At 34.3% G+C, this 144179-nt stretch overlaps 5 protein-coding genes and 1 non-coding gene across 13 annotated transcripts; 2 read left to right on the top strand and 4 right to left on the bottom strand.

The window, feature by feature from the left end:
• Nucleotides 1–3390: 3390 nt before the first annotated feature.
• On the bottom strand, nt 3391–12366 carry LOC107887161 (putative 3,4-dihydroxy-2-butanone kinase). 2 transcript variants are annotated; one of them, XM_016811320.2, is made up of 20 exons: nt 12103–12366; nt 11377–11450; nt 11231–11294; nt 10484–10596; nt 10330–10377; nt 9922–9993; nt 9716–9805; nt 9435–9608; nt 9156–9239; nt 8060–8115; nt 7278–7408; nt 7109–7201; nt 6784–6848; nt 5805–5948; nt 5670–5713; nt 4802–4885; nt 4644–4717; nt 4463–4575; nt 4287–4382; nt 3391–3800 (listed from the first exon to the last, which is right to left on the bottom strand). In XM_016811320.2, the coding sequence occupies exons 1-20, from the start codon at nt 12140–12142 to the stop codon at nt 3669–3671; spliced, it is 1791 nt and encodes a 596-aa protein (XP_016666809.1). In that variant the 5' UTR covers nt 12143–12366; the 3' UTR covers nt 3391–3668. The 2 variants fall into 2 exon arrangements, with proteins under 2 accessions (XP_016666809.1, XP_040952403.1); XM_041096469.1 differs by having other exon boundaries at nt 11808–12103.
• A 19352-nt stretch (nt 12367–31718) lies between these two features.
• Nucleotides 31719–31835, top strand: LOC121225538 (U5 spliceosomal RNA). Its single transcript, XR_005923402.1, has one exon. It is a non-coding gene; the product is annotated as a U5 spliceosomal RNA (small nuclear RNA).
• Nucleotides 31836–36429: 4594 nt separating this feature from the next.
• LOC107887857 (uncharacterized) lies at nt 36430–39239 on the bottom strand. The gene is made up of 2 exons (XM_041094757.1): nt 38895–39239; nt 36430–36570 (listed from the first exon to the last, which is right to left on the bottom strand). Exons 1-2 carry the CDS (start codon nt 39237–39239, stop codon nt 36430–36432), a joined length of 486 nt encoding a protein of 161 aa, XP_040950691.1.
• Nucleotides 39240–41940: 2701 nt separating this feature from the next.
• Nucleotides 41941–43416, bottom strand: LOC107887856 (uncharacterized). Its single transcript, XM_016812078.1, has one exon. The coding sequence runs from the start codon at nt 43414–43416 to the stop codon at nt 41941–41943; it is 1476 nt and encodes a 491-aa protein (XP_016667567.1).
• Nucleotides 43417–51303: 7887 nt separating this feature from the next.
• Nucleotides 51304–55656, top strand: LOC107887160 (uncharacterized). Of its 6 annotated transcripts, none has more exons than XM_016811318.2 (11): nt 51308–51667; nt 51922–52021; nt 52115–52265; nt 52480–52537; nt 52625–52746; nt 52862–52954; nt 53113–53385; nt 53534–53598; nt 53693–53788; nt 54795–54998; nt 55272–55656. In XM_016811318.2, the coding sequence occupies exons 1-11, from the start codon at nt 51546–51548 to the stop codon at nt 55374–55376; spliced, it is 1389 nt and encodes a 462-aa protein (XP_016666807.1). In that variant the 5' UTR covers nt 51308–51545; the 3' UTR covers nt 55377–55656. The 6 variants fall into 6 exon arrangements, with proteins under 6 accessions (XP_016666805.1, XP_016666806.1, XP_016666807.1 ...); XM_041096491.1 differs by having other exon boundaries at nt 51316–51446; nt 51609–51667; nt 53565–53788; XM_041096499.1 differs by having other exon boundaries at nt 51316–51446; nt 51609–51667; nt 51925–52021; nt 53565–53788.
• Nucleotides 55657–55658: 2 nt separating this feature from the next.
• LOC107887159 (potassium channel SKOR) lies at nt 55659–85110 on the bottom strand. 2 transcript variants are annotated; one of them, XM_041096480.1, is made up of 16 exons: nt 84970–85110; nt 84755–84851; nt 79525–79582; nt 77354–77566; nt 70174–70398; nt 70034–70097; nt 69089–69428; nt 68239–68534; nt 64299–64379; nt 63617–63715; nt 62455–62679; nt 62058–62246; nt 57970–58045; nt 57573–57867; nt 56951–57072; nt 55659–56081 (listed from the first exon to the last, which is right to left on the bottom strand). In XM_041096480.1, exons 4-16 carry the CDS (start codon nt 77527–77529, stop codon nt 55840–55842), a joined length of 2430 nt encoding a protein of 809 aa, XP_040952414.1. In that variant the 5' UTR covers nt 77530–77566; nt 79525–79582; nt 84755–84851; nt 84970–85110; the 3' UTR covers nt 55659–55839. The 2 variants fall into 2 exon arrangements, with proteins under 2 accessions (XP_040952414.1, XP_016666804.1); XM_016811315.2 differs by lacking the exons at nt 79525–79582; nt 84755–84851; nt 84970–85110 and having other exon boundaries at nt 77354–77622.
• Nucleotides 85111–144179: the final 59069 nt, after the last annotated feature.

Consider the following 144179-nt stretch of genomic DNA (forward strand, 5'->3'; position numbering starts at 1 on the left):
TTTCTTTTAATTACCAAATGACCAAAATGCCCTTCCTTACTAAACTTTCAAAAATTCCATCCATGTCCAAATTTTGTTCATCACTTATAAATTGGTCAAATTGCTATTTAAGACCTCCTAATTAATGTTTCAAAGCAATTTCATACTAGAAACTTCTAGAATGCAAGTTTTGCAACTTATTCAATTTAGTCCCTAACTTCAAATTGAGCACTTTATGCATAGAATTTCTTCACGAAATTTTCACACAATCATGCAATCATATCATAGGCCTCAAAATAATCATAAAATAATTATTTCTATCTCGGATTTTGCAGTTCCGAAACCTCTGTTCCAACTAGACCCAATTTTGGGCTATTACAGTATAGAACTATTCTTTTTCTATTTAACTTTTATTAGAACAGGAACCCTTAAAATAGATAGAGTTGAAACTCCTCTTATTTTACTTTTTTTTATTGATTTCAATCGTTTTACCGCCATTATCAACGTTTATTATAACTTATTAATACAAGCTCTATACCTTTATTTCATATAAATAACCTCTTGTATCTAAATAAAATCTACAAATAAAAACTTTATTTGTACCTAAATAAGGTTATGAGAATTTTTTAATAAAAACAATTAGAACTCTTGAATTAAAATTAATGTTTTTAAATTAAAAATTTATTACTCATTAAAAATAAAAGGTTTAACATCTATTTTTTTATTGCTTAAATAAGGATGTAATCTTATTTTAATTCTATTTTTTAGTAATTTTTTTTATTTGTTATTCTTTTTCATTTAAAATCAAGATTTTCGACAAAATTAAACATATGAAGAAAGATTATTCTCCACCAAAATAACAACTTCTTTAAAAAAAACAAATAAATAAAATAAAAAAACGCATATCAATGTTTTTTTGTAATCAAACTGGTTATGTCATCGATTTTCAATTCAATAGATGGTCTGGTTTAATTAAATAAATTATTTAAAAAATAGAAAAAAAAAACTTAATTCAATCAATCCATATCGATTCACAAATCATTCGGTTCAATCTTTTTCTTTAGATCGGTGTATTGACTTGGTCAATCAATCCAGTCTGATTCCAATAACTTTGGAGTACATATCATCTATTCATCCTAAAAAAAAAGAAAGAAAAAAAAACTATTCTAGCAAAAAATAGAAAAATAACTAAGTAAAACAATCACATAAGCGTTTTTGTTTTCCAAATCTAAACTCTATTTGAATTTAGAGTGTTTCAAAAAAATTTATATCCTTATTTAAATAAACAATAAAAAGATTAAATTTTAATGAGATAGAATAAATGATAAATTTATAGTTTAAAAATATTTATTTTTATTTGAAGGTTGATGATATTTTTATTCTCATTGTTTTCATTATAAAAAGGCTTACTATAATTACCACAGTAAATAAACCCAATTTTTATTTTAAAATTAATTAGCCTTTCATATTTTAATAGAAATCAAAGGATAAAAATTTATGGTTAAACTGCGTAAAAGTTCTTAAATTTTTTTAGAAAAATAATTACGTTTTTTTTTACTCAATTGGGTACTTGAACTTTCAAAATACATTAAAAAAGTCTTCAAACTTTTTCAAAAAAACAATTAAGCCCTTTTTTTTTAACTTAACTGGATACTTAAACTATCAAAATGCATCAAAAAAACTCATTGACCGTTAACTTTAACAATTGACCATTAAAGTTAACTGCTCTTAATTTTTTTCAATGAAAGTCATCTCATGTCACAACCACGACGTGACATGTGGTAAAAAATTATAAAAAATAAATCAAAAAAAGTTATAAAATTATTAAATTTTAATAAAAAAATTATTAAAAAATTATAAATTTTTATAAAAATCATAAAATATAAAATTGTAAAATTTATAAAATCATAATAAATTATAAAAAAAAGTAAAGACTTCATAAAAAATATAAAAAATATTATACCAAAAGAAGCATTTTATAATTTTTCTATAAATTTTATTAATTTTTATTTTTTTTATCATTTTCAGTACATGTCACATTGTGTTACAGCACGTGATGGCTTTAACTAAAAAAGAAATGAGAGTTGTTAATTTTAACGGTCAACAGTTAAAAGTTAATGGTTCAATGACCTTAATACATTTTATAAATTTTTAATGATTTTTATAAAATTTTACAATTTTTTTATATTTTTATAATTTTATAATTTTTTTCTAATTTTTAATAAAATTTAAATATTTTATTTTTATTAATATTTAATAATTTTTACAAATTTTATTGATTTTTATTTTTTATATTTTTTTGCCACAGTCACACCGTGATTGTGATACGGGGTAGCTTTAACTGAAAACAATTAGGAGCAGTTAACTTTAACACATTTGATGCATTTTGACAGTTCAAGTACCCAATTGAGTGCAAAAAAAAAGAGGGCATAATTTTATTTTTTTAAATTCGAGGGCATTTTTAATGCATTTTAAAAGTACTCAATTGAGTGAAAAAATAATAATAATGGTTGAATTGCTTTTTTTGAAAAAGTTTTGAAGACTTTTTACACTCTTAAGCTAAAATTTATTTGTAGAGGGTGAGCAATCAATCAAATCGAGTGAAAAATTTGAGTTAATTGAGTTGACTAGTCTCATTTTATCATCCTAACTCGATTTGAATTTTTTTTGTATCAAGTTAAGTTAAATGAAATTCAAGTCAAGTAAAATCGAATCAAGTAAAATTCAAGTCAATTAAAATCGAATCGAGTAAAATTAGAAAAATTAAACATGTCAACTTAAAATTTTGTTACAATATAACTAATTCCATGTTAAACATATATTTAAAAACCTTTTAAAGCAAAATAAGCGAAAAAATAACATATTTCAGTATGATAAGCTTGAATCATTAAACTAATTATTTAAGTCCCCAAATTATTGTTTTAGATTTTTTAATTTTTTTTATATATTCTTTAGATTTTTTTAAAAAATTATTTTTTAAAATATAATTTCTTTTATAAATATTTAAAAATTTAAAAATTATTTTGATTTTTTTTTATTTTTGTTGAGAAAAATCAATTTGCTCATTTTTAAAATTGACAAAAACCAAGAGTATTTATACCAATATGCTATTTGAATTATTCGAATTTGAATTTTTAAAATTCAACTCGACTAGAAATTAAAACTCAAATTACTTATTCGGGTTAACTAAAAATATCAAATAAGTTAATTCAGTTAACTCGAAATTCAGAACTTTTTACGAGTAAATTTTGCTGACGAATACACAAAAAAGTATAAAATCTTAATTGAAAATAAGCAAAAATAGACATTTTTCATATTTTAACGATTGAGAATAAACATTATAACTCAATAGCAATGAAAATTTTATAAATTTTAATAGGTAAAATCTGATTTAAAAGAGAGAGAAGAAAATATAAAATACAAACTCGATATTAATGATCCGTGACAAATTTGAATTTAACTCTATTTAGAAACAGGGTTTACATTTGGGACAAGTTATAAAATTCAATGATGTGTATATGTATGGGATGAAAATGGCTCTCTCAGCTTCAAGCACCCCCAAAAGACAAAAGGAAAAAGTAAAAGAAAATGCATAAGCGGAAAGCCAACTAGTCAAACAAAAATCATCCGGCAAAGCACAAAAAGAAGGTATATCAGTGTTGATTGTTGAAACATGGAAGCAAGGGTGTTCATGAGGAGGCTTTTTCATATTTAGCCTTCACAGCCAAAGCAGCTGCCCTGTACCAGGCAGCTGCCGCCATAGCACCAGGATCTGGAACTGTTGCAAGTATTGATGCAGACACATAGCTTGACCGCCCCGCCTGCAACATCCCAACACCACACTACCACATAAATTTTTACATGTACATATACATTCAAGCACCAAGTATTTATCTTAACTGCAGCTTAGGGACTAATTCAAACATTGATATTGATGTTGCAAATCAAGGGTTGTGGTTTATGTTAGAAAGAGTGCAGAGACTAAATCTGGACTTAATTTAGTAGCAGTAATCCTGACCCTTAGTCAGTCCCATAAAACCTGACCTGCCTACGAGTCAATGAAGCGAAAGTATATATCTTCAAAAAATGCAACAAAAGCATCAGGATCCCATTTGTCCAGCGTCAAGTAATATATGTTTAGTGTTTATTAGCAGCTATCTGAAAAAGCTTCCTACTTCAGTAATCCCTCTGAGATATAGCACTTTAATGAAATTTTATAGCCAATGACAGCCAACCAAAGGAAACAACAGCTAAATGCAATCAAAATCCTAAACACCAAACAAGGTGAAGGCAAGATTATAAATAACCTGAGCCTGCATGTCTTTAGTTGATTCAGCTCCTGCCAATGCAGCTTCAGATGAAAGAACAAAAGCAGTAGAAGAATCATCACCAGCAGTTAATCTCTGCTTGCAAAACAAAATATTAGTATGAAATCTTGGACTGCATCAACAAAAAGAGAAAAAGGGCAGTAGATCTATATAACCTCCTTAAGAACTGATAATGCAGGAATAAGGGCATCCAGCAATGTACGATAACCAGCACTAGCCCCACCATATTTACTTACTGCATCAATGGCAGCTTCAAATGCTTCAGCCCCTGAAATAAAGCGTCAGTGAGACAAGGTGTCTAAATAAAAATGTCTCAGATGAAGGGCATCATCTCACATTGCTTTGCTGTGACAGTAGAATCTGAGTTAGCTTTCAACCGTGCATATGCTGCCTTAGAAAATATATTATATCTGCTCAAAGAGAATATCAAGAGTTTTATATTTCTAGTTATATCTGTAAGTATAAATCAAGCAGAGAACAGACAAATAAATTACAGGACTCCACTTGTTCCTCCCATAGCTCTTCTAACAGAAGATCCAATTTCATTCACTGTTTCTGCAGCATCATTCAGAGGATAACTGGGACAGGTGAAAATGATTCATCAGGTAAGATCCAATGATATAACGAAAATATTTGTTTGTAATGATAATCACTTAGGTAAATAAAAAAAATAAAAAATAAAATTCTTACACATTAAAAATTTTAAAAGCTACGTATCTAAAGCTAACAGCCACCAATCAATACATTACACTTGCAAATCAACTACTGCAGAAATGATAATGGAGGAAAAACTAGTTACACCGGAGATAACAAACAAAGAAATCATGTTACATGCTCCAATCTCCAGCAACCCATTTGACTACAACTTTATACATTAAAAAATCTCCTACCAGAAATATCCTCTGCAGAGTAATAGGCATTCAAGTCTTTGAAGCATCTCAACCAACTGCATCTATGGGATTGGTCTTGCAACGCAACGACAATAATAGAAGTGTATAATAAAGTGAAATCAAGTGGCTGTATGACCAAGAAAAAGATCTATACACAGGCCATGACAAGCTCCACATTGGAAGAGGAGTCTTAAAATAAATATTACACTCAATACTACTGGAAAGCACTATAAATAAGATAAATATACCTCTTCCTACATGTCTAAAGATAATGACTCATCAAAACCTCTGTACTGCATCAGAAAGCTATAGATATCCAGCAAACATAAACCTAATTACTATGGAGGCAGACAGCTTGCATAAGTACATATATTGGCAATCTGGCCTAGAATTGCCACAGTTACTTTGCTAGAAGAATTTCCCTTGATTTAGTCAAAAGAAAACATAAAAAAAAATTGGAGAAAGCGCATACTATTTTTTCATATCATCAAGGATTGCTGTTGCACCGCTGTACATCTGCAAAAGCAGGTGAATCACATACATCAAGCACTAAATTATGAACCAAAAGGCAAAATGATAACCAAGACAGCTCGAGTGCACAACTTACTGTTGACCCACAATCACCATCACCAACTTTGCTATCCCAGTCATTCAAACTGTCCCTCATACCCATTACAGCATTTACTGCTGCCTCAATAGCCGCTTCAAGAATGCGGCCCTGTTCACTAAGCTGCAGTGGCCGACTTAATGACTGCCAGGAACAAACATGAATTTAGTAAGATAGCAGTCAAACACAACAAGAAACCGTTTTTTCCCCATACCGAACAGGATATGAATAATGTCATGTCCTCAAAAAAATATAAAGGCATCAAGAGTCTATTTAACGATATTAACAACCTCCACCCACTACCCACATGTAATGCATTGAGGTATCAAAAGGAATATAATCACAGGATCCAGTTCCAACTTGAATTTCATCTAATCAATGTATATTTCTGTTATTTTCCTTTCTTATGTTTCTAATTTTATTTTGGTTTTCCTTCTATGGACAACAAAACATCTGACTGTTATTTGTGAAATTATTTTACTTTTCAAGTAGAAAAAAAAAAAGAAGAAGCAAAAACAAGCCTAATACTAGTAGCTTCTTAGTGTAATCCATATTTCTTTTTGTTATTCTGGGACGAGGACAAGCAGTCACCTTTGGCCAATTTGTATTCAACAACAAGACATACAAAGTAAACAAACTTTTTATTTTTGGTACACAATGAGTGCTTATTATAATGTCATTACGTAGTCTTTTGTTGGTAGTCATAACCTATCTAGCAAGTATAATATCATGCAATTGGTTAGCTGTTGTCAATATCTATCAATGGTAACATCAAAGAATGAAGATTTAGTGATAGCAGCTAAAAAACCTAATATCTAGGTTCTAGATGAAAGAGATGTTAGTTTTACTTTAAATGAAAACTTTAATTAGTTTAGATGTTAGTTTTACTTTAAATGAAAACTTTAATTAGTTTACTTTCCTATAACAAATTACCTGTCCTTTCCTACTCTTCTATAGAGTAATTGATAACTGAACTTACCTCCTCACTCTTTGTTGAACGAGATGGTGGCAATGGAACAGGAATCTTAGCAGGTGGACGATTACCTACAACAAAACAGGGAGCTTGGGTTCAATGAACCCAAAATAACCTTTGAACTTCATTTAAATTTTCAATATAAAATTGTTAACTGTTATATATAGAGGTTGAGAGTATATTCTTCAGTTAACAATGCAATTTAGATCATCAATATGTGATGCAACATAAAATGTTTAATTCCACAAATTTCTTCCTAATGCATTTTATAGACAAGTGAAAATGAGGAAACATTAACAAGAAGTATCAATATTCTAACACAATGACAGACCAGCAGAACCAACAGGCCAATGTGGAGCCTTAGTGGGAGCATCCAGGCGTTGCAACAGAGTTTGATCTGCCTTCATTATAGATATTGAAAATCCTGAAAGAAACATTGTACAGATAATGAACAATACTTGCAAGTAGCAACAAAGAGAACTTTTATATCAACAACTAACCAGCCATATCAAGAGAGGTCATAAATGACCCTGTATACACTCTTTCAACAGCAAGTCCAAATTCCAGCTGTAACTTAGGGACAGTTTTTCCAGCTGCAATCATCAGTTCCATCACAGGAGTGGCACCCAAGCTACAAGTCAATAGATCTTTATCATAGTGATGACAACAAAAGTATAAAGATGTTGAATAGACTAGGACAAATAAGAAACACAGAACATAAATGCAAAGGGATGTATGAATATGGCAAACAGAGCTCAATTAGGAAGATAGTATAATCATTCATCAAGCTTAAGCGTAAAATTTATTGATGAGCCCTTTGTTTAAGTTCTTATCAAGTTTGAATCAAATAAATGAACCTAAATTGACCTCTTAAATGAAACGAAGTTCATTTTCCTAAAAACTGGTTTATTTTCAAAAAAAATTCATAAAAATAGGTTAATTTTAAGGTTAGAAAATTTCCCCAAGCAACACTAGATGGCTAAAGCCATACTCATCAATCACTGTATTGTTATTTCTAGCTTAAGGCCACTCTCGTCAATCCTCATCCTTTTTCTCTACCTCTTCTTACTCTCATCATTTTGTATCAACACCAAGTAATATGGTTATTTGCTATGAAAGTCTCGTCTATTTCCTAGCTAAAAAGGTAGAAATGTGAAATATAAGCACCAGGCCATTGCAAACCCTGCAACCAAACTGATCAGAAAACACCCTCTGGCCCCCAAAAGGAAAGTAGAGGAAAAAATCAACAGCAGAAAAGAAATCAATATACATACATACATACCCATTAATCATGAGTACCACTCTATTGCCTCGTGTAATTGGAACATAGTTAGTTTCCTGAAAGATTACATAAGTAAAATTTAAAGTAACAAGATGATAAAGTTCTGAGATAAATAATACATTGTAAAGGAAGGAAAAGAGGTACTGTTGCTAGGTTGATACGATGAGTAAAGCAGAAAAGGCTGATCCACGGCAGGTTATTGTGTTAATGGAAGATCAAGCATTTAATGGCAATATATTGATCTGTTATGCTATTTTATCAATCTAAAAGGCCCCTTTTTTAGTCAACAACAATAGAAAAGCAAAAAGATCATGTGCCACAGAAAACAATCTTGATTAATAAGTATTAATAGCAACAGCCTTGAATCTTCAAAAGATGCATGGTTCTCTTCAAAATATATTAGATATGGTCCAATGGCCCACATAAGCAGCACATTTCAACATTTGAACCTAATGTAATCCCCAAATGCAATAACTTTTGAAGTATAACTATTGCTGCTATGGTGAAGAGAACTAGAGAGAAATCTCAATTTTTTTTCTTTCTTTTTAGTTTCTAATTGTATTTTTTTTATTAGTATACACATAACAATTTACATCATTCAGTTAGGAATAAATTGTCTTGAATGGTTCTTTAGCAGTCTTCTATGGTGTCTATGGTGATTTAAGCCATATTTACCACATCAGCATGATTGAACGGCCAGCCTTGGTTCACTAGTAATTGGACGTAAAGAGCCAAAATCAAAAGGGGAAGGCTGAATTACACAAAATAGAACTAAAAGAAATATCATTTCAGTTGAAAATAAAACTTAAATAGTGGCTACTGATACTAGGCACATTATGTTCGTACCTCCAAACTAGAAGCAGAACTAAAATAAAATAAAAATATAAAAGACAGACAACAAGATGATAGTATCGCACTGAAATACTTGAGAAAAATTCAAGGATACTTTCCTCACAAAAGAAAATAGTACACATTATCAGATACCATAACCATTGGTGGAACGAGATGCATGTAGCATGAATTATGTTTTCCTTGAAGGCAATGGAAGACGGCAGGGGGTTAAAAAGGATAGGCTGGCTCCACAATAAGAACATACCGATGATAATATTTGCTTAAGAACATGAGAAACCACCACGTCCACAGGCTGGAGGTCTGCCACAGCAGCACCAGGTTCCCCATGCTGAAAGACAACAATTGTTAGCTCAAGATAAGTATTGAAGTAGAAATCAAATCAGGTAAAAAAGAGAAGTACAGTGCCAGACAAGAGTCAAAGGTTAAGAGTATAGAACTAATGTCTAAAAGTGATCAAACAAAAAAGTAAAAAGAGAACTAATTCCATATGGTTTTGCAGAAACACAGGTATAAAGTAACTCACAATTCCCAGACCAAGTTCCATCTTTCCTGGGCCCAAGCGATCAGAAGTAACCTGACCAGGCAACGTGCAAACAGATAATGCTACGCCCATAGTTCCAACCATCTGAGATGCACGTTTTGCCTCAGCAGCAACATCAGCAAGAGAAAGGCCAGCTGCAGCTGCAGCCCCAGCAATCTGCATTCCACAAAGGAGAAGAGGATCAATTGCAAAATTTTAGTGAAAATAAGATTTGTAAGGGGGAAAAAGCTACTTTGCTAGAGAGAGAGAGAGAGAGAAAGAACCTTATTAACAAAAATAGTTCCTGCCAAGCCTCTTCGTCCAGCAATGCCTAGAAGCGGAGGTAATGCACAATCATCTCCAACAATTACCGTCTGCAAAGAGAAGGAATTGTATGCATATATTGATTTTATTCTCCCTCATAAAATTTTGGACATTCAAAGAAATGAAAGTGTTCTTTCAAGAGATTATGTCTAGGATGAAAACATACTTCTATTTTATAACCTTCGGACCTTGCTTGCTCAGCAGCCAACCCAAAATTCAAACGATCACCAGTATAATTCTGTCCAAATCCAAGTTATACCATGAATTAGAGCAAAGAAATATTAGCCATAGTATGCTCGTTGCTTCATGATTAAACATGCTTCTAACCTTTACATTAACGAGTTTGTTAAGGGTATTTCATTTTACTTACCTCTTTCAATCACCACTATCTCCACCCCGGTTCACCTCCTTATTTAATTGAGGCAGGGTTGGTGGGGTTGGAGATAATTAAACAGAGATATCTTCTAAAGCATTGAAAAGTTTAAAGCACACATCATGATAGCATTAAATCCCCCAAATACAACAACGGATGTCATATAAACCTGTAACTTGATTAATTAGGAAAGAGAAATACCATTACTATCAGAAGGCATCCCATAGGACCAGTAACAGCTCGAATGCCCTGATGAATTAATTTCAGGCACAAACATGAGGATGTCAATGATAATTAGCAGGATGATACATTTCCTTCTAAACCACCAAAAAGAGGTGGGAAACAGAAAGCATACTGCTAAAATTGAATCAACAGAAGGAGAAGCAAAAACATCTCCACAAATGGAAGCCGTCAGCATCCCTTCTCCCACAAATCCAGCATGTGCTGGTTCATGCCCACTTCCACCTCCTGTGTCACAAATTATATTAAACAAAATTAGCAGTGTACTATTTTTCACAATTTTATTAGCCAAAGTAGATTCCAAGAGACCCAATATCACTTGGAATGACCATCATTTCCTCAGGCAGAAAAACCCAGTATACCTTTTCACATTCCTTTTCTTTACTTATTTTCTTTTTAAATACAACCTTGTAGAAAAGTAAACAAGATGTAACATGGAATATCCATATACATAAACAAAACCCATACAGGTAAAGCATATGTGGCTACATGGAAAGAAAATAAATTTCAATGAGAAGTGTAGAGACGAGGAAAAAAAGAATCATTCATGCTCTCAAAGTTTATGCCCAATGATGCATTGCAAGTAATCCATAATTGGTTCTGGACAGTCAGAATAATGAGCATACATGCTAAGGGAAACTACAAGTTTGATCCCAAAATTACCTAACAAAGGGCAAACTAAACTAGTTGATTGCAAAAACCAGTAGAAACAAAAAAGCCAAAAGGTGACTGCAGCTTTAAATGCTGTCTAGAAATCACCATAGCTTAAAAAGTATTAAAGGTAACAAAGTATAGAATTTAAATTTCAATTTGAACAAACTAAGACAGATATCAGATGTTAGCAGCTTTGTAGGGATCGAACCTGATATGATTGCAACCTTGTCATATGTTGCACCAGAAGCATCAGCACGAATTACAACTTTCACCTGGAAACAAACAAGTAATCGGTTTGTGTTTATAAAGTCTAATTCACTGACTAAACATAAGCAAAGCGGAAAACAAAATCACCTCCGGGAAACCATCCAAGTACTGGAGTCCGGGATATGTTTCCACAAGACCCTCAATAAATTCAGTCACCACATCTGCCACCACCATAACAAAAGAACTTCAAAAATGGTTTTCTTCACAAAGCAGAAATCTAGAATCGGCAAATCGTTGGTGGAAAGAGCATAGTAAAGTAATGCAAATGAGAAACAAAGAGTAAATATAGCTTGATATAGCCTAACACAGTGTGATTGACGCAGAAAATCTAGGAAAAGAAACAGTAGGAATCTTTTCTAAACCCTTGTTTGTTTTCCCTATTTCAGCAAATAGCCTTGTTTCATTATCAGCTTTCATTTACTCAAGACCAAATGAAGGAAACTACAGAAACATAAAACAACTAATCAAATAATAAGCAAAAAAAAAACACTATTATTCAAGTAATATACAAAAATTACATGCATCATCCATTTTGTAAACGATAAGCAGAGGGCAAAGCACAAAAACAATAAAAAAATCCAAAATTTCCCAATACGAACACAAGGAAACATGAAATTAGGAAATGCGGGCAAATACTATCGTGAACTTCAAAAAGAAAAAAAAAGAAGATGAAGAGATAGAGAAAGGAAGAGAACTGTGTAACAGAAAAGAACAGAAAATTAAGTTTGCAGGTTTATGGTTGGAAAAGAAAATTGAGAGGGGATATTAGAGTAATAGGAGGAGGAAATGGTGAAGGAAAGAAAAAAAGCAAACCGTCGGGATTGTTGATGAGTTTCTTCCCTTGAAAAGCCATAAACTTTGTTTTGTTTGAGGGAATTCAAATATGGGATGCGATGGGAGAGAGAGAGCGTTTAATTTTGTTGGACTTTTTTTTTGGTGGGGAGTCTATTGAGAATTGCAGAGCACACCACGTTTTGCTCAAGCCTGGGCAGTTGTTACTTCTCCGGACAAGAAATTGCGCCTCCAATTACCAAAATGTCCTCCCACCTTTTTCTTTTCTCTACATTTGTTGGCTTCTTTTTTTTCAGCCCACCAGCCTATTTACACCCATCTTTCTTTTTCTTTTGAATTTTTTAATATTTGCACCAAAGTTAATTCATTTAAGATTTATTTCAACAACACAAACTAATTGAACAAATGTGTAGTAATTTGTAATTATAAGGAATTTTAATTCCTTAACACATATTTAGTCGAGAGGGTATAATTATATCGTAATTTTATATGTTATATTTGATTGTATAAATTACATAATTTGTATTTTTAAAAATATTAAGTATGATAAAAATAGTTTCTAAACAAGTAACAAAAATTAAAATCAAATCATTATATGTATTATTAGTTTTAAAAAAATAGTTGATAACACGATTACTAATAAAAATAGTGAAAATTTTATCTAATTGTTGTAATGTATACTTGTTGAGTTATTCTCTTTTTAATATTTAACATATACTTCTTATCATCTGTTGGTCACTGATTAAGTTCATTATCATCTGAATTTGAATTTGCATCATTAAGATTATTAAGATCTTATTCTTTCATGTACTTTACAAAGTATAGATCGTCTTAATTTCCTCTATGGTTGAAATTATGAAATATGCAACATGCTAGTACGATCCAACCTTTTCTTTTTTTCTTATGTTATACTAAGGTGATGCTGTTAAGTTGAAAAATATTTTTTAGAACAATAAATAAGTTATGATAAAAAAAACCTCTAACATTTTTATGAATAAGTATATTATTTTTATAATATATAGTTTGAACAGTATGTCCATAACTTTTATATAAATAAATATATTATAACTCTTTATAACATTTTTTATAATAAACTTTTAGCCATAAATTTAGAATTCTTTTAGGATTTAAATAATATAAATGTTAATAATTTTGTAAAATGCACAAATTATTTTTATATATAATTTTTTAGATTTATAATTTAAATTTTATTTTACCATAATTATCACAAACACTCATACACGATTATACTTATACTATAAAATTTATAACTTGTATAAAAAGATTTTTTAAAATTAAATTTATTTGTAATTAACTGAGTAATTAGTCCAATTCCACTCCCCTTGAAAAATTAGAAAGTGTAATTGAAGTGTTCTACTTACACCCTATTTAGTGGGACCATCAATTACAATGGTTATTCAAACATATCACCATTATATAATTATAAGCAATTACACCCAAATCCAATATTAGAGGTTTTCCAAACACTATATTAGAGTTTTTTTCGAAAGGTAAATTAATTCATTCAATGACGATTAGGAAATCAGCACCGGATGGTCCAAAGTGGCAAGCAAATATCAACAAAAGAATCGAGTATTCATCAAATTAGAGAGAACGCCAATAAAATCATCCCAAAATCAATTGTAAAATTACTATTGCATACATAAGTAAAACTAAAAAATGTGTTACAAGAGTAAATAAAAACTTCTAAAACTGAAGACTTGTTAAACAATGGAAAAATAAAACAAAAACCATATAAAACTTAAGATAACACGGGTCTAAATCGAAACATGAAATCATTTATTATTCTAAAATATTCTCAAAACAAAAATAGATTAAGAAGTTGACGGAAAGTCACCGACTTTCCAAGAAAAACTATTGGTGGCAGATGGAGTTTTAGCGAACGACAGACACTTTCATCTGTCCATCACAACTTGTAAAGACAATAAAGATACCCACAAAATAGATCCGCAAATTGAAAAAAAAAAAGAAGAAATGTGTAGTGAATGAAAAGAATAAAGAAAGAAAATGTTGATGAGAGAGGAAAAAGGCGGGTGGGTGATAATTAGCCCAAAAATTGGCACCGCCGCTGAGCAAAACCAACACTATCTTAAAAGTTAAAAACCCTTATTTTCATCATTTTCACTTTGACAAAGCATTTTTAATGAAAATAATAATTTTTAAATTTTAAATTTCACATATTTTGATTTTCATTTTTAAAAAATTCAATTAAATATGTTTTGTTTAATGTTTTTCATTTTTGAAGAAAATAAAAAATGGAAATGGTTTATATTTCTTAAAATGAAAAGGAGTATAAAATATCTTTTGTTTCTGAAAAGTGAAAAGGATCAGTTTGTCTAATTTCACTTTTGATAAGGGTATTTGCACCATATACATATTGTAATTTGGATTTAATTATATGGGTAAAATCAATTTGTTTTGGTTCATTGGTGAAATCACTTGGTTTAAAATCATAAAACAGTACCATTTTAATTGAGCTTTGAAGTCAAATAATAAAATTGATTTATGTTGGTCATAGACCAAAGCAAATATAGAAATGGTAGACCAATCTTTTATGTGATATGATAGAGTGAACATGTTACATTGAGTTACTATTATGGTACAACAGAACAAATATGGTAAGGCAGGCTAATTTTTGTATAATCTCATATCAAAATTTTTAGTTCATCATTGAATAACCTGTAATATGAGAATTAAGGTACAATAGAATATAACAAATGGTAAGCTCTTTAATATGAGGTGCAACTAATTGGTTAACTTACTCTGATTTCTTCAAAAATTTTAAGTAAAATTTTTCCCGGAATTATTTGCTGGTTCATCAAAATGCAATAAACCTGAAATGTAATAACTTTTGAAATATAATTAAATAAAATGATTCAACAAATCAATAAAGAATAGATTAAATATCACAATTTTACCCTATTTATATTATTATTCACTTATAATTAAATACATTATTTGATAAAAATACAAAATTATTACCATCGATCAAGTTTTTAAATTTATATTTAATGATATAAAATATTAAAATATTAATAACTGAATATTATAAAATATAAAACACCTTGTTAAACTTTTGTTCTTTTCATTCCCCTCTTCTTATTTCTCCATTTTTTTTTTGTCGTTCACTCTCCCTCATCTACTCTATTTCTCCATAAGTGGATGCCGTTTGATCTCCTTCATCTACTCTGTTTCTTTTCATAAATGAAGGAACCCAGAAAACCGAAGTTCCAGCATTTGCTAACCCAGAACAACTCAAAAGTTTACCCACTACTTCATCTCAATCTCCTTCCATATATCTTATTGCTTTTCTGTAAAATCTTTCCGGAAAACGTAGATCTACAAAATAAGTTAGTGATTTCAACCTTGTTTTTCATCTAGCCATCTTAGTTTTTGATATGTTCATGTTTATATCCTCTTTGTCTTTCTTAGATCTGAAGGTCCAAGGCTTATAGTAATCAAAAGCTATTAGAGAGTGTTTCTCTCTTATTCAAAAAAAATAAGAAAATTGTTAACTCTGATTCTGATCTATGATTTCGGCAAGAATAAGATTTGCCATTTTTAAATTTTGTATAGGATATTTTGGGAAAAATAATTTAATATTTGGTGGAGTTTGACTAGCCTATAGAATGATAAATATACCCGTTAATATTTTAATGTAATTTCACATCAATTTAGTATAAAAGAATAATATTTAAATATATATTAAAATGATTTTTTTATATTAAAATATTTAAAATATTTTATTTTTATATTTTTTAAAAATTGAAAATATTACTTTATACTAAATCATATTAAAAGATTTTGTTTTGTTATTTAAGGTTGTATGAAATAACCATTATTTGGTGATACCAAAGAATGACTATTACGGGAGGGCAAGGAGTAGGGAAATAATGATCATTCCATAATAAGTCGTTCTTTCAACCAAACAAATGAATGGTTTACCATTCAATGAATAAGGGGGGAGTGTCATTCCATTCCCCCAAACCAAACATCACATAATTTCTTAAATACCCCATAAGGTTTCAAGTAACCCTTAAAAATGAAGTATTTTCCATAATGAGGGAATTACTTCTTTTTTTTTAAAGAAAAATTAAGGTTTTAAGTACACTTTAAGCAAATTAAGTAATTATCCCATTTTACTAAATCTTGGGTGGTATTACATTCGTACGAGGGAATTGATATGCTTGGGGGAGTATCATCGGGACCTCGAGGACCAAAAGAGAAGGGAATTCTGGGAGTGATGATTTGGCTACTTTGGTTTGACCTCTACCTCGAGTATTTTTTCTAGACATCACTAAAAATTAATTGGGAAAAAGAAAGGAAGTGCAGAGAAGAAAAGATTACCTTTAAGAAATATGAGATTGAAAACGATAAAGACTAAAGGATTGAGCAAAAAAGAGGCTAGGGATTCGAATGATCCAGCAAAAATGTCGAGGAAATGTTTATGTATATGTTTTATAGAAACAAACTTGTGCAATAAGTTTAATTAATGGAAACTGTTTAGGTTCTCCAATACAATGTTGACACCAGTCCTAGAGTAAGTGTAACATTTAAATTTTAGCAAATAACCGCCAAATTCAGAATTTGCCCAAGGAAGCAAACTGATGGTATTGATTTTGAATGGGGATTTCCAAAGTGCGTAACTCTGAAAAGTCATAATTCGCCAAATTAGTGGTATGCGCCTGGCGCGAAGATTTAGTTAACAGTTATATATTGTAGTGTTCCAAAGTTAGAAATTTCGAAGACAAAATTTTGTTAAGGAGAGGAGAGTTGTAACACCCAAAATCTAATGGGTCTAAGGTTTTGGCGTATAGTAGTAAAATAGTCTATTTAGCAAAGTGTATTTTTCCAAAATTTCTATTGTGGCGTATACGTATGAGCATATAGTATCTGCCACACATATAAGTAAGGATTTCATTTCATGGTACTCTGCTATATTAAGGAGAAGTTCGTGTTAAGTGATAAAGGACAAGTATGGTATGAGTTAACGCCAAAGGTATTATACACCTTGGTTTGTTTGGAATACTGTGCTAATTAGACTATAAGTAATCTGGTTAGAAATCAACTAGATAGCCTAGCCTAATAATTGTGAAGGCAGTATACCTATTTATATTTCTCTCGGAAACTATAGACCATTAATAAAACAAATTTTGAAATGAGTGACACTTGTAAAGGTTCACTAAGCAGTTGGAGTTATATATATGAGTGTGGTAGGTTTTGAAGGAGGTTTTTTTTCTTCCTCTTATTTCTCCTTAAGTGGTGCTCTCTGACTCTTTTCTCAAATCTGAATGTATCTCTTCCCCGATAATATAGAAACTATGGTTCTTTAATGATGAGTAATTATTCCATCTTAGGGTAAGTAATTTAGCTCTGCATGCTAAGCTCTAAATGAGTAAGCCTATATGTGATATTTGAACAGTAAGTTGTAAGTGCAAGGTTTTGCATGAGGTTGTCAACGTTTGAGATGACGAGTAAATTATATGTATAAGAATTGTAACGATGAAATTACGTTTCTAAGAAATGGTTGGTATTGGTTCGAGAGGGATGACTAGGTCTGGGACTTAGAACTGCAGTAAGTGAGAATTAGGTGAGTCTCTACCTTAACTCTCTTATGTAAATTCTTCAATTAAAAGTATTTATATATAAAGGTTAATGATATCTATAATAATCAGTAAATGTATGATAATATGTGTAAGGTTCTGTTGAGAAGAATATTGATTGGTAAGAATGCATGTATAGTTGTGATGTGAAAAGAATATTAGTAGACAACTGTTTGAAATTAGTGTACGTGATAAGTCATGGTTTGTTGGAAGTAGACTCTAAGGACATGTTTTGTTAAGAAATTATTACGTGACAAAGAGATTTATGAAATGTTTGGAAGGATTCCTTATATATATAGATAAGGAAGATTGAGTATGACAAGAGCATGATTACCGGCGTATAAGAGAATGATAAAACTGTGATGGTATCCGCCCTAAATAAATGATGCAGAAAATTGGTTGGCAAATGGTAGTGTTGGAAAAAACAGGTTTGGAAAATGCAATGGAAAATAAATTTAGGAAAAATAGAGTTTTAAAAAAATTTTCCAAAACAAAATCTTGGTTGTGATATCTAAAGTAATAAACACTTAATCAAAGCTGCACCTTTTCAATTTATCTAGGATGAGCACTTCGATTGAGTAGTCTTCTCTGCTATCCTCAAGCTCACATCTGTCGAGTGTGGGCTCACTTCGGATTAGAAAATAGTTGGTAATTTCACAATTTTTCTAAACTTTTGGGTCAAGTTGTAAATAAAAAAAATATCTCTAGAAATTTTCTAAAATAATCTCTTTAGAAAATTTTCTCTTTATAACTTTATCTTGAATTCAAGTGTGTGTAAAATAATAACCCAAGACTCTCTTTATATATGGAGAGTTTAGAGAGTTCAACTATGATTAAACTTAATCACTTTAATATTAAATTAATATAATAATTATTCATCAAGATAAATATTAGATTAAATTTAATATTAAATATTATTAAAATAATAGAATATTTATCTTGTAGATAAACATTAAATTTAATTTAATTTTAAGATAATCACTTTAATATTAAACTAATAAAATACTATTAAGACCAACCATCACCAACCACTAGGATGCCACCGTTGCAATCATCAGCACCATCGTGTCCGGTAGTGCAGGTGCGACACCCTTACGGCACCCCGAGCCGGTTCAATTACTAATAGTATGATGCATGCAAAATATGAAAGTCAAAAAATACAAAAGACATAATAGTGAAATGTGAAATTAACTCTATTTATTTATTCATTGTTCAAATAAATAGAAAACAGTTACATGTTTACTACAATATGGGTACATTTCCCAACAAGTAGTTCATACAATATTGCAAAGTATCCATCAAGTTAATGTTATGGTAAAACTCACTAAGTACTTTTGTACTTACAAGGTTTGTTGTGTTGTTGTTCAGGTAATTGGGAGGAGTTTGTGCTAAAGGGACGATGTCAGGTGTACGTCAAGGTAGCGACGAAGTGGGATGTTATGCATACAGTAGATTTGTGGCTACACTAGGAATATGCTTTATGAGTCTGTCATTAATAATCTATTATGTTGTAAGGACATATATAACAAGTTATTGTATAATACTTCCTTTGTTTTCCTATGTTAAATTTGTTAATTAAATTAATTAGGGAAATGAGAGTTTGTAATCTGTTTGTTAAATTGTTAAGTATTGTGTGTTACATCTGGACTCAACGAATCAGGTCAGGTTGAAGGCGTTACAAGTTGGTATCAAAGTCCGATTTAGCCAATTCTTGGATAGTCAGTGTGGAAAGGAGCCTTGTATGCATAATACGTCGAACCTGGCTTAGTTTTTCAGGTATGTGGAAATTATGTTTGTGTGAAGATAGTTATTGTTGTAATATAATAAGTAAGATAGTGATGAAAGGCAAGGAATTGATTCATTAGTAAAGATAAAAAGATATCACATTGTTTCAAAAACAAAAAAAATGAAAGATAAAATAAAAAGAAAATTTAGTTCTCCTCCTCAGTGTGTTTGTAACATCCCGAATTAGGGCCTAGTGGGAACAGTGGTTTCGAGACCACAAATTAGAGATAGAAATAATTATTATATGATTCTAATGAGGTCTATGATATGAATGCATGCTTATGTGAAAGTTTCATGAAGAAATTCTATGCATAAAATGTCTAATTGATTTTTAAGGACTAAATTGAATAAGATGCAAAACTTGCATTCTAGAAGCTTTTAGCATGAAATTGCTTTAGAATATTATAAATTAGGAGGTCCTAATTAGAAATTTGACCAATTTCTATAATTTTGGAAAAAAATGGGCATGCATAAGAAAATTTTGAAAGAAAGACCCTAAGGGCATTTTGGTCATTTGGTAATTAAAAGAATTGTAACATCTCGATTTTGGGCATAGTCAGAATACTGGTTTCGGGACCATAATTTCGATGAGGAAAATTTTATTTTTATTATACTTTTATGGTCTACAATTTCACGGAATGATCTCATGAAAATTTCGTTCGAAAATTTTGACGTTTGGGCACTCAATTTAGTCAAAAGGACTAAATTGTGAAAATTGCAAAAGTTGAGTTCTACATGCTAGAGGTGTCCAATTGTTATGAAACTTTAAATTGGAGGTCCTTATATGGTAATTAGACCATTGGTTAAGTTGGTGGAAAAAAATGGACATGGTTAGGCATGTTTCCAAACTTTTTCATTAAGGGCATTTTGGTCATTTAGTTATTAAAATGAATTAAAAATAAAAATAAAAAGCCAATTTTTGTCCATCTTCAACCTCTTGGCCGAAACTTGCATGGAGAAACCATGGCTAGGGTGTTTCAAGCTTCCAAGCTCGATTTTAAGTCCGTTCTAGCCCCGTTTTTAATGATTTTTACGTTTTTGCAATCCCCATAACAAGATCTATCTATTTCTACTATTAATTTGAGCTAGGGTTCATGTTTAAAAATTGACCCATGAGTGACATGCATGCATTTTGATGTCTAATGGTAGAAAATGAGTGCTGGGTGTTAAATAAATGACTTTTACTAAGTGTTTTTCGATGAAAATGTTTGAAGGGACCATTTTGTAAAAGTTGTAAAAATGGCATAAAAGGGTGTTTTGATGAGAATTGTGGTTTTCTATAGTTATGAAAATGGTTTGGCCAGGCCTAATTGAATAAAAATCACTTTACGAGCCTAGGGGCAAAAGTGTAATTTTGACAAAGTTTAGGGGCAAAAATGTAATTTTTAGAATATGATTTTTGGATCACATTAAATAATGTGACTCATAATTAGACTAAATGTGATATTATAGATCAATAAAAATAAGGAATGGACCTAGATCGGGTGAAAAATGGAAAAATCGACAGTTAGGTTCCTTTTTGCTATTTTGGTGCCGAGGTAAGTTCGTGTGTCAATAATATTGCAATGCTATATTTGAATTGAAAATTCTATATTAGTATTGCACGAATGACATGATTTAATATATATTGAAAAGTGATGAAAAATGGTAAATAAAATTTGTGAGAACAATGATATATGTCTAGTAGCACATGAAATGTTTGATGGTTCAATCATTGATGCCTTACTATATAATAGCTGAAGATATTGAGAATTTGATATAACATGATATTTTACTAAATTGGATAACTTGTGAAAGAGTGAAAAAGGAAGGTAAGTCCATTTGTAAGTAAATACAATGTGTGAGGTACGTTAATTGCTCAAATGATGATTATATGATAAATGTATGCTTTTGACAAGGATATAATTTGAATGCTCAATGTATGAAAATTTATGAAACATTGACATGATTGATAATAAGAGGAAGAAAAATCTCGGTTGAATGAAATAGAATATTCGATGGATTCTTGAAAAGGAATTGATGGTAAAAAAGATCTAGCCCGGACAGGTGATCCAATCCCTATATAGCCCTCCCGAAGCATATGTGTGAATGGATTTAGCCCGGACGGGTAATCCGAATTAGGTTCTGGATTTAGCCTGGCCGGGTAATTTAGATCTGATCTCATTTGAGTATATGTTGTTGTAGGGGATTTAGCCTGGACTAGTAATCTTGACAATACTCTATGAGTTTATATTACAGGGGATTTAGCCTGGACTGGTAATCCTGCTGTAAGAAAAGAGGTTCGCAGGAGTGTGCTTTTTAGAAAGGGAAAATACGAATTGATGGACATGAACTTGTAAAGTGATCTAGCCTCCTGAAGAATATGTGTGCGATATGGATTTAGCCTGGACGGGTAATCCGATTAGGGTCTAAATTTAACCTGGACTGGTAATTTAGATCCGAGCTCATGAGAGTAATTATCGTTACAGGGGATTTAGCCTGGACTAGTAATCCTGACATTTACTTTATGAGTTTATACTACGGGGGATTTAGCCTGGACTGGTAATCCTGCCGTAAGATGCGAGGTTCGCGGGAGTGCGTACTTGAAATGATCACTTGTACGATTTGACAGTACATGGGATATCCATCGAAATTTTTGAGAAAATTCAACGGGATTAATATGAGAAATAAATAAAAAGGGTTTTTTCCATGATAAACTTATTTATGTTAAAGATACTAATATGATGAATATGATTGTCACGTTTGGACGAGTGGTGGTGCTAATAGATTGCACAGGTACGTACTCGAAACCCACAAACATGCGTTGGACATGGGAAATGAAATGGACTTGGGGTAAGAATGCAAATAAATGAGTGATACATATGAGAATAATTTTTATGGCAATCTTGTGATCATTATCATTTTGTTGCTCTAAAACTGTTTGGACAATAGCAATAGTCCGATTTTGAAAATCCCCTAAAAATTGTGGCAGTCAAATTAAAGGCTGATTTAAATATGAAATTAAAGATTATTGAGTCTAGTTTCATGTAGAATAAATGGTATAAGCAAAATAATTTAATATTATAAGATATACGAATTCTTGTGAGAGAGAGTCAGAATGAGTTCAGAATCCCCTGTTCTGACTTGGGAAAATCACTAGAAATTTTACAAAAATAATTATGGGTTAGAATTCTGATTACTAAGTCATTAATGAGTATATTTTCAATAGAAAATAGATGGGAGCATCATTCGAGTCCCATACTATGAGATAATTAATTTGTAGTGAAGAGAGGTCGGAACTGTCTAACAGCGAAATAAGGGTAATTTTAAAGAATAAACTGTACTTATTTGCTGGACCAAAAATTCTAAAAATTTTATGGTAAGAAGATATGTCAGTCTAGTTTCAAGTAAAATTAACGGATCTTAATTTGTAGTTCTGTAGCTCTAGATATAAATAATTTAATCACTATAACTCGAGAAAACAACTTGAATGGACTTTGAATAAATAGAAAGAATTTGAAAATAGCATGTTAATACATTTCTTATTATTTTTCATGTGAGCTTACTAAGCATAAAGCTGACTCCCTCATTTCTATTTCTTTTAGTGTTGTCAAGTCAGCTCGGGGTTGGAGATTTTCGGAGGTAGCATCACACTATCAAGCCAATACCTTTGGAATATTGTTACATGTGTTAGAATTATCAAGTGAGTGGCATGTATGGGGACCTAGTTCTATGACATGTGTTATTATGATTTGGCCAAATGTATTGGCCCATTTTGAGCTATTGTATATGACCATGAGATGTAGCTCATATTGATTATGGCTTGTAAGTCTAGCTAGTCATGTTATGATTTATTGCTTATGATGTGAAGATATGATTATGTTTGTAAGTCTAGGTACGATTCCGTATCTAGTTTTATTATTGTTTTGTTATTGATGATTTGACATGAAAGATCATGATTTATGATTTATTAAGTTTTATATCATATCTTAATTTACGATACTAATAAGTGGCATCCAAGCCTCGTCATTTCGAATCATTGAGAATTGATTAAGGTTCTTCCCTTGAATGATTGATTCATGAAAATTTCATGGGTTTTATATTTCGGATATATATATGTTGATATTTGAAGGTTTATATTGAAGTATTTTTTTTAAAGATCTTGAATATATTGAATTCATATTAAAATTTTAGGATTTTGTTTTAATTTGTTTTTAATTTGGGAGATTTTCGAATTGATGGATTCAATTATAGAGTTTGGAATATTTGTGTAATATATACTTGTGTTTTAATCTTTTTCTTGCGATTCAATTTGTTTTCTTTCTTCATGATTTGTGCTGCTATATGTTATATATATTTGCAAATCATGTTATTATTATTCGTCACTTTAGTGCCCTTTCTTTGAAAGCCATAGGTCTTATTATTATTTTTAACTGGTATAAGGAATTTAATTTGATGTTTAAAAAAATGGTTTAATTCTTTAATATATATTTTATTATATATACATATATAATATATGCATGTTGTTTTGGAAAAGTATATAAATACATATATATACACACACAATTATCTTTTAATTTGATTGAAAGATAAGATTAAGATAGATATTTTGAAACAAATAAATTCAGATTTTGGCTTTAGGTTTTAATTAAGGATGTCTAATATTTTAAATAGATTAGTTGAAATAAAATGTTGCCGAAGTGACCTCTTTTGTGTAGGTTAGTTTATTTAAAATATCAAGATAATTATAGGTTTTTATGATTCATGTGTTTATTAATTGACCCAAAGGTAAGTTAATATTTGGCAGATTTTTAACGACATTTGTGGTGATAAATGTGTGACAATTATAATGTAATTTATGTGAACAATAAGTTAGTCCAAAGATTAATTCATTGTTTGACATAATTTATTGTCAATGTTTGATTGCTGCAACAAGAGTACCGTTTACTGTTAATATTATTTTCCAAAGACTTGATATTAATATTGTGTTTGATATCTTGAGATGAGATTAGTCATTATCTTGAATTTATTGTTTACTTATGAATATTGATGTGAGCTTGTTTTTATTTATTTTTGTTCTATATTTAGCTAGTTCATCTTCTGCTGCTACAATATCTGCTAATATAAATTCAATACCTATGCTTAATGTGACTAATTTTAAGGAATGGAAAAGACACTTACTTATAGTGCTTGGTTGTATGGACATAGACTTTGCACTAAGCGGAGAATAACTTGCACCTCTCACTACAGAAAGCACCCTGATGTTAAGAGGGATTTTGCGGGTGGGATCATTCAAATTGCATGAGTCTAATGTTCATGAAACACAACATTCTAGAAGCCTTTAGGGGCACAAAATTTGAAAAGATTACTTAGGCCAAGTGTTTCCTTGATGAAATTGAGAAACGTTTTGCTAAAAATAATAAGGTTGAGATCACATCATTTCTGAATTCTTTGATGTCTGTGAAGTATAAGGGTCAAGGAAACATGGGGGAGTACATTATGGAGATGTTTCATTTTGTCTCAAGACTTAAGGCACTTAAGATCGAGCTTTCTGAGGAATTACTTTTTCTTATGGTTTTGGTATCGCTTCCTAAACAGCTTAACCAATTTAAAATTGGTTACATCTGTCAATAGGAGAAATGGACTCTAAATGAGATCATTTCTTGTTGTGTGTAAAAGGAAGAAAGGTTGAAACATGATAAGTGTGAAGGTGCTCATTTGGGAAGTGCCTCTAAAAGCAACAACTTACATTCTGAATAGAATACCCATTAAAGCAGTTGCAAAAGCACCTTATGAGCTTTGGACAAGTTGAAAACCTAGTCTAAAACACTTTCACATTTGGGGATGTCCACTTGAGGCAAGGTCTTATAAGCCACATGAAAAGAAATTGGACTCTAAAATAGTGAACAACTACTTTCTGGTTATTTTGAGCGATCTAAGGGTTATGAGTTTTATGATCTCATAATAAAGAATATTTTTAAGACGAGAACTGCAACATTTTTTAAGAATGTTGAGTTTGGAGGGAGAAATAAAGTTAGAGACATTTCTTTTGAGGAGAAATTGAATTCTAACTCAATTCCAGCTATCACTTTTGATGATGTTCTGGTTTTCATACCTATAATTGATCAAGAAGTGAATCCAGAACCTCAATAAGACAATGTTGAACAACTCTCTATTCAAGATAAGGTAATTGTTCTAGAAAAACAAACTCAACAACCTCAAGGACGAATGTCATTAAAAAGGGTCAACTAGAGAATGGATTATAACGGCTTTAGTGGAATATTTTGACCTTATGCTGCATCAGATGAATATTAAGTTAATGGTTTCTCAATGGTAACATTGATCATACATTTATATAATGCAACTAGAAAAACTTGTGTCTAATGATGCAAAGTTAATGATTTTCAAATTAAAGAACTTCATCTATGGGCTTAAGCAGACTTCTCGTCAATAATATTACAAATTTTACCAAATGGTTATCTCATTCAGTTTAGAGATGAATTTGATTGATAATTGTATATACCACAAGTTCAGTGGGAGTAAGGTTCTATATTTGGTTTTATATGTTAATGGCATACTACTTGTAAATAATAAGTTAAATCTCAACCAATACCCCAAGAATGGTTTTGAGATTAAGGAAATGCATAAGATTCCTTACGTCTCAAGAGTGGGAGTCTAATGTATGCTCAAGTATGTATGCGTCCGGACATTGCGTACATTGTTGGGATGTTAGGCAGATATTTAAGCAACCCTGATATGAACCATTGGTTAGTAGGAAAGAGCGTTATGAGGTATCTTTATAGAATAACCAATTACATGCTCACATTGTAACATCTCTTACCCGTATTCAACACCGAAACAGGATATTACCGGACTTACATCACAAGCACACATACAATTCCGAGTCATAAATTCCTACCAAATTAAAACCATTTGATTCAATCATAAAGTCCCTAATACGAGCCTACGAAGCCCAAAACATGCTTTGGAAGTGGTTTAGAACTAAACTGATAACTCAGGGAATTGTTACAAAACTTAGAAAATTTTTGCTATGAACAGGGGTCACACGCCCGTGTGGTCACACATGCCCATGTCCCTAACCTGTATAACTCTCTGTTTTACAAGGCATGAACAAATTAAAGTCACACGGCCAAGTCACACGCCCGTGTGCTAGGCTGTGTGGGGAGTTAAATTTTCATAAAATAAGTGCAGACTTCACATAGTCGGGACACACATCTGTGCTTGAGGCCGTGTCCCTCACACGGCTGAGACACACATCCGTGTCTCTACCCATGTGCTCAATTCTGAGCATTTTGTTTCTCAAAATTAAGGTGCAGGGGACACACGGCTGAAACACATGCCCATGGGGCAAGCCGTGTGTCACACATGGCCTAGACACACGCCCGTCTGTCTACCTGTGTAGACAAAATAAAGGCTATTTATCAAGCCATTTGTCACCATTATTTACATATAAACACCCACAATCTTATTAGCACAACCATGGCATATATAGGCAACCAAAACATCTACAAATAAGGCCAAATCATGTCATTTCATTATCCACACTCAACATATTTACAGCATCATATTTTGCCAAACCGAATCATACCAAACTCACATTCTACAAGTTCCAATATGTCTACCAATAACATGCATGATTTTACTTAGTTTTGCTAGCAAACTAATGAGCCAATCTTAACCATTCAACAACAAAACCATTAAGCCACATTCAGCCATTTACCAAGCATTTATAAACCACATCACACAAGAGATAATTGCACGTGCATGCATATATGTATATATAAGCTTACAACCAATTCAACCAAAATGAGCCAAGTTACTTGGCCAAATACCAAAACAAGTCTATGACTATTACAGGCCAATACATTTGGCCAAATCATGATAACACATATAACCAAATGACCAAGTCCCTATACATGCCATATTCTCAAAATGTTTAAAATCATTGGTACCCAAAATAACAGTTTGATAGTGTGATGCAATCTCTGACGATCTCTAACCCGAGCTAGCTCGGTGACATTATAAAACATGGAAAATAAAATGGAGTAAGCTATATAGCTTAGTAAGCTAATATGAAAGAAATAAGCTAGCCTTACCATACATTAACATGCAAATAATATAACAAGCTAATATGAAAGAAATAAGCTAGCCTTTCCATACATTAACATGCAAATAATATAACTTAAGGTAATGTGTTTTACCTTATTCTCATGATCATAATTTATTCCATCACAACTTACCTTAAGTTCATCATTTCACGAATTTAATAATCATAAGTTTTGTGCACATACCTGTACCATTCATAATGGTTTCATACTTATTCTTATCTTTGTCATACCCAATGAACCACTCAGAATAATAATATCGAATACTCGGGAAAACCTTACACACAAGGTGCCACATATGTAGCAATTGCTACCTCTATCTCATATCAGATATATGCTCGCTCTCGAGCCATTAACGGGCCTGCTCACACAAGCTGTCAGTTAAGACGTAGCTACATGGTGCTACTCACACAAGCTGTCAAGTAACCATAACGTATGCCAGTATACTCAGCCACCGGTAGGACATACAGGACTAGCACCTGGATCACAAAACATAAAACCCTAGTGACATGTCACTTGTATCCTAATCTATTCCTAAGGTTCGATTGGGATTTCTCGCTTGCCAAAACATCGTTGAACGTGTCTGTAAAGTCATTTACACAATTCATGAAGTATTAAAGCAATTAAAATACAATTATAATAAAGCTTATTTAACATACGAACTTACCTCTATTACAAAAACGGCCAAAGAGATTTATTCGTCAATTACTTTGGTTTTCCCCCAATCTGGACCCAAAATTCATTTTTCTTCATCTATAATACCATATTTAACTTATTTAATCATCACATTATTCAATTCAGTCCAAAAACACATTATGACAAAATTTACATTTTTGCCCCTAACATTTTAACATTTTACAATTTAGTCCCTAGGCTCGTAAAATGAATTTCATTCAATTTCATTATATATCAAGCCTAGTTGATTATTTTTTGTACTCATAACAGCCCACATTTTTCATTTATTCACACTTTTCTACACATTTTATAGACTTTTACAAATAAGTCCCTATTTAACGTTTTTATCGAAAATCACTTTACAAAAGTCATTTAACAAACAACAAACATACATTTTCTACCATCAAACATCAAAATACAAGCACATTCAACATGGGTAAAATTTTATACTTTAACTTTCTTTCAAATTAGTCCTTGAAATAGCTAAATCAAGTTACAACGATCTCAAAAATATAAAAATCATGAAAACCATGACAAGAACAGACTTACAATCGAGTTTGAAGGTAGAAAAAACCCTAGTGATATCTTCTTCTTCAAATTCGGCTATGGGGGGACTAATTTGAGAAGATGGACACTTTTATTTTTACTTGTTTTGTTTTTATTTACTAGATTACTAAAATGCCCTTCATTTAAACTTTGAAATTTTACCTAACCATGTCCATTTTTGTCCATCCTAAAGTATAATGGTCTAATTACCATTTAAAGTCCTCTAATTTAAGAATTCATAATAATTAAACACATTTAGCGAAGGGAACTCAATTTGGCACATATTGCAATTTAGTCCTTCTAGTCAAATTGAGCACTCAATCGATAAATTTTCTTAACAAAATTTTCACGCAATTATTCTATCATGTTGTAGGCCTTAAAGAAATACTAAAATAAATATTTCTACTTCGGATTCGTGGTCCAAAAACTACTATTCCGATTTGACCCAAAAACGAGCTGTTACACACATATCGGAGGTCTGATAAGTTAGAGATTGTCAAGTATATATACTCTCATTTTGATGGAATATTAATGCAAAATTTTGTCACTAGGGTGCAAATTGTGACAATAATTGATAATCATTTATTCCAATAACAACGGAGCACATCAAAGTCAAAGTACATAAACTTAAAGTTCTTGGAATTGTTAAAGTAAAAGTTCAGAGTGTTAGGTTTCTATAAAGCATACTGGGACAAACTTCATAATTGCAGATCCGCTTACTAAGGGACTATACCTAAGGTTTTTCATGAGCACATTGCTCATATGGGTGTAATATCATTTAAGGATATTTGGTTTTAGTGGGAGTTTGTACTTTTAAATGCTTTTATGTTATAGAAACATTTCTAGGTATTTCAGTTTACGGATATTAAGTTTATTTTCTGTAGAAATAAAGTTTATTTGGTTTATTAACTCTCTAGTTTTGGTAATGTTTGATCTCACTAAGGTTTAAGGAGAACCAGTTGGAAATAGACATGTTTAGATCATATTGCATGTAATTTCCATACTACACATCCATATTTGATCTATGTCATTTGGTTGTGTTGATATATGTGATCAGTGATGGATTTAGTTACGATATATGTAACGAAAGTCGCCTTGGTTCTATGTTAACATAATTAATGGACGGGATTGTTCGGAATACCTTTTGGATATGATAGTAAAATTTTGAGCTCATAAGGTTATATAATGACATATAATTATAGAGTAATTAGTATATATATATGTGGTCCAAGTGGGAGATTGTTGGAAAATATGGACATCACATATAAAATAAGGGTAATTACATATTATTTACTATCATAATATGTTAGCCCAAATTAAAAGTGATCTAATTTGGTTATGGTTTATTGGGTTTTAATTATTAAATAAAGTATAGGTCAAACATGTGTAGATACTCTAGTAACTAATTAATTTCTAATTGATGATGGGCTGATTAGAAATTAGAGCTAATGTGTCAAAGTTAAATATATTAGGGTTATGGTCTCCAAATTACATACAAGATAACTTTTCTAATATCTCATCTTTAGAAAAGATCTAAACTTCTCAAGATTTCTTGTGTGCTAATTTGGAAGATCAAATCCCTAAGATCCGAAAAATTTCTATTAACCCATAGATTCAGGTATGCTTCTGTATCTAGTTTTGTTCTTAATTTATTATTGATGATTTGGCATGATAAATCTTGGTTTACAATTCTAATTTTATATTAGATATTATTTACGGTCCTAACAATTGAGTCATCAAACAATTCAAGAAACCAAGGTTTTTATAAGTGTAGCAATAATGGCTGTCAATTGTATATTGCAGAGGATCCGAAGGCTGTTTGTTCTCAGTGAGGTTGTACAATGAGTAACCAAGCGAAACTTGTTAAGATAGATCATAAAACATGTTTTAATTCCCTGTCTTAATCAAATGAAGGTAAAGAGGGAGGATATGTGATTAAGGGTGGTTACATATATGGTTATGGATGGTCTTATAGTGAAGCCATTGTCAACTATTTCTAGTCTGCTTAACAGGTTTTCTGTCAAAGATGGTGGGGCACTCCAAGAGAAAACGATCAAAATCCGTATGGATGAGGTAATTACGTACACCTTTTTTTTGTTTTTAACTATATTATACTTTGAGATATCAAATTTTTGTTTTGCTTGTGTGTCAGGCTGTGAAATTGCTCAAGGCATCGTCGCCGTCCAAGACTGTGCTTAATGATATCTTCTATGGAAAGAAGGCACATGTATAACATTCTCAGCTAGTAATTTGTATCAGTCGAATGGGGTCTTTCTATGTTTTAATTTACTTGTTTGCTTTTAATTATTTTGCATTCTAAATTTGTATCACAACTTATTACCCTTTTAAGTTAATAAACGTTAAATATTATTTTTTAGTATAAAATGTATAATGCATATTTTTTTATATATTGTTGGAAAGAATAGTTGCAAATTTGAAAAAAAAATTTAAAGCGTAAAACGAAACATATTGTACTAATAACTAGAAGTGTCACCGAAATAAACATTCCAAGTTAAAATGTAAAAAAAAAAAAAGTTCATTCCTATTCTCTATGACTGTGAATGAGTAACCTGAGGAGTAGGATACAAGAATGATTTTCTGGTGGGTATTGAGTTTTCACGACATGCATTTTCAGCTCACAGTAAAGCAGGAATATCTTACAGAACCATTAACTTGGGGAATCAGTCATGCAGTATAGACGTAAAACACATGGAACAGTGATGGATTAAAAACAGCTAATTTACGAGATTATGATGCAGAAATTTAGAGAACTGATGGAGAACGGCTTGCCTTGAGAGTCAGAAAAACCAATGGAGAAAAATCCCACATCAGTAGAACACAAGCAAGCGCAACCCAATCGACTTCTATAAATAATGTCCAAATGGCTTCTATGAAAGCACGGAGCCGTGCGGTGGGCACAGAGCGAACTATTCTTTCGCCTTTTACTAAAGAATACCGTGTGCTCGCCGCTCTTTGCGGCATACGCCTATTTTTGGAGGGCTGTTCTTTCTAGAACTGGTCCATCAATATCAAGTTTAGAAAGCTTTGGTCACTGAAATGTTTATGTGATGGTTTACAAGCTATATATTTGTAGGTTGTAGGGTTTCTTCTTTCTCTTACTTCATAGGATTTTGTTGGCCTGGTCTTTACATGATTCTATAGCAGAAACCAAGAGATTTGGTTAATAATAGACAAATATGTAATACTGAAAACTGGTATACACTAGTCAAGGTTTCACCATATATAATATTAAAGCTGCATGACCATGTTTCATGAAGTGCCTCTTGCTAGTTGTGCAGGGCTGAAGACAAAGGGCTTCTTGTTCGTCCAAACACAGTAGGTTTGTTTTAGTATTCTCTATTCTTAATTTTTATTCGGACACCCTCTAGATTCTTGGCTTTGCCTAGTGAGGTAGGGATGTGCAAGGATTGGGTTGTTGATTTTGATAGCTCTAGTGGAATAATCAATGAAAAGGGATTTGAGATCAGCAGCCTTAAAGTATAACAATGGAACAGCAGTTTTGAAAGGCATGCTCCACTGATTCTGGAAATAAACCCTTACTTTTGGTTGTGAACTTAATAGCATGTAAACTACATCCTTCTATTGTGACTGCTACACCAGCAAGGAAGGTAACTCACACTCAAAGCATCACCTTCAACATAAGCATTCCCAGCAGACCTGAAAGATTTATCATTTTATGAAATTTGTGGAAACAGAGGCAGCGACTGCAACCCCAAATCGTGATTTGAAATGGCAATTTGTTGTCAGACTTATCCAACATGCTTCAAATGAATCATTTTTATCCCATATTATTTTTCCTGCTCAAAAAGTGTGATGATCAATTCTTTAGTTTAGTTTCAACTTTATCTTTAATATGTTTTATCCCTGGATTTGATAATCACAATCAACCTATCTGATTAGAAGTTTAATTTTTTAAAAAAAATGTTTTCGAGGCCTAAAATCATAAATTTTTTAAATAGATTTTTTTATAACATCACATAAAATTTTGTTATATTTTAAATAACGGATTTCACGAACATCAGTGTTTATTCATAAAGAATCTAACACTTATTTATCAATGAAACTAACAACAAGATGAATCTTCGATTAGTTTGTGAACCTTAATTTGTCAAATTTTGGAGTTAGATATCTATGTTGAAATTATATGAAGATCATGTTGGAATTCAAGATAATTGATTACCAGTCATCATAAATATATTATCCTAGAATATAGCGTTAACTTTACTATCAAAAATATTAAATCAGACTTTCATGCGAGTAACCTTAAAGATACGTAGCTAAACTTAGCACTCCCTATAAAGGAGTCATGCAAAAACTCATACACAAGACCGCACTCACTGTCTCAACTCCTAAACTCTTCCAAAAAGAATCTCCTTCCCAACCTCCACATACCTTCCTCCGTATGATCACTGTACTCCTCCCTTATTTACCTACTAGTTAACTAATGTATATACTATAAGCAATGTCGAAACTATTTTTTTGAAAACGGGAAATCGACTTTTGAAAACGAAAAGTTGGGAGTCGCTACCAATCGTTTTTAATAGGGTGTGATTGGATCACCTCAAAACACGGTCGTTTTTAATAAATAAATAATTTTTTCAAAACGACGATTTTGGTTTGCGAAAATAGAAAACCGGTTCGGGAGACAATTACGTATGAGGAAGGATTAGCACCCTCGACACGCCCAAAATTGGTACTCGATTGATTATTTAGTGTCTTAATGTCGAAAATTAAAGATTTGGACAGAGTTCAAAACGCGATCCTCCTTTTACTGGCTTTTAAAACATTTAGGTAAGTCAAATGTGTATTAAAGACCATCTCACCTCAAGGTAAAACATTACATCCAGTACGTTAGGACATAACATTTTTGACCCTCAATTGTGAGCTTGCCTTTAAAACGTGCGTTTTAGCCTTAAGAGGATATTCGAATATTCAAAACAAACAAAGAAAGCGAAACCCAGTACGTTAGGGCACGATTCTTCGAATTCTTTAAATACAAAACATTGCCTTTATTTTGAAAATTTTTTAGAGTGAACTGGTAAGAGGATATTCGAATATTCAAGACAAACAAAGAAAGCGAAACCCAGTACGTTAGGGCACGATTCTTCGAATTCTTTAAATACCGAAATAATTCCTAAAGTTGAGAGGGTTCGAATTAACAATGATAAAAGCCGAATCAAAATATACTTGTTTGGGTTTGTTTGGAGAAGAAATGAAACCACTAATGTTGGCCACATAAGTTGGAATTTAAATCACAATGATAGCAGGAGATAAGAACATAATCACGAACATGCATAATATTACATGGCAAAAGTTCTAGGCAAATAAATCATAATCATATGACAAGAAGGTATATGTAATGGCTACATACTTTATGCAAAGACTAATATTAACACACAAAGGCCAATGAATTACAATTCAATTTTTAGAAAAGTGCCAAGCAAATGAACACAAATGAAATGAAGCAAGTTTTAAAATAAAGAAAAATTAATAATGTGAGAAATGAAAAATGTGAAATCACCGATATACAAACAACAAAAAAACAAGTAATATATGAAGGAGTTTTGAAAAAGTACTAAAAAACAAAATACATAATATACAAAATATAAATACTTCTAGGCAAATAGTATGCATATAAATAAATAATTCACATGAAATGAAGAGAAAAGGGAAAAATATTAATATGTAAAATAATAATATATAAACTAATTTTAGAATAAATGTCACGTGTGAAGTAAGCTAAAATGAATTATACAAAATCATATCTATATTTGTATATCAATTTAAAACAGATAGTATATATATACAATACAAGCAATTTAATAAAAATAATAGCGTAATATTAAAGCAAAGAATACTTATAACAAAAAAAATTCAAAAAAAGTGTGCTATGAGATAAAATATAAAAAAAAATTCAAATGAAAATAAAACAGTATGAAATAAAATAATTCAAAATCATATGTTTAAATAGTATATTTTTTAAAAAAAATGAATAACCAAGAAACTTAATTGAAATAAAAGTAAAACTAAAGGGATAATTTATAAACAAAGCAAATTATTAGAACAGGATCAGGGACCAAAAAACATGCGCCCACATATTCGGGGATTTAAGCGGAAAATATCCCAAAACCCCAAAACACCGTGTTTAGGCGAAGATTAAAACTAAACTGATATAAAGTACTTGGGCAGAATTTTAAAAAAAATAAAAGAGAAAACATTGGCCTAATCGAACAGCAATGCAAAGATGGGGAACTAACTGCGCAAATAACCCCTTAAAGGGGAGAATGAGCAAATCCAACATATGGATTAACGCGCAGACTACTTTTCAGCCCCCAAAGTACTGTTTCAAAATTAATTGACCATTATTTTGTTTTTTTTTCTACAACATTAAAACCCTTTTCCTTAGAAAACCAAAAGCTTTCTCTTTTACTCTAAAAAACCCTATAAGTTTTAGCCTCCACAGTACCACCATTAAATCTGGTAGTCAGTAATGCACGAAGAGAGTCTTCGACTCCGCTCAGGCCATACTCAGAGACTTAGTCGCCTTTCAACATCAGGAGAACGAAGGGAAAAGACCTAAACCGATGCTCCAATCGATGAACCAAAGGCGAGTTCCCCTTTTCCCCTTTTGTTGTTTTTCAAGCAGTAGATAAATCAAAGAGACAGCAGCCAAAAATAGAAAGAAAAATGGGACTTAGAATCACCTTTAACCAATATTGTTAATATTGATTTCTGTATATGTTTGATTTTTGTATCTATCTCCCTCTTTTTTCTAAAAAAAAAACCCATTACAATACTTTCCAAAGACTTTTATAGCCTATTTTACAACTTATTTTGCTTGTTTGTAGGTTCAATCGAGCATGTCTCTGATGTGGCCTATTAGAGGAGCGCACAACGCGGAGGGACGCGCGACATGCGGTACTTGGGAACCTCCACGGTTGCGGTGGCTGAGGGTGTTAGCTGCTAGAGTTTTCATTTTTCTTTAATTCTGCTAGGCTGTTAGGGTTGTTTTGGGTTTAAGTCTGATGGGTTTAGGGTTTGGGTAATGGTTTGTATTGGGCTTAGAGATTGGGTTAAGTTTGTTTTGCTAATTGTTTTGGGTTTTAAATGTATTGGGCCCTGGGCATAAATTGGGCTTAACAGCTGCCCCTCTTTGCTCGTTGTGATGTAATGGGAATGAAGCAAAGATTACAAAGGCCAATTTTGCCTGGTCCTGTCAGATCTTTGCTTCTTGGTGTAACCTTATCGCAACCCACTGCATCCTATCGCTTCTAAATGCCTTATAGCTGTTTCATGAAGATACGATTTGTTGAAACTTTATCTGCTCCGCTCTTGCTCAGCGAAGATAAAAAATCTGTAATTTTAGCTTGTTACCCTACTGCTTAAGGGGTTAAGGCGGGTCTTCGACCTACTCCACCATTGTTCAGAGAGCTAGGATCTATAAATTTTAGCCTGTTACCCTACTGCTTAGTAAAGATAAAGCTGATGATTAGAATCTGCTCCATCGCCGGTACGTGGAGATAAGATTCTCCAAAATTTGATCTGCTTCACTCCTGTTCAATGAAGATAAGATCTGGTATATTTAGCCTGCTCTACTCCTGCTCAGTGAAGATAAGGTTGGTGGCTGAGATCTGCTCCATTGCTGATACATGGAGATAAGATTCACCAAAATTTGATCTGCTCTGCTCCTGCTCAGCGAAGATAAGACCTGGTATATTTAGCCTGCTCCACTCCTGCTCAATGAAGATAAAGCTGATGATTGAAATCTGCTCCATCGCCGGTACGTGGAGATAAGATTCTCTAAAATTCAATCTGCTTCACTCCTGCTCAATGAAGATAAGATCTGGAATATTTAGCCTGTTCCACTCCTGCTTAGTGAAGATAAAGCTAATGATTAGAATCTGCTCCATCGCCGGTACGTAGAGATAAGATTCTCTAAAATTCGATCTGCTTCACTCCTGCTCAGTGAAGATAAGATCTAGTATTTAGCCTGCTCCACTCCTGCTCAGTGAAGATAAGGCTTATGATTGGAATCTGCTCCATCGCCGGTACGTGGAGATAAGATTCTCCAAAATTTGATCTGCTTCACTCCTGCTCAGTGAATATAAGATCTGGTATTTAGCCTGCTCCACTCCTGCTCAGTGAAGATAAGGCTTATGATATCTGTAATCCTGCTACATTGTCCACTAGGGAATCCATCTGTAGGAGAGTGATATGCTTATGCTAGATGATTAGGATGCCATGATTAATATGAATCAAATGCTCCTAACTACATGTATTATGGATGTTAAATGCACAACATGCAAAATGTCATGAGAATGATCCATTTTAATTTTTGGGTTGTCATCGCTCGTTGTTTACTAAGGTAACATCCCTGACATATGCCTTCTTGTTTAGCTCGGTAGAAAAGGACTTGAAGATGCGGTTAATCCCTTATTTCTCACACGTTTCTAGCCCTTTTTAGCTCGGTGAGTTCTAAATAATTGTCCTGTTTCAGGTTCTCGTATTGCTTAGAAACCTTTCAAAGTAATATGAAAAACCTTCTTTTGAGAGCATTATTAGTTCATTAATCATTATTTCAATAAAAATACCCGAAAAAGATTATAATGATAGGTAGAACTGAAATTTATTCGAGTCAAAATTTGCGAAAGATGTATCAACAAAGAAAGCAAACATTGTTTAAGATACAAAAATGGATGAAAAGGAACAGAATAGGTGCCCTAGATTTTGCAGTTTGAGCTTCTCTGCACGAACTCCTCGAGGACCCTTTTAAACTTAGCATGCGCTCAAGGGATCTATAGCATTTTGTTGATGCCCTAAGATGTAGCTTATCTCCTCTTTGTTGATTCAAGTGTAGTGAGACTGACGCTTGCCCCAGTTTGGATCGAAATTTGAATTGCCCTTTGCGGGTTTTCAATTCAAAACCTCTTTGGTCTCAAGGTGCCCTTTACGGGTTGTCACCTTGGCCTCTCCTTTTTTTTGGCGCCCTTTACGGGTTTTCACCTCAACTGCTTCAAGCAAAATATCTTTTGACAGAATCCGAATTTATCGGGTTAGGCAAGCTCTTGCCATCCATCTTTGCTAGTATCAATGCCCCTCCAGAGAAGGCATTTTTTACCATATAGGGTCCTTTCCAATTTGACATCCATTTCCCCCTGAAATTTTTTTGCATAGGGAGAATCTTTTTCAATACTAAGTCTCCCTCATGGAACATCTTGGGGCGAACTTTTTTGTTGTAGGCTCGCATCATTCTCCTCTAGTACATTTGACCATGACGAATAGCCTTCAGCCTCTTCTCTTCAATCAAGTTTAGTTGATCGTAACGATATTGGATCCATTCTACTTCGTCTAACTTCATCTCTGATACAACTCGGAGAGAAGGGATTTCGACCTCAATAGGTAAAACTGCCTCCATCCCATAAACTAATGAGAAATGTATTGCCACGGTAGAAGTTCTGACAGATGTCCGATAAGCATAAAGGGCAAATAGGAGCTTTTCATGCCAATCTTTGTAAGTCTCCACCATCTTCCCCACAATCTTCTTGATATTCTTATTAGCTGCCTCAACTGCCCCATTCATTTTCGGGCGGTATGGTGATGAGTTGTGATGTTTAATGTTGAACCCACTGCAGACTTCTGCTATTGCGCTATTGTTCAGATTCAACGCGTTGTCAGATATGATTCTTTCTGGCATACCATAACGACATACGCTCTCCTTCTTCAAGAACTTGCTGACTGCTGACTTTGTGACATTGGCGTACGAAGCAGCCTCTACCCATTTGGTAAAGTAGTCAATGACCACAAAAATGAATCGATGTCCGTTGGAAGCCTTTGGCGAAATTGGCCCAATGACGTCCATGCCCCACATTGAGAATGACCATGGGGAAGTCATAACATGGAGGGGTGAAGGAGGCACATGGATTTTGTCTCCATAAATTTGACACTTATGGCACTTCTTAGCGTAATTGATGCAATCTCCTTCCATTGTAGACCAGTAATAACTGAATCTCATGATTTGTCGAGCCATTGTGAAACCATTGGCATGTGTCCCACAGACACCATTATGGACTTCCTCTAGAATTTTCTTTGCCTCAACAACGTCAACACATCTTAACAACACCTGATCCTTTCTCTTCTTATATAGGACCTCACCGTCTAGGAAATAGTCACTGGCTAACCTCCTCAATGTTCTTTTATCATTTTCGGTTGCTTGATATGGGTACGCACGGCTCTTCACATATTGTAAGATACCATGATACCAAGGATGATCATCTCTCTCTTCATCTTCATTGACATTACAGCATTGAGTTGGAGCCTCACAAATACTCATCTGAATTGGCTTCATGTTCTCCTGTTCATTTACTTTGATCATGAAAGCTAGTGCAGCCAAGGCGTCAGCCATCTGATTCTAGTCTCGCGGGAGGTAAAGAAAGGTAATATCATCAAACTCTTCAATTAACTCTAGGACTAACTTTCGGTAACTGACCAATTTGGGATCTCTCGTTTCCCACTCGCCTTTAAGTTGATAAATTACCAATGCAGAATCTCCATACACTTCTAATACTTTGATTTCGCAGTCTATAGCTGCCCAAATTCCCAAGATACATGCCTCGTATTCTGCTATGTTATTTGTGCAGTCAAAATCCAGCTTGCAAGTGAATGGATAATGATCTTCATTTGGGGATATCAGTACTGCCCTAACTCCATTTCCAACGGCGTTTGATGCTCCGTCAAAATTTAATTTCCAAGAATGATCTTCAGGCATGTCTCCTTCAGCGATTGCTACATACATTAGATCTTCATTGGGGAAATTGAAATTCAAAGGTTCATAGTCCTTTAAAGCTCTATTGGCTAGGAAATCTGCTATTGCACTCCCCTTCACAGCTTTTTGGTTTACATAGACTATGTCAAATTCGGAGAGCAGAATCTGCCATCGGGCCGTCCTTCCATTTAAAGCGGTTGACTCCATCATGTATTTGAGAGGGTCTAGCTTTGAGATTATCCAAATTGTATGGTACAACATGTATTGCCTCAACCTTCGTGTTGTCCAAACCAAAGTACAGCATAGCTTCTCAATTGGTGGATACCTTATTTCACACTCAGTGAATTTTTTACTGAGGTAATATATCGCTCTTTCTTTTCTCTCAGTCTCATTGTGTTGGCTGAGCACACATCCCATCGAATTATCAAATACTGTTAAGTACAGTATCAATGGTCTACCAGGGCTTGGTGGTGTTAGCATTGGGGGACTAGACAAATATTGTTTAACCTTTTCAAAGGTTTTTTGGCATTCATCATCCCATACCCCAGGATTGAGCTTTTTAAGAAGACGGAATATGGGGTCACACTTCTCAGTCAGTTGCAAAATAAACCGTGCGATGTAGTTTAGTCTCCCTAAGAAACCTCGGACTTCTTTCTGAGTTCGTGGAGGAGGCAGCTCCTGTATAGCCTTGACTTTATCAGGGTCGACTTCTATTCCTCTCTCACTGACTACGAAGTCGAGTAACTTTTCAGACCTAGCTCCGAAGGTGCATTTTGACGGATTGAGCTTTAATTGGAATTTTCTCAACCTCAGGAACAATTTTCTCAACACTCGCACATGTTCCTCTTCATTTCGGGATTTTGCAATCATGTCGTCGACGTAGACCTCAATTTTCTTGTGCATCATGTCATGGAACAAGGTTACCATGGCTCTTTGGTATGTGGCTCCTGCAATTTTCAACCCGAAGGGCATCAACTTGTAGCAAAATGTTCCCTATAAAGTTATGAATGTGGTTTTTTCCATGTCCTCAGGATGCATCCTAATCTGATTGTACCCGCAGAACCCATCCATGAAGGAGAACAGTGAATAGTTTGCCGTATTATCCACTAGAGTGTCTATGTGAGGCAATGAAAAGTTATCATTTGGGCTGGCCTTGTTTAAATCTCTGTAATCTACACACATCCATACGTTCCCATTTTTCTTAGGGACATGGACGACGTTGGCCACCCATTCTGAATAATTGACCACCTGTAGGAATCCGACATTAAACTGCTTCTTGACTTCTTCCTTTATTTTCATTGCTACATCGGGTCTTATCCTTCGGAGCTTCTGCTGAACTGGCTTGTACTCCTTTTTTGTAGGGACACGGTGCACTGCGATATCGGTACTTAGACCAGGCATATCTTGGTATGACCATACAAAGACGTCATTGAATTCTTGCAACAGCTCAATGAGGTTCTGTTTCTTCCCCTCTTCTAGAGCCACAATCTCAGTAGTCTCTTTGTGTGGCAGGATCTGTTCCTCTTTTCGCTTCACCATCCTTAACAAATCGGGAGATAAACCATAATCCTCGTCCTATTCAAAATCCTGAAATCCCTCAAAATACATGTCTCGCTCAAAAGGAGATTCCAGGCTCGCATCAGCATTACCCATGACGTTGACATCCAGGGACCTATTATGAGTATAAGAGAATACCCAAAGAAAATGAAATGAATAATTCCTTTGTATGGTATAATTGTGTATGAAATGAAAAGGAAGAAAGAATAATTGCTCGAACCGATATATGAAAATGCATTTTTTATTGAAAATAATAATGTTTGAACATAAGCCTATTTCACAAAAGATTCTTATTGTCCCTAGGCTAGGAGACAACAGGTGGGTTTTGAATATTACTCTGTGTTAGCTCTAAAGATTACAGGAATTTCTTCCTCAGTCTAGTTATCCAAAACACTCCCAGGCTCATACGGGTAAATGCTTGATAAATTTCTTTCCATTGTTTCTTCTTCAAATGTGGCGTTGATGCTCCAAACTCCAATCACATCTTTAGCCATTCCTTCTTTCACCTTATTCTGTATGGAATGAATAAACCTTCCAGATACAAATGTTTGGGAAATATGGGGGAAGTTCATCGGTTCCCACCTGACCTCTGTCCCATTCAATCTCGCTTTCCGCTATTCTTGTTTCCTTTCGAACTCCTTCTTCACTTGGCTTGCATCTGGCCTGAATCCCAAACCGAAGCGATCCCACTTGCCAACCAAGACTGGCACTCTAACTTGTCCACGGAGGTGCCTCCCGAGTCCTCTGCCAGGTAACGCCCCTTTCTCAACTGTTAACTGCAGGCTCATTTTTGTAGCCCCTGATATCTTAGGTATCGGATCCTGCTTCCTTCAGCTATAAATGTTGTGTTTACAAACTTTAACGATCGAAATGAACATTCAACCGCTTCGTTGTCATTCTCTACGTAGGGTGCATCACTGGTATATGACGCAATAATGTCTTCCTCCGTATTTATTGTTATTAGCCGTCCCTCAATAACCATCTTTAGCTTCTGGTGCAGCGAGGATGGCACTGCCCCAGCTGAATGAATCCAAGGTCTTCCTAATATACAGTTATAGGAAGGTTTAATATCTATCACGAGAAAATCTACCTCGTACGTGTTTGGGCCAATCTGAAGAGGTACCTCTATCCTTCCCATTACTTTTCTTTCTGTGCCATCAAATGCTCTTACTATGTTCTGACACGTCTTCATATGGGAACTGTCTATAGGTAAACGGTTTAACATAGCCCAAGGCAATACGTTCAATGCGGACCCATTATCAACTAGTACTCCGGGTAGCGTATACCCCTTGCAACGTGTAGTGACATGCAGAGCCTTAGTAGACCCCCTACGCCCTGGCGGTATCTCATCATCGCTGAAGGAGATGAAATTGTCAGCGCTTATGTTACCGACGAGACGATCCAATTTGTTAACCGAAATGTCATCTACAACATAAGTTTCGTTCAACACTTTCATCAATGCGTTGCGGTGGACCTCTGAATTTAACAGCAGAGCCAATACAGATATGCGATCTGATTGTTGGTGTAGTTGTTCCACAACACTATACTCGCTGTGTCTTAAGAACTTCAAGAACTCATTAGCTTCATTTTCCATTACTGGCTCATTAACCAGTGGTTCTGATCTCTCTACTTCTTGCTTGAGCATGACATGTTTCCCTTTTACTGGTTCGGCTTCTGTGTTTGGCATGTTAATCGAACCCTTCTTCTCTGGAACTGCTATACTACAATTATAATTCCAAGGTACCCTACGGCTATCTTTATAAGGGGAAGCTGTTGGCTTCTGGATTATAACTCTTGGTGTAAATCTTGCTTCTACTTCACTAATTCTGGGCTTCGACATAATTATCACTGGACGACTGGCTCTGCAGCCTTCTTCATTTGACTCTCCTTCTAGAGAGCAAATATTCTCCTCTTTGATAGACTCGAGGAACTCCAATTCCTTATTATCCATTAGACCCTGTACTAGGGCCCTGAACTCAATACAATTCTGGATCTCGTGATCTTTCTTATGATGGAACTCACAGTAGTTTCGTGTATCTTGGATTTTATCCCCCAATCCCTGCGGGGCTAAACCTCTCTTCTTCATTTCCTTCCAAACTAGCTTCAATGGGGTTCTCACCTCCGCAATATTTAGCTTAACTTTTCTCCCCATATTCTCAATTATCGCGTTTACCCCTTTATCAGTATGATTGGGCAATGGATTTCCCTTACCAGGTGTATCATCGAATTTTACAATATTTGCTTTGATAAGCCTTTCCATGTACCTTTTGAACGAGGTACAGTTTTCTATCGAGTGCCCCGTAATCCCTGCATGGTATTCGCACTAAGTATTTGCGTTGTACCGCTTAGGGTATGAGGGCTGCAACGGCTCTAAGTGGAAAGGAGCCACTACATGTGCATCAAACACACTTTTGTACAACTCCCTATATGTCACTGGTATGGGAGTGAATTGAAACTTCTCTGTATTCTGTCTTGTGTTAGACTCCCGCCTTAGTGAGGCCTGCTGGCCTGTGACTATCGCCCTTGACTGGTTAATAGTGGCAGGTTTTGTGTAGCCTGAGCTCACATTACCTACTTCATTCTCTTTTTTCTTCGGGGCTGACCTTCTCGTGTTCTCCCCAACTTCTATCCTACCCGATCTTATGGCCTTTTCTATCATTTCGCCAGACATTACTATGTTCGCGAAACTCTTGGTTACGTAATGAAAGGTGCCTTCAATGTATTGATGAAGAGCATGGTTGTTTCTTTTTCTAGCAATGGTGGTTGGACCTGTGTAGCGACCTCTCTCCATCTCTGAGCATACTGCCGGAAGCTTTCGCTTGGCTTCTTCTCCATATTCTGGAGTGTGATCCGGTCAGGTGCTATATCCGTTATATGGCCGTACTACTTCATGAAGGCCTGAGCTAGGTCCTTCCACGACTTGACTTGGGTCCTACTCAATTGATTGTACCATTTCACTGTAGCCCCACTCAAACTGTCCTGAAAATAATGGATCAACAGTTGATCGTTGTTGACATACCCCGTCATCCTTCGACAAAACATCGTAATGTGAGCCTCAAGGCAGCTGGTTCCATTATATCTTTCAAACTCCGACATTTTAAACTTCGGGGGAAGTACTAAGTCTGGGACTAAACTCAGTTTCTTTGCATCGATTTCGCAGTAATGATCAGCATTCTCTAACTCCTTGAACTTTTCCTCTAACCATTTGCATCGATCCTGAAATTGTTTTGAGACCTCAGCCTTTGTCTTTTCCACCTCTGCTACATTGTCGAAATCAGGGACCTGGGGGTTTGCCAGATTATCTCCAGGGTTGGTGCTCGATCCTGCTGGGAAGTTTACTGGTGCCGAGGTACCAGTTTGATAAAGAGGTTGGACATTAATAGACGCCCCTGGTGGTTGTGTAACTTGTAGGACAAGCGGAATCCTCATTGTCATTTCCCGTATCCCTCATAGGGACTTTTCCTTTGTCAGGCCCACATTTAAACAGCTGTGTCAGCTGGCTTATCATGTTGTTTTATGATTCCAGCATGTTTCTTTAGGACTCCAGCATTTGGTCTCTCATTTCCTACTGGATCTTAGCCAGCTGCTCTTGCATCTGAGCCTACAGTTGCTCTTGCATCTCTTTTTGTATTTGCTCAAACCTCTGATCCATATCATTTATTTTCCTTCGTGTGTAGTACCGGTGTTCCAGGGTAACTAGATAAATGGCCGCTAATTAATAGGGTTCTTTTGTGTATATGATGTTATGCGATGCAATGCAATGCAAATGCATGACATGAATGCAAAAAGGAGACGTCGATTCGAATTCAATTTCATTTAGAAAACTTCACTGAAAAATAAAATCTTTTACATAAAATGAATTACATATACGGTCTTGCCCTAACACCCAAAGTTTTTACTTTCCTAAGAAGGTAGGCTATTCTTAAGAAGGTAGGTTAACTCTCGCCTCCGATCTGACTCTAACTCATATTTAACTCCTAGCACATCTACTTGGACCGCCAAAGTCTGTAAATGATCAGCCACCTCTCGTATCTGAGCTATAGCTTCGCCCATTAAGTAATCCCTATATCAGACTTGATCCTGAGATCGGTGAAGTTGCTCCCCTAGTTGATCATTATTCGCTTCCAACAATTCAATTGATATTCACAGTTCTGAATTGTAGTCTCAAGTTCTTCTACTTTCCCCTTCAAATTCTCGATCTTACTTAGGCTAGCCCTTAATTCAATCACTGAGTTACGACTCCAATGTTGCTGTAGTGTTGTTTCTAACTCTGCCACCCGAGCTCTTAACATCTATTTTTCATTCTGGCTATCGTCCAAACTCTTTTTACAAGCGACTTCTCGAGCTTGAGCATCGCGGAACTTTCTTTCCCACCAATCAGCCCTAGCCTTTTCCTCTTGGATTTCTTGCCTCCACTGTTCAGACGTTTTACCCAAGCCAGCATTTCTCATTGACTTATGTAGCTGCTTTTAATCAGTCTTCAGACTGTCCAGGTCCTCCTCAACCTCTCTCTTTCTCTTTCTCAAATTCTCAGCCTCGAATTTTTGAGCATCAACATCCAGCTTTAAGTATACTTTTTCCTCCTCTAACTGCTCTATTTTTCTTTCTAATCCAACTGCTCTATTTTCCTTTCTAACTCCGAGGTTTTCTTTTCGAAGTCTTGCTTTATGATTTCCAATTCGGTGGGGACCACTCGCAAATATTCTTCTATCAGTCGAGCTTCTTCTAAATTTGGCCTCGGGATATTTTCGTTAACTCTTCTACTCCACCATTCATTATATTCAAGAGTCACTATTGGATTCACAGCAACTCCCTTTATCCGGCAAGTTTGGTTCCAGGCATTATAAATCTCGCGGCTCTTTTTCTTGGAGTCTTTCTCTCCATACGAGAACCCATTCTGAGCTAGCCCATGCTTCATCGGTATAAATTGTCTTGATCTATATTACCTCAATACAAGCAGAGGGGCGTATCCAACAGCTCCCAAAATCCCCAACAAAGGGACCCAATCATAACTCTCACACGGTAGAAAATCTCATCGGAAACCATCCAAGGGGCCTTCCATTCGATATCCTCCTTTTGGAGATTTTAAAGTATCGCCATCCATTTTTCCTCTGTTATGTCATCTCTTCTCGATATGGTCACTATCTCCTTCAAATGTGAGTAATCTCCGAGAAAAAGTCGGTAAGAGGCATTTTCTACCCTCCAAAAGTGGCTATGAAACCATACTAACAAGAGTTATGCACACCCAATAAATCTGTCTTCACCTGCCCTCCGACATGCACTCAAAGATCTGAAAGTCTCAGCCAAGATTGTAGGAACAAGATTGACTCATTTACCAAATCGGTTAAATAGATCGGCGATTGCTTCATCTACATGCCTTAAAGCCTTAGGGAAAATAACCAAACCATAAACGCTCAAGGCGAAGACATCAACTCTTTTCTTCATATCAGGGCGTGTTAGGATCAGCTCTCTCAAATTCTCCCAAGGGATGCACTTTCCACTGCCTTTCTGCTGGACTCGAGCTGCAACCCACTGCTCACTCATCCCAGTGATATTCATCAACCTCTTTACAAAGGTTGGGGTATTGACAGCTCTAGAATAAATCTTATCAACTTGAAACATTGGACAACGAAGCAAGACTGTATATTCCTCGACAGTAGGTGCTAAATCCACATTTCCAAAAGTAAAACAACTGTAGGCGGAATTCCAAAATTGAGCCATGGCGCGAAACAAATACCTATCTACCTTAACATCGATGAGATAATGAATATCACCATAATTATAGTAAAGTAGTTGCTTCATCTCCTCATCCCAGTGACTCCATAATTTTTTCAGCTCTTGAAGATCATTCTGAACCACACTAATATGGATAAAATCCCATAACTCCGACGTGTACCCCTTTGTCAAACTGTCACCTTTCTCTAACTGTGCATTATCCGACCATCTTTGTACAAACGCGTTGTCTTTCACTTTATCAAGGAATTCGTTCTTCATGGCAAAACTTTCTATTAGTAACCGAACCGTATATCGACACCTCCTTTTATGATTAAAATGTTATGCAATCACTATTAAAGAAAGAAGGAAAAACACAAGTCAGAATTATGCATAACAATAAAAATCAAAGCAATCAAGAAATTATCAAACGCCTATTCGGGAAATAACTAGGGCTGGGTGTAATTCTACCTAAGGCGGGTTCCTACAGCTCACTATATGTGGTTTAGTTCTAGAGTAAAGGTACCTAAACTAGCAGATTCCTCGATCCTCGCCCATTATAGGTTCATATGGATCAAGTTTGGTTCAGGGGAATACATTTCCTTATGCCCGTGCGGAGGTGAAAACCTCACGAAGACATAAGTACAGATGTATTCCGAAAGCGATCCCCTAGCCTAACGAAAGTATAGTTTCTCACTCCCACTTAAAAGGTGTGACCCAACGGTCATGCGATATGATGCGAGAGTTTATAAAGAAGTTTAACGAAAAAACAAACTCAAGAAGGACACAGAAAATGCAAAGCGAGGATCGTGTATTTTTAGAAAAACTGAATTTCTAAATTTCGACAAGAAGACATAAAATAATCAATTTACAGCTCGACTCTCTTATAGTCCCCAGCGGAGTCGCCAAGTTGTCGAAACCATTTTTTTGAAAACGGGAAATCGACTTTTGAAAACGAAAAGTTGGGAGTCGCCACCAATCGTTTTTAATAGGGTGTGATTGGATCACCTCAAAACACGGTCGTTTTTAATAAATAAATAATTTTTTCAAAACGATGATTTTGGTCTGCAAAAATAGAAAACCGGTTCGGGAGTCAGTTACGTATGAGGAAGGATTAGCACCCTCGACACGCCCAAAATTGGTACTCGATTGATTATTTAGTGTCTTAATGTCGAAAATTAAAGATTTGGACAGAGTTCAAAACGCGATCCTCCTTTTACTAGCTTTTAAAACATTTAGGTAAGTCAAATGTGTATTAAAGACCATCTCACCTCAAGGTAAAACATTACATCCAGTACGTTAGGACATAACATTTTTGACCCTCAATTGTGAGCTTGCCTTTAAAACGTGCGTTTTAGCCTTAAGAGGATATTCGAATATTCAAAACAAACAAAGAAAGCGAAACCCAGTACGTTAGGGCACGATTCTTCAAATTCTTTAAATACCGAACATTGCCTTTATTTTGAAAATTTTTTAGAGTGAACTGGTAAGAGGATATTCGAATATTCAAGACAAACAAAGAAAGCGAAACCCAGTACGTTAGGGCACGATTCTTCGAATTCTTCGAAGTTGAGAGGGTTTGAATTAACGATGATAAAAGCCGAATCAGAATATACTTGTTTGGGTTTGTTTGGAGAAGAAATGAAACCACTAATGTTGGCCACATAAGTTGGAATTTAAATCACAATGATAGTAGGAGATAAGAACATAATCACGAACATGCATAATATTACATGGCAAAAGTTCTAGGCAAATAAATCATAATCATATGACAAGAAGGTATATGTAATGGCTACATACTTTATGCAAAGACTAATATTAACACACAAAGGCCAATGAATTACAATTCAATTTTTAGAAAAGTGCCAAGCAAATGAACACAAATGAAATGAAGCAAGTTTTAAAATAAAGAAGAATTAATAATGTGAGAAATGAAAAATGTGAAATCACCGATATACAAACAACAAAAAACGAGTAATATATGAAGGAGTTTTGAAAAAGTACTAAAAAACAAAATACATAATATACAAAATATAAATACTTCCAGGCAAATAGTATGCATATAAATAAATAATTCACATGAAATGAAGAGAAAAGGGAAAAAATATTAATATGTAAAATAATATATAAACTAATTTTAGAATAAATGTCACGTGTGAAGTAAGCTAAAATGAATTATACAAAACCATATCTATATTTGTATATCAATTTAAAACAAATAGTATATATATACAATACAAGCAATTTAATAAAAATAATAGCGTAATATTAAAGCAAAGAATACTTATAACAAAAAAAAAATCAAAAAAAGTGTGCTATGAGATAAAATGTAAAAAAAAAAATTCAAATGAAAATAAAACAGTATGAAATAAAATAATTCAAAATCATATGTTTAAATAGTATTTTTTTTTAAAAAATGAATAACTTAGAAACTTAATTGAAATAAAAGTAAAACTAAAGGGATAATTTATAAACAAAGCAAATTATTAGAACAGGATCAAGGACCAAAAAACATGCGCCCACATATTCGGGGATTTAAGCGGAAAATATCCCAAAACCCCAAAACACCGTGTTTAGGCGAGGATTAAAACTAAACTGATATAAAGTTCCTGGGAAAAATTTTAAAAAAAATAAAAGAGAAAACATTGGCCTAATCGGACAGCAATGCAGAGATGGGGAACTAACTACGCAAATAACCCCTTAAAGGGGAGAATGAGCAAATCCAACATATGGATTAATGCGCAGACTACTTTTCACCCCCCAAAGTACTGTTTCAAAATTAATTGACCATTATTTTTTTTTCTTACAACATTAAAACCCTTTTTCTTAGAAACCAAAAGCTTTCTCTTTTACTCTAAAAAACCCTGTAGGTTTTAGCCTCCACAGTACCACCATCAAATTCGGTAGTCGGTAATGCGTGAAGAGAGTCTCCGACTCCGCTCAGGCCATACTCAGAGACTTAGTCGCCTCTCAACATCAGGAGAACGAAGGGAAAAGACCTAAACCGAGGCTCCAATCGATGAACCAAAGGCGAGTTCCCCTTTTCCCCTTTTGTTGTTTTTTCAAGCAGTAGATAAATCAAAGAGACAGCAGCCAAAAATAGAAAGAAAAATGGGACTTAGAATCACCTTTAACCAATATTGTTGCTATTGATTTCTGTATATGTTTGATTTTTGTATCTATCTCCCTCTTTTTTCTAAAATAAAAAAAACCCATTACAATACTTTCCAAAGACTTTTATAGCCTATTTTACAACTTATTTTGCTTGTTTGTAGGTTCATTTGAGCACGTCTTTGATGTGGCCTAGTAGAGGAGTGCACGACGCGGAGGGACGCGCGACGTGCGGTGCTTGGGAACCTCCACGGTTGCAGCGGCTGAGGGTGTTAGATGCTAGAGTTTTCATTTTTCTTTAATTTTGTTGGGCTGTTAGGGTTGTTTTGGGTTTAAGTCTGATGGGTTTAGGGTTTGGGTAATGGTTTGTATTGGGCTTAGAGATTGGATTAAGTTTGTTTTGTTAATTGTTTTGGGTTTTAAATGTATTGGGCCCTGGGTATAAATTGGGCTTAAGAAGCAATATAAATAAAACACCAAAAAAAAGATACCGAATTCATATATATAAAGCAATTATATTTATCGGTAAGATGTATACATATTAAATAGGTAGAAAAATTTTAATCCTTAGCAGTTTCTGACTTGAATTTAAATAAAAAATAAGATTGAATAATAACATTAAAATAGTTGCAATTTAACAAGTAAATATTTTTAAAATAATAATAAAATTAACAAAAAAATAATGTTATATATTATCTAAACAATAATAATAAAATAGTACTAATATAATAGTAAAAAGATAGTAAAATAGAGAAATAAAAACAACAAAAAAATATCATCAAAACAACAAAAATAGTAAAAAAAATTGTCCTTTTGTGAATTTGGGTCGGGCCCGGGCAAAAAATACATTATCCAAGGCCCGACCTATTTTTAAATATGTCTTATTGTTTTTGCCCAAATCTATTTGTTGGTCTATATTTTTGTCTAAATCCTAACACTTTTCGAGCAGAGTTTTAGACTGAATCGGATGGCTTAACCTATGAACAAGTCTAGATATACGAAAGAAAATATTTTTAGTAATGTTATGCATAAATTAAAATGTATAATAATTTTAAATAAAATTTAAGGTTGTATTCATGGAATATTAAATTTATTTTTTTTGGTAAGTGAAATTAAAATTATTTTGAATGATAAGTTGTGATGGTATATACCAAAAGTAGTTATATTTTACAGAGAAAAACAAATAATGACACCTAGCATGTAGTATAACTCTATTGGTGGATCCCTCCCTCTTATGTCGTCAGCAAAATACAATTCCATCAATTTGGAAATATCAAAATAGTTAATAAAAATTATTAACGGTGTAAACTAAATTTTTTAATGTTTTTTAACCCTTTTTTTTTCCTTTCTGTTTCTCTTGTTGCTTCTGCCTCTGTTCCCTCCCTTCTTCATTAAAGTAGTTTTTCTATGTTAAATTTCATTTCGGCACATTCATGGAGAATTAAGTTATTTGATTGTAAAGTTGGGGTGGGTCTTTTCTTCTTCATTTGGGGCTTTACAATAACATCCCTCTCTTTTCCTTTTTGTTCCTTCAATTTTGGTACTCTATAAATTAAATTTCTTCACATGAAAAGGAAGGACAAAGAAAGTGATAAAACAATGGCTGATTCCACTGAGTTGGACTTGCAGAGCAGCAGCGATTACTCTTTTGTATGGGATCCTCAAACTCACCTCTATTTTCATGCCAGGTTGATTTATTTATTTACTTCAAATTTTCTATTTTATTTTTTATTTATCTATAAACTATTACTATTAATTCTTCCTCTCATTTTTATGAAATTACTTTTTATATTTGAGAAATTAATTGTAGATTTTTTTTCCTTTAAACTTCGATGATTCTATCCCAATATGTCATACAATTGGTTTTTTTTTCCTCTCTCTGTCTCTCTCAATGATCTTTTGTTCATTTTGGCACCGTACGCCTTCGTTTGATTTGTTGCAGTAGTGGATTTTACCATGATCCTGATGCCGGATGGTACTATAGCAGTAAATATGGTCTCTATTACACATTTGAGAATGGAAATTATGTGCTTTTGGACATGGTAGTTAGCTCATACCTTCTTTTATCTGGATGATTAATCCTATGTTCGGTATGCTTTTCATGTTAGGTTTTTGATTCCAAAATGATTTTGCAGGAAGGAGCTGTGGCTGATAATTCTGTTTTAGATGAGCCTTGTGCCACTGCGTCTTATAATGGTCCCGAGTATAATCGCTCTTCGTCTCAGGGCAATGAAGTTGATGCTCAGAATACTACTATAAATGTTGCTGATGAATCTACTAGTACAGGTAAAATTTCTCTTTACTCAATATTATGCTGTGGAATGATTGAAGGGTAGTTGAAGGAACAAGTTTTCTTTGAGCGGTGCAATCTGTGAATCTGATTCATTAGTACAAAATTTCATCTCAAAAATAAGTTCTACTTTTGTAAATAATGTTCTGTTGATTGGATTCTCTTTCGCTCTAGTGCTTTAAACCAATTCACGGTACTTCTGATTACCAGGTCCGATAGAGGACACCAGTGCTCAAGCATCTGAGCAGCCACCACCACCATCAGAGTGGTTTGCTACTTCTGACATTTTATATCCTATATTTTGGTTGAACTAGTTGATTACGTGTTTTCTTACTGAGGTATCATCTTGATTCAGGTTAGAAGACACACTCATCGACCTTTATCTTTCTGGGTATAACTTAGCTGCCAATTCTGCTGCTGATGCAAGTATTTCGTTGGAAACAGACGAAAAAGAGAATTTCAAGTTTCCTACTGATGGTTTGTCACAAATTTGCTTGTTCAAAATTTCTAAATGCTTGCTAGCTTCTGAAGATGATTGTAAAAAGTTGGTTATGTTCTGAAACTTATCTAACGGTGTTCTGTTGAGGGGCAGGAAATGATGAGATGTACGAGTTGGACGAGGGTGAATGGATCCCAGAGGAAAGCTTTGGTTTGGGCGGTTCAAGTGAAGTTGTCCCATATGAAGGTCTTGCGACAACGTTGCTATTGTTACATTTGACTGATATCCAATTTATTTGAAATAAACATCTACTTCAGTTTTGCCTACAAATTTTAACTCTTAAGGGATTCCTGTGGGACAAGTTCCACGAGTCTAAATGAACACACTGGAAAATTTTCATTCAGGTGATACATGGGATGAAGAGAACTGGCGAGCCCAATACGGACAAGTCACACGTTGCAAAGATGAGCCCTTGCTAGAATTTCCAGTTGTGGATTTGTGGGATTGGAGTATGGTGACAAAACCAAAAGAGGATGGAAAAAAGCAAGTGGCTAGACTGATAGGTCGGCTGGTGAAGCGGTCGGCTAAAGTTCACCCCTCCGTGCCTCTTGGCGGTGTTCTATTAAAAACTGCTCCCATATGTGAAGTTCATCTTGATCTGGTACGAGTTAGAACAGGTTTGCATCTGCCACTTCTCTAGAACAACTTTGCAAACGAAACAAAGGGTGATTCTTGGGTTTTGATCGGGAGGAAGTGAGGAAATTATGTCTTCTTCTAAAACAACTCTCTTCATGAAATCTAATGTTAATGCTCCTAATTTGTAAGGTTGTACCCCCTCCGCCATTATTTATTTCAGGACAAGTGTACAAATTGCGAACTCCATGTCCAAGGTATTTAGCTTCCTTGTCAACATATGATTCTTCTGATCCAACAAAAGATTGGGGCTTCCCTGATTTATTAGTCAATAAGAAAAGTTTCGTCCAGTTCAAATCTAGACAAAAGCAAAAATCAGAAGCAACTAGAGAGAAAGGCTTGAAGGATTTGTCTATGTTGTCAGATCAGCCCTCTACATCTTTGAAGGTAGCGTTTGCTTTCAAGAAGTTTAATTCCAAGTTCTTTTTCTGTAGTTATGCATGTGAAGAATATAATTAAAAACTATAAGTAGATGGGAAAGTATAAGAAATTTAATAACAATGAAAGAATTGGTATTCTACTGAAGCAGAGGACAGTATTTATTTGGGGTGTAATTAAGCTGAGCTGAGCTCAAGTTATAAGAAGTTCGAGCTCCTCTCAATATTTGGGGTTGGAATTTGACTTAAGCTCAAATCTCACTTTTATAGCCCAAGGTCGATTCAAGATAAAAAAAAAAAAAAAAAGATTGTTCGAGCTCTTTTGGTTAGGATCATTTAAGTGTAAAAAATGAGATTGATTCTTATGATCAACTTCAAACTCGATTTTTATGTGTGAGCTCAAATTGATATTTTTAAATATTACCAAAAAATAAAACTAGAGGACTCAAGTAGGCTTGCAAACTACTTGAATTAATTATTAAGATATTCGAATTTGGTTTACTCAATAGCTTGAGCTACTTGAGCTTGACTCAAAAATTACTAAACCAGAGTTTTTTTTTTTCAAGTCAAACTCAAGTAGCTTGTGTGCACATCTCATTCACATCCCAATGAGATGATATCAAGTAAACATTCCAAAGTTTCATGGGAAAATATACGATCTTCACATATAGTCCTTTTTTCCTGATTTGGCTTGTTAAAAATTCATTTAATTCCAATACCATTTATGTTGCCAAGAGACTGCCTAATGGTCATCACACATTCAACACCTTTACATCAAATTTGGAGGCTCAATTTATATACCTATTCCCACTTAACTGTTATTTCTTTCTTGTTTCACCCAAAAGAAGAAATTAAAAAGAAATCAGTTTTTTTCTATAAGAAAATTCATATGTAGACTGGAGGTAATTTTTGTTAGTGTCTTGGAACTCAATTATATTGGATGCCATTTTTTATAGGAGTTTGTGTGCGCTATGCTGATTCCTTTCACACTCTGCCTTTTCCTTTGTCTCTTGCAGGGAAGCCATGCATATCGTGATAGAGCTGCTGAGAGAAGAGCCTTGCGTGGTGGCTTTGGTCTGGGTCCAGGGCAAAAGAATGCAGGAAGTGACCATGATAATGATCCTACCTGTATAGAAGATGCCAAAGCTGAAGCCTTGAACATGTCATTTGGGGCTGATAGTTATGCCAGACGAATTATGGAAGGCATGGGCTGGAAAGAGGTGAGTGTTGATCTTATTACATGTGGTACATGAGACAAATACTTACATCTATGATGATATTGAGGGGTATGAAACCTTTTATCCTAGATATTAACCAGTCATGACTGACACTAATTACTCATGTTGATTGGATGAAAGAATTATTTTTAAAAAGGAAAAAAGTAAGATTAAGACACCAGAGAAAAATGCTTCTTCGATTATACTTGACACTTTTGTCATAAAGTCTTATATAACCACCATTTTCCTACTGTTTGAAACTTAAATTGGATGCAGGGGGAGGCTCTTGGTAACACCATAAAGGGCTTGACAGAACCATTACAGCCAACCGGGAACATTGGTAATGCTGGATTAGGATGGCCTCAAACAAGGCACCGCTAGGATTACTAGCCACCATCAACTTTCTTTTTATACTTTGGGCCGATGCTATATATTATAGTTTCTGGAAACTCGTGTGTGGACGGTAAAGCACCATGATCAAAGTTACATAAATGGAAGAACATCATGGTGGTGTTCACGGTTTAAATTCCTTTATCATCCTCTCTTTTGGTTAAATTCCTCTTGTTTTAGGTAATACTGGCTGTGAGTAAATGTGAATGGGGGTGATATCATTATTGTTGCAAACGTTGTGGGTTATATCAATATTGATTTATTGCTTTCAGAGGAGGCCAACTTTTCTTCTATAATGTCCACCCATAACAAATACATTAATTATATAAAGAAAAAAACATATTCAAACTGAAACTTCAAAGTAGTATTCTGATTTATTACTTGCTTGTAAAATATCAGATAGTGTGTGGTGTGTGTGTGTATGAAGTTGCTAAAGAACTATACGTAAAGTGTCTTACGATCCATTAACCAAAAATAGCTTTTGATCGTTACTAATCATACTGGTATCAAGAACTTTAGCACCATCCTGGGACAAAATGCAGCAATAACCATCACCACATTGTAACTGCTCCTTGGCTTCCTTGACGAGTTCATTCATGCTTTGCGGCACCCATAACACCACTCCCTGTCTTTTCTCCTCCTTTTCATGCCATGGATGATATGGGAAAACTGTGCATTTTTTCTTCCACATCTCTCCTGTTATTGCCAACATTATTTGCTTAAATTTGCAAAATAAGTTGATTTGTAGCATCGCATTTATAAACTAGAAAGATCATATGCTTGATGATCAAATCTAGTAGACTTTAGACAGAAGTCTCACAAACTATGTAAACAAAACATTCATTATACTCCCTATAAATTGATTAATGTGGAAACGGAATAAGTGAGCTACTGGTTAAATATATAAGTTATATATTCAGGGGATAATGAAGCCCTATTTGCTAATTTATTTTCCTATTCCATGTTGGTATTCTTTTTCATTAATCTTCAAATACTACGATTTCAAAAGGTTCTTCCACAAGGAAAGGGAAAGGGAAAAAAAGGGAAGATTGAAGAGAAAAGATATATCAATAGAAAAATGGAAGATACCAAAAAAAAAAATACTCTTCATCTTGCCCTTTTATTAGCAAGATGACCCAATATGTAACAAAAGTTTAACAACATATATTTTTTTTTCACAACTTCCGTATCTAGTTTATAGTAAAGTTAAAGAATAGATTGAAGATGATTGCAATTCAAAGGCAACAAAATAAATGAAAATTTTTGGCCATTAAACAAAATGCATTGCAGAGTAAAGGAGAAGATCTCTTTGAAAATTTATGTATTTAAGAATTTAACAGAAGAGTAGTATTGTTTGAAGAGCAAATCTGTTCATGGACCAGTGTTAGGATCAAAATTAGCTATGTACTGATTACCGGATAAATTCCTAGCACGAAGGCAAAATATTCTCTGGGATGGCGGATAAGGACTTTAATTTTAGAGAATGAATTTTCATGGCAAGTGAATGTTTCTTAGAACAAAAGGTCACAGAACAAGGCATACAACAAACACAGGTTAGCATGTACCTCGAATTTGTTGAGGATGATCAAAGAAGTCAGCCATTTGAGAAGCTCTTGCAGCTTCAAGCAATGCAATCAAATTTCTATTTCCACCTATGCGGGCATCATCAACTGGAGTATTTCCCCATCTACAAACATGAAATGGCTTAAAAAAACTCTAACTTCCAGAAAATTGTGGCAAAGGCGATATAAAACCCAAACTGTTAAACACCGTTAGCACACAAACATGATTCTTCTTTTGAAATTTTCATATTAATTTTTGGAATATTGACACTAAAAATTGCCCTCGAAGGGCTATACCTGAAAAACTGAATTGCTCTGAGCTACAATAGTGATAAGCTACACATAGCTCATTCAACTTTTGGACAGATTATATGAACAAACAACTATTTATAATTATATCTAGAGTTCTAAAATCACAGTTCCAAGACTCAGAATCAAGTACTTTTAGAGGTATGTACCAAGTCCAGGAAAATGAGAAACATAAGAGGTTAAACCATGCATAAATGAACCCTCGAAGGAACAAGTTTTCTCAATGGAAAAAACTGATCATAAAAATGCGAAGAAGAATACAGGAACACATGATCTATTTTGGTCTTTAAACACCAGATCAATCTATAAATTATACCTGTCTATTGACAAAACGCTAGCTCCTGCTTCAATAAGTGTTTTGGCCACAAAATATAGCCCTTCTGAGGCAGCAACATGAAGTGGTGTTCGGTAGTCATAGCTTTTGGCATTTGGATCGATGCCAACTGCCAAAGCACGTTTTAGGAGATCCAAATCTCTTCTTGCAACAGTCATACAGAGAAAAGAAGCAGCATCGTCCATTGCAAGTAATGCTCCCGCTTGAACAAGTAAATAAGTAACTTGGTCATGCCCATGCTTGATGGCTTCAAGTAAGGGAGTGTTCCCAGACTTATCTGAGTATTGTTAGGAGATTTCCTCAGAAGCAATATCTACTTTGAAAATATGTGAACAATTCTTGAGGTAAATTAAAGAGAAATGTCATATAAGAAAGTTACCTGATATGTTCAGGTCTACCTTTTGTTCAATAAGAAAACCGGTTATATCTTCATATCCTCTGGATGCTGCAATGTGCTGTAAAAGAAAACACTTAAGATCACCCTAAAATAAGGTCAAGATCTGTAATATTAAAAAGAAGATGATGCAAAAAGCATGACATCATTTAATGATACTTACACACTGGAAACTGAACAAGTTTTAGGAAGAAGAATGATTCTCTCTTATTACTTCTAATCTGAATACAGCCTTTTAAAGAATAGCAGGAAAAATAAAAAAGGAAATAATCTCTAGAAATTAGCCTATCCCTAAAAATTAGTAATTTGATTATGGCTAATAGTAGAAGGAAATTCCTAGCACTAATCTAGAAAATCTGCTTAATTAAAGTAATTCCAACACTCCCCCACAAGCTGGAGTGTAGATGTGAATCAAACCCAGCTTGCCCATAATTTCTTCGAACATTTTTCTTGAAATGCAACCCCTTACCAGGAGTCCCTTTTAAGTATCTCAATATCCTGTAGGCAGCTTCCAAATGTTTCTCCCGTTGATATCTCCCCCTATCTACTTCTTCTCCATCCTTATCAGTTCCTAATTTAAGGTTGGGTTCCATAGGAGTCTTGTCTATGTTCTTTGGGGTTTCTACAGAGTCAACATTAGAAACAAAGGCATTGTAGGATTTAGACAAGTTTCCATAGGATACAAACCGAGAAATGGGATGTTGAGTGCAGCTCCTAGTGCCCTTTCTTACTGCAATTGGAAGATGGATGGAAGATGAAGGAGGTGAAACTTCTTCCTCAGGACAGTCCTCGGGTAAAGATGGCATAGGCACTGCTGTTTCGGTCTCAGGCAGCTGATGTCTCCGAGAGTATACACGAAGTCCCTGAGTTTTTCCTTGTTGTTTTTCAGAATGAGTGGGCTGTTTTTCTTCATTAGTATGATTAATCACCCTTGTTTCTTGTTGCTGAACAGTGGAGATAGGAAAAACAGGTTCCAAAACAGGAATAACAGTGGCTGTAGGATTTTCAGCAGGTTTTGTAGTTGTGGTAGGGCTGACAGGTTCCAAAACAGGAATAACAGTGGCTGTAGGATTTTCAGCAGGTTTTGTAGTGGTGGTAGGGCTGATAGAGTCTTGAGGTATAATGAGAAGATTGCTCAAGGTCTCATCTTCAGTAAGTATCTCCCCCTGAAGATGAGAGGCTGAAAAATATGGCTCGTTTTCGAAGAAAGTAACATCAAGGGACACAAACATCCGGTGTAAGGTTGGAGAGTAGCACTTGTACCCTTTTTGTGCAGGTGAGTAACCAATAAAGACACAAGTGTGAGCTCTAGGATAAAGTTTAGATCGGTTAGGTTGATGGTTGTGGACAAATGCTTTGCAACCAAATGTTTTGATTGGGAGATTAGGAACACGAAACAAGGGAAAATTTTTTTGAAAAGTATGTAAAGGTGTTTGAAAGTTTAATACCTTTGATGGGAGTCGGTTTATATGATAACAAGCAGTGAGGACAGCTTCTCCCCATAAATACTTTGGTACACCCATAGTAAACATAAGGGCACGAGCCATGGCTACAAGGTGTCTGTTTTTCCTCTCGGAAACCCCGTTTTGTTGAGGGGTGTCAGGACAAGAACTTTGATGTATGATTCCTAGCTCAGAAAGATAAGGACTTAGGATAGAATTAAAGTACTCTCTCCCATTATCAGTTCTAAGGGTGTGAATATTTGAATTGAACTGAGTTCGAATCATTGAATGAAAATTTTTGAAGACTCTAGAGACTTCGGATTTTTCTTTAAGGAGATAGACCCAACAAACTCTAGTGTGGTCATCAATGAAAGTTATAAACCACCTAGCCCCTGTGATATTTTTTACTCGACTGGCTCCCCATAGATCGCTGTGAATTAAAGAGAAAGGTTGAGATTGAACATAAGGTTTCAGAGGATAAGGGACACACGTGTGTTTAGACAGTTGGCAAACTTCACAGTTCAATGAACTAATTTTCTTATTTAGAAATAGTAGAGGAAGCAGTTTCTTCAAGTACATGAAATTCGGGTGTCCTAGTCTACGATGCCATAGCATGATAGAATCGTCTTTTGATGTAGATAAGGCCATCCCTTCTTTTGAACTGTTTTTGTTCCAAACATATAAGCCATCATTAACTTTAGCAGTGCCAATCATCTTCCCCGATTCTTGTTCCTAAACCACACAACCGAAAGCAGAAAATTCAGCAAGTACTTTTTCATCCTTGGTAAGCTTGCTAATTGAGAGTAAATTACAGGAAAGATTTGGAACATGTAAAACTTTATCAAGGGAAAAATTTTCAGTAAGTCTCACTGTCCCCATTCCAGCCACCGGCGAGTAAGATCCATCAGCTATGCGAATCCGAGAGTGATCATGACAAGATAAATAGGTGTGAAACAAACTTAGATTACCTGTCATGTGGTCGGATGCACCCGAGTCTAGTATCCAGGAAGTTGTGATAGGTTCGTGTGTAGTATTTAAAGTAGTACCTTGAATAGCTAGTGACCCACTGGCTGTAGGAGTCCCAAGTAGTTTATGAAGAGCCTCAAGTTGAGTTTTGGTTAGCCTAACATTCTGAGCATCTTCTTCAGTAGTAGATATCATTGCTGCCTTGTTTTCTTTCTGTTTTTTTTCTTCAGGATAGCCATGGAGTTTGAAGCATTTCTCCTTGGTATGCCCAACCCGATTACAGTGGCTACACCATGGCCTTTTTGAACTAGAATCAATTCCATCTTTGAACCTTTGAGATTGAGGGCCTCTTGAAATAAGAGCAGAGATCTCGGAAGGATGATGACCAGCTACGGTCAATGGTTTTAATTCTCTTGCGTCTCCCAACATAATAAGACGCCGTTTCTCTTCCCTCCTTACTTCAGCAAATGCTTCTCCTATGGTTGGCAATGTGGTTCTGCCTAGTATTCGTCCTCGGACCTCATCAAGATCATGATTTAGTCCTGCTAGGAACTCATAGAGACGTTCTTTGTTAAGATGATCCATGAACTTGGTGTGTTCCAAGCCCTCGCCCCAATCAACTTCATAATACATGTCTAACTCCTGCCATAAGATCTTTAAGTTGTTGTAATATTGAGTGACTTCAAGTGTTCCTTGTCGAATATCTTTCAACTTTAATTTGATCTCGAATACTTGGGAAGTATTTCCAAGATCCGAGTAATTCTCCTTGATTGCATCCCACATTTCTTTGGCAGTTTTGAAAAAAAGATACGTTCGGCTTATATGACCTTCCATCGAATTTATAAGCCAAGCCATAACCATTGAGTTGTTAAGCTCCCAAGTTGCATAACCAGAGTCTGTTGATGCTGGTCGAGGAATTTGTCCATTAATGTACCCAATTTTTCCTCGGCCACGAAGAACCATAAGGACAGATTGTGACCATTGCAAGAAATTTTTTCCATCTAATCGATGATTTGTGATTATAAGAGAAGAGTTAAGGTCACCTTGTGGGATTCCTTGACTGTGATTTTGAGTTATTTGTGAGATCTCAGTCTCAGAGAAATTTTCGGTGTCACCCATGGGAGTAGGGTTTCTAACAGAGAAAAAACAGAACAAGAGAAGAGAAGAAAGAGCAAGATCAAATGGATTCTTGATGCTCTGATACCATGAACAAGTTTTAGGAAGAAGAATGACTCTCTCTTATTACTTCTAATCTGAACACAGCCTTTTAAAGAATAGCAGGAAAAATAAAAAAGGAAATAATCTTTAGAAATTAGCCTATCCCTAAAAATTAGTAATTTGATTATGGCTAATAGTACAAGGAAATTCCTAGCACTAATGTAGAAAAATGCTTAATTAAAGTAATTCCAACAGAAACAAAAATAATAGCACTTGAAAGAAAATACTAAATCTTATATAGTATCTAATAATGCATCCCTCTTTAGGTAAAATTAGGATGATGATTGATGAAATACTAAATAGTTAATAATTCAGATATAAACATTCAAAAATAATCAGCTTAGTGATAATCCTATGAATAACATACAGTGCTTTGTACAAGATAAGAAATGAGTATAGAAGAGCAATTGTTTAAAAATATTAATGGTAGCTCACAAGAAACCATACCAAGGGTGATCTTCCATCATAATCAGTCTTATTGGGATCCGCTCCAGCTCCAATGAGACATTTCAGTCGATACAAATCTCCATTGTAGGCAGCACAATTCAATCTTGCAGCTAGCTCCGATTCAAGCTTTCCAATATAAAGGGTAACATCCGACTCCAATATTTCATTTTTCATATTGGCATCTTTTCCCTATATAAAAATAGAGTTGTTTAGATAAACCTCAGTAACCCACTCATGTAACAGTTGTACACTAGAGAAAGGCAGTTGAATGTTTTTGATGCCAATAGCGTTAATACAAAAAAAAAAAAAAAGACTCTCATTATGATGGACCAGTATGTAAAGATGATGATCCAAGAGATGCAGGAAGAGAAGATTATTGTAATTTATGTTAATTCACCTCAAGAAGGTTGTTCAAGATAATCCTTCCATCAGAAAAGTATATCTCAATGATCTCCATAAATGATCGTTTATCAATTCGTAAAACCTTACATAACTCACGAACTCGGATTGTGTAAGGCTGAGGAGTGTTGCAGAGGAAAGAAACTTCACCAAAAGCGCTATAAGTTTGGAGATCCATAAGAGGATCCCCAGTTTCATCATTTTTGCCTCTCCCTACTTCCACCTGTGCATATTTGTAAACTGTCAACTACCTAGGCCTACAAATTAAAAATTAAAGAAGACACTAGTAAATATAAAAGTTATCAACTTTTTCTAAATTTCAACTATATACACAAATTTAATATGTCGATCACAACATCTTATATTAGGATACTATTTATAACAACTTTTACAATAGCTTGGTCTAAAACTTTTAACCTAATAAAAAATAACATATCTAGTAAACATATTGTGCTTTTCTTCCTCAAGTGGGGTGTTTTTTAGGAGATGTCAATCTTCTTATATAAAAAGTTAAAATTTGTGCTTCCATGGAATTCCACTTTTTTCATGCACGAGGTGAAGGTCAATACGAGAAAACAAGATTCAACAAAATGGTTACTTTTACCTAACCATAATGAATTTACTTTTAGAGGGTTTGTCTTTCTTTTTTAGCTCTTTTTTTCATGTTACTTTGGGCAGGTTCGGTTAAAGTTATCTTAAGGATAAGAAATATATTTTCTTATGGATTTAATGCTATATAAAGAAGTCTTGCTGCAGGCAGTAACAGTAGTATCCAAGAAAAGTGTTAATCTTTGAGTTCCCTAGCCTTAGATTTTAGAATATCAGCCTTTCATCATATAACTGATCTATATATATATATATATACTAGATTTATTTCTTATAAGAAATTTGGCATTATGTTTCTGTAAAACAACAAGAGTTTCATGGATGACTAATGTTGAGCCCAGAAAATCTTGAAGATGCCAATATAAAAAGTCATTATTGGAACTAATCAGCAATCATAACTGGAAAAAAGAACTGAACCAAGATCTCTAAAATTCAATCAGTAGATACTTTATAAGGATAGTAAACTAACTAGTAAAAAAATTTATGTAAGATAGGCATTCTTTTGAAAACATAACTAAAGACAACAACATAGAGCTGGTTGAATAAAATCTTACCAGTTTTCCATGACAAACAATATAGAGTTGGTCGACTACATTTCCCTGTTCAATAATCACTTCCCCTGGAAGGAAAAACTCCTCATGGACTTTAATTGCCTAACAAACCACAAGGAACGATGCATTTCTTAGAAAAATTGCTACAGAGCCAAAAACTTGTGGTGTACTTGATTGGCGAGAATGGCTATTCTATCCCATTCATATTCGCATAGTAGAGTTCCTATTTCGTTGGTCAAATAGGCAGAAATAGACTTCTTTATTTTCAATTTCACATTTTTTCCCTTTTCCTCTTCTTTATTTGCATAAAAGGATGATGAAAGACTATTTACATTTAGGCCAAAAAATATGCTTAATGGCTACAAATATGCGCCAAACCGATATACTGCTCATGATTGACCATGTAGCTGAGCTAATGCTTTGAGCAATGCATTTTTTTTTTTTTGAAAATTAATCTAAAGCAAAGATAGTTCCATGACAAGTTGCAGCATGTGAAAACAAAAGGGTCTTGGAAAAAATGGGGCCCTTATGCAAGTAGGAGAACTAGCCTAATCCATGATTGATCAACAATATTGACAAGTTCCATGACAATAACTTAACCTATTGATGCAAAAGAGTGAAATGAAAAACACTAGTGCCTATCCTAACGGAAAAGCTACTTTAGATAAGCAATAAAATGGCTTACAATTTGCTTAGTGAATCCTGTTGAGCAACCCTTGAATAGAGAAACTTCTTTGATGAATGGCTCATATAATTTCTGTGAAATCTGTCCAAAAAGTTTTAATGTATAGTATGAGCATAAACCAGCAATGCCAGATATCCAACCATAAACACACAAAAAAAGCAATGACATGATAGTTTTTTTTGTTTTTTTAATAAGGGGGAGGGTGAATTGGGTTGTCTTAGACTCGAACCCTAGATCTTATGTCAACTGAAACTTCAAATTAACGGAAACCTTTTCCACTAAACAATGGCTTAGTTGACAATGATATAATAGTTAATAGGTGAAAGATGAAGAAACAAGCATCCAGAATTGCAGTATTAATTCAATTCAAATATCGAAAGAAAACAAAATTAATATCATAACAAAAATCAAAACAATGGGTTGTGATTCAAAATGCTAGAAAAAAACAATATAAACCCAAATGAAGGCTAAAGATTCAACCCATGGGCTAAAAGAAGTCCATGCAACATTGAGCTGAATTCCAAAAAAATGACAACAGACTATGCTTTTGACTATAGCCATGGCTCTAAAAGCAACAAAGAAAGATTTTGCTACCTTATTCCACATAAATTTTAAAGTTAAATTGTTGAAACTAGCATCATAATTATGTAAAATAATTTAAGCCTTTCATATTAGCACAAGGCTTAATTTCTTGATCACTTTGATGGCTATTTATTAATGTGATTATTTAGAAAAATCCACACACCACTATTACCTAATTACCAATTTTTTTCTTTCTTTTTTTTTTTGTGCTTATAATTATGACCTTAAGAGTCACTTGTTTTTGCAACATTTTCCTCTATTCTTACAATTCAAATTACTTGCATATATGTCCATTAAAGTCTTGTTCATAGGAAGAGGAGCAAGTAACCACATCTATATACTTTGGGGATGTGAGCCTCTTGCTAGGTTCACAGGTCTCTTTAAATACAAGGCAATGGCATTGCAACTCAATTTGGATGACTAATATGCATTTTTCCCCTCTAAATAGTTTTAGTTTTGGAAGTGCCACGATTTTTTACAAGCATATATTTTGGTTTTATCTTAGTTTAATTTAAACAGTCTAAACAAAAGCAGAAATCATTTAGTTTTATCTGCTTTCAAACTTCATTATTTTTATCAACATTGAAGTAACCGTATATAAATATCTAACCTTTTAATATGTTGTTGGTCTTGTGCAGTAATGCTTAAAACTAAAATAGGGTTCAAATGAAACATAAATGAGATGAACTCTATGGATACCATAATGTTGAATTCTTGCTTCTTCTGTTCATCTTATTCCCAAGTTCATTGTTTCCCTTTACCTGCTGCATTTCTAAGAAATCATGTCAGATTCAAATGAAACTAGTCCTATCTTGGAAACTACCATGATTCAACACGTCGCTGCTTCAATCACTGGAACTGGAGATCCAACCAGCTTATCGATTCATCCGGAAGAATTATCTGAAATTGTCACAACTGATTCATACGTTCTTGAAGGGTCAAGGGAAATGAAGTCTCTTGTTGGGCACAGGTTCTCCAAAAGAAGATCCTAAATTTGAGGCATGAGAGTGACAAGATTCCACGGTGATGTCTTGGTTATGGAATTCGATGCTTTTAGAGATTAGTGATACACATATGTTCCTTGCCTTTGCCAAAGACATTTGGGATGCTATTTGGCAGACATATGTAAAGGTCCATGATGTTACCCAAATCTATGAAGTTAGAGAAGAAATTTCAGGAACCAAACAAGGGAATCTATCTATTACGAAATATTTAAGTCTCTTGCAAGGTTTGTGGCAGGAAAATGATCCCTATCAGTGCATACAGATGAGTTATAGTGAGGATGTTGCAACCCTAAAATGATCCATAGAGAAGAACGTTCCTTGGAGTTTTCAAGTATCTCTTCTCCACTTGTGTTGATAATACCTCAAAATTTTCTCCAGTGATATGGGATAGATTCTAAAACCACAGATCATATAAGTTCTTTCAAATATTTTTCCTCTTATACCCCTTTGTCTAGCCACAAAAAGATTACCATGTTTGATGGATAAATAACGCTCTTACTCTAAAAAATGTTGTCCATGATCCTAACTTTTTGCAAATCTTATTTTTTTTTAAAAACTCACTAAAAGATTCTAAGTGCCAAGTAACTTTTTTTCCCTTTGCATTGTCTATTTCACGAACAAGACATATGGAGAATGATTGAAATAGCTAGTGAGAGATGGTCTTTATTACTTGGATGGCCAAGGTGAAAGCGCTGGAATTGAAACTTCCCCATCTACATCATTCCTTTCCAAATTTTTCATGTTCAATACTTAGGAAGTCTGGCTTTATCATCGTTGGTTAGGTCACCCTTCATTCCCTATATCTAATATATATAGTCCACCAAAACTCAAACACTCACATACAAATCGACCATCAACATTGCACGTAACCCAGTGCAACAAAATGGAGCCAAGCATGATGAAGTAGATAGACTTCTTATCAAGGAGAAACTCAACAACAGACTTACATGTACCTCATTTGTTTCAATAAGGATCAACAAGCAGTTATACTTACTAAGGGACTGTCAAATAATGTATTTCAAGACATTGTCAACAAGCTCGAAATGGAGGATATCCATTCACCAACTTGAAGGGGAGTGTCGGATAAAGTGATAATGTGGGTGAGTGTTTGAGTTTTGGTGGACCATATATATCAAATATAGTGTATATATCATATAGGATTTCTAATTTTGTAGGATACTAGTTGCTGTTAAGCTTTCCTAGTTTGATAGGATCAAAATGGTGTATAAATAGACAAATTATTAGATAGCCTCTTCTTACCACAACATATATCATCCCTTCCAATGAAATTATGCCACAAACATTATTTTTACATCTAAGCTCTTATTCCAAACCACTGCTGGCAATAACCCATCTATCTAACCACTATTAGATTCATTCCAAACCACTTTCCATGTAAGAAAATTTTCCATTTTTTGAGCTCTAAACAAACTATTCACTGCGGGAAATAATCCATACTACCCATATTGAAAAAAAGAGAAGACAATAATAGAATAAAAGTATGTTGCAGATTGAAAACTCTATCCCTGGCAGCAATGAGTTCAAATTAAAATTAATAATAACCTCGTTTTTTAATTCAATAATCAAGAAGTAGGCCTCTAAAAGAATATTGTCTGAATGGAATACCAAATGATGCTTTCAGAATGGTTCAAAGTCCTTATGCTGGGATTTTGGTGTTCTTATACAAACTAATTCATGAAGTACATGTTTCAAAAGCTCCCTTGATTTGAGTTTTTATTTGATCATTATCCTTTATTTTCTCTCTATTTTTCATCTCACTCGTTCTCTGCATAATCCATAATCTCCTATCACCTATTTCCCATTTCACTTTCATGAAAGGAGAGACAGAGGTGTTTTTTAAGAGGCAGGGTTGGGTTTTGAATTGAAAGTTAGAGGTGAAGTGAGAATCTTATATGGAAAAAAAACTGTCAACACGGCTTAAAGTGATTGGATAGAACTATTGTTGAGGTGGTAGGAAGAATCTATAGAATAATTTCTCGTATAAATAGGAGATTGTAGAAGTTGTATTTTCACAATTGAATTAATTCAAGTGAGATAAATTCTCTACATAGTGTAAGTCTATTCGTTAATGCTACATTAGATAGAGCAAAAGTATAGAGAATCACCTTTTCCTAGGAGAAAAAAACAAAGTTCACATAATCAAATATATATGTGTCTGCATGATGTAGTTTGTTAAGCCATAATAGTTTCTAAAGAAAGGTTTTTCTAGGTAAAAGGTTATGGATAAGCTTTATAGCAAAGATGCTAATACATCAAAAAGCACTTTTAAACATTGGATTATAGAATTTCAGTTTCTATGAAGTGGGGAATATTATGAAAGATGAAAGAATTACCTTGGTGCGAATAGAAGCTGGAATATCTTGAAGAGCAGTTGCCTCAGTATAACTACAATCATACTGTAATCTTAGGTGGCCTTTAATCTCCTTACTTATTTGCTTGTCAAGATTATTTCTATTCATGTATTTGATAAGGTCCGCCATTTTATCCCTAAACCTTTCTGTCTTTGATCCTTTTACTATCAAGGCTGCCATGTTACCGAGCAAATAAGCACCCAGAATCATGTCAAAAGAAACATAAATCATCACAAATATCATTTCTCTGACATTGACTGCGTGTATGTCTCCATAACCTGCAGGTGAGAGAACACGATCAACAAGGAGAATAGAGAATCCCAAGTCATATGGAGCCACTTCCACTTGCTATTTTAGAAACAAGATTTACCAACTAATTGAACTTCTTGAAAGTACATAAAAAACCAATTTCGCACAAAGAAGAATCACATACATGGAGTCCCCTCTTCAAAAGATAAACAGAGTTTGATTAGATCTTACCAAAGTGTGACTTGTAAACACAAGCATTATGTAGAGGCAATATTAAGTCTATTCAATGGTTATAAGATCTTCAACATCCTAGGTTGATGAATCCACTAGATGGAATATGTCTCAACCAACAAATATTTGCAGAAATGCATAGTTGTGTGATGATAGTAAAAAGAGTTGAGAAAAATAATGATTAATGGCTTTATTGATATAACATGTAAGAGAAGAAAATGTTAAAGTGAATCATCACCATAATAAAAAAAAAGAATAAGAAAAAGAAACCAAAATATAATAAAAAGCAATTAAAGTTTCTATATTCACCAAAAATCTCCTAATTGAAATCAAACAAAGTTGAAAAGCCTACCAACGGTTACCATGGTTACAACAGAAAAATAGAGAGATAATACATAACGCTTCCACAGATCAATCTCCCTGAAATTTGAATAACGATATTCACCCATCTGTAAACTTCCTATCCATGTGTAACCTTCCTTGGAAGGAGGAACTGTTGTAGCAAGATAGTAAAAGATGCAGCCAGCAGCATGCGTGCAATAGTATTCAACCACAATAAGCTTAACAATCCTGATGAAAAGGTAATTGATCCGGATGTCTTTCTCCAACTTCTCGAAAAATTCTGTCACTCGTAGAGCTCGACTTAGCCTAATCCATAGCATGTATCTAACAGGCTCTTTTCGTCCACTAACCTTGTCACAGTAAAATGACTTCAGACCACTAATCATCATACTCATTCCTAAATATATGCTAAGGCTAAGTAGTTATAGTTGGGTCCTATGAGTGTGTTATACTACGATGTATCCAAAATATATATGTTCAAACTTTTTTAAAATTTTCATATATATGAAGAGTTGAATCTCTATACCCTTTTTCGTCATATATGTGGGTTAAAGAAGAAAATTGCTATCTATAATGGATATTGTAATTTGCCACCATACTTTTAGTTACATACCATTTTCTTTGATACTATTGGCAAATTTTCCACACTAGTTTTTTATTTTTTTTTATTTTGCAACTAAACTTCCAATTTTTTATTCAACTTTGTCACTCAAATTTTAGTTTTGATTACTTTTTTTATTCAATGTTTATTTAACAAATTAGCAGTTGCATTTAGTAATATAATTCTTCATCATTATCATTTTTATCAATACTAGTCAAACATTTCTTTCTCCTCGATATTTGACATTAATGAAATGCAATGGTGGAAATAAACAAATATAACTTGTATAAGGAATTTGTTAACCGATTACTAGTTTGCCTTTGAAAAAGAAAAAAAGGAAGAAGAAATGGGTACCTTATAGATAGCATCCCAAGGCAAACATCCAAGGAAATCAACAATAAAACGAGATTTCAAGTACCTGAAAAGTGGAATGAAAGGAATGGGTAATATTTAAGAGTAAGAAGCAAAAAAGGAAGAGAGGGAAATGGAGATACCTGAGGGCGATGAGCCTGCGATCGTAAACCAAATGATGGGAGTGAGGGTGGCGATAGGCAAGGAAAAAGTGTACGACAATATCGAAGAGAAAGGCAAGTTGGCCAGCAATGTCTAAGAGGAAAAGGTTCTCTGGGAGTCCTCTGAAAAACCCGAACTCCAGGGGTGTGAAGAAGGAAGAGTATATTGCCCATAAGAGTATGAAGTGCGTCCACGCCACGTACCACCTGTGTCAGTCAGTTACTCGATGCGTCATCATCCTTCTCTCAGTCACTACATTGTTTTTCCTATTTCGTCTCTACATCATTTCAATCACTAGAAATGAATTATTCTCAACACCTAAATTGTAGGAAATACAAAACTAAAATTATCTGAGAAATAAAATAGGTTTAAATGGAAATTTTATTAATCAAATTTGATAGTGTTTATGCATATTTACTATTCTACTTTGACATTACATGTAAACTTATGTGAATGAATATTTTATTTACATTTGAATTTGTATTGGGTTGTTGTACTGAATGATTAAAGAATAACGCAAACTTTTAGAATATTTTTTATTTAGTTAACTGTATATAGAGGTATAAATGAATAAAATGTTCAATAAACTGTTCGTGAATAAATAGGCATGAACAAAATTTTTATATTCGTTTAATAAATGAATTAACACGAATAAAAGTGTGTTCTGTTGGTGTATGTTCACGAACAAGCTCATTTAAAAATTCGTTTATAAGCTCGTGTATTGACTCGTCTATGATTTGTTTATTTATTACTGATATTTTCTTATAAAAATTTTATTAGTATATATTAATAAAATTATCTTAAAACTCGTTTATTGTTCCATTAGTATATATTAATAAAATTATTTGGTTTGTATTCTTTTCATTTATAATATAATTATTAATATTTATATTTGACTATTTTATATCTAAACAATATGTGTGTGTACGTATGTATGTATGTATTTATTGTTTATTTGTTTATTATTTATTAACATTATTCGTGAATATGTTCGATTAAGTTAAATGAACATGTTCGATTAAATTAAATGAATATGTTTGTGAACATTAAACAAACGAACATAAACACACATAATTTTAAATAAACGAATATGAACAAAAATTTGAACTTCTTAACGAACACAAACTGAACACGAACAAGCCTAAAAATAAACAAACGAACATGAACAGAGGTTTGTTCGTTCAAGCTCGGTTCATTTACAGCCCTAAATATATACACCGCAACATGTTCACAATTTCATTTTGGTCGCCCAACTTTTAGGTCGCTTCCATTTTGATCACCCAAAAAAATACTCTTCCGTGTTAAATATTGATTAAGGTAAAAAAAAAACTAAGGATTAAAGTGAAAAAGTGGTAGAAACTAATAATGCATTAAACAATTGTCAAATTGTACTTGTTTATCACATTGTCAAAAATTTTATTTTTTTTAATATTGAAAATTTAATTTTCAAAACATCAAAATAAATTAAATAAATTGTTGAGAAGTTTTTATCACTTGATAATGTCAACCGATTTGTTACTGTAATATTGAAATTAATTAAATTAATCTCCTTCTAAATTTTAAAATTTTATTTTATGTTTCCATATTATTCTTATATAAATCAACTCGATAACTCATATTTAATAATTGTCTATAAAAATTAATTTTTTATTATATAATCTTGGATCTTTCATACTAGGTTAAAGGAAAAGAAAAGTAAAAGAAAAGTCTTGCAATTAATTAAATTAATTGCTTATTCTCCGTTTTTGGGTAAAGAAGTGATGAAAAATTCTGAGTTTTTGTTTGGTATGAAAGATAAATTAATTAATTTAATTAATTGTAAGATTTTTTCTTTGATTTTAGCTTAGTATGAAAGATTCAAAATCATATAATCAAAAGAAATTTGAGTTTTATAGACGAATATTAAAGATGATTTAATTGAGTTGGTTTTAATTTGAAAACATAATCTAAAATTTTAAAATTTAGAAGGAGACTAAATTAATTAAGTTCAATATTGTAGTGACAAATTGGTTGACACTACCAAGCGAAATTTTTTTTCAATAACATATTTAATTAATTTTAATATTTAGAAATTTAATATTTCTTTAAAAAAAAAGAAATTTAGAACTTTCATCAATGGGGTAAACAAGTACTCATAATTTTTAAAGCATTATTTTAGTTTCTACAACTTTTTTCTGTAATCCTTAATGTTTTTCTTACCCTAATCAATACTTTTTTGTGTGACCAAAATGAAAGTGTGAACATAGTATGGCGTGTATAGTTAACCGCTGTTAGAAATTTAAAGATTGAGTGACTAAAGAGAAAGTGCCCTAAAAATTGAGTAATAAAATTGTAACGATTTTTTTTTGTGTGACCAAAATGAATGCCTTTAAAAGTTGGGTGACCAACTAAGTAATTTACCCTAAAGTATTTGTAAAAGTAGCACCCACTTAGAGTTAAAAGCCTACAAACCACACCCTGGTTCCTAATCTAGCAAATGGTAAACTTCACTATTAGTCATTAAACTATGGAAAACTTTCGTTTTAGTTATTTAGTTAAAAAAGTTACAATTTGGTAACTAAAATATTCAAAAGTTTTCATTTAAGTTATTAAATTATTCAAAAGTTTTTTTTAAGTCACTAGATTATTAAGGTTTTCTTTTTTAAAGTTTCACCATTGAACTCCAAGCGACAATTTGATGATTAGTATGATGGATCAGGTATATATTAATGAGTAGAAGAACATAACTTAGATCTAAGTTGATCGAACAATCAATGTTAGATATCAGAGAAAAAAGTTTGAATTTTGGTTCGCAAATTTGTAATGTCTAAAACCATTTCATGAAAAAAATTAAATTGTAGAAGAGAATAGGGAGAGAGCTTTTGATTGGTGCAGATAGTGCGAAGAGAAAAAGCCATATAACATCGATTTTAATAGCCTAGTGACTTAAATAAAATTTTTTTAAATAATTTAGTGATTAAATTGTAACGTTTTTAGTTAAATGATCAAAATGAAAATTTATCTATAATATAATGACTAATAGTATAATTTACCCGACAACAAAAATAATATTGCACATAAAAAATAAGAAATATTAAAGTTTTATAATATTTTAGGTGTACAAAAATGTTTATACAAACTTTATGTTACCTTCCCTTTTTTGTGCAGTTGTTACTAGAAACATAGAACATAAGAGTTCATTAAAAAAAGTAAATACCTAAAATAACCTTCTCAACGTAAGAAATTTTTTGCGTCAACAAATTTATACATGTCACTCGCTAATCAAGCAATCAAAATAATTTATTTTTAATTATTAAATATATTTCTAATAAAAATTATATATAAAAGAAGTCTTAAATATTAAATTTTGGATTGGGCACAAAGAGTCGCTAAAATGAAAAATTATTATTTAGATCTTTTAAAAAATTTTAAAAAATTAAGTTAATAAAGATAAAATTGTACTTTACCCACCTATAATTATAAAAAATTGATTTAATCATTTAAAAATTATAAAGATATAAACTATTAAAAATTAAAATTTCATTTCGCCCCTAAAAATTTTTTCTGACTTCACCCCTGATTGGGCATTGAGAATTTGAGACTATTCAAGCTTCGCCTTTAGCCGAAAAATAACTTTAAGTTATGATCATAAACTTGTATAAGATTCCTCAAGAATTTTTTTTAATTTTTAAATATTGTCTATGTAAAAATATTTAAAAAGAATTAAAGTCTTGGTGTCAAATATTATATATTCTAATAAAAAAATAGTAATTATTTAATGTTTCAAAAGGAAAACAAAAGATTATATATGTTTAAAAAAAGTAAATAATGTTAATATATAATTGGTATCAAATATTGTAATGGTTTTGGGTTTTTTTTCTTATGAGCAAAAAATTTAAAAAATTAAAATTTTAACTAAAAATATCAATTCAATAAGAAATATAAGTGTGTACTTGATTAATTGAAAAGATATATAGAAAACACTAAACTAATGCCGATTGAGTCTTAGTTTAATTGGCATCAGCATTGTTGTCAGTATAGAAGAACGTGAGTTTAAGTGTGTTAAAGTACATTATCATCCTATTTAAGAGTTGTGGAGGGGCTAAGGTAGTTTTATACATTATATTTGAAAGAACAAATATGATAACAACCTATAATGAAATTAATGTAAAAAAAAAACTAATGATAATTAATAAAATTTTAAGGCATAATAATTAATTTCACCCTCCATTTTTTTTTTTAAAAAATAGTCATCTATTTAATTTTTCATCCTTTTTAACTAAAAAAGTTAACATTTGTTGACTTATTAATTTTTTAAGATTAAATAATTCTTTAAAATTTTAAAAAATTCAAAAGATTTATTAAAATTATTAAAAAATATATATTTTAAACATTTTTAACTTTTAAAAAATTAAATAGTTGCTAACATCACATACTCATAGACTGTCATGTGCTATGTACATGTCACGCTAGAAAAGTTAAAATATGTTAGCTTTTCTATTTACATTTTACGGTGATTTGACAAAAAATATATATTTAAAAATTAAAAAAATAAAAAATTAAGTGAAAAGTAAAAATAATTTTTTAATAAAATTAAAGCATCAAATAAATCATTATATTAAATTTTAATTATTAAAAATTTATTATATCAAACCATAAATATTTTTAGCGATGAAAATAAAAGGTAAAAAAGGGATTAAGTACCAACTAATATATATATATATATATATCTATAATGTTTACAGAAAGTTTTTGTTTAAAAAAGATTAGGAATCAAAGTTGAAAATTGGGGGACACAAAAAGATTGGCTTTGCTTTTATTTCGCAATAGATGCTAAAACCTCCAAAGTCATATAAAGGAAAAGTTGGGCTGCTCCGCAAGCACTCCTGTTGGTCTTCAGAGGTGTCCACCCATTCAACATTACTTCAATTATTTTTAAATTGTTACTAATTAATTAAACAAATAATACGTTATTTAATGTTTGAAGAAAAAAAAAACAAAAAACAAAAACCCAAATCTCCTACGATTTTTATTAATAATCATAAATTTTTTCAAGAAACAAGTTATTAGTTAAATAATTTTCATTTTTCTTCACCCTCAAAATCAGTGTACATAAAACTAATATATCTAAGCTAAATTCGAATCTAACAAATTGCTTGGTTTAAGGGTAGATTTGGGGAGCAGAGTGAATATATGCAAATTAATTCAATTGTTGTAGATTCCAATAATTTTCAATCTTAGATACCTATATTCAATATTTGTAGTATATAAAATAATGGATTTAAATATCTAAATTAAATCCATTTTCCATTATATAGAAAATATAAATATTCTGCATTATTTAAAGGTCAAATTGAAGACTCAAATTTGTTGTTAGTGTTTTATTCGCCAACTTATTTAATATTGCTTCTGAAGCAAAAGATAAAAAAATTCCTAAACAAATTATTTTTTGAGAGAAAAAATTATTCTCTTAAACTAAAAGTTTTTCAAAAAATACTTTTTTTAATAAGCTGAAAATTTTAATTTTCCCCAAAAATAGTTTTAGATGTCTTGAAATAACCCATTTTCTTTTTCAAACTAAAAAATTATACTTGTAAAAACAACAACTAAAAACCTATGCTTTCTAAAGAAAAAAAAAACTAAAAACCTATGATATATTTAATTTTGGTGTCTTTATTAAAAATAATAACATTCTTAATAAATATTCTCTATATTAACTTATGTCTCACCCACAACTTAGGTGAAAGAAGAAATTTATTTATATAAAAATATACATTTATTTATTTTTAATTAATATTAGTTTTTCAAAATAATTTTGATTTTTTATAGGTTTTTTATAAAAGTGGTTTAAGTTAATTGGTTAACATTTTATATAAAGTCTAATTTGTGATTTAATTGAAATGGTAAAGTTGAAGGTTTTTGGTTCATATATTGTTACATGTAAAATTGTATTAGTTCATAAAAATAAAAATGACAAAAATACCTTATAATAATATAATTTAACTTGTAAAAAGAACGAGTTATTTTAAAATTTGTCTAATTAAGTTGAGGACCCGTTGATAAGTGATACCAAGAGAGATGATGTAATTATATAATATTAAATATTTTTTTATTTAAATTTAAAAATAATTATACAATACTAGAAACTCTATCATGTGCATGGGTTTGATGCACACTCCATGTTTTGAGAAGTATTTACTATCCGAAAAGCAGAAAAACGGAGTCTTTGTCTAAAGAAATGAATTGAGAAAAGGTAGATGTATAGAACTTGAGATAGTGCTTTTCAACTCTATTAAAACGGAATCTATTCCAAACATATATGCCATGGTTCCTTACTTCGACAAGGTACAAATATCTAAATTTGATATTTTTAGATACTTTTTCGGACCTATTGCCAATACTAAGTAGCAGTAAAAAATTTGTATCCATTTTTCATGATATTATACATGGATCAGATATATCAAGATATTAAATGAATACAATTATTTATCATAATATTGTTATCAATCCTAAGTTGGTGTTGAGATAATTTGTAACACCATCTCAATCAACAACATTATTAATATATACAATTAATGAAGGTAATAAGGTTTGCATAATAAAATTAAAATAAAGCTTTAGTTAGGTGGTAAAATTAAGGTTTTATGCATTTATATAGGTCCAAATTCCCCTATAAGCATTTTTTTTATATTTTTAAATAAAAAGATTAAAGCATCATCAAATAATATAATATGAATGGATATTTTTATAAATTTTTTAAATGAATTGATGTCCGATTGACTCATGCCACCATAATAATATAGATGTGAATATTACAATTAATATACAATAGTAGAACTTAAGGGTAAAATAGGTTGGAATTTTAAATTTTATTATAGATTCTAATTATATTTATTAAATTAGAAAGATTAGAGGAAGTAACTGAAATTCTACGGAACTTCAACCCATTTACTTTTATACCACCTTAATTAAAAAAAAGAAAAACCTTAACGTGTGAGCAAATTATTTTAAAGCTGTATTAAATAACAAAATAATTAGGAAGGAAATGGACAACATGTTAAGTTTGAGTTGTATGATTATTATACAATCTTGAATTAATTAATCATCTTTTTATACAAGTTAGAGAGATAGTTGTGACCTTAGGAGTGTAGTAATGGAAAGTGAAAGAAATATATAGGTTACCAGTTGTGAGGATGAATTATGAATCCATTGGCATGGTATCTGCTTCTGCTCCCACCTTCACTCAATTCCGACTCCATTTTCAGCATTGAGAACACCCTCTTCCACAACGGTCTTCGTCTCCGCTCCACCCTCTCCTCTTCTAACCTAATCATTTGGAACGAAATCAATAATTGCATATGTACCTTGATGTTTCCTGCGCTGCTTTGAGACTCACTGCAATTTAAAGCCATGTCAGAAGAGAAAGAGGCACATCTTAATTATTCCCTTATAGTAATTTTATTTCAAAAAGTGAAGTTTTGTGGTGACACAAAGAATCTCTCTACAGGTTTTAGACAAAAGGCAAACCCTTATCCTATGTCTCATCAGTCATTTGATTTGGATTTACCACTACTAGGAATTATTTCTTGAGACACACCAACCATCACGGTAATGGGAAAAGAATATTATTACAACCCTAATTGAAATTTCCTACATAATAAAATTATATATTACCTTATCAATTTTTATTAATGGCTATCATCATCCTCTGGGGTCGAAATTATTTTTTAATGTTAAAAAAAGTTCCATTTACATTGTACATACTTGTTACCATGTCTCATACATCATCACTGCTCAATACTCGTTTAGTTGCATGTCAGTGTTTTGAGTGTTTGAAATGTAATATTGAAATTAATTAAGTTAATTTTTTTAAGTTTTATTTTAAGTTTTTAAATTGTTTTTAATAAAATAAAATTAGTAATTTATATTTAATAATTGTCTATAAAATTTAAATTTTTTTTGATTATATAATCTCGGATCTTCCATATTAAGTTAAAAGCAAAGAAAAATGTTGCAATTAATTAAATTATTTGCTTATTCTTTGCTCGCGTAAAGAAGTGATAAAAAAAGGTTCTAGGTTTGTTTCGCATGAAAGGTACATTTAATTAATTGTAACTTGTAAGGATTTTTTCTTTTGCTTTTAGCTTAGAATGAAAGACTAGAAACCATATAATAAAAAGAAATTTGAGTTTCATAGACAATTATTCAGGATGATTTAATTAAGTTGATTTTAATTTAAAAACATAAAATAAAAATTTAAAATTTAGGAGACTAAATTAATTAATTTCAATATTATAGTAACAAATCGATTGACACTATTAAGGAAAAAAAGTTTCAATAACTTATTTTGTTGGAACATTTTTAAAATACTTATAGTGTTCCAATAGTTGTAACACTCCATACCCGTATCCCACATCGGGGTAGGGTACAAGGCATTACTTAACTGGTTCTCATATACTCGAACAACCTCAAGTCACCGAGACTCGGTCCAAATTAGAATCTTTTTAATAACCACTTTGGACTCCTTATTATGGGCCTACAAGCCCTAAATCTATCATTAAAAACTATTCAGAACCATTCCGTGTCTTTAAACCCACTTTGAAAAATTTACTTTGAAACAGGGCACACGCCCGTGTGGGTAGGCCGTGTGCTTACACACGCCCGTGTGGCTTGGGACACGCCTGGGTCCATTGCCTGTGTGGCCAATTTAATTCCACAATTTTTTTTTCATAATTCAAGTGCAGACTTCACACGGCCTGGGCACATGCCCGTGTCCTTGGCCCGTGTTGCTCACACGACATTGACACGCTCGTGTCTTAGCCCGTGTAAGAAAACTTGAGTATTCTGTTTCTGACATTAGCACACACAAAATGTCACACGGTCAAGGCATACACCTGTGTGCTATGCCGTGTGCACCACACGGCTGAGACACACGGCCGTGTCTCTACCCGTGTGTTTATTACCATGCATACTAACTTAAAATTTCTATGTGCAGGGGACACACGGCTGGACCACACGCCCGTGTGTCTACCCGTGTGGGCAATATAAGGTTATTTACCAAGCCTCATTGCCACCCCTATAAGCATAATTCCATACAACTGCAAGAAAATACCAAAACAACACAATCCATATGGCTAGATCAGCCACAATGGACATTCTTTCACAAGACAAATTACTCAGCTATGGAAATAACATATTTGCATATGACCAAAATAAATATTAGCCATCATTCAAGGCTTAATACCAAGTGTGGGATTTATCCCAAGCCAACCTATTTGGCCAATTCTCAAGACAAAAAAATAATAAAGTCTAGCCCTATACATGCCATGCTCAAAGAATAAAACCAACTATACCAATGCTTTGGCTGACAGTGTGATCGATATCTCTGACTTCCGGTGATCCTTTAGCTAGCTAGGTAGCATTGAAAGAAAATGGAAGGAAAGAGTGAGTAAGCATAAAAGCTTAGTAAGTTGCAGATAAATAATTATACAACAACAATTTTACTATGATCATCAAGCTCTTAGTACAAATATAAACTAGCTAGGTAGCATTGAAAGAAAATGGAAGGAAAGAGGGAGTAAGCATAAAAGCTTAGTAAGTTGCAGATAAATAATTATACAACAACAATTTTACTATGATCATCAAGCTCTTTGTACAAATATAAACATAGGCTTGACTTACTCAATACCAACTCACTACTCTTATATTTTACATTGAGTTCATTTCTCATACCTGTCAGTTAGGTACCTGTATCACTCATAACATGGTTATACTTTTCTTATTAACTCACATTCATAACTTTCACCATTGAACCTTTCGAAACCTTACCAGATATTTTATCATGCCTTCAACATGCGGTAACTGCCAATGCCATGTCCCCGACATGGTCTTACACTGGCTATCATCATCGAGGTCGATGCCATGTCCCAGACATGGTCTTATACTAGCTCTTGCATATCCGTGTTGATGCCATGTCCCAGACGTAGTCTTACACTAACACATCGCTTAGCCGATGCATGTCCCAGACATGTCTTACACTAGCACTCGTCTCTATGCCGATGCCATGTCCCAGACATGGTCTTATACTGGCTCTCATAATATGGCCGATGCATGTCCCAGACATGTCTTACACTAGCTCACACAAGTACCCAAATGTTATGGCATGAATATTCGGTTTACTTCTTAAGGTTACAACGAGATCTCTACCATCTCAATTACCAATATGCATTCTCAATTCACAAACAAACAATTCATGCTATATCAATTCAAACACATCTACTAGCAATGTAGTTGTATTATTTACATACAATTTACCTTGGTTTACAAAATGTACTTGACTAGTCGGTTTAGTCGATTTACTTGGCTTTCCCTCGGTCTAGGTTCAGATTTGGCAAATCTTGATCTATAATAACAAAATAAACTCATTTAATCACTAATTATAATTAGGCAATCATAAATTCATATTTTCTTGTAAAATGACTATTTTGCCCTTAGATTTGGCAATTTGACCATTTTACCCTTAAGCTCGAAATTCTATTTTTATCGAATTTCCTCTTATCTTAGGCCTAATCTAACCCTTTCTTCTCTTGTAGCAACCCCAAAATTTCACTACTTCACACACTTACCACCTATTTTGCAACTTATGCAAAATAGTCCCTTTAGGTGTTTTCATGCTAACACCTTTCACAAAAATTGTTTAGAACTCTTCTGAGACCCAAATTCTTCCATAAAAACTCAAAAATCATCACAAATCCATTCATGGAAAAACCCTAAACTCTTAATCATTTTTGTAAAATAGACCCCTCATTTGAAAGCTCATGCTTCAAGAGTCTCAAAAATGCAAAAATCATCAACAAGGACATGGAAATCACTTACTTGTTGAGGTGATAAGTTGCTGAAATTTCAAAGCTTAAAAAACTCCTCTTTTGCTATTATTTTCGATGGAGAAAGAAATGGGAAGAAGATTATATCATTTTTTTCTTTATTTTAGTCCAAATAAGTCACCTAACATACCAACCCTAAAAATTTTGTCCCCCCTTTGACTCAATGGCCGACCAAGCACCTCCAATTTAATTCTCTAGCTATTTAACACATTTGGGGTACTAAAATAAAACTTTTTCCTTTTATGCAATTTAGTCTTTTTCGCAATCGGGCTCGAAAGTACTAAAATTAACTCACCAGATTTTTCATGCACTAATATAATCATACTATAACCTCATAATAATAATAAAAATAATTTTCCCCACTTTGGATTTGTGGTCCCGAAACCACTGTTTCGACGAGGCCCTAAATCGGGGTATTACAATAGTTGTAAATGAAAAATTATATAAATAACAAAAAGTTGTCACTTGATTATTAACCAAAAATTGTCACTATTTATAGTGATGAGTTACGTATCTTAAATTCAAAAGTCATATCACTTGATTATTAACAAATAGTCATAATTATTCAAGTAGATATCTATTGAATAATTATGTTTAATGCTAAAGATATAACTATCCATTTGGGTAATTATGCCCATATGAACAGACATGAGGTTGCTTATAAATAGGAGTGAACTTTCATTTGTATGACACATTCAAAAACATAGAATAAAATTTATTTCTATTCTGTTACCATCTTTTATATTCCTAGATTGTTCTATAATGCAATAATTTATTATATAAATTGATATCCTTTCTATGCTCTGCCCAATGCTCAGTGGATTATTTCTATCAATACTAAATGTAGACAGTCATTGGATTTCATTGTATCCTCGAGGTCCATTTGTTAGTAACTCTTTTTGCACACCATAATATAGGTGGGGGCGAATAAAACCTTAAAGAAAGTGGCATTGATACATGCCTTGAAGCCTTGGTTAATTTCTTATAAGTTTATTTTTATCCCCACTCACCAACAATTTTAAGGTTCCATTTTTGTAAGTTTTGAGAAATTAATGAAGGCATGTTTGTTTACCACATATTCACATGACATTGCAAGTATGGTAATATGAGGATGGCTATTGACAAATGCGGTTACATTGAGGTCAGTGATCTTGTCAAATTTTATTATTTTTCTCTTATTGCATGAATTAGATTTCAATTGTTATGTATTTATTGGATTGCATTATGCAAAAGATGTAGGTGTCTCATGCATCAATTACTTGACGAAAAAAATAAAATAAAATCAAATTCTAGTTCATTATAAGCATGACTTTTTAGGATGCATGATTATACATAAGATACTTGTATATTTTATTTGGTAATCATTCATATAGTCGCATACATATCATATTTATACTATACTTACCATGGTTTTGGAGTTCATAGTTTGATTAATCTCCTGTAGACATACTTCAATGCAAATAATATACATGCAAGAGTCAGCGTATAACTCACCTATTGCAGTTCAAACCTCTAGATCAATATATCCATCATAAACCAGTAGCAACCACTGCTTAGAAACATAATTTCAATATTAATACTCTTGTGCATACAAATTAATTATCAATTCAATCGCTGACAATCTCATTTAGAAGCCTTATACTTACAACTTATTGTTCGAAAACCACATTTAGACTTACTCATTCAGAACTTAACATACAGAGCTAAAGCACTTACCTTGATACAAAGTAACTACCAATCATAAAAGAGCCATAGTCTCTAGATCATTTAAGTAGGATACATTTAGACTTAATGAGGGTTTTAGTAAACACCACTTAAGGAAGAGAAAGAAGAAAGAACCTTCTCAGAACTCATTACACACACACATATATATAACTTAACATAGTGGAGTTTAACAAGTGTTATATGTTTCGGAACTTGCCTTCTAAGAGAAATATTAATAAATATCTTGAAATCACAATTACCCAGCTTAGTTATTTCGCTGATTTCTAACCAAGTTACTTAAAATCTAACTAGCACAATATTCTTGACAAATCAGACGTACTATACCTTTGGCGAATACTCATTCCATACTTACCCTTTATCTCTTAACATGGACTTCTTATTAATATATCAGAATATTTTGAAGTTAAATTCTTACTTTCTTATGTGGCGGATACTATACACCCACACATATATGCCAAAACAATCATTTAGGCCTTTAACCCTACGCCAGACAACTATTTACAATTATATACCAAAACTTTTGACCTATTAGATTTGGGGTGTTACAGGTGAGTTCTAAAGCTCAACTAGTGAATGGATGTTTTTGTGCAATTTCATGAGTAGAGCATGTTACTTCAATGTTATGTGAATGATAAATTTTTCAAAAGTTGAAGTATAAGTATGTTATGACAAAGTTATAATGTATGGTGATTGTATGCAGTGTGACATGAAATATACAAATGATTGTAAGCTAACTATGTTGAGTATACGATTTGTTTGGTGTAATGTTGTATTGTGTAATAACATGATAAGATTGGCTAATAATAAGTGTGTTTATAATATGTAATTGGAATTGGCATGTTATATGACATATGATTCATAGTTGTTATTGGCAAAATGTGTGTATGATATACAATCCAAAGTTGAAGGAAATTTTGCAACTTTTTAAACTTTTGCACCTTAGCCCCTGCATAACAAATTTCAGTTTCATTCAAATCCAAAACACCAATTTCAGTGTAAAAGACACTCAAACACTTATGTATTACCATACAACATTAATTTACTAAAATCTCATTTAAATCTTACAAGAATTGCAAAGTTTACATCATGACCTAACATATTCAAGACCCTTAACTTAAAAACCTATGTACATGCCATTTTTACACCAAAACATAATATTTACTTTCTCGAGCTTGAGGATGTGATGAGCAACTAACGAACCAAAATCAAGCTCGTCAAATCTAACTATACCTACGCATTGAAAATAAATGTGTTAAGCCAATGAAGGCTTAGTAAGCACTACAAGAATAAATGAATATAACATATGTATAAAATGTTAAAAATTTATATCAAAATTCCATACATGAATATCATTATAATTAGACATCTATTTCTACTAACTTACTTACCTTAAATAATTTTCATGCTTGCCTTAATACTTTAAATACTCATATTACTTGCATTGCACACATTTTCCTACAATAGACTATTTAGAACAATTCAGGATATACGGATCAAGTATAGAGGTGCTATTATATGCACAAATAAACAGAGGGCACCGAGGAGATAATACAGAGAGCACAAACGTGTTAGAAAATAGAGAACACACTGAGGATCCTTAATGACATGCTACTAATATCCTAATAGTTCTAACTTTGTCTACTTGTGCAATAAAGCTAAATTTCAAATCTGTATATACTTTGCATAAGTATTTCGGAAAAGATTTCACATTTTTTCCATCTTCCATAATTTAGTCCCCATATCACAAATCACAAATATCACACCTTTTCACACATATACTTCTTTCACAATGTCATTGCTTAATATTCAAACAAATATATCATTTCATATTCTTCACCTATAATTTTTTCATAATTTAACCCTTTATTTAATATCTATAATTAAATATATATTTAATTTACATTTCTATCTTAAGTAATTCCATATGACAACATAAGCATTTAAATAAAATAAATAAAAATCTTGTAGTACTTACAACAAAATGGTGAGATGATACATTTTCTCCAGTTCTCACTCCTTAACCTTCTATTTTCCTTTTCCTTCAATTTGATGTTCTCCATTCTTTTCTTTTTCTACAATTTCATAAGAAACATATAATCTTTCTGTGTTAAAAACCATAATCAAATAACCTTCTCTAAGCTACTTAATATATATAAACATTTATGGCATGAAAATTTCATCATCTCTTACCTTGAGTTCTTGATATCACATCTTAACCCTAACTTTTCCCTTTCTTCTTAAATAGATATTGACCTTATTCTCATAAAACTAAGGTAACCACTAAGATTTACTATTGATTTAGGTTGGAAAACATAAATGAATCTTGGTGAAATAAACTTGGAATGTTCAACAATGGAGGAAGGACTTAAAGGGAATCAAAGAAAAGTTTGATGGAAGTTTAGGGGTGGGTGACAGTTTGGTAAGGTAAAAAAAGATGATGACTTTTCATCATTTTCTTTACATTTTTACACAATTATACTAAAATATCTCACCATTTTAATTAAATTGTAAAATTTCTAATAAGTCCTCTAGCCACCCATCTTTATACTTTGACCCCTAATTATTATGTCTAAAAATATCTACTTGGCTATTTACCATTTTATCCTTCTTCATCTTTATAATTCCTAGGATGACTCATACTTAAATTTTGATAAAATTTCTTCTTAGTCCTTCCTTCCTTTCTACCACTACTATGTACTTCCTAGCTTTTATTTTTCCTACTTTGGCCACAACAATTTCTATAATCTTCCAATTTAGTCAATACTTCTATTTAAAATTTTCCTATCTAAAGGGTAACTTTTTTTTTCTAATTTCCAATTGGGTTTAAATACTTTTTAATTTAATACTTAAAATTTCTATTTATTCTATTTCAAGAATTTCCAACTAAATCCTAACTCCATACTTCACTATACCCAGCTCTGGGGCATAACGCGGATGTTACAATTCTCTTCCCCTTAAATAAATTTTTGTCTTAACGTAAACAACTGTGGATATTGCTGTCTTATCGTTTCCTCTCTTTCCTATGTTACTTCTTTTGAATTATGATGTTACCATAAAACTTTTACCAATGGAACCCATTTTTTCCTCAATTCTTTTACCTCTAGAGCAAGGATCTTCACTAGTTCATCTTTATAAGTCAAATCTGACTAAATTTCTATTACTTCAGATGTAATCACATGAGATAGGTTAGATCGATATCTTTGTAACATCAAAACATGAAAAACATTGTGAATTTTGTCCAACTCTAGTGATAAAGTTAACCGATAAGATACTAGACTGACTCGTTCTAAAATCTCATACGACCAATGAATCTTGGACTTAGTTTCCCTTTCTTCCCAAACCAGTGAACCTTTTTCCATGGCAACACTTTCAAAAATACTTTATCACCCACATTGTATTCAATACCTTTCTTTTTGAGATCATCATAAGACTTTTGTCTATCTGAGGCTGCTTTTAAACGGTCTTTGACCAACTTCACTTTCTCTTCTGTCTCTTTTATCAAGTCAAGACCCACTAATTTGTTTTCTCCCAATTCTGTCTAGCATAGAGGAGTTCTACATTTCCTTCCGTACAACGCTTCATACGACGCATTTGAATACTAGACTGGTAACTATTATTATAGGTAAATTCAACCAATGGTAAATCCCTTTCCCAACTACCTTCAAAGTCAATAATGTAACTTCTCAACATATCTTCCAACATCTGGATTACCCGTTCTAATTGCCCATTAGTTTGAGGGTGATATGTAGTGTTGGAATTCAGTCGAGTACCTAAAGCTTCATGTAGTTTTTCCCAAAACTTTGGCGTAAATCTCGAGTCCCGATAAAAAATAATGGATACTGGTACTCTGTAAAGCCTTACTATTTCATCTATATACAATTGTGCATATTTATCCATAAAGAAATCAGTTTGTACTGGTAGAAAGCGGGTAAACTTCGTCAACCGATCCATAATTACCCAAATGGCATCCTTCTTCCTCCGTGAGAGTGGCAGCCATATTACAAAATCTATAGTAATTCTTTCACACTTTCACTCTAGTATGATTATTGATCGTAGCAATCTCGACAAACTTGATGCTCTGCCTTCACTTGTTGACATGTCAAACATTTAAAGACATTTAATTATGTCCTTCTTCATCTTTTCCACCAGTAGAATGGTTTGAAGTCATGATACATCTTATTTCTCCTCGGATGGAATGCAAAAGAACTGTGATGTGCTTCATTCAAAATACTTTGCCTTAAATCTTCTTTTCTAGGTACACATAACCGACCATGAAATCTCAAATTCCCCTCACTATCAATCTTAAATTCACCATTTTTCCTTCCTCAAGTTATTTCTTAATCACCTATAATTCTCCATATTCTTTTTTAGCATATTTCATCTCATGCAACAAAGTTGGTTTCACTTTTAACTCAACTAATAACTCACCATTTTGTTTCATCTCTAAATGTGTATTAATTGCTTTTAAGGTTGGCAACAATATTCTTCTTAAAGCGTTTGCTACTACATTCATATTCCTAGGGTGATAATCAATGATACAATCATAGTCCTTTAGAAATTTAATCCATCTTCTCTATCTCAAGGGTTAGCAAATACTTTAAACTCTTATGGTTTGTGTAGATGTAGCATTTTTCTCCGTACAAATAATGTCTCCATATCTTTAATGCAAACACCATCGTAGCCAATTCAAGATCATGCGTCGGGTAGTTCTTTTCATGTGGCTTCAACTGTCTAGAAGCATATGCTGCTACCTTTCCTCATTGCATTAGCACACAACCTAAGCCACTGTAGGAAGCATCACTATAAATCACATATACTTTACTAGATTTTGGTTGGATCAACACAGGAGCTTCTGTCAATGCTACTTTTAATCTTTCAAAGATTTTCTAACACCCTTCTGTCCATTCAAATTTCACATTTTTCTTCAGCAACTTTGTCAAGGGTGACACAATCATAGAAAACCCATTAATGAATCTTTTATAGTAGCTGGAAAAATCGAGAAAACTTTTTACTTCTATCACATTCTTTGGTGACTTCCAATCGAGTATAGCTTCTATCTTATTCGGATCTACCTGAATACCATTTGTAGATACAATGTGTCACACATTAAAAACGATGGATCCAAAAAGGCGAGTTTGGTATGCATGTTAACTATTTGGCGCACCATGGTAGCATAATTTGCCACCTTGTTGGCTTGCCAATGGATTAGAGTATTGGCGCATATTAGCGTTAAAGTATCCACCCATTAGCAGTATATAAGGATTTAATTAGAAGGAGTCTTCAAGTGAAGAAAGAATACACCCAATGAAGACTACGCCCTAAAGTTTTGGTTGAGCACGAAGAGCCTACCAATTATATGAGGAAGCTATAAAAGACTTAATTGTCTTTAAAACCACGCCATAAGCAAGTCACTACCAAGGTATAGTATGCTTGATTTGCATGAGAACTGTTTATGTTGGTTTTTGTAATGGGATTAGTTTGGAGTCAATTGAATTGATTTGACCCTTCCCATGACTGGTCAAACAGTAAATAGATTTTTACCAGATATTATTTTACCTACCCTAGATTTGGTAGGGAATCAGAGGGACTGGGAGTATATAAAGTGAAGGGAGGGGGATATTCTAGATGGTTTTTATTTTTGCTCGACATTCTGGTCTTTCTTTCTGACCTAAATGTTTTCTTTTTCTTTGTTAAGCTAGAGCTAAGATTTCATTTAATCAGGGGATGATTCAACTTTTTGGTAAGTTTTATAGCTCTATATGTTTTGAATGTTAAAGAGTAAGGATGTTAAAAGATGTAAGAATAGTCAGGTGTGAGTGGAAGACCCTACGTAGGTGTCACATGTAGTTGAAACATTAGTAAACTATCTAAAAATGGGGATTCTAATGGAAATTCAATTATCGTTTAAGTAGTTTTTGCTGCATTGGGAAGAACAGTTAAAACAGAACTCCAGGTCGAGGTATAGGTAGGTCTCTAGCGAGTCTCTAGACCCATCTCTTACATGTTATCTATAATGATTCTTTGTATGGTTGATGTCTATATAGATGAGCATATCTTTTTGAGGAGTTACAATATGTATGTATGTAACAACCCATTTTTAGTGAAATCAGAACAGTGGTTTAGGGACCACAAATCCGAGCTAGAAAGAAAATTTATTTTAATAGATTTATATGGTCTGCATTATGATAGGAATGTCATATGAAAATTATGATAAGAAAATTTTACTGATTATGTGCTTAATTACGGAAAGGACTAAATTGCATAAAATGCAAAAGTTGAATTTTAGTAGCTAGAAGGATCAAATAGCTATAGAATTCAAATATTTAGGTCCTTATATGGTAATTAGACCATTGATGAAAAGTTAGTAGATATTTTTGGATGATTCATCTATGGAAATTTAGAAAAAGAGTAAGGACTAAATTGGAAATTGAATTTATTAAAAGATGATAATAGAAAATATCATCTTATTTTCATCACCTTCCCCCAAAATTGCATGGAAATCCTAGGAGAGAGAAAAGAAACTGATCAAGCTTAACTGGGTAAGTATTCTTGTCCTGGTTTTAGTAATTTTTATATTTTTGAGATTGGGATAACCTAATCTACTTAAACCGAGGATCAATTTGAAAAGTTATCAAAGTATAGAAATTTTTCCATGGATGAATATGCTGAAAATTTAAAATTTATGGTAGAAAATGAAAGGTTGTTAATAGATAAACAACTTTTACAAAGTGAATTTTTATAAAATTGTGATTTAGGGATTAAATTGTAAAGTTGTGAAAATTAAAGAAAATTTTGAATTTTGTGAAATATATGTGCCGTAAAAGTTATACTAAAATTTCAGTTAGGTTTGAAATAAGGATTAAATTGCATAAATTTCATTTTCTGAGCCTAGAGACGAACTTAGAATTTATGAAAAGTTTAGGGGCAAAATGGTAATTTTGCCTAAAGTATAAATTGAATATAATTGAATATGAACTGTATTAAAATGATGATTAAATTCATTTATATAGATTCTAATAACTCAAATTCGAAGCTAGATCGAGGAAAAGAGAAAGTTTCGGATTAGTTGATTTTCTTATACTAACTATTATCGAGGTAAGTTCGTGTAACATAATTATTCATGTTAATATGTTTCAATTGAATGTTGTATATGATTTGAGTGTGGTATATGTTTATATGATTTATATGAATGTTATAAATACATGAAATGATCACATGATTGGAAATGTTTTTAAAATGTTAAGTTCCGTTGGAATAATCGAAATCGATGGATATGTGTAATTTCCTGTGTGTGAATATGATTCTGCATATGTTGCAGACAGGATTTAGCTCGGATGAGTAATCCTGATATAGCCTCTTGAGCATCCTGATGTATAGTTCCTACGAGCATCCTGATCAGTAGTGATATAGCATGTGTTGCGCATTACCGCAGCTCTTTGTGAGCGTCCTGTTAAGCTTGCTTGAACTCCCTATTACCTTATCTGGTGCTCCCTAATAGTATCTCTTCAGAGATATCTAATAAGCTTTATGAGCTCCCTGAATAAAACTCTTATGAGTTTACTGATTAGCTCGGATAAGTGTCCTATTGCATGATTAAATGACTCACTTGAGCATCCTGATATATGGCTCGAGAGTGGGCTTTTTGAATAAGTGCTCTACTGGGTACCCGTAATTATGAATTGACAATTTATAGATTTGTACACCTTGAGTGTACTGTTTGGGTATCCATCAATATTTCAATAATTCAATGGATAAAACTCTCGACATGAGAAAAATGATGAGATATGTAACACCCCCTATCTGTATTCGACATTACAACAGGGTACGGGGCATTACCGGACTTAAACTCAAACAAAGAATCGAAACTAAGACATGAATTTCCAGTTAAATTTAAAACTTTTCAAAAACATTCATATCGTCCCTTAAACGAGCCTACGAGGCCCAAAACATGCATTAGGGGTGGTTTGGGACTAAATCGAGAATTTTGGAAACTTTTCCAACATTTAGTAAATTTTTAATAAAAATAGAGGTCACACGCCCATGTGGCTTGGGACACGCCCGTGTGGGCAGGCCATGCAGTCACACACCCCGTGTCCCTAACTTGTGTAACTCTCTGTTTATGACATCATTAACAAATTGAAGTCACACGGCTAAGTCACACGCTCATGTGCTTAGGCCGTGTCCTTCACGTGGCTGAGACACACACCCGTGTCTTTGCCTGTATGCTCGATACTGAACATTCTGTTTTGCAACAATTAAGGTGCAGGGGACACACAGCCGGATCACATGCCTATGGGGTGGGCCGTGTGTCACACACAGCCTAGACATACGCCCGTGTGTCTACCCGTATGGAAAAATACAAGGCTATTTTCCCAGCCATTTTGCGACCCTTACTTGTACACATACACACAACATTGCATAGCACAATTCATGGCATATAAATGCCTTCAAAACAACTACTATCAAGCAATAGCATATCATTTTCATACCATCATCTATCCTGCATTATAACATCATGCCTTACCAATTCATATCATACTAAATTCACCACCAAAGAACATTAACATATGAATAAACTCATATCCATTATATATATCATACAAATATAAACCATATCACAAAACATTGATATATGCACATGCATAATTATATCAGCTTACAACCAATTAGCCAATATAGGCTAATTTGCATGGCTACAAATTACATTCAACCTTTAGCCATCACAAGCTAATACATTTAGCCAAATCATAATGACTCATACTTCAAATGACTAAGTACCTATACATGTCATAAATCACTTTTACCCCATGATAATAGCTTGATAGTGTGATAGTATCTCCGGCGATCTCCAACCCGAGCTAGCTAAATTAACCTATAAGAGATGGGAAAGGAAGGAGAGTAAGCTTCAAAGCTTTGCAAGTTCATATGCAAATAATAAAAAACTACTAACATTCATTTGTTTTTACCCATCCATAAGGATATTATGATTACCACTTACTCATCCATAATGCTTACTCTTTTATCTTACAAACACTAATTGCATGTGTTGGCATTAGACTAGCAACCATAATCTCCCTATTATAGCATGTCACATTATTTAACATGTTATTTCAACTCTCTTAACAACATGCACATTATTTACGAGTAATCATAATTTCAGCATATAGCTTAACAATCTTTTACTTATCTATAGCTTATATCTCTCTATGTTTTCATAATGACTTTAAGTCAATGATTACGCTTGTCTTTCATTTTTCTCATATCCAATGAATCACAATTTAAGTATATACATCGTACTATATCACAACCCAATTAGGCTCATAAGCCTAACACATGATCATTTTTAAATCTTATCATGCATCCAATCATCATAAATGTAGATCATTAATCAGCAGATTATCAATATCTCACAAGAACAACTTATTCGTGTGCATTCTTACCAAGAATTCATCATATACCAAATTCAATTCACATGAGTTCTGTGTACATACCTGTACCCTTTGTAATATAGTCTCATACTTTCTCATTCTTAACATACCCGTGAATTTTCCGTTGAACCATTTGGAATTCTAAAGGATACTCAGAAATTCTCATACACATAGTAAGATACCAATGCCATATCCCAGATATGGTCTTACATGGGATCACAAATCGAAGTTGATAGCCCAGCTATGGTCTTAGACGATGTCTCATATCGATGCCATGTCCCAGACATGGTCTTACACGAAATCATATATCCATGCCAATGTATATCCCAGATAGAGTCTTACATGGGATCACATCTATCGATGCCAATGCTGTAACACCCTGAATTTGGGCCTAGAAGTTTTGGGCCTTGAGCATGGGAGCGGTTGAAGGCAGCTTATAATATTCTGTTGTGCATGCAAATTTCGTTAATGAAGGCTTGTTTTAGTGGTTAAGTGTGTTGAGAAGTGTTGGAGAAGTCCTGGGTTTAAACCTAGACTCTAGCAAAAAATTGGTTTAAGGTGAATCAAACCCTGGGTGTAGTAGGTAGGCCTTAAGAATATTGTTGGAGAAATTGTGACACAAAAGCCTTGTGGCTTAGTGGCAAGTAGCGTGTGGAGCATTTGAGGGGAGGCATGGGTTCGAATCCCATAGCAAGCAAAGAGCATTTATTTTGCTAACAGGGGGCGGCAAGAGTTGGTGTTGAATTTAAACTCTGATGTTGGAGGGATCCCACATTGGGAAGCTAACATAAGAGTGGATGGGAAGGTGGCTTTAAATAGAGAGAACCATGAGGAGAGTAAATGTACCTTTCTTGGCTGATCCCTTTCGCTTTATGGCGTGCTCGTTTGGGTTGGGCGTCGGCTAAGAGTGCTCGGAGCGTGGATTAACTCCAGTCTCCAATCAGGTGTGTATTTATCATTACTCTTGTTGTTGGATGGCTACTTCGGGCCGCGATGGGCCAAAAGGGGCCATGTGGGCCCAATGGGCCTACGGGCCCAATTGGATAAGTTGTTTGATTGTGTAGTAAATATTGGACTAGGCTAGGTGAATCGCATATCTATGGCTAGGTTTGGACTAAAAGGGCCACACGAGCTTGTGGGCCCATTTGGGCCGAGAATAGGCTTTAGGCCCATTCGTATTGTTATCCATGTTTAGAATACTTTAGTTTACCAATTACTGAAATGCCCTCGACTTGTAAAATTACCAAAGTACTCTCGATTTATAGAATTGCCGTTTTACCCTCAGTTTACAGAATTACTGTTTTATCCTCGATTTATAGAATTATCGTTTTACCCTCAGTTTACAGAATTACTGTTTTACCCTCGATTTATAAAATTACCGTTTTACCCTCAATTTGTAAAATTACCGTTTTACCCTCGATTTACAGAATTACCGTTTTACCCTCAGTTTACAGAATTACTATTTTACCCTCGATTTACAGAATTACCGTTTTACCCTCAGTTTACAGAATTACTATTTTACCCTCGATTTACAGAATTACCATTTTACCCTCGATTTGTAAAATTATCGTTTTACCCTCGATTTACAGGATTACCGTTTTACCCTTGATTGTGAAATTACTGAAATACCCTTGTAGGGTAGAATTTCCGAAATACCCTATAGGGTAGAATTACTGAAATACCCTTATAGGATAGAATTACCAAAATACCCCTGTAGGGTAGAATTATCGAAATACCCTTGTAGGGTAGAAATACCGAAATACCCCTGTAGGGTAGAATTACGGAGATACCCTTGTGGGGTAAAATTACCATTTTGCCCCTAGGGTGTTAAATGACTGTTTTGCCCTTGTGGGCAAGTGACTGACTTGGACTGTGTGTTTGACGGATTTGATTGTGAATATATGTTGGTGATATGAATGACTTGACTGTGATTGTTTGATTCAAATATGGGCATGACATTCTGCATACATGACATGTTGCATGGGTTGAGATTTTGTACGGAGGAAGCGTTCTGGTGGCTATGCCACAAATATCTGTTCTGGTGGCTCTGCCACAATATCTGTATTTGGTGACTCTGTCACAATATCTGTTGACCGATCGATGGCTAAGTGCCGATCACGCTACCGAAGGCTGTGTGCCGTTGTTGGGGGCTTCGTGCCGATTATAGACCCGTTATTAATGGCTCTGTGCCAACCTAAATATGGCTTTGTGCCATCTTGACTATGGCTTCGTGCCAAACGTATTTGCCTGTAGCTATGTGCCTAACATATTTGTTGACGACTCTGTGTTGATCATTGTAACACCCCGAACCCGAGACCGACACCGGAGTCGAACACGAGGTGTTAACAGACTTTAAACCCCTTATAAAAATATTTCCCAGACGCTGCCCAATCTGCATACTAGTCTCTTTAAAAATCATATCTTGAGTTTCACAACTCGAAAATCAGTTTCGTGATTTTTCCCTGAAACTAGACTCATATGCCCATCTACATATTTTTTTCTAGAATTTTTGGTCAGGCCAATTAGTACAGTTTATTAGTCAAAGTCCCCCATGTTACAGGGATCGACTACACTGACCTTTGCGCATTACGACTTGGATATCTCCCTGCACAGAGCTTCAATACTGATGCCGTTTGTTTCTATGGAAACTAGACTCAGGAAGGAATCGATACATATATGGTATGACTCCTAATTATCTCTGGTTAATTTATAATGAATTTCCAAAGTCGAAACAGGGAATCTAGAAACTGTTCTGGCCCTGTCTCACGAGAACCTGAATATCGCTTAACATACTGTCCATATGATCATTTCGTTACTTTCCTATGAAAATAGATTCATCAGGGTTCGTTTACATAATTTATTCACTATTTAATTCCATTCCTACTATTTTTAGTGATTTCCCAAATCTACATCACTGCTGCTGTCAGCATCTGCCTTTAAGGTAGACTTTAATTCCAATTAGTACAGTTTATTAGTCAAAGTCCCCCATGTTACAGGGATCGACTACACTGACCTTTGCGCATTACGACTTGGATATCTCCCTACACAGAGCTTCAATACTGATGCCGTTTGTTTCTATGGAAACTAGACTCAGAGAGAAATCTATACATATATGGTATGACTCCTAATTATCTCTGGTTAATTTATAATGATGCCCGGATATATCAATTCGCACAAATGCCTTCGGGTCTTAGCCCGGATATATCAATTCGCACAAATGCCTTCGGGTCTTATCCCGGATATATCAATTTGCACAAATGCCTTCGGGTCTTAGCCCGGATATATCAATTCGCACAAATGCCTTCGGGTCTTAGCCCGGATATATCAATTCGCACAAATGCCTTCGGGTCTTAGCCCGGATATATCAATTCGCACAAATGCCTTCGGGTCTTATCCCGGATATATCAATTCGCACAAATGCCTTCGGGTCTTAGCCCGGATATATCAATTCGCACAAATGCCTTCAGGTCTTAGCCCGGATATATCAATTCGCACAAATGCCTTCGGGTCTTAGCCCGGATATATCAATTCGCACAAATGCCTTCGGGTCTTAGCCCGGATATATCAATTCGCACAAATGCCTTCGGGTCTTAGCCCAGATATCATTCAAATTCTCATGCACACATATATCAACAATCATGACACATCCATATTTCACTTTCGTTACTAAGGCTCAAACACAAAGCATTTATTAAACCTTTCCAATTTCGGCTCAATAGCCACACACAAAGAGCATGATTTCAATTGGCTTTATAACATAGTCTCTATGCACATTCGACTATCCATCATAGTATGACTAATCATTTCAATATAATTCAAGTAGGGTCATTACTCGAAGACTTACCTCAGATGTTGTCGAACGACTTCAATGGCTATTCAATTACTTTTTCCTTCCCTTTATCGGATCTAGTTCCCCTTTGCTCTTGAGCTTAATCTAACTCCCAATGGCCGAACCTTAGCCAAGCTTTTCTCTTTTTCTTCTTTCTCCAGTTTCGACAATGGAGAAGATGATATGATAGTGGCTTCCTTTCTCTTTTTTTTTTATTCTTTCTTTAATTCATTATGTCTCCAATAACCCAATTTCCTATTATAATATCTAATTCAACAAATAAATTGCCCATCATCAATCCATCTTGGCCGGCCACTATAAGGGAATTGGGCAAATTTGACATGCAAGTCCACCTTTGTGTTGACATGCACTAATAAGCCCTTTAAAATTAGCCTATCATATTTCACCATGTCTCATGTTGATCCCTATTTAATAATTCCTCATACAATTGGCAAAATTAGGGAATGAAATTTCCACATATGCATGTACACACATAATAAGCATAGAATATAACAATTAATTATTTTCATAACTCGGTTTTGTGGTCCCGAAACTACTTCCCGACTAGGGTCAATTTAGGGCTGTCACAATCATATTTACCGAAGGTTGTGCGCCAGTTATATTACCGTCACTGATGGCTATGTGCCGAAGTTATTACAGTTATCTATGGCTTTGTGCCACGTATTATGTTAGGTGGGTTTGCCGCATTATCTGATTCTGGTGGCTCTGCCACAATATCTGTATCTAGTGACTCTGTCACGATATCTGTTCTGGCACCCATGCTACAAATTCTGTGGTGTGTAGCGGATGAGTGGGTCGAGTTGTCTCCCCACATGGTGTAAGGTTGGTACGGGGTGTATACGGCTGGATTGAGTTGGGATTGCATTCACATTCTGATTCTGATTCTGTCACATAATTCTGATTCTGATTCTGATTCTGTTACTAATACTGATTCTGATTCTGTTACTGATTCTGATTCTGATTCTGTCACGTAATTCTGATTCTGTTACTAATACTGATTCTGATTCTGTTACTGATTCTGATTCTGATTCTGTCACCTAATTCTGATTCTGATTCTGATTTTGTTACTAATATTGATTCTGATTCTGATTCTGTTACTAATATTGATTCTGATTCTGTTACTGATTCTGATTCTGATTCTCATTTTGGTTCCAATTCTGATAATGTTTCTTATTCTGTAATGGGCTAAGGTCCATCTGGTACTGTTTGTTGTAATGGGCTAAGACCCGATTGGTACTGAAATTGTAAGTAAGGCTGGGGCCAGACTTTTAATTCTTTTAGATGACTGACTGTTCTTTTTTATAGTAGGGGATTTCACACTGAGTTTTCGTAAACTCACCCCGTTTATTAACCTTTCAGGTAATTTCCAGCCTTAGATGGATCGGGGTTGCTAGGGGCTCGGAGGAAGCCACACACACTGTTTATGTTACAGTTTTGATTATTACCTTTAAATTATTTTATGTGGGTTGTAGTAAAGCCGTTGTAATTTTCTGGATTTCAAATTTGGAATTTTATTTATTGTTCTTATAATTGCTAGTATTAGAACACGATTTTCCAAAGCAACTACTGTTATTCAAAACATCATGTAACCGCAATTGTTTTTAAAGTAAGTTTCTGCAACTACCAAGATTTTTACAAAGTTGTTAAGAATGTTATTCAGCTGAGGTTTTCTAACAAGGTTTAAAAAGGGTATAAGTTTTTAATTATTAAGAAGGGTTTTTAATGGAAACATGGTTTTCGAAAAACACTTCAATGTGACACGCCAAGTTCGAGCCAAACTTCCAGGCCGGGTTTGGGGTGTTTCAAATGCCATGTCCCAGACATGGTCTTACATCGAATCACATATATCGATGCCAATGCCATGTCCCAGACATAGTCTTACATGGGATCACACTTAACCCTAATGTCATGACATTTGTATCCTAACTATTCCTAAGGTTCAACTGGGATTTGGAGGTATCAATACTTCGTCGAATCGTCATTGAGTTATCATTAATCAAGTCCATAGAGATAAATATACATTTCATGCAATATTAAAACATCAAATACATAATAACATGATGTTGAATTATTTACACGCGAACTTACCTCGACACAAAAAAGGGCAAAGAGGGACCTAACCGTCAATTACTCATTTTTTTACCCCGTTCTAGGTCTGAACTGCATTTTTCTTGATCTATAATATCAAATTTAGCCTATTTATTAGTCACGTTACTCAATGTGATCCAAAAATCACATTATGGCAAAATTACATTTTTCCTTAAAGTTTTACATATTTATACTTTTGCCCCTAGGCTTGTAAAATGATTTTCATTCAATTTCTTTACTACCCATGCATAGCCGAATCATTTTCATGCTTATAGCAACCCACATTTTCCATTAAATTAGATTTTTAACACATATTTCATAGCTTTTACAAATAGGTCCTTTTATGCATTTTCACCGAAAATCACTTAGTAAAAGTCGTTTCTCTAACCATAAAAATGCATAATCCACCATTAAACATCAAAATACACAAATTTCTAACATGGGTCAAAACCTAGACCTTCATCATATCTCAAATTAATGGTAGATGTAACACCCCTTACCAGTGTCTTACGCCGGGACAGGGTACAAGGTATTACCAGACTTAAACACAAACAATCATGCAAACCGGGCCATAAAATTTCATTCATATTCTGAAACATTCAATCACATGCACATAGTCCTTTATTTGGGTTTACAAAGCCTAAAACATACTTTAGAAATGGTTCGGGACTAAACTGAGAACTTTGGAAAGCTCTGAGAAAAACTTAGAAATTTTTCTCATGAAACAGAGTCACACGCCCGTGTGGACACAGGGGCACGCTCGTGTGCCATCAACACGCCCATGTTCTCAGGTCGTGTAACTCTCTATTTATGACATCAGCAAATAAATTGAACCATACGGCCAGGCCACACGCTCGTGTCACTAGGCCATGTCCCTCACACGGTTGAGACACACGACTGTGTCTCATCCCGTGTAGCCAACGCTTAGACTATTTTCCAAGCCTTCGTGTTACCCTTAATTCTATATAGCATCATTTTAATGATTTAGCCTTCTTCATTAAGATATATTTCTTAACATTAACATGTCATCATTCACGTATTTCGCATACTCGTGCAATATCAAGTCTAGATGCAATCATCCATGTCCATTAGTCTTACTATTGCACCATTATTACTAATAATCTAGAATTATCCACTCATCACTTATTTCTTTAGACCTTAAGCTTTTAAGTTCAATCAACATCATCTTATTTCCCTATCATGCACTTTCTCATAGCAATGACCAGTTTGATTGGTCATGAAACATTCATCATACACACATGTTATACACCAATCATGTATTTTCAACAAGCATATTCACATCATAAGCATTATAACTTAGCATGGATAAATAGGCTTACAAGCCATAACCATTATAACCCACATCTCATGGCTATATACAATGAATCAATATAAGCCAATACATTTGGCTAATCATAACGACATCTATCATAAATCTAAGTCCCTATACATGCCACTCACTTGAAATTGCTAGTATATATATATCAATACTCCAAAGATGATGTCTCGATAGTGTGATGTTGCCTCCGATGATCTCCAACCCCGAGCCAACCTGACAACACTAAAAGAAATGGAAAGGAGGGAGTAAGCTTTACGCTTAGTAAGCTCGTATGAAAATAAGCAATGTATTAACATGCTATTTTTCAATTTCTCTTTATTTATTCAAAGTTTAGTTAAGCTATTTTCTCGAGTCACAATTACTAAATTATTTATATCTGGAGCTAAAGAACTCCAAACTAAGATCCTCTAATTTTCCCTAAAACTAGACTCACATATCTTCTTACCATAAAATTTTTAGAACTTTTGGTCTAGCCAATTAGTACAGTTAATTCTTTAAAATCTCCCCTATTTTGCTGTTTGATAGCTTTGACCTTTCTTCATGAATATTTATTTATCTCTTAGTACAGGATTCGGATAATGTGCCTATCTAATTCTCTTAAAAACAAACTCATTAAGGACTTATTCATATGAATTCTAGTCCATAATTATTTTTGTACAATTTCTAGTGATTTTCCCAAGTCAAAATAGGGGATTCCGAACTCATTCTGACGCTGTCTCGTAAGAATTCAAATATATCACAATATGAAATTCCTTTTTCTTATACTATTCATTCTATGTGAAACTAGGCTCAATAAGATTTCATTTCATATTTAATTCAGCCTTTAATTTGACTTTCACAATTTTCGGTGGATTTTCAAAGTAAGACTACTGCTGCTGTCCAAACTATTTTAGTACAATATAATGATACCATTAGAAGATTTTCATGAAGTTACTCTCATAAGTATCACTCATTCATTTTCATTCTTATCACAAGTCCATGGGTGTCGTGTACTTACCTGTGCTATCATTTAGCATAACACTCGTCCAAACATGACAATTCATAAGCATCATATAACTTAAATGAGTTTATCATGGCAAGAACCTTTTATTTCATTTCTCATATTAATCTCGTTGAATTTTCTCAGAAATTTCGATTGATATCCCATGTACCGTCAAATCGTACAAGTGATCATTTCAAGTACGCACTCTTGCGAACCTCGTATCTTATGGTGGGATTACCAGTCCAGGCTAGATCCCCTATAGTGTAAACTCATAGAGTAAATGTCGAGATTACCAGTTTAAGCTAAACCCCCTCTAACGACAATTGCTCTCATGAGCTCGGATCTGAATTACCAGTCCAGGCTAAATTCAGACCCTAATCGGATTACCCGTCCGGGCTAAATCTATATTGCACACATATTCTTTGGGAGGCTAGATCACTTTACAAGTTCATGTCCGTCAATTCGTATTTTCCCTTTCTAAATAGCACACTCCAACGAGCCTCTTTTCTTACAGCAGGATTGCCAGTCCAGGCTAAATCCCCTATAATATAAACTCATAGAGTTTTGTCAGGATTACCAGTCCAAGTTAAATCCCCTAAACGACATATACTCAAATGAGATCAGATATGAATTACCAGTCCAGGCTAAATCCAGAACCTAATTCGGATTACCCGTTCGGGCTAAATCCATTCACACATATTCTTCAGGAGGGCTATATAGGGATTGGATCACCTGTCCGGGCAAGATCATTTTTACCATCAATTCCTTTTCAAGAATCCGTCAAATATCCTATTTCATTCAACCGAGATTTTTCTTCCTCTTATTATCAATCATGTCAATGTTTCATAAATTTTCATACATTGAGCATTCAAATAATATCCTTGTCAAGAGCATACATTTATCATATAATCATCATTTGAGCAATTAACGTACCTCACACATTGTATTTACTTAAAAATGGACTTACCTTCCCTTTTTACTCTTTCACAAGTTATCCAACTTAATAAAACATCATGTTAAATCAAATTCTCAATATATTCAGCTATTATATAGCAAGCCATCAATGATTGAACCATTAAATATTTCATGTGCTACTAGACATATATCATTGTTCTCATAAATTTTATTTACCATTCTTTCATCACTTTTCAATATATATTAAATCATGCCATTCATGCAATAATAATATAGAATTTTCGATTCAAATATAGCATTGCAATATTATTGACACACGAACTTACCTCAGCACCAAAATAGCAAAAAGGAACCTAATCGTCGATTTTCCAGTTTTCACCCGATCTATGTCCAATCCTCGTTTTCTTTGATCTATAATATCACATTTAATCTAATTAATAGTCACATTATTTAATGTGATCCAAAAATCATATTTTGGAAAAATTATATTTTTGCCCCTAAACTTTATCAAAATTACACTTTTTCCCCTAGGCTCGTAAAGTGATTCTTATTCAATTTTGTCTCTCTATAGGCCTAGCTGAACCATTTTCATAACTATAGAAAACTACAATTCTCATCAAAACATCCTTTTATGCCATTTTTACAGCTTTTACAAAATGGTCCTTTTGGACGTTTTCATTGAAAACTGCTTAGTAAAAGTTGTTTATTTAACGCCCAACACTTATTTTCTACCATTAGACATCAAAATGCATGCATGTCACACATGGGTCAATTTTTAAACATGAACCCTAGCTTAAATTAATGGTAGAAATAGGTAAATTGAGTTATCGGGACTTCAAAAATGTAAAGAACATTAAAAACGGGGTTCAGGATCACTTACAAATGAGCTTGGAAACTTGAACCAAACCCTAGCCATGGCTTCCATGGTAGATTCGGCTGGACAAGGATAAGATGGACAAATTTGACTTATTTTCCCTTTTTAATTCTTTTAATTATTAGATTACCAAAATGCCCCTAACTTAAAAATATTTTATTTCACCCATTTCATGTCTATTTTTTTCCAAAAATTATCCAATGGTCTAATTACCATTTAAGTACCTCCAATTTAAAATTTCATAATAATTAGACACTTCTAACATGTGGAACTCAACTTTTGCACTTTTTACAATTTAGTCTTTTTGACTAAATTGAGTGCGCAAACGTCAAAATTTTCGAATGAAAATTTGACGAAATCATTCCGTGAAATTGTAGACCATAAAAATATAAAAAAATGAAATTTTCCTCATCAGATTTGTGGTCCCAAAACCACTGTTCCGACTAGGCCCAAAATCAAGATGTTATAGTATAAATAGTTAGATCGTGTTACAAGGGTTTCAAAAATGTAAAAATCATTAAAAAAAAAGTCAAGAAAGGACTTACAATTAAGCTTGAAAGCTTAGAAACCCTAGCCATGTGTTCCTCTTGCAAATTTCGGCCAAGGAGGAAGATGGACAAATTTTTGGGCTTTTATTTTTGTTTTTAATTCATTTTAATAACTAAATGACCAAAATGCTCTTAATGGAAAACTTTGGAAACATGCCTAACCATGTCCATTTTTGTCCACCAGCTTAACCAATGGTCCAATTACCATATAAGGACCTCCAATCTCAAATTTCATAACAATTGGACACCTCTAGCATGTAGAACTCAACTTTTTCACTTTTTACAATTTAGTCCTTTTGACTAAATTGAATGCCCAAACGTCAAAATTTTCAAATGGAATTTTCACAAAGACATTTCCTAAAATTGTAGACCATAAAAATATAATAAAAATAAATTTCTCAATGTTGAATTTGTGGTCTCGAAGCCACTATTTCGACTAGGCCCAAAATAGGGCTATTACACGGCAAATTGAAATATGCCTTGAATGCTTTTGAATTATTTGATGAAGGGTTATATAATGAGCTCATCTATGCTTATTTGATGTAAAACTATATTGTATGACTAACATGCTTGATTGAGTATATGTGTTTAGGTAAACTTGTCAAATTGATGAAAAGCATGTTAATTGTATGCTTAATATTAATAAATGTAAATGGTAAGTTTTAACTCCTATTATATGAACTTACTAAGCATTAAATGCTTACTAAGTTTTATTTTCTCTGTTTTATAGTGCTCGTAAGCTCACGAAGGTTGGAAATCAGTCGTGTAACACACCATACCCGTAACCCACGATGGGCGGAGTACAAGGTATTACCTCACTTGATCTCATACTTACGATCAATCTCAAGTCACCGAGATTCAGTCAAATTTTAAAAATTTTTCTATATCTACTTTAAACTTCTTATTATGGGCTTACGAGTCCCAAATCGATCATTGAAAACTAATCGAGACCATTCCGGGTCCCCAAAACTAACTATGAAAATTTTGTCCTTGAACAAGTCACACGCCCGTGTAAAAGGGTAACACGCCCGTGTGACCATTTTAACATGGTCGTACTGATGGCCCGTGTGGCTCATATGGCCTAAGTACCTAGGGACATGCCCGTGTCCAATACTCGTATGGAATTAAATTCTAATTCACACCTACAGGGGTTTTCACACAGCCAGACACACGCCCGTGTCAATGGCCCGTGTCCCTTACATGGCCATGACACGCCCTTGTACAAAAACTTGGACATTTTGTTTCTGACGTCAACATCCCTAAAATGTCACACGGCCATGACACATGCCCGTGTACTAGGCTGTGTCCTCTACACGGTTGAGACACACGGCCGTGTCTCTGTCCCTGTGTTTAATACCATGCATACTGACTTGAAATTTTTACGTGTAAGGGACAGATGGCCGAGCTACACGCCCATGCGGCAAACCGTGTGTCACACACAGCCTAGACACACGCTTGTGAGTCTACCCATATGGACAATATAAGGCTATTTACCAAGCCTCATTGCCACCCTTATATACCTAGTTCCATGCAAATACCAACCAATACCAAGACAATACATCTTTTATAAATCAAAATGAGTGTTAGCCATCATTCAAGGCTTTATACAAAATGAAGGGTTCCAAACCCAATTCATTGCGATTGGCTAATTCTTAAAGACACAAAATGATAAAGTCTAAGCCATATACATGCCATATTCAAAAATATAAATCCAACTATACCGATTCTTCGGCTGATAGTGTGATCGATATCTCTGACATCCGGCGATCTTGAGCTAATTAGGTAGCACTGAAAGGAAATGAAAAGGAAAGGGAGTAAGCATTAAAGCTTAGTAAGTTGCATATAAGTAATATACAACAATAATGCATCAACAATCACCATGCTCATGATACCAAGGTAGGCATAAGTATAACTTACTCATTGCCGTCCATACAACCCACAAATCATGTATATAAAGTTTAGATCTCATACGTACCAATTAGGTACCTGTACCACTCACAACATGGTTATACTTTTCTTCATTAAGCTAAAATCACTACTTTCATCGTTGAACCATTCGGACCACTATCGAATATTCGATAAGCCTCAAACACGGGCAAGTTGCCGATGCCATGTCCCAGACATGGTCTTACACTGACTAACATCACCGAGGCTGATGCCATGTCCCAGACATGGTCTTACACTAGCTCTCACATATCCGAGCCGATGCCATGTCCCAGACATGGTCTTACACTGACACATTTCATAGCCGATGCATGTCCCAGATATGTCTTATACTGGCTTACGTCTCGAGGCTGATGTATGTCCCAGACATGTCTTATACTGGCCTATATCCCGAGGCTGATGCTATGTCCCAGACATGGTCTTACACTGACTCTCAAATATGGCCGATGCATGTCCGAAACATGTCTTACACTAGCCCACAATAACCCATATGTCATGGCATGAATATCCAATTTATTTCCTAGGTTCAAATGGGAACTTTGCTATTTCTATTATCATCATGCTTTCTCAATTCCAAAATCAAGCAATTCATGCTATGTTAATTTCAAGTATAATTCAGTACATACATTAACAATGTAGTTATATTATTTTTATACAACTTACCTTGGATTACAAAACGTACTCGACTAGTCAGTTTAGTCGATTTACTTGGCTTTCCCCCGGCCTTGGTTCAGAGTTGAAAATTCTTGATCTATATTAGCAAAATACACTATTTAGTCACTAATCACAATTAGGCAATTGAAAATTCACACCTTTGGTAAAATGACCATTTTGCCCCTAGATTTTGGCAAAATGACCATTTTACCCCTATGCTCGAAAATCGATTTTTATCAAATTTCTTTGCATATTAAGCTTATCTAAACCCTTTTTGCTTTTATAGAAATTCCAAATTCTCTCTATTTCACACACTTATCACTTATTTTGTAACTTGTGCAAAATAGTCCCTTTAGGTATTTTCATGCTAACACCTTTCACAAAAGTTGTTTATAAGACAACTAAGACTCATTTTCTTCCATAAAAACTCAGAAACCAACACAAATCCCTTCATGGAAAAACCCTAAACTCTTGATCATTTTGCAAGATAGCACCCTTAATTGAAAGCTCATGGTTCAAGGGTCTCAAAAGTATAAAAATCATCAACAAAGGACATGAAAATCACTTACTTCTGAGTGCTTCAAGTTGCTAAAAATTTTAAGCTCTCAAGCCCCTTACAATGGCTGATATTTTCAGCTAAGAAGGAAGAAAAACGATAGCTTTTCCTTTTTGTTTTATTAAAATTACAACTAGTCAAAATTGGTGACATAAGCTTCACCGAATTTTGACCTTCTCTCCAATTTTGTCTCCCATGGCCTGCCAAGCTAGTGTCTAAGGGCCTAATTTCTCATTAAAGACCCCCAATTTAGGTTCTCTAGCTATTTAACACCTTTAGCTATCAATTTAGGACTTTTACACTTTATGTGATTTAGTCCTTTTTCACAATCGGGCTCACAACTGTCAAAATTAACTCACCAAATTTTTCATGTACTAATATAAACATGCTATGACTCCATAATAATAATAAAATAAATTCTCCAACTTTGAATTTGTGGTCCAGAGGCCACTATTTCTACTAGGCCCTAAATCGGGCTGTTACATTTCTCTCCCCCTAGGGATTTTCGTCCTCGAAAATCTTACCAGTGAATAAGTTCGGGTACTAATCTCTCATAGTCTCCTCGGGTTCCCATGTGGCTTCCTCGACTCCATGTCTATGCCACAAAACTTTCACAAGTGCTATGTTCTTATTTCTCAACTGTTTGACTTCCCGAGCCAAAATTTTGATTGGCTCTTAACCGTAAGTCATGTCTGGAAGAATCTCAACCTATGTCGGCTCAATCACATGCAAAAGATCTGATCTATATCGACGTAGCATGGACACATGAAACACGTCGTGAATTTTTTCCAATTCCGATGGTAAATCCAATCGATAGGCAACTGGTCCCATTCTCTTAGTAACCACATAAGGTCCTATGAAACGAGGACTCAACTTGCCTTTTCTACCAAATCTAAGGATTTTCCTCTATGGAGATACTTTTAAAAATACCTTATCACCGACTTGAAACTCAATTTCCTTTCGTTTCAAATTTGCATATGATTTTTATCTATCTAAGATGGTCTTCAAGCAGTCACGCATCACTTTAACTTTCTCTTTAGCCTTCTTGACTAAATTAACCCTGAGAATCTGACCCTCTCTAAGCTCAATCCAATATAAGAGCGTTCGACACTTTTGCCCATATAATGCCTCATAAGGCACCATTTTCAGACTTGTCTGATAACTATTATTATAGGCAAATTTAATCAATGGTAGATACTTTTCCCAACTACCTTGGCAAGGACACAATACCGTAACATGTCCTCTAATATCTGAATTATTCTCTCTGACTGACCGTCAGTTTGCAGATGGAAAGCTGTGCTAAAACTCAACTTTGTTCCCAGATCTTCTTATAACTTTTTCCAAAACCTTGAGGTAAATCTTGGGTCTCTGTCTGAAATAATTGATAGGGCACCCCGTGTAGTCTCACAATCTCGAAAACATACAAGTCGACTAACCTCTCAAGGGAGTAATCGGTACGCACTAGTATGAAGTGCGCCGACTTTGTTAGCCTATCCACAATAACCCATACTACATCTTTGTTTTTCGGGGTTACTGGCAAACATGTCACAAAGTCCATAGTGATTGGTCCAACTTCCACTCAGGGACCATGATGGGCTGAAGTAGACCCGAAGGTACTTGGTGTTCAACCTTCACTTGTTGACACACTAGGAACTTAGACACAAACTCTGAAATGTCTCTTTTCATACCTGACCACCAATACATCTTTTTAAGGTGGTTTTACATTTTTACACTACCCGGGTGGACGGACAAACAACCATTATGTGCCTCTTGAAGAATCTGTTGAATAATCTCATTACCATTGGGTACACAAACTTTATCTTTAAACATTAAACATCCCTTAGAACTAATACGAAAATCTAATTCAATTCCCGACTCACACTGAGTCCTCTTGGCTTGTAATTTCTCATCACCTTTATGAGCTTCTCGGATCTCTTGAAGAAATGTTAGTCTAGCTCTCAACTCTGCTAGAACTGAACCATCATCAGACAAAGCCAAATTGGCGTTCATTGCCTTCAACGCAAATAGTGATTTTCTATTCAATGCATCGGCGACAACGTTTGCCTTTCCCAGATGGTAGTCGATAATCAATTCGTAGTCTTTTATCAGCTCTAACCATCGTCGTTGCCGTAGATTCAATTCCTTTTGATTCATCAAGTACTTTAAGCTCTTATGGTCGGTAAATACTCGACATCTCTCTCCATACAAATGGTGTCTCCAAATTTTCAGTGCGAACATGATGGCAGCCAACTCTTAATCATGCGCCGGGTAGTTTTTCTCATGTGGATTTAGTTATCTTGAAGCGTAAGCTATGACTTTACCTTCTTGCATAAGCACGTACCCCAACCCATTTAAGGAGGTGTCGCTGTATACTACAAACTCCTTACCCGACTCCAGTTGCACTAACACTGGGGCTTCAGTCAACAAAGCTTTTAATTTCTCGAAACTCTGCTGACACTTTTCTGTCCATTCAAACTTGACATCCTTTTGTAGTAGTCTCATCATCGGCGTAGCTATCATAGAGAATCCGTTTACAAATCGTCTATAGTATCTGGCCAAACCCAAAAAGCTTCGAACCTCTGTCACATTCTTTGGAGGTTTCCATTCAACAATAGTCGAGATCTTACTTGGGTCAACTCGGGTCCCGTCTCCTGACACAAGATGTCCTAGAAAACTGACCTCCTTAAGCCAAAATTCACTCTTACCGAACTTGGCATACAATCTTTTGTCTCCGAAGGTTTGTAATACAACTCTTAGATGTTCTGCATGCTCTCTTTCATCATGCAAATAAATCAATATGTCATCGATAAAGAAAACGACAAACTTATCCAAATATGGCCTGAAAATGCAGTTCATCAGATCCAAAAATACTGCTGGGGCATTAGTCAAACCAAAAGGTATAACGAGGAATTCATAATACCCATATCTCGTCCGAAAAGCAGTCTTTGGTATATTTTGCTCTTTTACTCTCAACTGGTAGTACCCAGATCTTAGATCAATCTTGGAAAATACAGTGCCCCCCTTCAACTAATCAAACAGATCATCGATCCTTGGCAAAGGATATTTGTTATTCACTGTTACCTTGTTGAGCTGCCTATAGTCGATGCATAACCTTATCGATCCATCTTTCTTTTTCACAAGGAGTACTAAAGCTTCCCACAGTGAAAAACTCAATCTCGCAAAGCCCTTATTCGTTAGCTCTTGCAACTGTGCTTTCAACTCTTTTAACTCGGTTGGAGCCATCCTATATGGAGCAATTGAGATGGGCGTCGTACCAAGAACCAATTCAATTCCAAACTTGATTACCCTCACTAGAGGTAATCCGGGTAATTCTTCTGGGAACACGTCTGTAAACTCACAGACCACTGGTACCGATTCAATCTTCAACTCAGACACTTGGGTATTCAACACAAAAGCTAGATAGGCCTCATATCCTTTTCTCAAATATTTCTCAGCAGTTAAAGATGATATCATTATAGGCAGATTACCTGATCCATCTGGTCCAACTCGAAGAATATTCTCGCCTTTATATTTCAACTCAATAACTTTCCTCCCACAGTCCACTACAACACTATGAGAAGTCAACCAATCCATCCCAAGGATTACATCAAATTCATTAAATAGTAATAACATCAAGTTAGCCGGAAAATAATGACCTCTAATTGTCAAAGTACAATTCTTACACACTTGGTCCACTAATACATATTTGCCTAAAGGGTAAGACACTTTGATCACAAACTCAGTGGACTCTACTAGCATGCTCATACGAGGTACCACTTTCATATAAATATATGAGTGGGTAAATCCCGGGTCAATTAAAGCAACAACAGTTATATCATGGATAGAAAAAGTACCCGTGATCATATAGGGAGACTCTGCCTCTTCCTGAGCTTGAATAACATAAGTTCTTGCAGGCGCTCTACCCTCAGACCTCACTGCAACGTCTCTGGGTGCACCTCTGCTAGAAGCCCCGCTCCCCGGGTTCTTTTGTGGTCTACCCTTTAATGGAGCACTGCTTTCCTTTACATCTTGCTTTCTCTCTCCCATCTCAGTTCAATCATGAATAAAGTGGTCTAGTGACCCACACTTATAGCAACCCCTCTTGTTTCCTCGGTATTCACCAAAATGACGCCTACCCCACTACGAGCATTTTGGCTTATTTGGCTGAGCACTACCGACACTCGCGTCAGAAGAGGTCTGGGCTCTAGAAGTTGTGTTCTGGCGGTTCTTGTTTGTATTTGAAAACCCCACTGAAACATTTGATCGGGTAGCAAACTCTTTTGATCTTTTAGACGAGGACTAGTATGATTTCCCTATCTATCTCTTCTTTGAATCCCGCAACTCAATAGCTGCTTTTCTCCTTTCTTTTACTAGCTCCTTAACCTTTCATACTCTCTCAACGAGTACTACAAATTCTCTTATCTCTACGATGCCAACAAATACTCGGATGTCTTCATTAAGTCCATCCTCAAACCTCTTACACATGGTAGCTTCAATGGATATACATTCCCGCGCATATTTGCTGAGTTTCACAAACTCGCGTTCATACTCCATCACAGTCTTATTACCTTGCTTCAACTCTAAAAATTCCTTTCTTTTTCTAATCCATAAACCCGTGGCTAATATACATTTTTTGGAACTCTTCTTGGAAAAATTCCCAAGTTACTCTTTCTGTCGGTACAACAGACACGAGAGTATTCCACCACTGATATGTCAAATCCCGTAAAAGTGACACCACACACTTCACGCATTCTTCAGGTGTGCATGATAATTCATCAAATACCCTGATGACATTTTCTAGCCAAAATTCTGCTCTCTCCGGATCATCATCTATGCTAGCCCAAAATTATTCGGCCTCTTATTTCCAGATCTTGTCTACAGGAAGCTTCTCTCTTCTAAACATGTCCACGCCTTGTAGAGCTACTGGGGTATACTGAGGAATCGGGGGGTGGGGGTAGGGGAGTGGAGTGTTACTGAGGAATCAGGAGGGGGGGTGGGGGAGGTGGAGTGTTCGGGTTCGCACGAACATACTCCGTGTACCAAGCATCCATCATTTGGAGGTAGGCTTATCTAGCCCCTTCACCTTGGCCCATAGTTACTGGCTCACTCTCTACTGGCGCAGTCCCTTCAGCGGGAGCCAGCGCATTACTTTCCACGTCATTCCATGGCTCTATCAGGATCCATTTACTATACATAAAAACATAATTTATAATCGTCAGAGATCATCACACTATCAGTATACAATTATGGCATGTATGGCTAGACTCGTACGCTCACTAGGTTAGTCCTAGAACCGACTAAACCATAGTTCTAATACCACTAAATGTAACACCCCATACCCGTAAACCACGCCGGGTGGAGTACAAGGCATTACCTCACTTGATCTCATACTTACGATCAATCTCAAGTCATCGAGGTTCAGTCAAATTTTAAAACATTTTCTATATCTACTTTAAACTTCTTATTATGGGCCTACGAGTCCCAAATCGATCATTGAAAACTAATCGGAACCATTCCAGGTCCCTAAACCAACTATGAAAATTTTGTCCTTGAACAGGTCACAGCTCGTGTGAAAGGGTAACACGCCCGTGTGACCATTTTAACATGGTCGTGCTGATGGCCCTATGGCTCACACGGCTTAGAAACCTAGGGACACACTCATGTCCAATACTCGTGTGGAATTAAATTGTAATTCACACCTACAGGGGTTTTTACACAACCGGACAATGGCCCGTGTCAATGGCCCGTGTTCCTCATATGGCCATGACACTCCTGTGTTCTAGCCCGTGTGCAAAAACTTAGACATTCTATTTCTGACGTCAGCATCCCTAAAATGTCACATGGCCATGGCACATGCCTGTGTACTAGGCCATGTCCTTTACACGGCTGAGACATACGGCCGTGTCTCTGCTCGTATGTTTAATACCATGCATACTGACTTGAAATTTTTACGTGTAGGGGACAGACGACCGAACTACACTCCCATGCAGCAGACCGTGTGTCATACACGGCCTAGACACACGCCTGTGTTTCTACCCGTGTGGACAATATAAGGCTATTTACCAAGCCTCATTGCCACCCTTATATACTTAGTTCCATGCAAATACCAACCAACACCAAGACAATACATCTTTTATAAATCAAAATGAGTGTTAGCCATCATTCATGGCTTAATACAAAATGAAGGGTTCCAAAACCGAGTCATTGCGATTGGCTAATTCTCAAAGACACAAAATGATAAAGTCTAAGCCCTATACATGCCATATTCAAAAATATAAATCCAACTATACCGGTTCTTTGGCTGATAGTGTGATCGATATCTCTAACATCCGATGATCCTTGAGCTAATGAGACGGCACTGAATGGAAATGAAAAGGAAAGGGAGTAAGCATTAAAGCTTAGTAAGTTGCATAGAAGTAATATACAACAACAATGCGTCAACAATCACCATGCTTATGATACCAAGGTAGGCATAAGTATAACTTACTCATTGCCGTCCATATAACCCACAAATCATGTATATAGAGTTTATATCTCATACGTACCTGTACAACTCATAACACGGTTGTACTTTTCTTCATTAAGCTAAAATCACTACTCTCACCGTTGAACCATTCAGAACACTATCGGATATTCCGTAAGCCTCGAAATAATTGTTGTAATAATTGGTTTAAAGTCTGAATTAATGCTCAGAAGCAAGTACATCACCCTTGATAGGCACTTGTTCAGATTCTCTTCTTATTCTTCTATTAGGACCTTGTTCTCTATTGGATCTTAGATTTACAGGTTTATCAGACTCATTCTAGGCTTGGTCCTTTTGTCTATTTTCTACTCTAATCAAGTTCGAGGTCCTACTTTCTACCTCATATTTTGAAGCTTCTTGAGACCTAATTGACATATTTAATTCTACAATTCAAAACTATCACTATTAATTTCAAAAACTCATCTCATCACATCAATATATAAAATGGCATATACATATAGACTTATTCACGACCCAAGAATTAGAAAACCTAAGTTCTGGTACCAATAAATGTAACATCCCTATACCTAACCTGACTACCGGATCAAATATATGAATGTTATCACGCCCTAGAATTTATTTATTAAATTGTGCAAATTTGTATCACAAGGAAGAAAAAGGCTTAGTGGTTTAGTATCTTAATTAATTGTTAGAGGTCTCATGTTTAAATTCCCCTACACTCATTTTATTTATTTTCTCATCCTAGCCACAATTGCTGACCATTCTAAAAGGTCAACAATCCCCATTGTCGTCTAAGTATTTTTATAAAAGGAAGAGATTCTCCTTCCTTTTATTGAGTCAAACTTTCCTTCCATAGTCTCTTTCTACTTTCCTTTTTATGCAAAATCCCCCTTTTAACTCTCTTTGTCCCTAAATTTACCGAAAATGAATTGTTGACTGCCCTTGGTCGGCCCTAGCTCTCCCAAAACCTCATTTTTCATTTTGTTACCTTTTTTTTTTCTCCTCTTCTCCTTTGCCATCCACCACCTTTTCCTCCATCGTTTTCGGCTTTTTCGATTATTTTTCAACACTTTTGAAGTCATTTTTCTTCAAATCTCTGCCCCTCCTCCACCATACTCAACTGTCTCCTCACTTTCCTTCCCCCTACTACCATCACCACACCACCATCATTGTCGCAGCCGTTGCACCATTTTCGTTGCCATCGTCACCGTTGGCCACCGCCGATTTTTTTTCCATTTTTCTTCTTTTCTTCCCGTCTTTCCAAAATCCTCTTGTAAACTCCTGAATATGATTTTTCATTATTAAAAATCATGTTTCAAATTATTATTTTAGGTAAACTCTTTTTTTTTCGATTATAGGGCCTAATCCCCCTCTTTGATTGGTTTTTTGGGATTTCATTGCCAAGCCATTTTCTTTCTATTTAATTGTAAGTATGAAGAATTATTGTAAGCATTATATTTTCAAAGTATTATTTTTATTTAACAAGGATCTAACAATTCAATTTTGTGCATCATTGAAGAATACTCGTAAATCCCAGAATACACACATCAACTATAGAAAGGGGTGATAGTTGACGATTTTTATGCGTAAATAGTGCCGAATCAGTGTTACTTATTTAGGGGAATATTATTATTATTTTAGATCGGTACTAACACGTATTTTGATTTAACATAGTAACTAAAGGAAAATCGTATTCATCTATTTTGAAGTGGAATCAAGATCTAATCCATTAAGCGTAAGGTGTGGGGATTTAAGTGATATTATTCGATATTACGATTAAATAAATAATGATGAAGAATATTTATTTATATATATTAAGTGTATTACTTATGGATATTTATATTTAATATTGTGATTATGTGAATACAAGTATATTCATAGAATTGGTAAAATCGATAAGCGAAGATAACAAGTAAGTAAATCCCAAAATTCTGTGATTTAGTGGTGTGATTGGTTTATTGGATGATTCTAAGATGTATGATAATATATGATTTCCATCACTCATGTCATGTGATTTGTGGCTTATAAAAATATGGTATACTTATTTATATGGAAATAATATATGTTACTAAATTTTGATCTAAGGATTTGTATGTTAATTATGCCCTACTATGATGCTATGATTTGCTTAATAAAGCATGCTTTTGTGAAATTATGTGTAAAAATATGAGACCTGACTCGCATGTTAAGCATGCCATTCTCTGATAATCCGATTCGCATATAAAGCATGCTACTGAAAAATATGTTCTATTGCCATAACACATGCATGGGATTGGAAAAATGTACGAAAGAAGTATCTGGCAGTAGATCTGCATTTCTGGTGGCTTGTCTATAATATTATGCATCTGACAGTAAAGCTGCAATTTCTGGTGGTTCGACCACATTTTGGTGTGTTATTGGTTGGATGAGTTCTGAGGAACTCTGTATGGTGTATAGCGGAGTTAGGTAGGGTTTAAGTTCTAATATCTGTATTGGATTCTAAAAATGTTGCATTGATTACGTCATTACACAATCTGCCATATCTAATTTATAATTGAGTATTTCATATATGTTATGGACTGATTAATATGATGTTGTGATTAATTATTTTGTGAAATAATTGTTATTTAAGACTTACTCTGAGCATTTTTAAGCTCACCCCCTTTAAACTTTAAATTTAGATAATCAAGGCTAGGATGGGCTTGGCTACGGAGTTACTCTTGGTTATTTTTTGAAAAATCTTGCAAGTAGTGGTGTTGGACATTTGGGTTTGTGTTCATGCTTTATGGACTTTAATTTTGGGACTTTGGTTTGGATTTTTGATTTGGGAAATTTGGATAATGTTTTGGGGTTTTTCTTTTCTACATGATTTGTTATGTTAAATTATAATTTAAATAATTTGAGGAAATAAAACTAAAATGATAGACTATTTTTATAAAAAAATTTATTAGATTCCAAGTAACGATTTTAAACTCAATAGTTGATTTTTAGAACCCATCACAACATGTTTGCAAAATCGATGACTTTGAAAGTATCAATATTAATCTTATGATTTTTCAAAATGACATTTTCCACTGCAGTGTTTTTTTTGAATCTTGACATTTTTCATTTGAACATAAGATTGAATTTCTAAAAAAACACTTAAATAACACAACCTTCAGTTTTCGCAAAGAGATTTTCAAGAGATAATTTCTAAAATGTTTTATTGGGCCATCATCATGGCCAATGTAATCTTCAAGATTTGGCCATAACGTTTGGGTCGGGTCTAGGGGCTTACATTTAGTGCTATCAGAGCCAAGTTCAAAAACTCGAATTGTGGTTATTTTCAAAAATTGCATGCACGCACAAAAAAAAATATTTTTGAAAAAAAATCATATCTAGTTGAAATTATTATTTAAATCTGTTACAAAAAATATCGAGACCCTGAAGTTGGCCTAGATAAGTATTTCTGCCCCTCTAATTTTTGATACAATAGTATATTATAGATTCTGAAAGTTTTTACTATGAGACTTTTGATCTAGATTTTTTTTACTCTACTGTGAAACTTAGACTTTGAAAACTATAGATACTAATACTTTGGTGATGAAACTCTAGAACTGATAAATAAAACTCGTTTCTATTTGTCAGATAAAACTGCGTAAAGCTTTAAAACTTCGACTAAAGATGAGTTCGCATGGAGTACGTACTAGAGCTATGAGAGCTAGTGGAGAGTAGGGTTTAGAGACCCAAATCGATTCGTCTGCATCACGAGCACGCTCGCCTAAGCCCGCGACTAAACTCAAACATGTGATTGATCGAGTTGAGAATACTCGCTCTATGGAGGAGGATCATTTGTAGCCTGCTGACGATGTTGTGTCATAGGCCATGGTAAGGGTGCTACAACTTGTTGTTGGGGCCCAATGAGGATTTGGAAATCGTGGGACCATTGTTGAGAGACTTTGTACTAACAGAGCTGAGTTATTTAGGGGTATTGCTGGGACAACCCCTACCGTGGAAATTTTCTGACTTGAGGCTATGGAGAGAATTTTGAATGACATGAAATGTACCCTAGAACAAAAACTGAGAGGAACGGTCTTGTTATTGAAGGATGAGGCTTATCGTTGGTGGTAAGCCGTTGTGAGGGGTACCTAAACTGATAGGTTAACTTGGGAATATTTTCTAGAGGCTTTCCAAAATAAGTATGTAGGGAAGCATTATGTTGAGGCTTATCGATTGGAGTTCATTGAGCTCAAATAGAGGGATAGATCCGTGGCTGAGTATGAGATCGGGTTTCTGCGATTAAGTCGCTATGCCCAAAGGATGGTTACCACTGAGCAAGATGAGTGTTTATGATTTGAGAACGGGTTGAGGTATGAGGTAATGATGCAGGTGGCCTTTCTACAAGAAAGGGTTTTGAAAGTGTTAGTGGAGAAAAACAAGATTATGGAAGAGGTAAAATGTTTGGAACATGAATCGAGGGATAGGGCTAGAATCCTTGCTAGAATCCTAGCTTCATACCGTCACGAAACATTCAATATTATAGTTGCCTAAGAGGCAATTCACATGATGAAATACACAATGGCTAAAAAAGGATGGATGGCAATAAATGTGGATTTAGAGAAGGCGTATGACCAGGTCAACAGGATTTTTTAAAGTATACTCTAAATGAGATAGGTTTACCTGAAGCTCTTGTTCATACAACATTGAACTTTGTTTCTTCATCTTCCATACAACTCCTATGGAATGGTTCACTTTCTGAAAACTTATCTCGACCAAAGGTGTAAGATAGGGAGATCCCCTCTCCCCTTATCTTTTCATCCTGAGAATGGAACATCTAGGTCACTTGATTGAAGCTATCATTGAGGAGAGTGCCTAGGAACCTTTATTTCTCTCTCGCAGTGGTCTAGGTGTCTCCCATATGTTCTTTTTCGATGACCTTGTCTTCTTTTGTAGAGCTGACTAAAAGAGTGTAGATTTCCTTCAACATGTCCTTAATATTTTCTGTCATTTTTATGGACGCAATGTTAATCGGTATAAGACTCAAGTATTCTTATCATATAATGTGTCCAAAAGGGAAACGTCTAGTCTATGTAACAAGCTTGGTTTTACCAAAGTGATTGACCTGGGGAAATATCTAGATGTTCCATTTTTCCACAATTGAGTTGGTATAGGTACGCTTCAGTTTGTTTTGGACAAAGTTTGTGCTCAACTTAATAGGTGGGAGACAAGAAAGCTATCACTTGCAGGACGTCTCACTTTAGTTAAGTTCGTGTTACTTGCCATTCCAAATTACTTTATGACAATGGCAAAAATTCCTATTTTGATCTGTAACGAAATTAAGAAGGTGGCTCATGTGTTCTTATAATCTACACAATCCGGAAAGAAATCATCACTTGTGAGTTGGGAGGATTGTTGTAAGCTTGGTTGAATGGGGGTTTAGGCATTTGGCGACTGCAAAACCAGAGCAAACTTTTCCTCCTGAATTTGGGTTGTAAACTAGTCACTAACACAGAGGATTTTTGGGTTTAGATATTGAGGAATAAATGCAAAGCTCATGTACTGCTATCGGTTGCCATCCATCGGAACGACTGTTCTTATACTTGGCATTCCATAGCTAATATTTAGGATGAGGTTAGAAAGGGCATCATTTGGTTAGTGTGTGATGGTAAGCTAGTTAATTTTTGGAACGATGATTGGTTAAGGGACTCGGGCATCCTTCGACAACATTACATCAGGCAAGAACCATTTCAAGATTAACTTCATGTTTGTGACATAGTGACGAAGGGGGCATGGAACTCTCAATGGTTAGCTTCGGTACTTCTGTAAGGTATTGTGAAGTGTATATTGGCTTTCACACTGACTTAATTGAATGTAGGATCAAACCACCTGACGTGGAGGTGGCTATCGGGGGAAAATTCTCCCTATCAGAATCTTATAAACATCTTGTTTTTGTAAATGTGCCAGATAGGGTTGCAAGCGATGAGTTCACATGGAGAGTATGCACCGCAGAGGGTACGAGTGTTCCTCTGGGTACTCGCTCATGGCAGACTCTTGAAAAACAAGGAACAAAAAGGCAAGGTATGACTATATTTCCTATGATCGAGGTGGTTTGGATGTAGAATCTACGATGCATGTTGTTAGGGATTGTGGATTTGTTGAAGCAATTTGGAAATCAGTGGTACCAAGGAGTTGTTGGAGTATTTTCTGTAATTTTTCACTTGTTCTTCGAATTATTTGGAATATTAGGAATGAAGGTAAACTAGAGCTCCAAAATGGTGAATGGACGATTTTTTTTCCTATTGGTAGCTGGTCCTTTGGAAGAGCCATAACGACTTCATATTCAATTAGCTAGTGACAGTAGCCATGATTTTATAGCATTGGCCGAAGCTTGGATGATGTCTTTGTATATCAAAGGCTAGAGGTTAGAGGTGGAATGGAACAATTGATTATTCATGTGGATCCACCGGCATATGTAAGAGATTTATTGGAAGAAGATGTCCAACGCGCTATGCATACTATGATTGATGGAAAATAATACTACTGTACTTTTAGCCTATGGCTAAACTCCTATATATTTACCAAAAATAAATATTTTAGGTATACAAAAATGTTTATACAAACTTTATGTTACCTTTCAATTTTTTTATGCAGTGTTACTAGAAACATAGAACATAATAGTTTATTAAAAAAGTAAATACTTAAAATAACCTTCTCATGAAATTTAATAACATAAGAAATTTTATGCGTCAATAACTCTATACATTTCAATCTATACATTTCAATCGCTAATCAAGCAATCAAAATAATTTATTTTCAATTATTAAATATATTTCTAAAATAAAAATTAATATAAAAAAGTCTTAAATATTAAATTTTGGATTGAACATTGAGAAATTGAGACTATTCAAACTTTACCTTTAGCTGATAAGTAACTTTATATGTGATATTTTAATTTTATGATCATAAACCCATAGAAGTTTAGTCAATAAAATAATTTTTGTTAATATTCAAATATTCATTTATATTACATATGTAAAAATATTTAAAAATAATTAAAGTCTTAATGTAAAAAAAAATATTCTAATAAAAATAGTTAAAATATGCTTAAAATTATTTAATTTTTGAAAAGAAAAATAAAAAGATTATATATGTTTAAAAAAGTAAATAATGTTAATATATAATTTGTATGAAATATTGTAATGGTTTTTTTTCCTTTCTTATGAGCATAAAATTTTTTTTAACTAAATATTAATTCAATAAGAAATATAAATGTGTATTTGATTAATTGAAAACGTATATAGTTAAAACTCCATTAATAATAGTTAATAATTTTTTAAAATAATGATCGAGCCTCTTAGTTTAGTTGGCATGGGTATTATTGCTAGTGCAAGAGGATGTAGATTCGAATGCGCTGAAGCGTATTATCCTCCTATTTATGAGTTAGGGAGAGACTATAGGTAATTTTAGGTATTGTGTCAAAAAGAGCAAATATGACCTATAATGTGAATGACATATAACAAGTAATTAGATTTTTTAAAATTATTCAAAAGTATAAAAATATTAAAAAAAATTTTAACTTTAAAAAAAATTAAATAATTGCTAATATATCATACAAGTAGACAAATGTTAACTTTTCCATCTATTTTAAGATGATTTGACAAAAAAAAATTCAAAAGTTAAAAAAGATAAAAAAATATATGAAGGGTTAAAATAATTTTTTTATAAAATTAAAAGGCCAAATAAATTATTATACTAAATTTTTTAAAAAAATGTTACTGAAAATTTATTATATCCAACCATAAAAAATCAAAATAAAAGTTAAAAAATGATTAAATACCGAGTATTTTCAAAAAAAAAAAATATTAGGGATCAAAGTCTTTTTATATTAGCGATGCAAAAGCTGCCAAGAGCATGAAATTTGGGGGACACAAAAATATTCGCTTTGTTTTTATTTCTCAATAGATGCAAAAACCTCCACAAGAGTGAAAATATTTTAGGGCTTTCAGAGTAAGTTATGCAATCTAAATTCATGTTACAGAACAGTTAGGGTGCTCCGCACTACTCTTGTCTTGAGTTAGGCCAAATATTGTTTTCAGAGGTGTCCATTTATGTTACGACCGCCTTAACAACGACAACAGATATGTTTACAACCTTGTCCCACCATATGATATTTATGTACCACAACCTTGGAAGGCCCAGCCATTAAATATTACTTCAAATTATTTATTATTTATTATTATATTTAAATTATTAAAATAGTTTTATTCTACTCTATACTACTATTAAAATTATTAGTTGAATTGATATCACTAAATAATTAATTGTAAACCAACTCAATTAAAAAATAAAAATATTACAAACAACAAATAACACGTTAGTAAAATTACAAAAAACAAATAAGCATTTTTTTTGTTCTTTTTAAATAAAAAGATAAAAGTATCCTAAAAAAGTATAATATAAAAGAATATTTTTATAATTTTCTTAATTGAATTGTTGTACAATTGGCTCATGATACAATAATGTAGATGTAAATATTAAAATTAATATCCAGTAGTAAAACTTATAATTGTTTGAGTAAGGTGACGTAGGTTGGAATTTTAAATTTGAAATTGAGAGCAATCGGTTTCAGATGAATTTAACTTTTTCTTCAAAACCTATTTAATGGATTTAATATTAAAAAAAATTCCTTTACATTGTACACACTTGTTAACCATGTCTCATACCTCACCATTGCTCTAAAGTTGTCTAGTTGTGTGTTAGTGTTTTGAGTGTTTGCTTGAGGACAAGTAATAACTTAAGTGAGGAGGAGTTAGATCTGTTGTGTATATATATATGTGTGTGTGTGTGTGTCAAATTAAGCTTCTTATACACTTAAAGAGCTTATTCACAAGTATTTTATAAGGCTTTTTATTGCTTTTTCATATTAATCGGTTTCATATTTAATTTGACTTTTTATATATTTTTGGAATAAAATGACAAGTTTATGCCATGTAACACCATCTACTCGACCCGATTGCTAAGTTCGGGTATTGAATGCTACACTAATGAGAATGACTAAACACAATTTCTATTTTTGATTTAATTACATACTTAAATAACTTGAATTTAATAATCTAACTGAAACTTTGACTCAAATTAAACTAGTAGTAAAACTTTAAGATTTGATTCCAATGGTCGTTTACAAAATTTGGACAGTGAACTTAAACCTTAAGGCGAGGTTTCTACAAGAGCCCTTTTATACACATGAATAGCAGTCGCGTTTCACCTAGTTCACAGTGGAGTGTGGCTTGGTCCTTCTTGATTTCTGAATCTTTAACTAACCTGCATTCAAGTAGAAACTTTATAAGTTCTAGAGAACTTAGTGAGATCTGCATATAGAATTTAAGGAAAATGTGAAACTTCCACTCAGAATTAAACTTCCTGATAATCGCATTCATTATTTCTAATAGGCGACACTTGGTGACTACCCAAGAAATCGTTACAACTGCTGTCTTTACCAAATTTCAATGTCCTCACTGCCTTGAAGTACTAGTGCTCACCACAAAACACCATAGTACTCACTCTGTCAGTCTATTTCCTAAGGAGGCTTCTCTGTCAATTTTCATGGTTGTGCATGACCTCCTCTTTCGACTATCATTTAATGATCATTACAGGTCATTAAACCTTGGGCATGCATTACCTCCCATGAAGACCCTTATCAGCTTATTAAACCCTTCGACTGACTTTTCGTCATCTTACACTCCATGATTGCATCTTAGTAGAGTTTATTCCACATCTGCTTAAACCATGTAGGATCCACAGCTTCCCTGGTGAACTCGTTTTGTTGTACATTATGTATACCTCTCATTTAAGGAGTCTTCTCTTTTCATCCTAACTGAATTGAGATGTAACCTTGGCATCCCTCATTATTGGCCTTGGAAAATTTTCTCGTTATCTTGGTGGTCTATATTCCTTAGACACGCCAAACTCATTCATTCTTGTGACTTATTGCCCCAATTACACTGTGAACTCCACTTAAATCCTTTGGCATCCTATTTGATCCTCGGACTTTCCAAATGTGATCCCCGTGTTTTACGTCCTAGCGGGCTTCCGTGTGTTTAATGTCCCGGTGACTACCCCGTGTTTACTATCTAGGTAGATTACCTATGCTGCCATATCTGAACTATGGTCTTACTCATTAGACCTCTTTCGAGGTGTCACCTCGTAAGACCTTAACGCTTTTGTGGTGTCACCCTATAGAGCCTGCTGACCACCATCACGGTGTTGCTCTATGGAACCTTATAACCATCAATATTGACCTATCTCATAACCAACTTGATGTTTGAACACCAGAGTGTTTCCCCTGCAAGGCCTGTAGCTTCACACATCACGTTTGCACTCGGTAGCCCGTATGGCGGTATATAATAGGAATTTCATTGTCCCTATTCCTCCTCCCATACCTCTATTTTCCTATTGTAACCTTGATGCTCGAACACATCAATGTCCCCTTCGCAAGGCTAAAAGCTTCACACATCAAGGTTTTCACTCAACAATATCGTATGACGATATATAACAAAAATTCTCATTCCCAAGTCCTAACTTCATCTATCCCTTCAATAATTTCCCTCCGCCATACATATACATTATTCAAACATATCATATATTTTATTATTAAACAAGCGTCACACCAAATTATCTACTGTAACGCCCCGTACCCGAGAACGTTTCTGGAGTCGAACACGAGGTGTTAACGGACTTAATTCATTTATATACACAGATTATTTTAAAATTTCCAGTCAAGCTGGCTAACTGCGTCACAGTCACCTCAAAAATCATATCTCGAGTTCCAAAACTCGAAAACTGATTCCGTAAAATTTTCCTGAAACTAGACTCATATATCCATCTACAAATTTTTTTCTAGAATTTTTGGTCGTGCCAATTAGTACAGTTTATTAGTTAAATTCTCCCCTGTTTCAGGGTTCGACTACACTGACCTTCATGCATTACGACTTAGATATCTCCATGTACAGGGCTCCAATACATATTCCGTTTGTTTCTAATGAAACTAGACTCAAAAAGGAATCTGTAAATATAAGGAATGACTTCTAATTATCTCTGGTTAATTTATGGTGAATTTCCAAAGTTAGAACAGGGGATCCAGTAATCGCTCTGGCCCTGTTTCACGAAAACTTAAACATTTCATAAAATACGGCTCATATGGTCGTTTCGCTTCTTACATATGAAAATAGACTCATCAATATTTGATTACATAATTTATTCATTATTTAATTACATTCCTACTATTTTTAGTGATTTTTCAAACTCACATCACAGCTGCTGTCAGCATCTATTTTAAGGCAAATCTCACCTATTTCATAGTTTCCATGATTCAACTAGCCATTTGACATTCATAGCACCAAATATGATCGTGATTAACCATTCCAATGGCTAATCATTGCCAAGCAATTCCACACCTCTCAATAACCATATATATACAAAATGGTTATAACGCTATGCTCAAAATATATAAGCCATTTTCGCATGGCCAACCGAATATATACATTACCAAAAGGTACTTAATTAACAACAAGGTCAGTCCTATACATGCCACTATCAAAGTTCAACTAAAAGAGTACCAAAAGGGGCTTAGATAGTGTGGACGACTTCGACTTTGACAATCCCGAGTCCGATAGCTGACGAACAAAATCTATAAAACAGAGAATTAAAGAAATGGAGCATTTAATGCTTAGTAAGTTTTGAGTAATGAAATTATTTACGACTAAAGTATAGCGTTCATATGACTAAATGAATAATTTCATATATGCATGTTCTCAAAATCATACTTACTTCACGCTCCAACCATTATATTCATATACAGGAAATCAAACCTAACTAGAGGCCGGAAGCTCGTTAATCAATTGAGCGAATACTATTTGAAAGGAATCAACCTTTCCGATGCATATACGGAACATACCTTATCGTTTGGATTTTATGAGCGTGTTAATTGAAATTATTACAGCAAGATCACTCATTTCCAAACCCAAGTACCTTCGGGAATTAGCCGGATATAGCAACTCGCTCAAATGCCTTCGGGTCTTAGCCCGGATATAGTCACTAGCGCAAATGCCTTCGGCACTTAGCCCGGATATAGTCACTAGCATAAATGCCTTCGGGACTTAGCCCGGATATAGTAACTAGCACAAAGGCCTTCGGGACTTAGCCCGGATATCATCCGAATAATCATGCACATATATCAATAAGTCATAACACATCTATATTTCATTTTCATACTAGAATTCAAACACAAGACATTTATCAACCATTACCATTTTCGGCTCAATAACCACATACAAAGAACATGATTTCGATTTGCTTTATTACATGATCTCTATACGCATTCGGCTGCCTGTCATAAGTTGAACTAATTACCTCAATATATAACTCAAATAGAATCATTATATCACCGTTTATTTGTTATGCTTATATGTCATGACTTAAACAAATCATAAACTAAGTTCCATTACTCGAAAACTTACCTCGGATGTTGTCGAACGACTCCAACGGCTATTCAATTACTTTTTCCTTCCCTTTATCGGATTTAGTTCCCCTTTGCTCTAGAGCTTAATTTAACAAATAAATTGATTTAATCATCTTGAACATCGAGAGAAATTCAAGGTACTTAGCCCATATATATATCAGACATTAGAGTCATATATATGAAATCATGAATCAAATTCAACATATTAGCTAGTATTCTCCTTTAGCTGATTATCTAAGTCAAGATAGATCATCAATATGCTTACCTATAGCCGAATGTGCAACATCAATCTATCACTATCTTCTACATACTTAATCAAAGGCCGAATACACCTATTCCAACATGATATCATTCCTATTTCATTTAACACTTAACATTTACCACATATCAATTAACCAATTTTTTTATAATTACAAAACTCTTCATCTATTCATGCTCTCATATTCGGTCATCCCTACCTATACTAACCATACAACTACATAATTCTAAGTTTAAACACAATTACAACATTCTAGTACCATGGCCGAATACTTCATGAAGTTGCTAAGACCCATCCTTTTCTACTTCTCACACACCCTCACATCCAATCCTTTTTGTTAAGCACTCAAACTCAATCATCTTCAAGCCTCATTACAACAACATCAAACACCAACTAAGGAAGGCAACTTCCATGGCCGAGTATCATCTCCCTCAAATAGCAAAAATTTAAACCATGGGCTAGGTAGAATTCAAACTAACAACTAAAAGTATGCATGAGTTTTATGGAATAATCATCAAACATACCTCTTCCTAAACATCAACCAACTGAACATGAAGCAAGAGAATCCTCTTCTTCTTCCTTCCTCAAGTCACGGTAATGGAGGAGCATGGATGAAACAACTTTGTTTTCATCACCCTTCCCTTTTCATTACTTTATTACTAACCTTTTATTTTATTATTTTTAACACAACACATTAACACAAAATGTTTATAATATTTTTAACCCATTGCATGGCCGGCCACTATCTAAAACTTGGGTAATTTGACATGCAAACCCATCATTTATACAACATGCATTAATAGGTCCTTATAGATTAACCTATCACATTTCAAAAGTGTCACACATAAGTCCTATTAACTAAATTCACATGAATCGACTAAATCGAAGCTTAAAACTTTCACACATTCATAATCACAAATGTTAGACAATAAATATCATATTCAAATACTTTGGTGACTCGGTTTAGCGGTCCCGAAACCGCTTTCCGACTAGGGTCAATTTAGGGCTGTCACAACTCTCCCCCACTTAAGAAATTTTCGTCCCTGAAAATCTTACCGGTAAATAGGTTTGGGTATCGTTCTTTCATAGAGTTCTCGGTTTCCCAAGTAGCTTCTTCGATCCCGTGTTTGAGCCATAACACCTTTACTAACGGAACCCTTTTTTTTCGCAACTCTTTTACTTCACGGGCTAGGATACGAATCGGTTCTTCTTCATAACTCATATAGGCTTGAGTTTCAACCTCGGAGGGATTTATTATGTGCGAAGTATCAGATCTGTAATGTCGAAGCATCGAAACATGAAAAACGTTGTGAATCTTCTCGAGATCAGGGGGTAAAATCAATCTATATGCCACTGGACCAACTCGTTCGGATATTTCATACGGCCCTATGAACCTCGGACTCAGTTTGCCCTTACGGCCAAATCTGAGTATCTTTTTCCAAGGTGAAACCTTAAGAAATACTTTGTCTCCCACCTGATACTCAATATCTCTTCGTTTTAAATCCGCGTACGACTTCTGACGATCTGATGCTGCCTTCAGACTTTCGCGAATTATTTTTACTTTCTGCTCAGCATCTTTAATCAAATCAACTCCGAAATTTTTCTTTCACTGAGCTCGGTCCAAAACAATGGTGTACGGCATTTACGACCGTACAAAGCCTCGTAAGGTGCCATCTTAATACTTGATTGAAAACTATTGTTGTAAGCGAATTCAATCAAAGGTAAATACCGCTCCCATGAACCACTAAACTCAAGGATGCAACATCTCAACATATCCTCGAGTATCTGAATTATCCGCTCGGATTGACCGTCAGTTTGTGGATGAAAAGCGGTGCTAAAATGCAACTTGGTACCAAAGCTTCTTGCAATTTCTTCCAAAATCGCGAGGTGAATCTCGGATCTCTATCCGACACAATAGAAATAGGTACCCCGTGTAATCTTACAATCTGAGAAACATACAATTCAGCTAGTTTATCCAATGAAAAATCCGTACGTACGGGGATAAAGTGAGCCAACTTAGTCAGTCTATCAACAACAACCCAAATCGCATCTTTCTTACTTGCCGAAAATGGCAACCCAGATACAAAATCCATCGTGACTCGATCCCATTTCCATTCAGGTATCATGATCAGCTGAAGTAAACCTGTAGGCACTTGATGTTCCGCTTTCACTTGTTGACATATTAAACACTTCGAAACAAAATCGAAAATGTCTTGTTTCATACCATGCCACCAAAACTGACGTCTCAGATCGTTGTACATTTTTGTACTCCCCGAGTGAATTGACATTCGGCTACAATGAGCTTCGTTCAGAATCATCGAAATAAGTTCTGAATTTCTTGGAACACACAAACGACTTCGGAACTTCAAACAATCGTAATTGTCAATTTGAAACTCTGATTCCATATTCAAAACACATTCAGCCCGTTTTGCAACCAATTCATCATCGACTTTCTGAGCTTCACGAATTTGATGAATCAACAATGGTTTGGCCTTTAATTCAGCTACTAACACATTGTCGGATAGAACAGACAGGTGTACATTCATCGCTCGTAAAGCAAACAGTGATTTACGATTTAAAGCATCCGCAACAACATTAGCCTTTCCCAGGTGATAGTCAATGTCAAGCTCATAATCTTTCAATAACTCAAGCCAACGCCTTTGTCGCAGATTCAAGTCTCTTTGAGTCATCAAATATTTGAGACTTTTATGATCCGAATATACATGGCACTTCTCACCAAATAAGTAATGTCGTCATATTTTCAAGACGAATACAATGGCAGCCAGTTCGAGATCATGGGTTGGATAATTTTTTTCATGTGGCTTCAATTGTCTCGACGCATACGCTACAACTCGACCTTCGTGCATCAATACACAACCAAACCCAAGTGAGGATGCATCACTGTAAATAACAAACTCCTTGCCTGATTCGGGCTGCACTAGTACTGGAGCTTCAGTCAAATAAGTTTTCAATTGATCAAAACTTTTCTAACATTTTTCTGTCCATTCAAACTTAACATCTTTCTGAAGTAGTTTCGTTATTGGTGTGGCTATCATCGAGAAACCCTTTACAAACCGTCTGTAGTAACCGACAAGTCCCAAAAAGCTCCGAACCTTAGTAATATTTCTCGGAGGCTTCCAGTTAAGTATGCCTGAAATTTTGCTCGGATCAACTCGAATACCCAATGTAGATACCACATGCCCCAAAAAGCTAACTTCTCTCAACCAGAACTCACATTTACTGAACTTAGCATATAACTGCTTATCCCGTAGAATCTGCAACACTAATCTCAGGTGCTCAGCATGTTCGGTTTCATTTTCCGAATAGACCAAAATATCATCGATAAACACAACTACAAACCGATCCAAATACGGTCTAAAGATCCGATTCATCAAATCTATAAATACCGCCGGGGCATTAGTGAGCCCAAACGGCATCACTAAAAACTCGTAGTGACCGTATCTCGTTTTGAAAGCAGTTTTGGGTATATCTGAATCTCGAATTCGCAACTGATAATAACCCGATCTCAAGTCTATCTTTGAAAACACTGAGGCTCCCTTTAGTTGATCAAACAAATCATCAATACGCGGTAACGGATATTTATTCTTTATTGTCGCTTTATTCAGCTGACGATAGTCGATGCACAACCTCATGGTTCCGTCCTTCTTTTCATAAACAATACTGGTGCACCCCACGGCGAGAAACTCGGTCGAGCGAAACCTCTATCCATCAACTCTTGAAACTGAGTTTTCAATTCTTTCAATTCCGTTGGTGCCATACGATACGGAGCTATCGAAATCGGTGTAGTCCCAGGTACAAGTTCGATGCCAAACTCTACCTCCCGAACAGGTGGTAACCCCGGTAATTCTTCAGGAAAAACATCCGGATATTCACAAACCACTGGTACCGATTCAAGTCTCTTTTCTGACTCTTTATTATCGAGTACGTATGCAAGGTACGCTTCACACCCCTTTCTCACATATTTTTGAGCTAACATTGAGGATATTATTGTTGGCAATCCATTCGAAACAGTAGACTCAACTCGGATTATCTCATTATTTGCACACCTCAAATCAATCGTCTTACTTTTGCAATTCACAACTGCATCATGTACGCTCAACCAATCCAAACCGAGAATAACATCAAATTCATCAAACGGCAAAAGCATCAAATCGGCCGGAAAACAGGAACCTCGGATTACTAGGGGACATTTCTTACACACTTTGTCAACAAGTACATAACGACCCAAAGGATTCGACACTCTAATAACGAACTCAGTAGACTCAACAGGTAAAGTCTTACTGGATGCTAAAGTCGCACATACATAAGAATGAGTAGACCCAGGGTCAATCAAAGCAATCACATTAGTATCAAAGAGAGTGAAAGTATCGGTAATAACATCAGGCGAAGAAGCATCCTCCCGTGCACGTATAGCATAAGCTCTAGCAGAAGCACGAGCCTCAGATCTGGTTGTAGCGTCTCTAGATCCTCTCTGACCGCCACTAGGATTTCCTGTATTTCTAGATGGTCTACCTCGAGCAGTAGTAGCACCCGGTTTCCCACTCTGATTTACATTCTGTTCAGACAATCTCGGGCAATCTTTAATAAAATGGTCAACTGATCCGCACTTGTAACAGGAGCGGTCATGGAATCTACAACTCCCCGAATGCCATTTACCATAATACTGGCACTCTGTTCTATCTCGACGATCATTTCCAACACTGGCAACCGAAGTGACTCGTGTACTCACAGGGGGTCGATCACGATCTCGTCTAGAAAAGCCCGAAGTGTCTCTAGATCGGCCTAAATCATCTCTAAATTTCTTCGATGACTGTTGAAAGGGCTTTCCCGAAGATCTCTTATGAAACTCCTTTCCTCCCTTATCAGCTTTTCTTTTCTCCTTACTGAGCTCTTCGGCTTTGCAAGCTCGCTCGACAAGTACCATAAATTCTCTGATTTCTAAAATGCCAACATACAGCTTTATATCATCGTTCAGTCCATCTTCGAAACGTTTACACATCACAGCTTCTGAAGAAATGCATTCTCACGCGTACCGGCTAAGCCTTACAAACTTTCATTCATAGTCAGTAACCGACATGGAACCTTGTTGAAGTTCAAGAAATTCTTTCCGTTTTTGATCAATGAATCTCTGGCTGATATACTTTTTTCGAAACTCGGTTTGGAAAAACTCTCAAGTTACTTGCTCTCTGGACACAACAGAAATCAACGTATTCCACCAATAGTAGGCGGAATCACGTGGCAAGGAGATAGTACACTTTAGGCATTCATCGGGTGTGCAAGATAGTTCATTAAGTACCCGAATAGTGTTGTCCAACCAAAATTCAGCTTGCTCGGCATCGTCGCTGTCTGTAGCTTTAAATTCAGTAGCCCGTGTTTTCGGATTCTATCAACTGGGGGCTTATTTAACCTTATCTGGTCAGTTACCGGAGGTATCGCATGTGCAGGGGTTGTATTAGTCGGGAATGGGGGTTGTGGAACAGCCGTATTAGTTCGAATGTATTGGTTGAACCAATCATTCATCACGCTATTAAAAGCCTGTCTAGCTTCATCATTCTGATTACTAGCAATAGGTTGAGAGTCCACCGGCACTGTCCCTTGTGCAGGAGCAGGCGCTACACTCTCAAGATCATCAGCTACCGCTCGGTTGGGATCGGGAACCATTACTATATACAAACACATTTTTAACTGTCAGAAATCACCACACTATCAAATAGACACACAATGGCATGTATAGCTAGACCCGAACATATTACGGTAGTCCTAGAATCGACTAAACCGTAGCTCAGATATCAATAAAATTGTAATGCCCCGTACCCGAGACCGTTGCCGGAGTCGAACACGAGGTGTTAACGGACTTAATTCATTTATATACACAGATTATTTTAAAATTTCTAGTCAAGCTGGCTAACTGCGTCACAGTCACCTCAAAAATCATATCTCGAGTTCCAAAACTTGAAAACTGATTCCGTAAATTTTTCCTGAAAATAGACTCATATATGCATCTACAAATTTTTTTCTAGAATTTTTGGTTGTGCCAATTAGTACAGTTTATTAGTTAAAGTCTCCCCTGTTTCAGGGTTCGACTACACTGACCTTCAGGCATTACGACTTAGATATCTCCCTGTACAGGGCTCCAATACATATGCCGTTTGTTTCTAATGAAACTAGACTCAAAAAGGAATCTGTAAATATAAGGAATGACTTATAATTATCTCTGGTTAATTTATGGTGAATTTCCAAAGTCAGAACAGGGGATCCAGTAATCGCTCTGGCCCTGTTTCACGAAAACTTAAACATCTCATAAAATACGGCTCATATGGTCGTTTCGCTTCTTCCATATCAAAATAGACTCATCAAGATTCGATTAAATAATTTATTCATTATTTAATTACATTCCTACTATTTTTAGTGATTTTTCAAACTCACATCACAGCTGCTGTCAGCATCTATTTTAAGGCAAATCTCACCTATTTCATAGTTTCCATGATTCAACTAGCCATTTGACATTCATAGCACCAAATATGATCGTGATTAACCATTCCAATGGCTAATCATTGCCAAGCAATTCCATACCTCTCAATAACCATATATATACAAAATGATTATAACGCTATGCTCAAAATATATAAGCCATTTTCGCATGGCCAACCGAATATATACATTACCAAAAGGTACTTAATTAACAACAAGGTCAGTCCTATACATGCCACTATCAAAGTTCAACTAAAAGAGTACCAAAAGGGGCTTAGATAGTGTGGACGACTTTGACTTTGACAATCCCGAGTCCGATAGCTGACGAACAAAATCTATAAAACAGAGAATTAAAGAAACGGAGCATTTAATGCTTAGTAAGTTTTGAGTAATGAAATTATTTACGACTAAAGTATAGCGTTCATATAACTAAATGAATAATTTCATATATGCATGTTCTCAAAATCATACTTACTTCACGCTCCAACCATTATATTCATACACAGGGAATCAAACCTAACTAGAGGCCAGAAGCTCGTTAATCAATTGAGCGAATACTATTTGAAAGGAATCAACCTTTCCGATGCATATACGGAGCATACCTTATCGTTTGGATTTTATGAGCGTGTTAATTGAAATTATTACAGCAAGATCACTCATTTCCAAACCCAAGTACCTTCGGGAATTAGCCGGATATAGCAACTCGCTCAAATGCCTTCGGGTCTTAGCCCGGATATAGTCACTAGCGCAAATGCCTTCGGCACTTAGCCCGGATATAGTCACTAGCATAAATGCCTTCGGGACTTAGCCCGGATATAGTCACTAGCACAAAGGCCTTCGGGACTTAGCCCGGATATCATTCGAATAATCATGCACATATAGCAATAAGTCATAACACATCTATATTTCATTTTCATACTAGAATTCAAACACAAGACATTTATCAACCATTACCATTTTCGGCTCAATAACCACATACAAAGAACATGATTTCGATTTGCTTTATTACATGATCTCTATACGCATTCGGCTGCCCGTCATAAGTATGAACTAATTACCTCAATATATAACTCAAATAGAATCATTATATCACCGTTTATTTGTTATGCTTATATGTCATGACTTAAACAAATCATAAACTAAGTTCCATTACTCGAAAACTTACCTCGGATGTTGTCGAACGACTCCAACGGCTATTCAATTACTTTTTCCTTCCCTTTATCGGATTTAGTTCCCCTTTGCTCTTGAGCTTAATTTAACAAATAAATTGATTTAATCATCTTGAACATCGAGAGAAATTCAAGGTACTTAGCCCATATATATATCAGACATTAGAGTCATATATATGAAATCATGAATCAAATTCAACATATTAGCTAGTATTCTCCTTTAGCTGATTATCTAAGTCAAGATAGATCATCAATATGCTTACCTATAACCGAATGTGCAACATCAATCTATCACTATCTTCTACATACTTAATCAAAGGCCGAATACACCTATTCCAACATGATATCATTCCTATTTCATTTAACACTTAACATTTACCACATATCAATTAACCAATTTTTTTATAATTACAAAACTCTTCATCTATTCATGCTCTCATATTCGGTCGTCCCTACCTATACTAACCATACAACTACATAATTCTAAGTTTAAACACAATTACAACATTCTAGTACCATGGCCGAATACTTCATGAAGTTGCTAAGACCCATCCTTTTCTACTTCTCACACACCCTCACATCCAATCCTTTTTGTTAAGCACTCAAACTCAATCATCTTCAAGCCTCATTACAACAACATCAAACACCAACTAAGGAAGGCAACTTCCATGGCCGAGTATCATCTCCCTCAAATAGCAAAAATTTAAACCATGGGCTAGGTAGAATTCAAACTAACAACTAAAAGTATGCATGAGTTTTATGGAATAATCATCAAACATACCTCTTCCTAAACATCAACCAACCGAACATGAAGCAAGAGAATCCTCTTCTTCTTCCTTCCTCAAGTCACGGCAATGGAGGAGCATGGATGAAACAACTTTGTTTTCATCACCCCTCCCTTTTCATTACTTTATTACTAACCTTTTATTTTATTATTTTTAACACAACACATTAACACAAAATGTTTATAATATGTTTTAACCCATTGCATGGCCGGCCACTATCTAAAACTTGGGTAATTTGACATGCAAACCCATCATTTATACAACATGCATTAATAGGTCCTTATAGATTAACCTATCACATTTCAAAAGTGTCACACATAAGTCCTATTAACTAAATTCACATGAATCGACTAAATCGAAGCTTAAAACTTTCACACATTCATAATCACATATGTTAGACAATAAATATCATATTCAAATACTTTGGTGACTCGGTTTAGCGGTCCCGAAACTGCTTTCCGACTAGGGTCAATTTAGGGCTGTCACAACTCTCCCCCACTTAAGAAATTTTCGTCCCTGAAAATCTTACCGGTAAATAGGTTTGGGTATCGTTCTTTCATAGAGTTCTCGGTTTCCCAAGTAGCTTCTTCGATCCCGTGTTTGAGCCATAACACCTTTACTAACGGAACCCTTTTGTTTCGCAACTCTTTTACTTCACGGGCTAGGATACGAATCGGTTCTTCTTCATAACTCATATAGGCTTGAGTTTCAACCTCGGAGGGATTTATTATGTGCGAAGTATCAGATCTGTAATGTCGAAGCATCGAAACATGAAAAACGTTGTGAATCTTCTCGAGATCAGGGGGTAAAATCAATCTATATGCCACTGGACCAACTCGTTCGGATATTTCATACGGCCCTATGAACCTCGGACTCAGTTTGCCCTTACGGCCAAATCTGAGTATCTTTTTCCAAGGTGAAACCTTAAGAAATACTTTGTCTCCCACCTGATACTCAATATCTCTTCGTTTTAAATCCGTGTACGACTTCTGACGATCTGATGCTGCCTTCAGACTTTCGCGAATTATTTTTACTTTCTGCTCAGCATCTTTAATCAAATCAACTCCGAAAATTTTTCTTTCACTGAGCTCGGTCCAAAACAATGGTGTACGGCATTTACGACCGTACAAAGCCTCGTAAGGTGCCATCTTAATACTTGATTGAAAACTATTGTTGTAAGCGAATTCAATCAAAGGTAAATACCGCTCCCATGAACCACTAAACTCAAGGATGCAACATCTCAACATATCCTCGAGTATCTGAATTATCCGCTCGGATTGACCGTCAGTCTGTGGATGAAAAGCGGTGCTAAAATGCAACTTGGTACCAAAAGCTTCTTGCAATTTCTTCCAAAATCGCGAGGTGAATCTCGGATCTCTATCCGACACAATAGAAATAGGTACCCCGTGTAATCTTACAATCTGAGAAACATACAATTCAGCTAGTTTATCCAATGAAAAATCCGTACGTACGGGGATAAAGTGAGCCGACTTAGTCAGTCTATCAACAACAACCCAAATCGCATCTTTCTTACTTGCCGAAAATGGCAACCCAGATACAAAATCCATCGTGACTCGATCCCATTTCCATTCAGGTATCATGATCAGCTGAAGTAAACCTGTAGGCACTTGATGTTCCGCTTTCACTTGTTGACATATTAAACACTTCGAAACAAAATCGAAAATGTCTTGTTTCATACCATGCCACCAAAACTGACGTCTCAGATCGTTGTACATTTTTGTACTCCCCGGGTGAATTGACATTCGGCTACAATGAGCTTCGTTCAGAATCATCGAAATAAGTTCTGAATTTCTTGGAACACACAAACGACTTCGGAACTTCAAACAATCGTAATTGTCAATTTGAAACTCTGATTCCATATTCAAAACACATTCAGCCCGTTTTGCAACCAATTCATATGACTAAATGAATAATAGGTCCTTATAGATTAACCTATCATTTATACAACATGCATTAATAGGTCCTTATAGATTAACCTATCACATTTCAAAAGTGTCACACATAAGTCCTATTAACTAAATTCACATGCAATCGACTAAATCGAAGCTTAAAACTTTCACACATTCATAATCACATATGTTAGACAATAAATATCATATTCAAATACTTTGGTGACTGGGTTTAGCGATCCCGAAATCGCTTTTCGACTAGGGTCAATTTAGGGCTGTCACATCTACCATAAAACAATTAATAGTCAACTAGGAAAGGCTCACATAGTATTGTGCAAACATACAACCTAGTGTTTCTCCAAGCATATACACATTATATCTTAGGCAACCTCGGTACATCATCAATGTGATATATGCAAGCCACACAACAACATTTATCATCTAGAAGGCATGGTACAGAGATTCACCTCACTTTTTTTTTTTATTTTTGTCAACTTGGTTTGTCCAAACACCAGAGCCTTATTTGTCCTAGTAGCTAAGCATAACAGCCATTTATTGGTTAAACTAAAGGTGTTCAACCCTTAAAACCCAAAATCCATCGTTATGCAGAAGCTTTTAGGAGTTATTACTCTACTTCTTTCTTCAATTTACGAGTAAAGAGAGGTAAAAAAGCTTACCAATTCCCCAATCTCTCTACTACCAGACTTCAATGCACTTGACTTTTGCGACATATAGAGCTTTCTTTCGTTGCCTCCTCTTCTTCTTTAGAATTATTGAAGAATATGATGTTGTGGAGAGAAAAAGTTGTAAACAAAATAGAGAATTTTAGTTTCTGCACTCTTCTATATATATACATCTTTAGCATGAATTTCACCTTCCGTCTTTACCATTCATCCTTAATCATTTTGTCTTCCACTTTGGAACCAGCCGATTCTATCCTAACCAAACCAAAATTAATATCCAACTAATTATAATTTGACCATTTAAGTTTCTGAATTACTTGGTGAAGTCTAATAATTCACTATTCGTTTCAATTTAATCCTAACTCTCCTTGGATTTCAGGTCAATGAGATACTCAGGTGTTACAACTCCCTCACCCTTAAAGAAAATTATGTTCTCAAAATTTATTTTCTTACCTTAATTTAGGGAGACCCTCAACAAATTTCCTCCATTTTCCTTGATAATTCTTTGCATACCTAGTGGCAGGCTTCTCTACTATCTCCAATTATCAAACACTGCCCTAACACGTATAGTTTCATCCTGAACTTATTCCATTTAAATGGTGAATTTTATCCTCACTCTTTGCAAGGCAGTTAATTTCACAAGAATTATTTCATAATCGTCTTGGTAAACTCTTACTTGCATTATATGCTAGGCTTTAGATTATAATAATAGATATTAAAGTTTGGGAAATGGAGTTCTCTTCTTCTTTCTTCTACGATAAGGTTATTTGAGGCTTAAGGAATCGAAGGCATTTCTTTAAGCTGAAGTTGAGATCCCAAATTTTATCAGTGACTGCTTGATGTCAAGGCAAGTTTTATGACTTTACATGTTGTGCTATGTAAGAGTGGGACTGAATAAGTGCATGAATAGTAAGATGAAGGAGTAAGGCTTTGTATGTGGTTCATCTGGGTTTGAAATGATAGTATGGTTACTCAAATAAGCTTTAATGGTGTTTCTCTATTTTATAAGCAGTGATTGTTGCAATATCTTGATGAAGGTTGGATCTAGAGTTCAAACTACTATCCATGGTTATTAGGTGAGTCTCTAAACTGAATCTTGCATGAAATATTTTTTATAGAAACTGATTGAATAATGAAACCAAAGCTAGAAAAGTATAGTATGATGGTAATGTAGTTGAAACAAAATGCGTGCTATGATATGGAATATGAGAAGTTTTGGTTCAGTCAAATGTGTATCGTGGATTAGTGTTATGGGGTATGATCTATCAAAAGATGAATGTGATTTGTGTTAGTGCATGAATGGTTTGTGAAGTGAGCCGTTTCTGTCTTTGCGGCATTGTTTAAAGGGATTGATTTGTCACAAATCGATGTGGCAAATTAGGCTTTTTTGACACACTTAAAGAGCTTTTTCTCAAGTAAAATAGAGTTTTTAGCATAGTTTTCTATTATTTTTGTGATTTTAATATTTTCAGGTAATAAGTGAAAATATCTCCTTTTTGTCTTATTTATTTTACCCAAATTGGCCGGTAACACCATTGGGAGGCCTAACGTGTGCTTATTGGCATCTAGGACAAGGGTATTACAATATCCAACCCCTGGAATCGTGATACCTCTGACATTGTAGAAGACCAATGAGACCCTTTAATGGTATCATGATATCCTTTTTGGGTATTGCGATATCCTCCTTTCAGGAAAGACCCTAGGTTTAACACTGCCCGACACGATATCACCTTCATCAATAGGGAAAACTTTGACAAAAAGGGAAACTTTTGTCTACTTGATCCACCAATCACCTTCATCAATGTGCCAAAAATTGCTGAGGAGGAGAGAGACACATTTTAGCTTAGTTTTAGGTTTAGTTTTCTTTCAGTTTTTTCTCATTTTTTTTTCTTGCATTTTTCTACGTGTTTTTTTATCTTTTCTTTTCTTCTGCCTTGGATTAGACTTTATTTTCTACATTTACTTCTTGTTCTTACTATTAGTTAAGTTAGTTAACACTATGGCTAAGATTTATTTGTATTTCCAGTCATTGTACTTTTCTTTCAAGACTTTTTAATCTTTTTTTAACGTATTTCAGTTTATTTTACTTTAAATCTATTAAATCTTGTTCATTTTATGTTTCTTTCCTTAGATTTTCTTGTTAGATGCTTTTGGTTTCATTTTATTTAAGTTTTATTGCATAAAAAACCTCAACTTTCATATTTTTCTTAGACTTCATTTTCATGGCTACCTTGTTTTCCCTTTTTATGTTTATTTTCTTCACTTTGAGTATGAGTAACTAAACCTTTAAGGAGGTTGGTTGATGGAGATATGGATAAAATAAAATCTTTGGACAAGGACTAAATTGTAACAAATTGGCCTAATCTGAATAGAACTAAAAACTTAGCTAGTGACACCCTTAAGGGAATATCAAGATCAAGTGAGATCGAAAGGTAATCTTGTCGAGCACCAATTCATTGGTCCTAGATTAACCAGTGAGATCGAGAAATAAACTAGACCTAATTTGTCTATGTCGGTAAAATTGGGATCGAGAGATTAAAGAGAGCAACTTAGTAATTTAAGCGATTTATGTCCCTATCCTGAGATTTGGTGAACCACATCGAAGTCAACCAACTCCCATTGGTGGTTTGCTGGATAGTCCCTCTAGTTTACCTTTCTTTTAATTTAATTCTTAAGATAGAATATTTAATTTTCTTGCAAAATCTTTTTTTATGAATTGACATATTATAAAAATTGTGTTAGTAGCGACTTAGACTCTATTGTGTATGCTAATAATTTCTCAATCGCCTATTCCTTTGGGTTCGATCCTTGGAATACTTTGGTGTTTTATTGTAACACTATAAATATTACAATTGACATTATATGCTTGCAGTAAAACCAAACTTTAAAAATAGTTTCATAAATTCAGTGTTTTAACGCGTATGAGTGTAATTAGTCAGGGTTCCATCAGGACTTTAAACATGATATCTGAAAGGAAAAATCTATGGGCATGGCACCATCTAAAGAGGAACTAAAGGAAGGTTATCACCCAATGGGGTTCTCTAAGTGTCCTAGGATGATGATGGGAAAACCTCACGTAGTGTGAGTCTAGGCAAATCCATATCATAAACACGTCAAGAAAGAAAAGCCTTTGTAGTGAAATATGAACGAAGAGCCTTCATGGTGCAATATGAAAGAAATGCCTTTGTGGCGAATTATGGAAGGATAGCTTCTGTGGTGAACCCTACGGTGATAGCCTTTCTGGTAATAATTTGATACATAAGCCCTTGTGGCACACTCTGAAGAAACGTCTTACACGGCGAATTCTGAAAATAGTGATCTTGTGGCGTATCATAGTAAGGCTCTCGATGGCGTACCCTAAAGGAATGACTCTTGTGTCAGATTCTATGTTAATTTTCTTTGGCACATTCAATATGGCTTATTAGTGTGATTAGAAAGATCAATAAGGCACATTGTCTTTATGGGCTATGATAAAGTGTTATACAAGACCATTGATTCGACTGTGAATAATGAAGTGATGAGGTATAGAAGAATTGATGGGTAAACATAAAAGAAAGGTATTCTGAATAAGGATTTCTCTAATCATTTATATAAAGGAAGCCACTTATTATTTTTATATGTGATCAAACATGAATTGTGGTAAAACAATGACTTAAAAGTTATGTATACAAGAGTAGAGATGTTTAGGTCGTACGGAGCTCTGTAAAAGATATAGGTAAAGTCTTATGAAAGATTAGATTGAAAGATGTAAGTGGCGTACCAAAAGGTTGATGGGTAAGTAATGAGTTTAGAGTAAGGTGTGATATCCATAGAGAATGATGAATGACGAATGAAATTTTGGGAAAAAGTATTCGCCAGAAACAACTTGGAAAACCAGATTATTAAAGAAGTATAAGGTGGTATCCACAAGTATACAGGTCGAGTTGTCATATAGTTTTACAATGATTTAGGTGAGTACTCCGAGGATCGTACCCAAAGAGGCGAGTGCTAGATAAATTCTAACCTAAAAACTAAAAGATCTAATTAGTACTTTAAATTAGTTATAATATGAAATCATAAAATAAAGGATTTTTAAGGTTGTAATAATAATAAAAGAAATTATTAAAAAGTAATAAACATCAAGAGATAGAAAAGGAGAATCAATAAAATCTTGAATATGGTTGATTAGCTTGCTTCGATAATCCCCATTAACTGTCGTTTGAAGTTTCTCGTTAATCAACTAGTTGCTACCTTAGTAGGACCTTTAGATCTTCCACTAACATAATGAGTCAACAAGAATTGCTTATCTTTCGACCTCACATTCCAGACTGGCTTAGGATGAAGGTGTTCACAAATGGGTCATACCAAATTTGGGTTAATTCCCACCTTGATGACTTCCTGGGGTTGTCAGGCCTAGGTTTTGTTTCATATTCATCCTTTCCTAAACAGTTGATCCGTTGAGTAACCCTACAAAACAATCAATAATAGATCATGCCTCCACTCGCTAACCCCCTAAAGAGGGATTAGTTCCTCATGGAAGAATGAGGAATGAAAAAACAAAATCTGGGAAGAGTATTTGCTGGAAACAACTTGGAAGACCATATTATTAAAGAAGTTCTAATAATCCATTAGTAACAATGTGCAAGCATTCCGTAGGGAAAAATGATGTTTTTATCACTAAGTTCTGATGAGATTACATGAATTTATGTTTTTGTTTTAGGTTGATTGTGAATATGTGACCACTTCCGGACGTACTAATGTTCTTAGTGTGAATACTGTAATAAAATATAGAAATAGGAGGCAGTATTTGCAAGTAACAGGTCAAGTTGTAATATAGTTTTTCAATGATATAGGTGAGTACTCTGAGTATCCTACCCAACAAAAGGCGAGTGCCAAATCAATTCTAACCTAAACACTAAAAGATCTTATTAGTACTTTAAATTAGTTATAGTACGAAAGCATAAAATAAAGGATTTCTAGGGTTTTTATAATAATAAAATAAAAAATTTAAAAGAAATAAACTTCAAGAGATAAAAAAGGAGAAGAATCAAATCTTGATTATTGGTGATTAGCTCGCTTTGGTAATCCCCATCAAGTATCGTTTAATCTTCCTCGTCAAGCAACTAGTTACTACCATAGTAGGATCTTCCAAACTTCCACTAACATAATGAGTCAGCAAAGACTATTTATCTTCTAACCTCACTGTCCAGAATGGCGTGGGGTGAAGGTGTTCATGGATAGGCCATACCAAATTTGGGTTAATTCCCACCTTGATGACTTCCTAGAGTTGTCAAACCTAGGTTTTGTTTCATGCTTTTTCCAAACAGCTGATCCATTGAGTAACCCTACAAAACAATCAATAGATCATACCTTCACTCGCCAATCCCTTAAAACGGGATTAATTCCTCATGGAAGAATGAGGAATGAAAAATAAAATTTTGGGAAAAGTATTCATTAGAAATAAGTTGGAAGAACATTTTATTAAAGAAGTTCAAATGATTCTTTAGTAACAATGTGCAAGAATTGTAAAGGTAAGAGGGATGCTTTTCTCAATAAGTTCTGATTAGCTTACATGAGTTTATATTTTTGTTTCAAGTTGATTGTGAATATGTGACAATCTCTGTACATACTAACGTCCAAAGTGTGAATACTATAATCAAAGATAGAAATACAAGGCGATATCCGTAAGTATACAAGTCGAGTTGTAATATAGTTTTACAATGATGTAGGTGAATACTCCAAGGATTGTACCCAAGGGAGGCGGGAGCCAAATCAATTCTAACCTAAACACTAAAAGTTCTAATTAATACTTTAAATTGGTTATAGTACGAAAGCATAAAATAAAGGATTTTTAGGGTTTTTATAATAGTAAAATAAAATATTAAAAAGGGATAAACTTCAAGAGATAAAAGAAAGAGAATGAATCAAATCTTGATTATGGGTGATTAGCTCACTTCGGTAATCCCCATCAACTATTGTTTCAAGTTCCTTGTCAATCAACTAGTTGCTACCCTAGTAGTATCTTTCTATCTTCCACTAACATAACGAGTCAGCATGGACTACTTATCTTCCGACCTCATAGTCCAGACTAGCTTGGGGTGAAGGTGTTCATAGATGGGCCATACCAAATTTGGGTTAATTCGCACTTTGATGACTTCCTAGGGTTGTCAAGCCTAGGTTTTTTTAATGTTCATCCTTTCCTAAACAGTTGATCTATTAAGTAACCCTATGAAACAGTCAATAGATCAGACCTCCAATTATTAATCCTTCAAATAGGGATTAATTCCTTATGAAGAATGAGGAATGAAGAATAAAATGATGGGAAAAGTATTCGCTAGAAAAAAGTTGGGAGACAAGATTATTAAAAAAGTTCTAATGATCCTTTAGTAACAATGTGCAACCATTGTGCAGGTAAAAATGATGTTTTTATCACTAAGTTTTGATGAGCTTACATGAGTTTATGTTTTTGTTTTAAGTTGATTATGAATACGTGACAGCCTCCGGACGTACTAATGTTCGAAGTGCGAATACTGTAATAACATATAAAAATACAAGAAGGTATCCATAAGCATACAGGTCGAGTTGTAATATACTTTTACAACAATATAGGTGAGTACTCTGGTTATCCTACCCAAAAGAGGCAAGTGCTAGATCAATTCTAACCTTAACACTAAAAGATCTAATTAGTACTTTAAATTAGTTAGAGTATGAAAGCATAAAATAAAGGATTTTTAGGGTTTTTATAATAATAAAACAAAATATTAAAAAAGAATAAACTTCAAGAGATAAAAAAGGAGAATGAATCAAATCTTGATTATAAGTGATTAGCTCGCCTTGGTAATCCACATCAACTCTCGTTTTAGGTTCCTCGTCAATAAACTAGTTGCCACCCTAGTAGGATTTTACGATCTTCCACTAACATGACGTGTCAACAAAGACTACTTATCTTCCGACCTCACAGTCTAGACTGACTAAGGTTGAAGGTGTTCACGGATGGGCCATACCAAATTTGGGTTAATTCCCACCATGATGACTTCCTGGGATTGTCAAGCCTAAGTTTTATTTCATGCACGTCCTTTCCCAAATAGCTGATCCCTTGAGTAACCCTACAAAACAATCAATAGATCATACCTCCACTTGCTAATCCCTCAAAGAGGGATTAGTTCCTCATGAAAGAATAAGGAATGAAGAATAAAATTCTGAGAAAAGTATTCTCCAGAAACAAGTTGAAAGACTATATTATTAAAGAAGTTCAAATGATTCTTTAGTAACATGCAAGCATTGTGCAGGTAAGAGGGATGCTTTTCTCAATAAGTTCTGATTAGCTTACATGATTTTATGATTTTGTTTTAGGTTGATTGTGAATATGTGACTGCCTCCGTACGTACTAATGTTCAGAGTGAGAATACTGTAATAAAATATAGAAATACAAGGCGTTATTCTCAAGTGTACATGTCAAGTTGTAATATAGTTTTACAATGATGTAGGTGAGTACTCCGATGATTGTACCCTAAGAAGGCAAGTGCTAGATCAATTCTAACCTAAACACTAAAAGATCTAATTAGAACTTTGAATTAGTTATAGTACAAAAGCATAAAATAAAGATTTTTAGGGTTTTTATAATTTAAAACAAAATATTAAAAAGGAATAAACTTCAAGAGATAGAAAAGGAGAATGAATCAAATCTTGATTATGGGTGATTAACTTGCTTCGGTAATCCCCATCAACTGTCGTTTCAGGTTCCTCGTTAATCAACTAGTTGCTACCCTAGTAGGATCTTTCGATCTTCCCCTAACATAATGAGTCAGCAAGGACTACTTATCTTTCGACCTCACAGTCCAGACTAGCTTGGGGTGAAGGTGTTCACAGATGGGCCATACCAAATTTGGGTTAATTCCTACCTTGCTGACTTCTTAGGTTTGTCTGGCCTAGGTTTTGTTTCATGCTCGTCCTTTCCCAAATAACTAATTCGTTGAGTACCTTGAC

The sequence above is a fragment of the Gossypium hirsutum genome, chromosome A03 (assembly GCF_007990345.1).
Source record: "Gossypium hirsutum isolate 1008001.06 chromosome A03, Gossypium_hirsutum_v2.1, whole genome shotgun sequence".
Taxonomy (NCBI): Eukaryota; Viridiplantae; Streptophyta; class Magnoliopsida; order Malvales; family Malvaceae; genus Gossypium; species Gossypium hirsutum.

What these genes read in the sequence shown, in the direction of transcription:
- LOC107887161 (XM_016811320.2), bottom strand. Translation starts at nt 12,142, where the DNA reads ATGGCTTTTCAAGGGAAGAAACTCATCAACAATCCCGACG. An exon ending in TTGGCCTGTTGGTTCTGCTG is followed by an intron (nt 6,849 to 7,108) that starts GTCTGTCATTGT and finishes GTTTTGTTGTAG; the next exon opens with GTAATCGTCCACCTGCTAAG. An exon ending in CTAAAGACATGCAGGCTCAG is followed by an intron (nt 3,801 to 4,286) that starts GTTATTTATAAT and finishes GGGATGTTGCAG; the next exon opens with GCGGGGCGGTCAAGCTATGT.
- LOC107887857 (XM_041094757.1), bottom strand. Translation starts at nt 39,239, where the DNA reads ATGGCTGACGCCTTGGCTGCACTAGCTTTCATGATCAAAGTAAATGAA. An exon ending in TAGAGGAAGTCCATAATGGT is followed by an intron (nt 36,571 to 38,894) that starts GTCTGTGGGACA and finishes TTCATTGAGCAG; the next exon opens with GAGTGGAGCAGGCTAAATAT.
- LOC107887856 (XM_016812078.1), bottom strand. Translation starts at nt 43,416, where the DNA reads ATGGAAAGGCTTATCAAAGCAAATATTGTAAAATTCGATGATACACCT.
- LOC107887160 (XM_016811316.2), top strand. Translation starts at nt 51,546, where the DNA reads ATGAAAAGGAAGGACAAAGAAAGTGATAAAACAATGGCTGATTCCACT. An exon ending in CACCTCTATTTTCATGCCAG is followed by an intron (nt 51,668 to 51,921) that starts GTTGATTTATTT and finishes GATTTGTTGCAG; the next exon opens with TAGTGGATTTTACCATGATC. An exon ending in TGAAGTTGTCCCATATGAAG is followed by an intron (nt 52,955 to 53,112) that starts GTCTTGCGACAA and finishes ATTTTCATTCAG; the next exon opens with GTGATACATGGGATGAAGAG.
- LOC107887159 (XM_016811315.2), bottom strand. Translation starts at nt 77,583, where the DNA reads ATGGCTTTAAATTGCAGTGAGTCTCAAAGCAGCGCAGGAAACATCAAG. An exon ending in TCTTGAACAACCTTCTTGAG is followed by an intron (nt 62,247 to 62,454) that starts GTGAATTAACAT and finishes ATTTTTATATAG; the next exon opens with GGAAAAGATGCCAATATGAA. An exon ending in ATGATGGAAGATCACCCTTG is followed by an intron (nt 58,046 to 62,057) that starts GTATGGTTTCTT and finishes TTTCTTTTACAG; the next exon opens with CACATTGCAGCATCCAGAGG.